This window comes from Mytilus trossulus, chromosome 7 (genome assembly GCF_036588685.1).
Source record: "Mytilus trossulus isolate FHL-02 chromosome 7, PNRI_Mtr1.1.1.hap1, whole genome shotgun sequence".
NCBI classification, from domain to species: domain Eukaryota; kingdom Metazoa; phylum Mollusca; class Bivalvia; order Mytilida; family Mytilidae; genus Mytilus; species Mytilus trossulus.
In genome coordinates, this window is record NC_086379.1 from 28,890,572 (window position 1) to 29,018,459 (window position 127,888).

Consider the following 127,888-nt stretch of genomic DNA (forward strand, 5'->3'; position numbering starts at 1 on the left):
TATTTTTTTGATATTTTAAAATTCATTGATAACAAATCCAAGAATATGAAGTCCATTTTTCAAGAACCATTACTTTAATTTCCGAAATTATATAGAATACCTTTAGGACAATATTGATATTGATACCGTTTTTCTTAAAAATGGCAGCACTATCGGAGTTTTCCGTGTGGGTTCATATCTGAAATCAGAGGGTATATTACCAAGAACTACTATGCAAAGTTTCATGCTTTCCTCATCAAGTGAGCAATTCTTCTCTAAATCTGCACCAATCGGCCGGCCTTTATTATCTGTCTTTCGAAATAGTATTCATATATTATTTTTTAAATTGAAACATTAATACTTGTTTTTGTGCTTTAATTCAAATGTCTATTATCAAAAGTGGCAAAATACTTGTCTAAAAGTTTTTAAAAAAATAATCAAAATGTGCATAACTAACTTCATTGACACAAAGTTGTCTCATGCCAATACAATTTCTAAATATTTTCCCCTAACAATTTTTTTTCCGTGGGCGTTTTTTTTCTCCCCCCCCCCCCACCCGGGGCGCTCCCGGACGCTTTTAGTAGAACCCGCTATTTTGGCCTTATTTGGTATATTTTTTTTTAGTTAATTGTATATTATATATTATGATGAAAACAAATAACTTCTCAATGTTTTACAGATTACGTGGTACGAAATGTTAGATGAATTTTAGGCAAAAAGTACGAAATATTATTTACTGTAGGTACGAAATGGTTTTTACTTAAGGTTCGAAATGGTAAATGTTGGGTACGAAATGACAGAGGTACGGAACGGCTACGTTACGAAATGACCTGCTACCTTAATTCTCATTGTTTGGCATTCTTTGGTTTTAAACATGTGAGTCTAACAGAATATTGTTTAAGGGCAGGGAGGAATGATTTTGCATTAAATGGTACAGCCTCGATTTTTATTCTTTATTAGTGTCTACGTATAACTGACTACGACGTGAGATTGAGTAAATAGCCCATTTGCCAGTTCCCGTAATTGACCCTGTAGTTAGAGACCCTTTTTTAAAAAGTTATCTCCCTGATGAGGGACATTAATTTTTGTTAACAATGGAGAGCTGGTAGAAAGAAAAAAAAACCTGTGCGTAATGTTAGTAATCTTTAAGGTTTTGAAATATTTTAATTACATCAATTTGTTGTTTAGCTAAATACTAACGACATCAGAAATTATTTTTCATGAAAAATTAGTTAAACCACTGTTACATCCTTTTCAATTCATCATTCTTTGCATTAGCAAAGACTAAATTGTCCGGTATAGAACCAGATTGACAAAGGTAAGTAGTTTGTTTAAAAAGTGTGTAATAACAGAATAAAATCGGTAATTGGCAAATGGACTCTTTATTGGCAAAGGCCAATATTGTCCGGTATATATAATTAATAGAACCAGATTGACAAATAAGCTGGTTCTCGGATGACTAGTACTACACTTTGTTCATAGTGTAGCAAATACAAGCGGATTCCAGTTTAATTGACAAAGGGAAGTAGTTTGTTTAAAAAGTGTGTAATAACAAAACCAAATCGGTAGTTGGCAAATGGACTATTGTAACCAGAAAATCAAATCATAACGTTGCCGATCAGCTGACTTTCACTGTATTTATATTTTATCAAAAGCGTTTGATGGGCGTCATATTAGAATTTGGAAAATATGTTGAATAGAAGGAATCAAATCAATCATAGGTAAAACCCATTCTTTTTTAATACTAAAAGATTACAATTTTTTTTGTTATAGCTTGAAATGATTACGAAAAAAGATTTCCGGAAATTATATTTTTATCACAGGCTAGCTTATATATGGATTTGCAGAATAATTGAGCATTTCTATAAATAGATATATGCATTTTTTTATTTCATTGTTGATAGTGATATAATTAGTTATTATAATAATTAAAACTAATATTAATATGATTATGTTTATAAGCAGAAGACAACCTTGTATTTTCACTAACTAACAAACAGACTACAGGGACCATTCACCAGAGCTAGTTATAGTTCTAAACTGGTAAACTAAATTGTTGTAAAAAAATGGATCATTAATTTAGCGTACAAAAAAGTTGTCAGAAGTTATGCAATGTACGAAACTGCAACTGGAGGATCGTCATACGATTTGTTAACACCGCTGATGACAGCAGTCCAAAATAATCTTTTTCCAAGTCGCTTTGTGTACGATAAATATGGCGTTGTGAAAAGTAATGTACGGAGGGCACTTGTCATATGTTTTGAATTAATTTGCTTAATCATAATCAAAACCATTGCAGTTTTTCCTCGACGGCGTCTTCTTTCTTGGACAAGGTTAACTTCCCACTGGCACCATTCACTTTTAGCAAAGTTATTCGACATGATGACAACAATTTTCCAGCTTTTATTCATAAACCTTTCAATGTTTTCAACAATACCTTCGCCCAATTCGAAATCTCGAAAGTGAATACACACTTTTAATCCTTCATCTTCTAGGCGTTTCAAAAGAACTTCATGGACCCATTTACGATCATCCGCACAGTAAACAACATATACATCGAATTCGTAAGTTTCCGGTAAGTCAGAACGAATCGATCTACGTTGCCGACGTCGACGGAGGTGATAGAGGTATACCGCATTACGAATATTGTTTTGACATTTCAAAAACACACCTACCATTAGAATAATTAAAAAGGCACATAATAAAACAGATGCAATTATGAGGTTGGTAGGATCTGAATCCCTACAAGACTCGGATGTTGGCATGTAGCTTATTAATTTAACACGTTTGAGTTTTTCTGAAAGAGCATTCGTAGTATCCCGGCCAATTTACCAGTTTTGATGATAATTTGGAAGTACGAAGATTATCCACAAATCATTTATGGTTGCAAATACACCAAAACGGATTGAGTGATAAGTCTAAACTTTCCAATGATGCTAGCAAAGTTTCGGGAAATGAAGTTTCATTGATAAGGTTTATTGAATTGCCATTTACATTTAAAACCTTAAGAGAACTAACATTACTGAATAGAGTTGAATTCCATCTACTTATGCTATTTCCTTGTAACATTAGAGTATGAAGAAAAGGTTTGTTCTGGAAAAATTTGTCTGGCAATGACGACAAAGATGTTTTTTGCAATATTAGTTTCTCTAAATTCTTCAACGGTGATAACATTTTAAGAAGAATATGTTCATCTTTTGGTAAATAGTTCCTTGTCAAATCGAGTGTAGTGAGATTTGGCAAAAATCGGAAAATCGAGTTTGAATCAAATCTGTTGTAGTCTTGAAACCTGAAATCGTTTTGAATAAAAGCCAACTTTTGCAAGGAAACACAGTTGAAAGCACGACTTTCAAGTTTATTCAGTTTCATATGACTTACTGAAAGCCTTTTTAAACTTATCAATGGTAAAAATATATCATTCACGATTTTCTTTATTCTATTACTGCTCAGTTTTAATTCCTGCAATTTGCCCAAACACATGAAGGATCTGTAAGAAAGCGAACGAATAGCATTATCAGTTAAAGTCAACTTTTGCAGCCTTGGAGCAGCAGCTGAGCCATTTTTAGAGCAAAAGTTCGGCAGTTGCACGATTTGATTGGAAGTCACATCTAATTCTTTCACTGTTTGTAAACCGTTCGTGATTATCAACTTTTCAATTGTATTATTTTTAATTGTGATCTTTTTCACTTGATGAAAGAGCCCGACTGAAGTTGCGTCAAAAGTAGAAAGATGGTTCGAGTCCAATGAAAGTGTAGAAATATTAGCTCCAGCTAAATTCTTAAAAAGAGTTTTTGGAACATTTTCCCATCCATTGTTTTCGAATCTCAAAACTTCAATTTTAGAGGAATTTACACTGCGGAGGGACGATTCAAGAGTTGATAAATTTAATTTCTCTTCGTACGAAATTTCCATTTTTTTTCATGATATTCAGAAATATAAACGTGTCATTCGCTATGGTAACAATACCATTGTCTAGCAATAATAAATGTCCAATATTGATGTCTGTAACATTATAAAACTTATTTCTGTCCAGATGTAAGAAAGTATTCGATTTTAGCTGTAACGTAAAAGAATATTCTGGTATTTTGGGAATAAACGTTAATGAAAAACACGACGTCTTAATACATTTATGGCTGCAGTGACAGAAATGTTTTAAACAACTTGATGATCCACCGACAAAACAAAAATTAATGACAAAATAGAATATCGTCCAACAAAGCATTTTGAGATCTTCAGTAAACTGATAGAAACTTTGTGCCACAAAAATATTTATTAGATATAAAATAGATATATGCTTCCGCAACCTGTTTAAATTGAAATTGTACACAGTTAAATAGGTAATCTTTCATATGATTTATGTCAACAAAGAATACAAAGTTTATCTTCCTTCAAGGTCATATGACACGTGTTGTGATGATTAGGAAGTTAAGAAAATTATTGAACCACTTCATAGATAATACGAAATTTAGTACTATTTGCAAGTAGTTTTTTTCACATTTAATACGAATCAATGGGCGCCCGAATCAATTACATATAATCGACAAAACAATATTTCATTCGGGTAATGTTGAAAAGAAAAAGCTAATGAACTATTTGGTGTTGGTGCCGATGTTGGAAGATCGTGTCCTTAACGAACAATCGCAAAAAACACATGGAGCACTTGATAAACTAGAAAGACGATAAAGCGATAATTGTTTTTTTTTAATTTGTTATTTTAAAAGTAAAATAAAAAAATACCGAATATCAAGTAAAATTCAAAACGGAAAGTCCACGATCAATTTGTTAATGGAACTGTCATGACTGATATTAAATGGTTTGGTATATTAACCTGTTTTTTTTTTATTATCATAATTTAAAACATTGTTGTGACGTCATTCTATTGTTGTACCTGTTCTTTATTTCAGTGATTGGACTATCATTTACCTGTAAGAAACCATTATGTTACCTTTATAGTGGAGCGGCGAATGTTGAAAAAGTTGCTTAGTTAACGATTTTAAATTACCTAAATACCTCATGGAATTTTAAGGTCTTAAATTGTTTATCGATTATTCAGCTTTAGAAAAATATTTGTCGTCAATATCAAATGTGGTACAAATGACGTTAAAAATAGCCTTTACTGACGTTACCCAACTTGCATCGAATACCCCACTGCTGATTCGGTAGTCAAATTTCACAACAAACCCGTTCTAAAAAATAATTTGTGAATGAAATTGGTAAATACAGTTATTCGTGAACTTCATACAATGTAAGGGCATTTCCAAATAGTCCTAAATAATGCTTAATGCATCTGAAAATGGTTGAAAATAACACTGTAAAAATCATCGTTTTTCATCTAGCATTATTTGCACGTGCAGTATAGGTGTATTTTAAAGACACAACAGTGAAGCCGCCGTATAATTCTTCAATCGACCCGATTTACTTTTTGAAGTTAATTCCTAATAATATAAATATTTTGCTAAATATCTGCTTCTTATCCAGATTTCAAGTCCGAATATTTGTCACAGATTTACCGACATTGTTGTGGTTTCTAGTTATAGTCCCACATTCAGCGATTTAGCGAAGGTCATTTGTAGTCATTTTCAAGCACATTTCTTGTTCATTTTATAATTTCCAAAGCCTTGTGATTAATTTATGTTGTCTGGTATTGTTGTATACTCGTTTATGTTGAATTGAACTGGGAAAGTGAATTTCATTTTAGGGTTCGTTTGGTTTTCAGGTGTGTTTGATTTGGTTTTTTTATTCAATCACATGGACAATTTAACAATCTCGTAAAAACTGGTCCCGCAAGATGCAAAAAAAAAGGAAAGTGGAAGTTTGTGTTGCCAAATGCATTATCTGCGATTCTGTTGTTGATGAAATATTAATAACATCAACAGAATCTGGAAGAAAAAGTCTGATTACTGCTGCAGCAAAGAGACGTGATGAGAGTGTTCAGTTATTTGAACGAATTCTGCAATGAAACAGCAAGTGAATTACCCGTATTTAGATATCATAGGTGATGTTATAAAAGCTACACAAGTAAGCAAAATTCAAAATCAGTATCAGCTGAAAAGGAATCACCAGAATGATATAGATTCCGATTTATCTAATTGTTAGGTGCCTGAAAAAATGACCACAATACATACAAGTGTATTATTTGCATAAAAAATCTCATAAAAGGGTGAAAACATTACATACAATTTCATCTGCTGAAAGGTTAGTCAATCTTATAGATGCTGCTTCCCCTAAACATAAGGCTAAACTTGAGAGGTACTACAGGGATGCCATTGCCTTTTTTGCTCAACAAGGACAATATAAATCTAGCCTTGTATTTGCTAGCGATATTTCCATTGGAGACGCTGTTAATACAGCGAATAACATCTAAGCAGAATTAGAAACGCTTGAGATGAAAGGCGACTTAAGTACATGTAGCTCCATAAAAAACCAACGAACAAATCGGTATGCATGTACTTTATGAAGCAGCCTCAATTGTATGACAAAAATGGAAAATGTTTATATATCTAGGGAATATTATCGTGCAAATAACCAAGTACAAATGCATATCGTTGGAAATATCAGAAGCAATGTTGTCAACCTGTTTGATAAGTTTTGTTACTTGTCTCTTGACAAAGTCTTTTGAAACATTTTCTTCAGTATCAATGAATATTTCGCATGACATTCGTAGAAAATGTGCTACTCTCGCAGAGTGCCTGGTGTCAAATTGTAATAACATAACTACTCCATTTAAAGTCTTATTATGCCGGTCGTTCATGCTCTGGGTGGGTGTGACTCCACTTCAAGTTTGTTTTGGAATCGGTTAAAAGTCGGTATTCAACCTCTTTAGGACAAAACCAAGCCGTTTCGGTTATCTTGTAGCCTTAACGCACTATGATTTTGATAGTGCTATAGTTGCTGCTAGAGTGATTGAAGCTGCTTTATACGACTCGAAATACAAATTTAAGAATTATCACAACGATTGAAATTTTCGGAGACATCACTTGGCTATAAATAAAGATAAAAGTCTTATAATATAGAAAAAAGAAGATGTAGTATGATTGCAAATGAGACAACTGTCCACAAAAGACCAAAATGACACAGACATTAACAACTATAGGTCACCTTACGGCCTTCAACAATGAGCAAAGCCCAAATGGCCATACCGCAGTCAGCTATAAAAGGTCCCGATAAGACAATGTAAAATAATTCAAACGAAAAGCTTTCGGCATGTGAATTCGTATTTAAGCAAGACGTACTACGTAAAATGTGGCAAAGCCAAGTTTGGTTGTCGGCAAATCTAGCCAACCGAAATAATGGCTCCCATGTGCCTTTGTTGGAAAACTGCGCAAAATGACAAGTTAGAGCCAGTTTTCTTTGAGGGACAAATGACAACGGATTTTCTACAAGATCTAATTTGTTCATGTAAGGGGAAAAACATGCCAGGCAGCACGTGTTGAAAGGAGCAGGATCTTCCTTGCACTGATTTATGTTTTTGTCAAAATGTAGGTAGTTGTAATGAAATATCATGAACATAGTTCTTGTAATATTTGGTAACTTTATTTTAATTTGCTATAATGTTTTCGACGTTTCATTTGGTATGAAAATAAACTCATCACAGATACCATAACGGTCAATTTTAGGAATTTGTTCTACAACACGCTTGCACTAATTGAGTAATATATCAAACTCCAATAATTATATTATATAAAAAGGAATCTTGTATTGAGATAGTTTGAATTCATTTCAAGAGAACTCAGTGACCCGTCGAATCCTTGAAAACTGAAACAATTTTTCACGGCTGAATATTTGGTTTGATTTATTAACTATGCATTTCATATCAGATACTCTTTGAAAAACTTTTTAACTATCAAAGTATTCAAGAAATGCTATTTGTCGATGTCAATTATCAATGTTAATATGTTCCTGTTTTCCATTAGGCATTACAATTTGTATACCATGGACTACCTTCAAAAAAGTTAAATTAAACGTTATTCTGACGTCATATGCAAATATGAAAAAGATTTTGTATGAACTAACGTTTTTCTACATAATACTACTCATATAATTTATTGAATAGATTATTAATTTTGAAAAATATCAATGGTATTGTTTCTCTAGATGAAAGTATAATTTTTTTAAGTGATGACCTTTGACCTTGATTTTCAATATTATTGTACCAGATTTGATATTGACGACACATATTTTCAAAAAGTACAATATTTCAGCTTTCCTATGAGCTATTGAAATCGCATGAGGTATTTAGGTTATTTAAATTTCTAAAATTGTCCTCTCCGCCGCTCCACTATTAGCTGTCCAATATTTTTAAGAATAGCCCTGTTGTTCCTTAAAAATATTGGACAGCTGAAGGTGGTTTAACTGATTCTTACAGGTAAATGATAGTCCAATCACTGAAAAAAATTATTTCCGCCAACTGTTTTTATCCTGAATGTGAAAAGAAAAAATGCAACCAAATAACAAATGACAATTACGATTTTTTTTTTTATTAAAGTCGCCTTCCAAAACAATCGTTTTGTCATTCGTCAAAACAGTTTCCTGGGAAAAAATCACTATCAAATTGATTAACACTACCAAAAGATTTATTCTCGTCTGTCTTTGGTATCAAAATTAATCACTGGTGTTGATCTTATTCTTCCTAACATCATTTTCATCTACAATTAAAAAAATCAATAAAGTAATGCTTCTTTCGTTTGATAGACCACCCCGCTATACAAGGAACAAAAACAACATAAACCGCACGCTGTGTAAAAGTGCAAATCTAGAACTTACTTCATGAACTACGGGACTACAATAGTTGTTATAATTTTCTGGTTTCTGCGTAGACTTACAAGTTGATGTTTTAAGTCTGAAAGTATTGCTTGAATATATCTTGAGTATAATGCGACATTTCGCTTATGAACGACGATGTATATGAGAACTTAATCAGAATAAAGGAAACGTTACTGTATGTTATATATGTTACAGCCGATTTCATTGAGTGTGTAGGCAAAAGTACTATCTTTTATTAGTTAGCTTGCTTGTTGGCTGAACCGTGAAGTCCAACATACAGATAAATTGGTTATGTGTCAGACTAGTCTACTTTTTAAGGAGGGTAGTTTACCTAACCTAATAATGACATCACGGTTCAGCTAACAAGCAAGCTAATCAAAAATATTACCTTTCAGGCTTTGCCTACACACTCAATGAAATCGGCTGTAAACAAATTAACCATGCGTTCGATTCGCACTTTTTCGTAGTGATCGTTGTGTGTAAGAAAGAGGTTTTCAGTTTTTGCAAAAGAAAATCGAGAGACAAAATTATGTTCCTCTAATATTAAAAGGAAACAAAAAAAATACCACAAGGGACATTAATACACAAATAAACGGGGAAAAAGAGGTTACACGACCTTCCAGGAAAATAATAGATAAAAATTTGGGATTATCAGGTGGAACCGTTTGGGTAAACAATAAGGTACGACATCAAACGTTCAATGTAGGATAAAAAAAACTTAATTCATAAAGTTTTTGTCACCGACCCCCTACCCCCTCTTCTTAGCTTAATTTGGGGACAATTGATTGACCAATAAGGTTATGTTTAAAATCAATATCAATTAAACAAAACGTGCAGCAATTTTGACCTCCAATATTTGAATTAAGTTTTTTTTTTATCCTTCATTGATTTTTTAATGTCGTCCCTAACATTCTCATGAAAATCCCGATGAACAGCAACAGAATGTAAAACGATTGCACATTGTTATCTTTTGTTCCTATAAATTATAAATTTGAAACAAAATCAACTGCAGTGCACTAATATGGTTCAACGCAAACCTGTCTTCACATGTGTTTTTTCTCTTCTTTTTTTCCCTAGTAAAAAATAAAACCCGAGAAGAAACAAGAAACTAATAGGAGAGGACTACATTTTGAAATATAATATATGTAAAACTTGCCTTTATCAGCTGCTAAAATATCTATCCTCTTTGATTGAACACTTTAATCGAATATGTCTGAATACACATTTGATGTAAATCCAAATTTTGAATCATCACAATCACTAATCAACGCTTTCTTCGTTTTTTTTTTTGCATTAGTAATATACTTGCAACGTCTTTCTCCATTTCAAAAACACAAAACGCATGTAAAAGTATTTACGGAGAATAATTAGAGTAGTCCTTTCGCACGCAAAAATCCTGATACGCACACCCTGAGTCTTAATCTACATGTAGCAATACATGTATACAATGTTTACCTTCAGCTTTACAGTCTTTTTTCTATTGTTTAAGTTGAGCTACTGCTAAAAAGGGGCAACATGTAGGATAAATTTTAATGTAAAGAAAGTTTATTCACAAAACAATTTTCACACTTGATGAAAATATTTTTTTTCTATTTGATTGCATTTGTTCACCCTTTTGACGTGTTAAACAATGTTTTAAGTAAGATATAAGCCTCTAACAGTCCATTCTGAAAAATATTGAACAGGGGTGGTGTTCTCGAAGCTATCTTAGGATTAGAACGTGTCCTAAGTCTATCTTATGACAAGTCTTTGTCCTAAGTCGTGTTCTTGATGCTCTCTTAACTTATGGTATATCTCATTTTTCGTCTTAACTTTAGGACACCCAATAAGGTGTCTTAAGAGCATCCTATCTTCATCCTAGTGTAATAAAGTTGTATTTCGCTTTTTGCTCATTATTTTACGTGAAAATGAACATGAAATGAAACGCACCGTCGGTTACTAACTGGTATATAAAGAAAGTGTGCATGATTTTAAACTTTGAACTTCGTGTTTCACGATACGATTACACTACAAATTTAATTTCTTTTCAAAACAAATTGTTTTCCAGTTTAAATAACAATCTTTTTTTAATAATAACATTGGTAATTATGCATTTAATTCTGTACATGTTATAATAAAATTCGTGAACTATTTTATTAAATAATTTCGTCATTAATAAATGTTTAATCAAAAAATATCTTGAACAATTTAAAATTTCGACTTAGGATATGCTTAGGACGTCCTAACATAAGATTCGTCTGATATAGCTTCGAGACACAACTTAAGAGTGTCCTAAGTTGATCTCAAGTCCATCCTAAAATTTGTCTTAGATGTGTCTTAGGACGAATCTTAGGATACTTTCGAGAACACCACCCCAGGTCTTTGGTCTGCGGCCTCAGACCTGTCCAATATTTTACAGAATGGACTGTTATCGGCTAATATCCTTTACAAGATAATACTGTCATCTGAACACTTTTGAGTCTTTCTTTCATCACTCGCGTTGAACTGATTGTCAAATATATAACGAGATGTGACGCAAAAAAATGTCGGCTTATTAAAGTACAGGAAGACTTTTTTTATAGCAACATTATTTCTGCAGATTTTGATAAAATAAGTACTTTCTGTGGAAAGAAAGTACATCTTAACATGTTTATAGTAAAACTTAGCCGTTCAAATATTTATAATATATATAAATTGCATTCAGCCTTAGAAATTAAATAAAGACCCAAGATTGGTTTGATTAAGCATCACTTGTAAATTGAAATAGTTTATATTACACCTGATTTGTTTGCAGAATTGAAATTAAAAACAAACCGAAGTGCAATGTAGTGTTATGATGCTTTATCTATGGAGACTCTAGTATTCCTACGGATTTTTCACTGAGAAGTCAGTAGTAGAACACTTTTTTTCTGTCTACACATTCATTATATATTAGTTTTTACCTGCACTATCGTTTTATTTCAGAATGATATTTAGGTATGTAATTCTTTTGTATTGCCGGGTAAAGTGCCTGATTTGTTAACTGTAGAATAGAAAAGTTCTTGGTGTGCTCAGGTTATCAATTGACTGGGTAATATTAGTTGACCGTTCGTCTGTAACGCACACTTGTCATATTGTACGTGTTATAGTCGTTTAATCTGTGGCGTCGTCAAAGATTCTAAACGCCTAAATCAAATAATACGAAGTTCTAGCAGAGGAATGCATCTTGTATGGTGCTTTAAACTTTGAATACTTAAACTTTCCTTTTTTTTCTTCTCGTCCACATTCATGTTCTTTTCTCTTTTACTCTATTTGAATCTCAGTTGGAAGGCTTCTGACAGACTAAGTGAGCGTTATCGATAGCCGATGACAAACAAGTTAAAGGTGAATGATTCTGTATTTATACCAACACAAGTATTGCGGTTGTCCACGCTGTTATGAAAATGATTATACTATAAAAGATGAACGAATCAAAATATGATAATTTTTTCACATAAATCACAAGACTAGTAGAGATATTTAAAGATGTAATTTTACTTTTTCAAAGATACATACATGTATGCATAATTTGACTCTTTTCTATGATTTGAAAATAAAACCATACTTTCTTGGGTGTAATTTTACAATAAAGATTATATAAATTAAAAGAAATTGAAACCTCACAGTTATGGTATTTTTGACATAGAAGAAAAAATATATATAAATAATTCAATACAGACATACAATTCATAAACAATAATACTATTCACACATATATTTACAGAATAGTACAAAATATAAATAACATTAAAATTACATTGTTTGAATTAAAAGAATTTAAATCAATTTCTGTATACAATTCATATGTGTTGATAATTTGGTCATTATGGGAATGCTGCATAATGATAATTAACCATTGGTCAAAGTCCAGGTGGATTGATAGATTAGTAGTGTAGTACGTAGGTCGGAATGTATTTGTTGCGTAATCAAAAACACTACTTATTCAATTAGGTAACATAAAATTATAAAATACATTTTTATCTGCAATCATATTTTTAGAGTCACAAGTTCAGTAATTCATGTCAAAATGGTAGTGTAAATACTTATATTTAACTTCAAATAGCTATTTGCTCAAGTACCAACTAAATCTAGTAAAAGTGAAGTCAAATATTTATTATGAAACGAGTCAAAGCCACGTGTGATAAAAACTTAATAGATAGATGTCAGACCACCAATAACTTCCCCCAATTTAGAACGTATGTAAACGTTGCCCTACACTGACACAACACAGTGTTTTTGATGTCCTTGGTGAAAGAGAAATATATTTGGATCATTTTGAGTCTAAATTAACTAGTCTATGAGTTTGCATAAAAAAATGAGGATTATTGCGCTCCATAATATAATATACTTATTTAAAATTTCTAGAAAACCAGGTGTTATTTTTGGAGTAGCTCTGCTCGACGGCCATTTTTCTTTCTTCAAAGGCTTTAAAAGTATGCTGAAAATTGGCATGTATAAAGCTGATGAATATACAAATCAGGGTATACCTAGTTTCTATGAAGTAAAAATTAAAATAAAATATTTAAAAAGCTGTGAAAATTGCACAATTGAACAGATAGAAACTTTTTGGTGGTCTTCACCTTTAATGAAACAACTGAAGTTCAGATATCCTATCGAAGTACTTATCTAAAGTTAGACATGTAAAAAAAATCCGTCCGTTTGGATCAAATCTTAACTTATGACATATCTGTCCAGACCTAAAGGCTGACGGAAAAGGTATCGCTTAATCATTGATGTAAAAAAATAATGGTAGAATAGAAGATTCAAAGAATTCTGAAATGCATAAAACATGGAAAATATAGAAAAACACAATTTTTTAAAGTAACACGTTGAAGATAAAAATTGTTAAACTGGTAGACATTTATCATAAAATTTTGGAACCACCTTCGTCAAGGAGAGAACGTTTAATTAAGTGTCAGTTCATCGTTATAAATTTCACTCGCATGATAAACATCATGCACATAGTTTTTAAAACTTTCTAGAGTTAAAAAAATCATTCAAGACACTAAATTATATACGTATAAGAGTTTAATGATTTTACCTCATATTATCGAAATATAATAAAAAAAAAAAAAAAAAAATGTTGGAGGAAAATTAAAGTGAATACATATTTTAGTGCCAATACTAAAGTTCTTAAAATTAACAAAAGAGTACCATAACTTTATCTTAAAGGACTTAATTGCAATTTCAGCAATCTGTAGAATCTTTTTATATTCTTTATATTCTCAGAATTTAGATTTTGACAGAAGGTTTTAGGAACTCATAGTACACCAATCATGTCATGTTTTTGATGTATGTCCAGTGGCAAATATTCTATATTTGTTCTGGACGAAATACACAAGAAACTTAGATACTGAATTTTAAACAAAGATTAAAGGCAAATTAAAAATTGGTACAGTAGTGAAAAAAAGTAAAGGGAAACTGAGTTGACGACTTTTTGATTTTTTTTTATGATAAAAAAGGTATAAAAGTAAAATGTTCCAGGCAAATACCATTTGTCTTTTGTAGAGGGTATGGTATGGTTTGATTCTTCTTTAAAATTAATTCAAAATAGTTTTTTTTTAAACATACTGATTGAAATTTCTTAAACACTATTTTTATTTATTTATTTCAAATAGAAATAAACAATTGATTCATAAATTTTATATTTTAAAATTAAAGAAATATGCATAAAAAAAGATTGCCTTATTCAAAAAGTAAAATAAAAAAAAAATACTCAACTCTGAGGAAAATTTTAAACGGAAAGTCCCTAATCAAATGGTAAAGTCAAATGAAAAAAGTCTTCAAACGAATGGACAACAAAACAGTCATATTCCTGACTTGGTACATGCATTATAAATGAGAACCTCTTGTCAACAGTGAAATGGAAATCTTTCATTATGCAACTTTGACAAAGTACAGTTATCTTCCGATTATTAAAGCTACCGTCACCTAAATAATGTTATCGCATTAGTCAAAGCATAAAAAAATGATATATTCTTCATATACGTGTTATTATTCATAACTAAATGAACAGGTTGAAAAAAAACCTTCAAGATATAATAGATTACAATAAACACAAATTTAATACCAATACTAAAGCAAATGAAGCAATCATATGACTGTAAAATACACCAAATAAATTACAAAGTAAAGCACACACTAATATAATCTTTCACCTCTCACTGAGATCAAATGATCACAAAATTACTGCCTATTCTATTGATTAACCAATCAATCCCTTTTAAATATTTTTTTTGTGGTTATGATGATTTTTTTTCTCAGTCATAACATAATAATTTTCTTTAAGATACGGAAATACCATGCATTTTTGTATTATACAGATATGCTTATCCGACTTTTTAACGAACATCTAATACATTACAAGGGATTTTATAATTATTCTGATTCTGATTTAAACAGTCTAACTAAAGCCAGTGCTAGGGAACGTCTTAAACTTGCAGTGAGATGATAGTGTTATTTTGGCCCCGTGTTAAAACCCACACTGTGACTTTGAGATGAAGAGAATAAAACTGCTGTTACTTTGAATTTTTGGTATTCTATGTTCATGAACTGATTTTGTGTCATGAATTAACACCCCTTATCCTCTTTTTTCTATTACTTGTAAATCCTGTGCGCTATGCATATGGTACTTTTGATATACATTTATGTTTTAGAATATTCGATATCCAAAAGACATATACATATTCAAAATAAAGAAATACATATATGTTCAATTATAATATGTCTTTACTAAGATACTAACTAAATATGCATAGACATGTAGAACTAAATCTACTGGGTTTTTTCAAATTTTTTGTTTGTTTATATATACATAAGTATTGCGGTTGTCCACGCTATTATGAAAATGATTCTACTATAAAAGAAAAACGAATCAAAATATTAAAACTTTTAAACATATATATCAAGACTTATAGAGATATTAAACGATGAAATTTTACTTTTTCAAAGATACATACATGTATGCATAATTTGACTCTTTTCTATGAATTGAAAATAAAATCATACCGACTTGGGTGTAATTTTACAATAATTGATATAAATTAAAAAAAAATGAAACCTCACAGTCATTGTATTATAGACAAAAAAGAACAAATATATAAAATAATTCAATACAGACATACAATTCATAAACAATAATACTATTTACACATATATTTACAGGATAGTACAAAATATAAATAACATTAAAATTACATTGTTTGAATAACAAGAATTTATATCAATTTCTGTATACAATTCATATGTGTTGATAATTTGGTCATTATGGAAATGCTGCATAATGATAATTAACCATTGGTCAAAGTCCAGGTGGATTGATGGATTAGTAGTGTAGTACGTAGGTCGGAATGTATTTGTTGCGTAATCAAAAATACTACTTATTCAATCAGGTAACATAAAATTATAAAATACATTTTATCTGCAATCATATTTTTAGAGTCACAAGTTCAGTAATTCATGTTAAAATGGTGGTGTAAATACTTACATTTAACTTCAAATAGCTATTTGCTCAAGTACCAACTAAATCTAGTAAAAATGATGTCAACTATTTATTATGAAACGAGTGAAAGCCACGTGTGATAAAAACTAAATAGATGGCAAATTCAAATGATAAAACACATCAAACGAATGGACAACAACTGTCATATTCCTGACTTGGTACATACATTATAAATGAGAACCTCTTGTCAACAGTGAAATGGAAATCTTTCATTATGCATTAGGCAAAGCATCAAAAATGACAGATTCTTCAAACAAGTTTTTTTATTCATAACTAAATGAACAGGTTGAAAAAAAAATTAAAGATATAAAAGATTACAATAAACATAAATTTAATACCAATCAAAGGCATATTTACCAAAGCAAATGAAGCAATCATATGATTGTAAACAAAATCTAAATAAATTACGAAGTAAACCATACACTAATATAATCTTTAACTTCTCACTGAGATCAAATGATCATAAAATCACTGCCTATTCTATTGATAAACCAATCCCTTTTGAATATTTTTTTTGTGGTTATGATGATTTTTTTTCCTCAGTCATAACATAATAATTTTCTTTAAGATACGGAAATACCATGCATTTTTGTATTATACAGATATGCTTATCCGACTTTTTAACGAACATCTAATACATTACAAGGGATTTTATAATTATTCTGATTCTGATTCAAACAGTCTAACTAAAGCCAGTGCTAGGGAACGTCTTAAACTTGCAGTGAGATGATAGTGTTATTTTGGCCCCGTGTTAAAACCCACACTGTGACTTTGAGATGAAGAGCAGCAATAAAACTGCTGTTACTTTGAATTTTGCTATTTTATGTTCATGAACTAATTTTGTGTCATGAATTAAGACCCCTTGTCCTCTCCTTTCTATTACTAATAAATCTTGTGCGCTTAACATGTGGTACTATTCATATACATTTATGTTTTGCAATATTCGATATCCAAAAGACACATACATAAACAAAAAGAAAGAATACATATATTGTTTAATTATAATATGTCTATACTAACATACTAACTAAATATGCATATACATGTAGAACTAAATCCACTGTTTTTTTTCAAATTTGTTTGTTTGTTTATATATTCGTACAATTAAAATGTGAATTAGATTCCTAGTAGTTGTTTTCGTAATCATATAAATGGGGGAAATTGATCTTTAGTTATTCTTCTCCTCCCTTTTTTTCAATACACATACACACTCCAACTATGTATTTTTTCTCTATGTAGTTTTTTCTTACTGGCAAACTCATTCGTAATCTGTTAGATTACTGGATATCCTTATGCTGCTAAATGCTTAACTATAGTTATTTGAGAGACTGTTGATTGCTTCCTCTTTGGTAATTCTTCTCCAGCTTTTGGGCATATCCGGTAATTTGGCTACATGATGTAGCATTAGTTCATGCTGAAAGCGAAACATAACCCACATCCAGTATTTTGAGGTGTCAGATGTTGGTGAAATATCCCAGTCAGGAAAGTATCTCTTGTATTGTTTGTATGGTTTTAAATGTTCTTTATCATCGAATTTGAAACTATCTTTAGACGAAACTAAGAAATTACAGAATTCAACAACCAGCGTTTGGTTATTTAAATTTCGAAAACCACCGATTCCCTGTGGTCTGTGCTGTATGCATTTATGTTTAAATCCTTGTTGCACATGATCTTTATCGGTATTTCTGCATGGCTCTGCACAAAACATACATTTTGATGTACAACCCCATAGCTTATTCATTATTTTTGTTACTGGCGTTTCCTTCCATTGGATAGTGTTATTAGTAACATTGTTAAAATGTTCAAATGTTTCCTGTCTCACATCATTTAGATCTCTTGCTATTATTTCTGTAAAGTTTTGGATGTCTGGAACGTTTTGGGATTGGACATGAATGAAAGTGTCATTAGGAAATGGAATAACATTGTTTTCGCGAGTATTATGAATGAACAAGTGTAGCCATTTTGAAATACTCTCTTCTTTGTTCTGTTTACATTGTCTAGTTGCTTTTGCTACACATTCTTCTAGCTGAGTCAGCAACTTTTGAATGTGTCGTTTTGCCAAATTGCCGTATGTACTGTGCTTGTCATGATTCCTTTCAAAAATGGTTTCATTCATGTGTTTTGTTAACCAAAATCTTGCGTATTCGCTTGGGTCCATTATAAATCTAATGTAGTGTTCGAAACTTTCCAATTGAGCCAAATCTACCATAATTGATTTCATAAGGCTGTACTTTTCATGACTGAAAGATGTCATTACATGCTCTTGGACATCTATTGATAGAAGATCAGCAACATGATCAATGGTAGTTTTGGTGACAGCATCCTTAAAAAATAGAGCAGCTATCACATTTTCCGTCTTGCTTTCGAAAACGTTCATGAATATACACCAAACAGTACCTTTGTACACTTCCATTTGAGCTTTTGGACTATGCTTCTTAACGTAACTGTCATTTAGTCGAATGAAAAAATACGTTATGTAAGAAGTTACATGTGTAACAACCATCGCTCTGTAAGTTGACAATAAATTAAATGGATAGTCATTATTTCGATGTTCATTGTGTTCCTCTATTTCATCAGATATAATCATTAGAATTTCTGTTGCATATGAAATTTCAAATCGAACATCTTGTGTGCTGTATTCAGCTAGTCTTGTGTCAATTTTTCGAAATATTTTATTTGTAACCTGTACCGCCATTCTTCTGTAATCATTTTGAGTGCCCCAGCTGCAATCCTTCAGTTTTTTTATAATGCTTATATGATTACTAGATATCTGCGAGGAGGTAATGGTACCTTCTAATTTTTTCATTTTTTGATATTGTACTGTTCTTCTATTGCTGGTATTCGTGTGTACATCTGGGCTCAGGTGCATTTTCTGAGTAGGCGTGTCTTCGATCTCGTTTCCTACTGGATGCTTGATAGACGTTTCAATGCTTTTAGTCTTATTAAACCTAACATTTGCATGAGTGAACCATATCACTAGGTAACGAAAAACATGAATAATAATCATTTTCATATAAGGCAGCAGTAGATCAAATTTATAGGTGTTTGTCAAATGTCTGTTATGATCTTCGATATGATGTACAATAATATCTAGAATTTCATCTGCATAGTGAATTCTAAATTTCACTTCCATTGTTTTTAACTGATCAAGTCTTGAATCAATTTTTTCCAACAGCTTGTTAGTAACCTCTATAATTTGGCTACGACATACAACTATATCTTCCAATTGCCAACCAATTCCATAAAATGATCTTTTGATACTAAAATGATTTCGCTGAATATCATTTTTTTCAACAGTCCCAATAAGGCTCTTCAGATTGTGATAGATTTGACTTTCTTGGTCGGAAAGTTCAACTACATACGATGGTATCCATCCTTCAAATTTCATTGATAGCATAGCGGCGATTTCGTCTTTTATAGATATATATTCATCAATATGCATCACAGATATTCTGTCCCCCGACTGGCCCTCCATAAAGGCAGCATCAGACCGAAATTTTTCCAACTGGAGGGAATCAATTTGATCTTTAATAGATATTTCATTTTCAGTTGGTTCTGTTTCAAACTTAGTTATCCAACTCTTCCACATTTGCTCAAATTTATGCTTCAAAACATCATTACTAGGCTTTTGACCTCTCATTTCAATGGCAAGCTGATGTGCAAGTTCATTTACTTCCATTTCGTGACGTTTTTGTTCGCTAACTTTGAGTTTCTCTATTCTTATTTCTTCTTTTGTTTTCATAATGTCAGCCTTCGACCTGTCAATCAATTCATCTGAAAGCATTTTTAATCTGTTATGTTTATTTTGCTTCCATTGGATCATTACATCTTTTAACGAACTAGATTCTACGAAGGTATCTAGTTCATTTATCAGAACATTGAACTGTTTTGAAACTTCTTGAGAAAGGAGTTTCATAATTCTCGGAACTGCGTTCGCTAAATCTTGTTCATTAACGCAATATAAAAGTTCTCCTTTTGCCTGCAACAAACCGAATTCGGATACAAATTTTTCTAGTTTCCAAGTTAATGCTTGGTATTTTCTTTCCATATTGTTATATGCCTTTAGCTCCAAACTGTTTCTAAAGCTAAAAACAAAATCGTCTTTAAGTATCCCTTTCCAAAGATCATCTATTCGCAATATGGTATCTGTTATGGTCAAGTATGTTTCCCTTGTTGAAGCTAAATCATGTAATATTGCATGTTTGACCTCTGCAACTCGCCTGCTGTACCCTTGATTTGCAGGTGACATTGGGGGATCGCCACTCCAAAGATCAGAAATATACCAAACATCTTTTTCACAGTCAAAATCTATAACCTGGCTGAATGATTTTATATCAGCTATCTTCTCCTGTTCGGCTGCTTCTTTTGTCATTTCATCAAGAGTTTCAAGAAACTTTTGTCTGCCTTGCATCATTTTGTCGTTTGCGTCACATGCTGGAACATTTTGATGAATAAATATGCATTTCTGTTTCAAATTTAGTCTTTCATTTGCAAGCTTCAATCGTAAGAAAGCGTGAACAGCTATTTGCAAAACGTCTTTCACTTCTGCAGTGTTTTCCCCTTTAATATTAACAATTGTTATGTCTCCCAATCCAATAACAAAAGTGGCTAGCTCATTGTCATGGCTATATTTCTGATATGCGAGTTCTGGCGCTCGTAGGCCTTCCGTATCTATAACAACAACAAAGTCAAACAACCTTTCAGATGTGATGACTGGAACTAATTGCATAAATACACCACGTGTACAACGACCAGCGCTAACTGCAAACTGAAGTCCAAACATTGTGTTTAGAAATGTTGATTTCCCCGAACTTTGCACGCCTAGTACGGATAACGCTAAAAGTTTTTTGTCGCCAATTATTTCCTTTAGTTGATTTAGAACGGCTTTTACCCATGTGAGTGGAACATTTGCAACATCTCCATCCATAAGCTCGAATGGGTGACCAGTTAGAAGTAGCTTAGCACCTATTACTGGCAACTTCTCTGCAAGTTCACATATTCCTCTTGACTTTGACTTTCCTTCTATAATTGCCTCGTACATTTGACCAACTTCACGAATTAAATGTTCAAATCCGAAAGAAGCTTCAGCTAATTCATATTCACTTTCGTTAAGTTGATGTTTTATCTGATCAATTCGTTCATGATCTTTTGTATTTTTTACAGATCTAAATGACTGCCATTCTCGTTGATATCTTGCTAAATGTTTTGGAATGACGTTGCGAGACCTGTCATCCAGTAGTAATTTTAACCATCTGATAAACAATATGAAAGCATGGTCTACATCCAAAGTATGCAGTAATGTAGCTACGAAGATATGCATAAACTGTCCCAAGTTTTCGCAAATATTCGACTGAATTGCTCTTTGTTTGTTCATAGCCTGTTTTATTTGGTCACCTTCTTGTAAAGAAGTGTATAGAGTTGTTTTATTCAAAGTTTTGCAGTGGTTGCTCCATTTTTGCCATGTCTTACCTTGTAATGGAACAATAATGTCTTTGAATTTGTCAACTTCTGCGGGAATGCAGTCCAGTATTTCTTTTGCCTTTCTCTCCAAATCAATAAAGGGGGTAGTAGACACAACACTTTGACTACTTATTTCATTCAAACGATTAAGCAAAGGTATATGTCTAGTGTTCCGTAACAATTCGAATATTTTTTGCCTGATGGCCTTCCTTACATCAGACGAACTCGTAATTGTTCCATCTTTGGATAGCATACAAAACGATGTTTTAGACTGATAATGACGTGTCTCATGTTTATATGCCTTATAAATATTCGCCGCTGTCTCTGTGTCTGTGTTGTTCGCTTCAATTGCCAAAATTACACCCACATTTGATTTGTGTATTTGAAGTAAAACTTCCTTCGTCTCTTTTATTTGAAGTTTTCTGATATCGGTTATAACAATAACTACGGAAGATAATTTTGCGATAAGTTCTAACTGTTTGTAATGTTTTTGGCTGTTACCTCTAAGATTAAGAAACATGGTAACATTATCAAAAAAACGAGATCGTTCAGATGGTATGTACCATGCACCTTCTATAAGACCTTCACTTATTCTTCGTCTAACTGTGCCGAGGGGACAATCCTTATTAAAGAATGTATTGTGATATTGATCAGATAATACATCATTGATTAACTTTGATTTTGAGACATTTATTTCGCCTAATCGCAAAAATCCTATCACATGACAAGGACAATCCATGACAGAAGATTGCACTGTTGCTTTGGTATCTGTAATACAATCTACTACAATTGACCGTAAAGTCCACGTTGAGAAATGTAAATTTTTGTTTGTTTGAGGTGGAAAACATATTGGCACAGCTAGTTTACATACAAACATTTTTTCTGCGAGAATCTGTTTGAAAATAGTAGAGCAACACTGAAAAAGTGCAACAAAAAGATCAAGTGGGTTCAAGTCATGCTGATGTTCAATGTTGTGAAACAAATCATCCAAAAACTCATCATACTGTAAACCTTGATTGTGGGATTTTGTCTTCTGGGGAATTTTTTCAAGCCATTCCTGAACCATTTTGTCTCGAGCCGTGTAATTTATCATTATTATTTGCTTTAAAACCAACCATGGGATATCTGTGTAGGAAAGTAATGTTTTTGTTTCTTTAATTTGCATTACATCCATTAAATCAATTTTACTCGGGAAATAATTTTCTAAACCGATTTCTTTAATGAACCGTTGAAAATCAGTATTGCTGTCATCATCTCCCTGAATTTGAACCATCAATAGTGAGTCCTCTACATTAACATCTTTAGTATCATCTTCAAACTTAATTCCTAAAGAAACATTTTCATTTCGCTTTCCATTTTCTTCTCTTATGTCGTCGGATTTAGTACATGGTATTCTTGGACTTTGTGCCTGTGTTAATCTAGCGGAACTATCAACACAATTACCTTCCTGTAGTTTTTCGTGTGTTTCGATCAATGATTTTGATATATTTGTTTGATTTTGTGTATCAAGACCATGTTCTTCAACGCTGGTGGAAATACCTAGGTAAAAAATAAGTTCACAGTAATAAAATATAGAAAATAATATAGTTATGTAATAAACAATAATTTTAATTATATTTGAAGGACATTATCACAGATTACGTCTATGCTACTGGAATGCGGCTTAAAGAAAAAATTTCATGAACACAAATAAACTAAATAAATTGATAAAAAATCATTTTGCTAAAAAAAATTGAAAGAAATCTGCAAATGTTATGCGGCCGAAACGCTGACCCTGGATGATGGTGAGAACGGTCAATCAAGATCATCTTTTCAGCCGCACAAATTGTATAAATGTTATTTTGATTATTCACCATGTACACTTGGGGAAATCTTTAGAAAAAGATAGTGCAATTAAGAGGTAATTTCCGATATTAAGCATTCAATCGTGTTTATTGTCCTACAGCTCTTACAGTCATAACATAATCGAATAAGTAATGTTTGTATATATGATTACCTTTTTGACACGGATACAGTATTGCTACATGGTCTGAGTTTTCCATTTTATCTTTGCCATTGGTAAGGTTCATCATTTTCGTCGCAAATCCTCCAAAGTGCTGTTTGAATGACTCATCTGTTTTTAAGACTTCATTTGAAACTTCAAGATCCAAAATAATATCCCCAACTTCACTTCTTTCATCATCACTAGAATCTTCCAAGTCTTCTGTGGGTTCTATAAGTAGTTTTGAATCCCTTATTTAATCTTTGTTGTGCTTATTCTAATAAAGACAATATTTGTTTTCAATTGTAATGTTTTTGACATCGAAAAAAAGTAGGTAAGTAAACTATATCAAGTTGCTGATTACATAATATTCAAACAAAGTTAAATTGTTGTAGTTTAAATTGTTATTAACTTGCTTATTTTTGCTTCCATATACACCTTAATCATTATGGTAATGATATAGTTATAGTTCCTAAATACGTCAACGAATATAAGACAATTCAAACCAGTTTGATTTTCTGAATCAGAAGCATCAATGAACCATATCACACCAACCTTAGGTAAGTTGCTTTAATAATATTTCGAATTGCGATGTGTATATTTTTAATCGCTTACCTTCATCAGGTACAATGATGATATTGCACGCATTTTCCGTTGATGTAGCAAGTTTTCCCAGTTTAAAAATTCTTTGAACAAATTCTGCAACTTCTTTTATAAAACAATTTTCATTCTTCAACACTGATGTTTTTATGCTTGCGAATACCAATATGCTGCCGTTTCTTGCTTGTTTGAACTCTATACATACTGAGCCGCTATTTATCTGATCTTTCAGAGAGTTCAATAATTCTGTTTTCTCTTGTGAATCTTTCACTCCTTTGACAATAAACGTTACAGCAGAGGTTGATGAACCTGTAATCAAATAAAAGTTCTTTTTTATATATCGCATAATTTGCATATAATGAAGTACACATAAAAGCCCTTCAGTAAAGGACGACTTAAACATTGCAGACCTCTTACTATTTTGAGTGAAAACACCTAAATCATGCTACTGAAAATGTGTCATAACAAATAATGTACCCTATGAAATATTGTCCAACGGACACAATTCCGCAGAAACAATTGCCTGCAGACAATATGTAACAATGAAATACTATCAAAAACAGTAGTTTATTGTGAAAGAGTGTTCTGATGTATGAATTTTTGTCATGCTCATGATATTGCATTATAAATTTTTGTCCATGACAATATATCTTAGTGAACTATAATTGAAAAAATCTTTTTAGTACAAGTGTTTTACAAAATGATTTCAAAATTTTATTTATCAATAATTAAAGTCAAATATGATTAATTATTGTACCTATACTTAACTTTTAAATATGTAAATTTAACGTCAATTATAAGTTATGTTTGTCATCATTAATATAATAACACTCCTAATTGATATCATTGTTCAAAAAAGGTTTCTTTTTAACCTCTCTTTTATATGAAAAAAAATCATGACACTCTTTCAATGAAATTTTGTCTATTTACATTTTATTGTTTACTCCTGAAGAAAATTCAACATTAAGTGTGCTCTTGCATAAGTTTAAGAATAACCTTGGAAAAGTACATTGTATTAGTTAATTTTTTTTATTGACTATGCAAACATAATAACCAAAGTTCAAGACTACAAGTATAATGAAACAGATAGAAGTGAACAACTTGCTTTCAGTTTGGTAAGAAGAAAATAACTTTCAATCCTAAACTTGAGCACTTCAACACCGTTTGAATCAATTATTAATGCATTTGCATTATTGGAGTGTTGATGGCTTAACAATTTCAGTCATAAGTTAGGCGTAATGTTGGTCGAAATCCTTTTCAGTAACAATTTAAAAGAGCGACATTCGAACGCATAAATTGAAATTAAACTGACAACGACATGGCTCAAAAAGAAAAAGACAAACAAAAATTTGTATAAAAAATACAACATAGAAAGAGGACGAAGTAACACAAATCCAACCAAAAGCTAAAAAGCTATAGAGATTTCAGAAGTGCGCAAGGGTAGGTAAATCCTGCTCCAAATGTGGCACCCGTGGTGTTGCTTATGTGAGTACAAACCTGGTAAAAAGTCTAATTCGTTAGTTCACATTCGTACAAAGTGGACGGGATTGTAGTTACGACATTAGGAACTATCCACTATCACCAGTGAAATACAGATTCCATGATAGTTAACCAACTCGTGATCGCGTCCGTAAAATTTAGGAAGGTAGGGTTTCAACTTCACTATATGGAACTCTTGATTTAATTGCTTCCATCTGAGTAGCTACCCTCTGTCAAGGAAAACACGATAGGAAAAACATGCCTGGGAAAATCGTATACATTGGGAGATATATACTCCGCGCTGCCGTAATGTTGCTATATATAAATGGAAATTGCACAATTCGGAAGCTGAAATCATCTCTTTTGTCGTTAAGTTTTGTTTAAAACCGATCCTCATTGTCAATTTCTAGATGTAAGTCAAGATACGTAAAAGACTTAACTGTATCTGGTGTATCCTTTATCTTAAGTTCGATTGAATGGATGCGTTTAACAAATTTTGAATCATTTTGTGACAGAACAAATTTCTAAGAATAAAGAAACAAGTAGGTAAAATGAGGGGCACAGCTGGTTCCAATGGGAATGCCGATTGTTAGTTAAAAACACATCCTCCAAACATGACAAATATGTTGTCAATAAAGAAATGAAGCTTCTAGAAGTTTCAGGAAATTTTTATTTTGATTCAGAGTGAATTTATTTTTACAAAGTATGATTTATCCCTCTCTAAAACAAGATACATGTACATGTATATTGGCCATTCTTTTTATGAACAAGACAATATCAACTCTTTCCATTTGGTCTCAGTTTGAAATGAGGAATACTTGTTAAAAGTGTAAAAAAGTCAATTTTTTATTACTATTGCCAGATGAAACAGTATTTAAAATGTCAGTACTATTTAAGAACCATTTATCTTTTCATCGAAAACACTTTTACGTGTAAACGTGTTCAATTTCCTTAAGTTTTACCGGCTTAATCATTGTTCTTTTTTTTTAATGATAAAGGTGTATGTTTTTACTTACATTCCTCCTTTTGCACTTCATCGATAAGTTCTTTGAATGAGTGTCCATACAAAACATGAATAACTTTATTTTCCACAGTTAAACGTATCTTCTCTACATGTAATATAAAAATAATAATGCTGAATATTTCGTTATAAATATATAGGAAGATGTGTTATCCCTCAAATTCGTTTTTATAAACGTTAACAAACCATGCAAAATTGGCATTTTGATACCAAGCATAAATTTAATGAAGAAACCAACGAATATATATAGAAGTGAACAAAATCAGAATCGGATAAGGCTTAAACTGAGTTCTACAAAAGTCGAAGATCCATCATCAAAGAAAGCTTATATCTGCTATGCACGCATTTAGAAGAATCTAGTAGTTGATTTCTAGTGCATTATGATTACCACTCATACATTATACGTCATATAATTATTAGTCATATCAACTGATGAAGCCTGATGAAACTGATAACAGATTTATAATTAGATACACAAATCAATTGCATTAAAAAAAAATCGAAATTGTCAAAAACATGCAGCTTTTTTTTTCATTTTTAAAATGGCAAGTAAAATGATAAGTTAAGATACTATTTTATAAAATGCTAGTTTCCTCCCTCAATTCGTTAATAAAATTATAAGTGAAAGGTGGTATTCAAGACAGGATGGGGAGGAACTCGTTCGTCTTGAAAGTTGGCTCAAGTATTTATTGTCTAAAAATATTGAACTGGACTATGCAGTAGTCAATAACCATTTTACAAAAGTTTTATGAGTAAACTCGGTAAAGTATCTAAAATAGTAAAAAACCCATCTTGAACCTGTTTTCAACAGACTCTTTGTATTTAAATACAAACCCCATCTCCTGTCACTTAAACACCCTGCAATACTCTCATCATTGGTTTCGATTATTTTAGTTTTTTTCTTCTACTAAGCTCATATATTTCGTATAAGAATACAAATTACAAGTAAAGATTGTAATAATTCTAGTACCTTTTAACGATTCAATGTCTTGTGCAGCTTTTGAACTTCTTTCCATTTCGCTATCGTAGGAGCAAGTTTGGCATTGTATTATAGCATCTTTATGTCCTGTACCGTATGGTTTACCCAAGTAACTATCAACACGTTCTGCGACTTGAATAAACTCATCGAAGAAAGCAGACATTTCTGCATTTGTCATTTCACAAGTAACCCTGTGGACAAAATTGTTCCTACCAATTCTGATCCGTTCAACATCGTCGCCAATCTCAGTTTCAAGCGGTAAAGGTTTTGAACCCCATTTTCGTAAAGGAGGTGGAATCAAATTAAAGAATTTCGCTATTTTGTATACAAGACTAACATCTAGTTTTGAATAGCCGTCTGTTTGCAACGTTTGTATGGCTATCATTTCCGAACTTTTCAATCTTGTTTTAAATTTTTGTGTTCTCATTATAATTTGGTATAGCTGTTCTGGTTGAATTGAAGACTTCTCTAGGATCTCTTGCATCATTTTTGAAAATACTTTGACAACTACAATGCTGCATCTTGCATACATCCAATCACTTTCCATTTTAAGACAGTGCTTGTGGTCTAAAACAAACAAAAAGAAGTGTAAATCAATATGAGTAAATGTAGCAATTATTGCCGTTATAGCAATGCAAAACTATCTGAAATATAAAAAAAATACCACCTTTTAAAACATTATCTGTGGAAAAAAGGTAAGGCTTGGATAGTGAAAACAGTGATGTTATATATTAAATGGTCATTTAATAAGCTCAGTCTTATAGCATTGTAACTTAGGCCAATCTAAAATTATATCTCTGAAGTATGAAATCAGATATATTTCATTGAACTGCTCGAGTTGCAGAAAAACAACAAAAAGTCATACCCAAAGAAATTTTTTGAATAGTAAGTGCGTTATCAAATGGCAAAATCAACATCTCAAACACATCAAACAAATGGGAAACAACTGTTTTATTCTTCACTTAAAACAGTAATTTTCTTATAAAAAAAAATGGTGGATTAAACCGTTTTTAGCTTGCACTTTGTAAATACAGCTGTTTCTCAAAACACGCCTCTTTTGGGGAGATCTATAATATTCATAGAAAATTAAGTTTTTTTACATACTGGTTCCCAGTTATGCTCTCTATGTTCCATCTCACAGAGACATAACTTGGGAATGTTACCAGTAAATAAACATGTTTCTCGTTTCACGTTTTTTTATATAGATTAGACCGTTTGTTTTCCCGTTTGAATGGTTTTACACTAGTAATTTTGGGGCCCTTTATAGCTTGTTGTTCGGTGTTAGCCAAGGCTCCGTGTTGAAGGCCGTACTTTGACCTATAATGGTTTACTTTTTATTTTTTTTTATTTGGATGAAGAGTTGTCTCATTGGCACTCACACCACATCTTCCTATATCTATGTGCATATTGTTTACATTGAAATCTGTGGTAACCTTTCATCCGAGGTAGGGTTAGTTAAGAAAATCAGTTTAAACTCTGAGAATATGGCGATCAGCCCTATATTTTTGACCTTTGAAAAAAATTGTGATACATTTCAATTCTAGGATACGTTTTGTTTTCAAAACTTCAAAGTAAAAGTGGTACAGTTTTTGCCGTAAAAGGAGTTCATATGGGAAATTGCATTGTCAATATTTACAGAAATGCAACCTATATAGAATTTAACAAAAACAGTCTATCTCAAATAAATCTGTATTTTTAAAAATGTTCTATTCATTACATATATTTTTTTTTATTGCAGTTCTTGTTAATGGGACTAGTTTATTCTTTCTTTCTTATATATACGTCAAAATAGTTGAAAACAAGAATGTGTCTTTAGTACATGGATGCCAAAATTCGCAAGACTAACAAAGGCCGGAGAATCCTCAATTGGGACAGGCGCAAAAAACGGCGAGGTTAAACATGTTATTTTGAAACCCCTCTCCCTTTACCTACAGCCGAAGTAGAAAAAATCAAACACACAACAATACACACAGTAACCAGATGCTCCGCAGGGCGCAGCTTTATACAACCACAGAGGTTGAACCCTGAACGGTTGGGGCAAGTATGGACACAACATTCAAGCTGGATTCAGCTCTAAATTTAGATTGTGATTAAATAGTTGACATAGGTTTCTGACACAGAATGAATGTGGTCTAATAAACTTAAAATTAGTTTTGCCTTTGAGCAATTCACTATGCTGTTGAATATTAATCCTCTCAAAAAAAAAATCTTTTTAATTTAGAAATCTGAAATGAGAAAAATTGAACCCCCTCCCCCCCAATATTTTTTCACATCTCCCTTTCCCTTATTCCACAACTGATCTCAATTCAAATTTCTAATTGAGATTGCAACACTAACTACTCATTTAAATACATTATAAAATATTAAAATGTAAAAAAAAGTGCTTGTTATCAATCAATGGTAAAGATTGTTTTAATTTCTCAGATGGTAGTAAGATTGAATATTAATTTTATATTGTATAAAACAATGATTTAGTTGATTCAACTACTATTCTGGACAAAGGAAGATAACTTAATTGAAAATTTCTTGCTTTTGGGCAATATTATGCAATTAGATATTTCTTGCTATTGCGCAATACTGTGTAATTGTAAATACTTGCTATTTCGCAATCCTGTGCAATTGAAAATTTCTTGCTATTGCACAATACTGTGCAATTGAAGACTACTTGCTATTGCTGAATACTGTGCAATTGAAAATTTCTTGCTACTGCATAATACTTAATATAATAATTTTGGATCCTGATTCGGACCAACTTGAAACCTGAGCCAATAATTAAAAATCTAAGTACATGTTTAGATTCAGCATATCAAAGTAGCCCAAGCATTCATTTTTTGTTAAAATCAAACTGTGTTTAATTTTGGACCCTTTGGACTTTAATGTAGACCAATTTAAAAACGGGATCAAAAATTTAGAACCTTCATACACAGTTAGATTCGGCATATCAAAGAACCTCAAATATTCAATTTTGATGAAATCAAACAAAGTTTAATTTTGGACCTCGATTTGAACCAACTTGAAAACTGGGCCAATAATCAAAACTCTAAGTACATTTTTAGATTTAGAATATCAAAGTACCCCAATTATTAATTTTTTGATGAAATCAAACAAAGTTTAATTTTGGACCCTTTGGCCCCCTTATTCCTAAACTGATGGGACCAAAACTCCCAAAATCAATCCCAACTTTTCTTTTATGGTCTTACACCTTGTGTTTAAATTTCATAGATTTCTATTTACTTATACTAAAGTTGTGGTACGAAAACCAAGAAAAATGCTTATTTGGACCCCTCAAAGTTGTAATTGACTCCCTTACACATGTAGCTCATCGCTTTCGGATTTTTTAAAGAAATTTAACTTGGTATACTTACAGAAATAAAATTAGGAATACACGTTACATTCATAAACAAAAGAATTAAGATACTACAGGCATAAGAATGTATAAACTTTGTCAGATGAATAGGTCCAATTTGGATGGCAAATTTCAGCTTTTTATTGATCCGCTTGGATATGAAAAATATAAAATAAACTATCTCTCCAACCTCGCACCAAAAATATTTTTTATCCGACGTTTGATATGTATGAACTTGTCAAAATGTTTTAAGTTTCTAATTGGTGCAAGCATGGTGCGGTGGTCAAAATTTAGAAAAACCATCCAAAGGAGTAGGTGCAGTAAGACCCCTTTTGGGCCCCAAAATATAGCAGTTTTATAAAATTGTTAAAATGTAAACTTTTTGTTATATATTGGAGAGTAGAATGGTTCTTTTTCATAAAAATGGGCTGTTTATGACAATACAATGCACATATATTGGGTACTAGCACTATTAAGTCATGCAAAATTACTGAAATCTTCACAATTCCAGCATTTTTGTTAAATTTTAGACAGTTTCCGGGTAAAACGAAAGTGGCCGCATTCGTGTTCATCCAAAATATTGAAATGGAAGTTGTATTTGATGATAATACATAACATATATAAAGATTGAGGATGAACACGGATGCGGCCACTTTCGTTTTTGACAAAAACCATCTGAAAAGTGACATTTTTTCGCATATTTGGTAAATTTTTCATATTTGAGCTTGAATCGGATCGTTTTGAATGACTTGATAAGTTAAAATCTTCCACATAAATTAATTGCATCATATGAAATAGACACTTAATCGTTTAAAAAGTGAGGCCAAAATCGGTCCTTACCGGACCTACTCCTTTCTGTATTTTTGCTTATTTTCCAAATTATGACGTCATTGAACCTTTTTTGTTAGATAATTTTTTTTTTAAATCCTTGACTAAGAATCTAATAATTTATGGAGAAAAATCTGCTCTGGTAGAATTTGTATTATCTTGTAAATCTGGGGTCATGTTAGGCCATTATAGCCCCTACTCCTTTGCTTTATGTCACAGATTTTAAAGAAATTAACTCAAATATGAAGTTTTATAAATATTCAATGAAGGTTAGTAGAATCATGGGCCTTAAATATGATGACTCAGCATAAATTCACAGTTTTCAGTATGCATAATTTAATTAAAGTCCTGGATATAAAATTAATTCATTATATTTGCATATTTATAACTTAGATTGTTAAGAAGTGCTTATATTTATTCTTCGCAGTCAATAAAACTCATAGATCCTTCCTGAATATTATTTGTTGGGTATATGTGTCCTCATGATAACACAAAAGAAAGCCGCAACACCTTAATATGCTTTTTTGTCACCACGGCAAAATAAATACAAGCTAGAAAAACAAAAGTATCTCAAGAAAACTGATGATAGTGTAATGAATTTAAAGTTATTGATATAGAAAACAACTATGCTTGGAAATTATGCAAAAATCAGATGTTAGCAGTCATCTCTACAACATTTTAAGTGAATTTATATCTCAGACTGGTATCTAAATATATACAACTATTGCAAATATGGCTTTGTTTGAACACTTCTAGTATATATATGAACTAAATTGTGTCAGATATATGGTTACAGATGACACTGTTGTGACAAGAATTCTAAATTGACCATGTGTTCTTTTATTGACAAATAGGCATACATTTCTACAGTAAGATGTGGACTGGAGACAGAGGCTTGATTGTATACTTTATATAATCATGAATGTTGTAAGGATTTGCTGCTAAATATTACATTTATAGTATTCTGATATGTTTTCAATATGTTATCAAAACAAATTTAAACAGGTTCTAGGCATATTTTATCCGAAAATATGCAAATAGGGTAAGCTGGCCATAATTAAAGTCTTGTTTTCAAATTCTTTACAAAATTGAAGCAGGGGCCGGGAGGGGGTATAAAATGTATATAGTAAAGAAAAACTTAGAGTATACACAGTGATTTCTTTAAGACTATATTTCTCATAAATGAGTATTAATGTGAGAAAAAACTGATTTTAGAGAGTTTTCTATTTGAATACATGTCTGTATATGTTTCACTTTGTAAATACAGCTGTTTCTCAAAACATGCCTCTTTTGAGGAGATCTTGAATATATTCATAGAAAATTAAGTTTGTTTACATACTGGTTGCCAGTTATTCTCTCTGTGTTCCATCTCACAGAGACATAACTTGGGAATGTTACCAGTAAATAAACATGTGAATGTTGTTTACCTTAAAATCCGTGGTAACCTTTCATTCGAGGTAGGGTTAGTTAAGAAAATCAGTGTTAGTTTAAACTCTGAGAAGTTCAGGGCATATAAACGTTGAAAATATGCCGCACAGCCCTATATTTTGAAAAAAAATTGTGGTGCATATGAACTTTCAATTCTAGGATAAGATTTGTTTTGCAAAACTTTATTGTAAAAGTGGTACAGTTTTAGCCGGAAAAGGAGTTCCTATGGGAAATTGCATTGTCAATATTTACATCAATGCAACATTTAGCGAGCTTAACCTTTCAATTGTATAACAGTTGTATATAGTTAATTAAGGCAACAGTAGCATGCCGGTGTTCAAAAGTCGTAAATCGATTGTGAGATCTGGGTTTCAAACCAAAACAGAGTTGAAACACATCAACTTTAAGATAAAAAAAAACCAAAGAAACAACAGAAGCATCGAAGTGCAACAAAAGCAACCTTTAACACACATAGACACGAACTATTTGATAACAACTGCCATATTCCTGATTTGGTACAGGACATATTAAGAACAAATGATGAGTTGAACCTCGTTAAATGGCTAGCCAAACATCCTGCTTTATGTCAATGTTAAAATATCGTCTAAAAACAACAATTCGTTACAGAAATAAAGCACATACACACGTTAGAACATTCATAAAAGAGAAACGCACAATCAAATATAATAGACACAACATGCAAATCGCAGGAAAACAACGAAGATATCCAATCTACGAAAACTCCATCAGGATATCACTAAAAATCCCATCAGAATATCACTACATACCAGTAAAAGTCTTAATTTTCCTATATGAGTACTCGACTTTTCTGATTTTTACTCGACCAGTTTGAATTGGTCTGAAGAGTTTCATATATTTATATTGTCAGTTGAGTTTATTTCATAATTCAATGAACAATGTTTTGTTTGTAAAAAAGATATATAAAATAATATATAAAACAATTTGATAAGTTTAAAATATGACACCTATGTTTTGTTAAACCACAAAATTAATATAATCATGATTAAAGAACTTCCATAGCAATTCTTGATAACCTTTTAAAAAAGGAAATGTGCTGCAAAGTTACAGTATAATTGTTTTTCAATATTGAATTTAAATAACTCTTGTCAAAAAATAAAGACTTGGCTTCCAAGAAGCATATTAAGAAGATTTAATTACCTCAGTACATTTATGTTTTACAGGTAAAAATATAACACTATTTTTCTAAAACACGTGTATTACTTATCTGGTGAATACAAAAGGCCTTGCGATTAAAGTTAAAACGGAATGTTGTAATTTTGAATGAACGCTAATTAGAATTTAAAAGTCTCTGACCAGATTTGATCTTTTTAATGAGTTTGCACCAAGCATGAGGTATTAATTCATAGTTCACCACTTAAAAAAACCCACACACACATCATTTACGATAAACAATTTTTAGGTAAATATTAGCAACATAAGAATTGCCGATCTCCACATTGTTATAAACATGATTCTATTGAATCTATAAAGGTTTGTATAATAATCAATAAACAGTATAAACTGAGGAACTATTATAGTGCATTTGCCATTGCTTGTTTTAAGTTTTTGTTTTCGATAAACAGAGAAATTATCAGACAGACACACTTTTTCGTGAAAACAGCAAGCAGAGCTCATCATTTCATGAGATATATCTTCACTTTTGCATAACATTACTGTTGCCTGTTTTGTTTGACTATATAGTAATTCATTTGATTCATTATAAAAGGTCAAGATTGTTTCTGTTTTGTAAAGGTTGTCATTTTAATGTTATATTTATCATTGTCATAAAAGCGCGGGAGGTTTGGCCACAAAACCATGGCCAGATTCAACCCACCATTTTTCTTAAAATGTCCTGTACCAAGTCAGGAAAATGGCCATTGTTATATTATAGTTTGTTTTTGTGTGTGTGACACTTTAATTGTGTGTTTCTGTTGTGTCGTAGTTCTCCTTTTCTATTTGATGCGTTTTCCTCAGTTTAAGCTTGTAGCCCGGATTTGTTTTCTCAATCGATTTATGAATTTCGAACAGCGGTATACTACTGTTGCCTTTATTTAAAGATACCCAAGCTAAACGGTACTGATGACTATGCGAAAATTCCATTAAAAAATTAATCTTTGGTTTTAGACTTGTAAAATAATAGTGCATGCTTGATATGTCATGTAAATGACTTAAATATTTGTGAATGAAAATAAAAGATAAATAATTATATAATGGTTAAATAATTGGATACAATATTTTTATAATCAAATCAAAAGGAACTGCAGATATAAAGTGTCTACATCCTTTGATGGAATAAAAATAAAAAACTCGATGTTTTGACGAAACACTAAAAAGTGAGGTCACTGTGTTCGTAACAATTCAACAAGAGGTGTGTACACATGCATTTGTTAACAAACTTTTGTTAAACTTTTTTTTTAATCAAGCGCATGGATGAAGAAATGCAATCACCTGATAAGATATTTTTCGAAAAATTAATTTTTTAAACTAATTTATCATGAGCTTTCATATATATGAAAGAGTTTAAAAACGAAGTCTAACTCCAATAATATATTTGAGGCACGCATTTTACCATATGGTACTACGCGTGAGAAATGTTACTGGGATAGGGTCAGTGGTGATATAAAATAAACAAACAAGAATCACTTTTAATTTTCGCATTTACACTTTTATCCAAAGACTGATTTTTTAAGTACAATTTATACTATAATCGCACCTACGTGCTATCTTACCTGTTATATCTATAATACTAAAATTACGAGGTCCAATTTGTCAGCCGTCATCACGTAAAAATGATGAATCAAAGAATTCAACTTTATATATAACTAATATAGTACAATAGTGTTGATTAAAAATTACACCACTCCATGCCCATTTGTTTTCCACGTAATTAATACTGCCAATAATTAAGAAGTTCCGGGTCGAGTCCGACACCGATACCAATAGTATATTCAACTATTACCCATTCCTACATGATCTGTATGTTCCGCATTTGACAGGCACACCACCAAACGGTGTATTTAGAATTTTGCTGTATACTGTTAAAAAGTACTCCATTCCAGGCCCTTTTGTTTTGCAAATTAATAATATAACCAATAATTGATAGGTTCCAGGTCGACGGGTTCAACATGTTCAAACAGAAAGATTTTGAGAACAGAGAAAACTGTGCATCCATCTTATAATCGGCATGACTTTATCAGATGACAATACCAATACTAAAATAAGGCATACGCATAGTTATATAGTATTACTTTAATTCAGTAACGGACCGGCAATATCACGGGTGTGTTCTAGTGTACAGTATGTTTACGTCATTCTTACAGTTTTATTTATAGATTTAAGATGGAAATTTCCACTGAGAATTGACCTAATTGATAAGAATTATACTTTCATTTATTATACAAGGACAAATCGATCGTTATACTTTTGTTCATGACAAACATCTTATCGTAAACTTTTATCTAAATGACTAGATATTATGAAAATTATTTCATAGTAATGATACGTAGTAACTTATTGATTTTCTTATCTGACATTTGCTAAGTTCATATATATTAAAACCATTTTTCCTGGGTTTTTTGTGGACTTGTTTTTTAATTTGCGATCATATCACATTTTCTTATTTTCATATTTGAAATGTTAAAACGGCTATTACCAAAATTGTATGCATACATTAAGCAATCAGAAAGTCATTTGTAAGCAATCACTGTTAAGTTTGAAAAAAATAATAATTCAGGTTAGAATTTTGCTGAAAGTTATCTAATAAGAAAATTATGAAACGAATGATCACATATTTTCACTATTATTTATTGACATTTTAAACAAATGGTTATATTCATCTAGTTATTTAAATCGTAATACTTGTCTATTTATCTACAGACACGGTCAGGAAATAAAAATCTAACGGTATCGATTGATACACATTTATAATGTAAAAGGTTAATTTAAACGAGTCACACTTGACTTTAATTTTTATCAATTATTTACATTGACAATCAGTAGTCAGAAGAAGTTTATTGAACAAATGTGTAGTGAGTTATTTTGCATACATGAACGAAAATGGACTAAGAAAAGAATGTGTCAATAGTACACGGATGCCCCAATCTTTATCGTTTTCTATGTTCAGTGGACCGTGAGACTGAGGTAAAAACTGTAATTTGGCATTCAAATAAGAGAATAAAATTAATTTCGTGTAAGTTTCAGGTTGATTTGACTTAAACTTCAGTCAAAACTTCCTTGACCAAAACCTATAGTCTGAAGCTGGGCAGATGGATGGACAAACAAAAGGACGGACACACAGACCGACAAATATATTGCCCATAGTAAGTCTTAAAAAAGCATAAACAAACAGGGTCAAATTCAATTGAATAATAATTTAAGAAATATTTATCATCTATGTCGCCAAATAACAGTTTGATTTTTTTTAGAATTCTAAATTTTTTCATTCATTTTTATTTCTATCTTTTGTCTTGTTTACAATGAAAATAGTAAAACTGTAAATTTTAAACACGATTTCAGTGGATAACGTTATGGATTGAGTGAAGGAGAATTCATCAACATTTATTATTTGGGAGAATTTTCAATAATAGTAAAGGTTTTTCGAAGTTCGTTATTTTGCTACTTACCAAGAAAATTAAGGTTTCAAAACTATACCATAGTATTTTTACAAACAGGCCATAATTGTAATTTTCGTAAAGATATAATTAAGAAAAATTTCTTTTTTCTTAATTTGGTAATTTTGCATTAATTCCAGTAATCCGGCTAAAAATCCCTTAATCTCGCCCCTCCATTTTTGAATTAACCTATTTCATGTAAGCACAATGCAAAAAATTTGGAAACAAATTTTATAAAACGTTGGAGAAAAAGTAAAGTCACAAAAATACTGAACTTAGAGGAAAATCAATTCGGAAAGTCCATAATCACATGGCAAAATCAAATAACAAAACGCATCAAAAATAAATGGACAAGAACTGTCATATTCCTGACTTGATACAGGCATTTGCAAATGTAGAAAATGGTTCTATAGCGCTAACCCTCTCACTTTGATGACAATCTCATCAAATTCAGTTATATTTACATTGATGCGAAAAATAAACAGACACAATAAATAAAATAGTCAAAATATGGGTGCATACGTCATCATCGTATAACAATTTTAAAAGGGACAATTTAACAGAACTACTACATCTATTATCTACGAACAAATTCTTTGATTTTGGAGAGCCGAAACCAAATGAGGAAATCAAAACAACCAAAAAGGTAAAAGGTCATCTTCACTTGACTGTTACCACCTAAGGTTGCAGCATGTAAATATCAAAATACCTATTTCTTAGCTAGCGGTTCCCCCTTGGCAGCAGTGCATTATATCTGGACACAATTCACTACAAAATTACTATTCAATATAAACAATCCTTGATGAGGAAATGCAAAATTGTTTTGTAATTAAATGTAAACATTGAGGAATATTGTCTGTATTAATTCAGGAGTATGGTAGTTGTTGTCATTCCTTTGATGCCTTTGACCTTTCGATTTTGCCACTTGGTTGGGGATTTTCTTTTTTCAGTTTTACTCGGAGTTATTTTTGTGATTGTACTTTTGAACAAGAAAAACATAATAATGTTATTGCAACTTTATTATAACTCTTTTTGTAAAAACTAGACGGAAAATACCTACATGTAAGGGACATGCAAAACAAATAAATTAAATAAGTCGATATGCAATTGACAACGCCGTTGCAGAGAATGAAAGACAAAAGACATGTCACCTAATTATTCGTCAATACTTGTATCGATTTGATGAGTTTAGCTCTGGGCCTTTTCAAGTGATTGGAATAGTTAGCTCGTATGTTTTTCTGTTACACTACTAACAACGCTTAGGAATTGTCGGTGCCTTCGAACCTAGTTCAACCCCTTAACAGTCTGAATGTTAATAGCACAAGTCAGTGGTAATTCAGTGGTTTTCGTGTGTTCCTGTTTTACATATTTGTTTTCCGTTCATTATTTTGAACAGAAATCAGAGGATTTAACATTGAAGACTGTCTTTTATACTAAAATGTGTCTTTATTTGTCTTGACTACAACTGCCAAAGTGCAATCTTTATCAGCTGTAGATTTTCATTCTATGTTTTTCATTCAGAGACATGACACTTTATTTTTTCATATACATGAATTTTTGAAAAAATACTAGATCTGTTAGTCAGTCTACCTAACGAGTTGAACAAGGATTTGATAAAACAAAACTTTGTGTTGTTAAGACAATGATTTATCATGTTTTGTGTACAAAATATGTGAGAGAATTCATCTAAGTCTTTTCGTAAAGTTAAGATACTATTAGTTAGAGAGAGTTCTAATTTTAGCCGACATTTTAAGGTTAACTCATTTAGGGGAACCTCTTCATAAGTGCATTTAGCTTCAGGATGTTCTATTAAAGACATTACGGCAACAGCTTAGTCTGAACATATTCTAAAACTTTTTATTAGTTATATAACAGGGAAGTGAATAATATCAGTGCTAAAACACTTTTCTTCAGTTGTAGTTACTGGATGATCTTGTGATTTTTATGCGTTATTAAATGTTGGCATTTTTTATAAAAAATGTTTTTAGTTTGTGTCTACACTTTAAACAAGCTAATTTACAAAATCTATATATAAAGTTGAATAGACAAACAACTAAAAAATGGCCGACAAAATATGCGCAGATCTAATAGTAAGGATGAGAGGATCAAAAAGAAAAGCAAAACAAATTTCTAAGTGCATAAAGCAAATGCCCTACATATTTGTTATTTTGAACGATGATTATTTAGATATATATATATATATGAATAAAAAGTTATATTAATGAAATAAACCTTACCTGTGAATGTCGCTATCAAGTTAATGCAAAGTCATTTCATTGACATACTTATAGATATTCAGAAAATTGTTTGAACACGTCATATGTCGAGTTAAAATTTTCAAAAATCTATTTGTGGATCAGGTAATACACAAAAGATCTTTTTAACATTAGTTTTACGAACCGTATGAAAGTTTAAGGCTAAGTAAAGTTGATTTATATTATATTATAAAATTATGGTTTGTTTTCAGAGACGATTACAACGGGTTTCTTTTGCTTTAAAAAAATGTCCTGTACCAAGTCAGGAATATGGTAATTATTATAGTTCGTTTCTGTGTGTGCAACATTTTAACTTTATGTTGTTTTTTTTTGTGTCGTTTGTTTCTTTTTATATTTGAGTGTGAATTAACATTTTTATAAGACGTGTCACGGTACATGGACTTTTTGTTACATAGTTTTGATGTTATATTTGTTATTCTCATCGGATTTTGTCTTAAGCCTATAATTCAGTGGTTGTCGTTTGTTTATGTGTTACATATTTGTTTTTCGTTCATTTTTTTACATAAATAAGGCCGTTAGTTTTCTCTTTTGAATTGTTTTACATTGTCTTATCGGGGCCTTTTATGGCTGACTATGCGGTATGGGCTTTGCTCATTGTTGAAAGCCGTATGATGACCTATAGTTGTTAATGTTTGTGTCATTTTGGTCTTTTGTGGATAGTTGTCTCATTGGCAATCATACCACATCTTCTTTTTTATATTAGTTCGTTTTATTGTGTGTTACATTTTAATGTTGTGCCGTCACTCTCCTTATATTGAATACGTTTTCATCGGTTTTGGTTTTGTGACCCGGATTTGGTTTTTTCTATCAATTAATGAGTTTTGAACATCGGTATACTACTGTTGCCTTTATTCAAGTTTATACAATCTTCTAGTGTTTGTGTTTGATATAATTGATTTCCTTTCATAAAGAGTTCAAATCTTGTTCCGAATGTTTTCTAAAATTCTGAACACTTAAGTGCCTTACTAACACTTCATGGACATCCCTTTTCACATTATTTTCTGTTTAGCCTATATGTAACGTTCAATCATTTTTTTTAATCATTTCAGCTTATTTTCGTTTATTTCAAAGATGTATGATGTGAAAAGAAAACATAAAACAATTATTTAACCCATCCCAAATTGCACCGATAGATTATTTTAATTGATAAGTCACTCTTACTTGGCTGAGGATCCGATTATCCTACCACAAGGGTTTCTGATACAATAAGAGTTTTGTAAATTCAATGAGTACACTACTTAAACATTTCAAAGCTGATTGCCCTATTCATTATCATACTGTGAACACGAAATTATCAACAACAAAAAATCGGCCAAAAACAGAATCATTGAAATTTTTCGTAATTGATTCTTTTGTTCCGAATGTGACCTATGGAATGAAACTTATCAGTGTTAAGTTTTCTTTGTTGTGTTTTGTGTACTGTTGTTTGTCTTTTGGTTTGTTCTTTTTTTTTTTTACACGGCATTATCAAATCGTGTTTTTCAAAATCTTAGAATGTGAAAACATGTGACAGAGGGTTGAGAGACAGACGCACCGTTTTGTTCAACAAGTTTGCTATGGTGACCGTAAAACTTATTTGTCAATTTCAGTAGTTCTTCCTCGTAACTCGAAAGGAGCAGTGTTTGTGTCAGGAGCATGCCCCCATTTATGAAGTCTGTTTTATGTAAAATGCATAAACCAAACATATAAATGAGATTAGTAAACGCCAATCGATTTGATAGATAGTACTTTACATCAGAAAAATTGACAATTGACAAATTTTAAATTTGTAATCACCACGTTTGTCGTATATTTTAGTTTTAAGTCTTCAATCAGCATAATATATCAAGGAAAAATCCAAGATAAGAAGCAAAACTTCTAGTTTAGTGAGTTTACACAAACTCAAATGCAGTGGGAGATGAAAGATGCAAGCAATTATTGAAATGATGATAAATGAGTAAAAGACATCACTATTAGAGGAAAGTAAAATCACAACTTTTTTCTTTTAAATTTGTTTTGAGAAGGTTCTGTGTAAGATCTGTTTCAGATGAGTACAAAAGCAATTCAGACAATAGGTTTGCACAATTAGTACAACTAGAATACAGACACTATTATATTGAAATACACAAAATAAAATATCCATCATTTTGATATCACCCTTGATGTATTTGTTGTTAGAATGAACATAGCTGTTCACAAAATTAGATTTTGGTATGCATTTAAACACAGATTTTTTTTTTGTAGAAAATCACAAAATAATGAGAAGGTGTAGTGGAGTTTTCATATAAGAAAAAGGATTGGTAGTACTATTCCTACTGCAGAATTGTAATGTAAGAATTTGTCTCAGGTATTTTGACTTTTAAAGTCATATGTGAAAAGTATTGTTTATCCAACTTTTGAACCAATGCATGCATATATTATTAATTTAGTCTTCTGTGAACGAATTTATATTTCTTATACGCAAATATAACGTTTAATCGTCAATTTCTTTTCTCTCTCTCTGTTATGTTTGTGAAAATGAGGCAGTTCATTAATTGTAGAGTTTTGAAGCCGTAGTTTACCGATTATCACCTTATAGTAAACAATGACCAAAGAAACATTTATATTGATCACGTGTTTAACATGTACAATCAGTTAATAGTTCATTTTTATGACAGATCCATGGTTATTGCGATCACCGGATTTTTACGAGGAGGATCACGCTAAGGTCACTTTGCATATGGAAACTCTATGGGTGAATTGCTTCCTGGAAGCAAGCGATTAAAAAAGAAATGTTCTTCTGTAAAAGTATAATGTACATAAGTAAAATAATGAAAACTATCCATTTTGATATAAAAAAAAAAACATATGCATATTATTTGTTTTAATTTGAGGTATCATATGACTTTAACAACTCAAATTCTTAACACAATAAAATAAATATACATCATAGCAAAATATGCTTTATTTACTGTAAAATTAATGCTATTAAACAGAAGAAAGATTTTGAGTCGAAAGAAGACTATGTTATTCTCCTTTCATTTACTTTTATGTATAAAAATCCTTTTTGGAATCATTTCCAAGCACACTTTTCCAATTCCATTGCCTATTATGTGTGTATTCCTTTTAAGTCTAACCGTTTATATCTATATTTTTCATCTTGCTTAAGGCTATTCATATCGAGGAATTAAAGGCAATTTCAACTGTTTTTTTTCAAAATTCAGTTATAAAACATTGTCATTCATCAAAAGTTCTATTATGCACTGTTTTGCTGCAAAAATTTATATAAATTGATGAATGGGGACAAGCAGGGCATTTGATCTCAACTTTCAGACGCGGATAGCCAGAATTCACCCACTTTCATGACATATATACTTTATTCTCGCTACCTTGCTAATTTTGTAGATTTGTTTTGAGCAGCGAATAAAATATGTGTGATACGTTCAAGAAAAGCACAGTTTCAAAATTGGTAATACGATTAACAGTAATATGAATGCATCGTTCCCCTTTTGAATTTATGTGTTACAAGATATTTAAGTGCAATGCCTTATTCTTTTGATTTGTGTGTTTCTATATGATATATAAACTACATAGTAGTAGTTAAATAAAAAATGACATTCAATAAAAAATAACTTACTGTATAACAGAAAAGGTTTGTATCTTCAACTGGTGATAAATACCGTCAGACAATTCTTAATGCATTGATTTTTTTATTTTTAGTTTACATTTTCCCGTAATCTATAAATATAATTGGATGTGGAAATTTCCAATATAAAGTTACTGATTGGAGAGCTTCCAACAAATTTAAAGCAATGCGTAACAGAAAACACAATGCAATAAAGAGCAAATAACAAAATTACTGAACTCTATGAGAAAATTCTAAACCGAAAGTCCCTCAGCAAGTGACAAAACCAAAGGCTGGAAAATATCACAATAATTGATATAAACAACTGTCATATTTCTGACTAGGTACAGGCATTTTTTTTTATAACGAACTAGATGGATTCAACCTGGCTATATATATAAACCTCTCACTGACATTCGTATAAAATCAATAGATATTTTGTATATCTGTTATGGTTAATAAAAGACATATGCTTAAATGACAGAAACAATTTGCTGAACAGAAGAGATTTTTTTTCATTGTTGAAGCATATATGATGTGATCAAGAAATATATACAACATTTCGCACAAAGGACAAAATGTAAAACAAATGTTATCCTTTGAGTCACCCCAACCCCGTTCAATTTGAGAATGTGCTATTATCTTGTAAACGGTCCAGATCCCCACCCCTAAACCATATATATTCTTGTAGGGGACAATAAAACAAATAAAATTAAATTAAATGGAAGCTTTAGGGGGTCACCCCACCCCGTCTTGTTTGAAAACTTGTAAACGGTCCATATCCCCACCCCTAAACTATATTCTCGTATGGAACAATAAAATACATGAGATAAACTATAGGAAGAGTCTATGGGGGTTACCCGCACCCCTTTCAATTTGAGAATGTGCCATTATCTTGTAAACAGTCCAGATCCCCACCCCTAAACCATATATATTCTTGTAGGGGGCAATAAAACAAATGAAATGAAATAAAAAGGAAGTCCCTATGGGGTCATCCACCCCCTCTTGTTTTGAAAACTTGTAAACGGTCAAGACCCCCACCCCTAAACCATATATATATTCTTGTATGGGACAATTAAACAAAACAAATGAATACTGGGATCATAGGAATTGTGAGTTATGGGAGCTTTTGTTTTGTTCTAAATATAGATAATTATCTGCATTTATATATGTATAAAGAAATTATATAATAATCTCTAACTGGCTATTTGTGAAAATACAGATGTATATAAACCTGATACAATTACATTTAACATTTGAACTAACATATAAAAATGCTACAGTATATATTTATATGATTTTTTGAAAACATAGTGTTCATGTGAAAACTAAGGAGTGTACAGGTAAACATCGTCTTACCAGTTCTAAATATAGATAATTATCTGCATTAAAAATTATAGTAAACAACTTTGTTTAACATGTTTAAAGCGTCGCCGACGTGGTATCAAAGGGCAAACTACTTTGAGTTTAAACCGAAAGTAAAAAATGTACGCATTATTTTGGTTTGTCTTTTTCAGCATGAAAGGAATATCGAAAACACAGCAATTTAGATGAAGTGAGAAATTCTAATTCATATTTTATGTGATTTTGGGATATAAGCAAAATTTGTTTTCTTATACTAAGGGATATTAACATACATTAATATGGCACAAATTACTACCGAGGACAATAACTACTTAATTGTAGCTGCAATTGACTTTGGAACTACTTATTCTGGGTATGCATTTTCAACTCGAAGTGACTTCAAGAAAAATCCTCTACAGATACAAGCTAATCATGCGTGGAATGCCGGAAGCAGACAACTAATGTCACTAAAAGCACCAACCTGTCTTTTACTAGATTCAGACAAGAATATTGTAGCTTTTGGATATGAAGCAGAAAACAAGTATGCTGAGCTTGTCATGGATGAAGAACATCATGATTATTATTATTTCCACAGATTTAAAATGAGTCTCTACAATGCAAAGGTACTTGCAGCAAAAATAATTTATATTACTAATTGTTAATCTGATGAAAAATTGTAACGGAAAATGTCACAACACACACACACGTGAACAAATATAGAATGAGTGATAAAAGTTTTAAAACATATACTTTTAATAATGTATCATATACAAATATTCTACTGAACAAAAACAAGTATTTAAATTGTTGTAACGAAATGAAATGGAGATAAGCCTAATGGTGCAATTCTTACTCAATAACAATCATTGCAATCATTTTATTTGATACCCTGATTTAACTAATTCATAAATGATAATTACTATCTATGAAGTGATATTCATCGTTAAATGATATGACATACTGCTAAGAACAGATTATTTAGATGGATATGTCTTCAGCATATGCTTACATTGGAAGTTTTTATTTATCTTAAAATTGAGAATGGAAATGGGGAATGTGTCAAAGAGACAACAACCCGACCATATAAAAAACAATAATAACAGCAGAAGGTCACCAACAGGTCTTCAATGTAGCGAGAAATTCCCGCACCCGGAGGCGTCCGTCAGCTGGCCCCTAAACAAATATATACTAGTTCAGTGATAATGAATGCCATACTATTTCCAAATTGTATACAAGAAACTAAAATTAAAACAGTACAAGACTAACAAAGGCCAGAGGCTCCTGACTTGGGACAGGCGCGAAAATGCGGCGGGGTTAAGATATCTCAACCCTTCCCTATACCTCTAGCTAATGTAGAAAAGTAAATGCATAACAATACGCACATTTAAAATTCAATTCAAGAGAAGTCCGAGTCTTATGTCAGAAGATGTAACCTTGTACATGTAAACAAAATGCAGTAGGCGTTGTTACAACAATTGAAGCCTACTGACAGTCTGTTTTTTAATTATTATAAAGTTATTTCTACAAAATCAGAAGAGAAAAAGTTATAAAATCACCACTTAACAAAACAAAACAAAACACAAAGTCAATAGTATTTCACTGTCGACTATTCCGGAATACTCATACCCAGAAAACTTCGTATGATTAATGCCATCAATGCCATTTATTTTACTTGTAAAATGATGGCCAAACAAAACAAGTAAAAAACGACTACTCCTAAACTTTCTTTCTTACTTTGATTTATACTCTTATAATTTTTTTTTTTAATTGTTGACAGAGTGTAAGCAAAGAACTGATCATAGAAGATATAACTGGGAAGAGTGCATCGGCTTTAGACGTATTTTCTTTGTCCATCAAAGCCCTTAAAGATCATTTACTGAATTCTATTAGACAGCAGCTTGTTGATATACAAATGGATGATATCCGATGGGTTCTTACTGTTCCTGCCATATGGTCTGACGGTGCCAAGCAGTTTATGAGAAGGAGCGCTGAAATGGTATAATGAATTTCATATCTATTTATGAATAACTATTTTAAAAGATCTTACTTATACATATCAGGTTCATATGCTTTTCGAGTACCCGTTTGCTGGTGCATGAGCATATAAACGATTGGAAGATATCACAAAGTGATTCAAAACTTTCAGTCGAAAATAAACTGACAACACCATAGCTAAAATGATAACTTAAAAAGCAAGACAAACAACAGTATACAAAGCAAAACATAAAAAGTCAAAAGACTGCTAAATACATAGACATTTAAAAACTGTACTTATAAATAACAACAAATTGTTTGTTTACGTGTTTAATGATTTTAACTATGTTGTTCAGTCCACCATTTTCTACATAAGGAAATGTCTGTACCAAATCAGGAATATGGCAGTTGTTATTCATTGGTTTGATGTGTTTGGGCTTTATTTTGCCATTTGATTAAGGACTTTCCATTTTAAATTTTTCTGGGAGTTCAGTATTTTTGTGATTTTACTTTTTGTTTGTTTTTGATTGGTTTGTTAAGCTTTGCTTATATATAAAAAGAATTTAATTCACGCTCTAGTTTAAAATTATTGTTAATTGTAATGGTTTGTCTTTTTAATCTTCAACATATATGTTAGAAGGCTTGACAAATACATAAAAAAAAACAAAAAAAAAAAACACTTTTAACAATATCCTTTCATTAACCTTATGATAATTATATAAATCGTGGCAATTGTTGATAAACTGATAAACCTGATATAAATTATAGGATATGATGTTTCCCATGGCATTTGACAGACAATGCAATATGACGTGACCTGTAATATGATAATATTATTTTGTTGCGAAGAGCGTGCTAAAAAATAAATTTTATATAATTCCAAAAGTAACACAAATTGAATTAATACAAATTGAATTGTAACATTATCATTCTTAATTTTTAACAACCAAATCACTTTTATTTTTGATATTTTTTTCAAAGGCAGAAAATATCTTGGGGACATTCAGTCGAGAAAAAGTGATAACGTCATGGCAAAAAAACGAAAGACAACAAAATAACAAATGTGCAAAAAAACGATATACTATTTAAGATCAAGTAACACAAATACAACCCAAATCTTGTTGTGCTTTTTTTTTTTAATTAATTCTATTTAAATAGCTTTTTACTGTCGTGACACTGCTACATTTAAATGAAATTCTGAAAGGAAAAAATCTATAAGTATTTGATATTGTATGCGATTATATTCATGATCTTTGTATGCGATTATATTCATGATCTTTGTATGAAATTATTTTCGGGTGATTTGTGCAGCGGTTGAAGGACGTTTGTGCTTCTTGTTTGTAATTTTTTGTTTGATATTAGGCATCCCCTGGTTTATCAATGAAGTGCTGTTCGGAATAGATTCCCTACTTCTCTTTTCATAATTTTATTACATATACTTAAACAACTATATCTAAAAATCATTGACATTTTTTTTGATATTTTCATCATTTAATTAAGAAAAGAAGCCAATATTGTAATGTATAAAAAGTCTTGTAAAAAAACTTGTTGTTTTGAAAAAGATCAGTGAACAGAAAATCTGATCTTAAAGTTATAAGGATGTTTAGTATGCATACACTCTAATTCATTTACAGGCGGGGATATCATCGAATAAACTTAGAATAGCCCTGGAACCTGAAGCTGCATCGATATACTGTCAACATTTGCCTACAGAAAAATTGGAAGGAGCAAAAGGATTTGCAGTCGCTACCGTTGGGACAAAATATATGGTTGTTGATTTAGGAGGTAACTATCTGCGGTTATAATTGTCATTTTTTTTGATAAGACAGTGAACGAATCAATTCGATATATGACACAATTTAAATACAATATCAACACAAAAGGGTTAGATGTAAAACAAGATCAGGAAGACAACTAAAGCCTTGATAAATGTAATAACGTCCACAGGTTAATATACTGACCGACTTTAGAAACGCAACACTTTCTTGTGTATTCCCATTTTTAAATATGCTTAACGAGACGTTTTTTCAAACACAACCAAATCAATCACCATGACAGCATTTTGTCCAATCACAGAAAGGATTTTCGAGCATGCGTAATCTGTTGCCATAGTTAATAGTTCTCAAGTTCAAAGGACACAAACCAAAACTTTACCGACTACGTCGGAAAAAACTTTTTACATAAAAGATACATGTAGAAATATTTACCATGTCTTTTCGTGAAAATTAGTTTTTAAAGGTTTGAAAAGGGAAAATTATAATGAAAAAATTTGATGATAATATCATTTATTTTTATTTAAGGAGGGACGGTTGATATAACAGTTCACGAAAAAAGAAACGACGAAAGCCTAAAAGAAATTTGTCGTGCCTCGGGTGGCGATTATGGCGGAACAAGTGTTGACCGAGAATTCATGAAAATGATAGAGAATATCACTGGTACTGAAGCAATGGAAGCTTTCAAAAGAGAAAGTCTTGACTCCTATATCGATTTATCCAGAGAGTTTGAAAGCAGGAAAAGAAGTCTTCGTGTTGGAAAATCGGGGACAATTAACATGACGATCCCGTTTACGGTTTTGGATGATCTTTGTGAAGAACACTTGCATAAGAATTTAAAATCTGCTATTGAGTCGTCCAAGTTTCATTCAGATATTTCAATTATTTCTGATAAGATACGTATAAAGGAAGATACCTTTCTTTCCTCATTTCAGCCAACAATTGCTAGCGTACTCAAAATAATTGATGAAATCTTAAAGAGAGAAGGTGTTGATGGACTTTCACAAATTATCCTTGTCGGAGGTTTTGCAGAATGTGTCTTTCTTCAAAAAGCAGTACAATCTACTTTTCTAGATCAAGATGTTATTGTTCCAACAGATAGTGAGATGGCTGTTCTAAAAGGAGCCGTAATATTTGGTCATCAGCCAAACGCAATTTCTGAAAGAATTTCTAAGTATACCTATGGATTCAGTAAACGCAAAAAATTTGATCCACTGAAGCATGACAGTAGCCATTTAGAAGTAGTAAACGGAGAAAAGAAATGCTGTCGTGTATTCGAAACAATTGTAAAACGCAACGAAATACTACCTCTAGGTAAAAAGGTTACGTCGGTAGCAAAATGTAAACAAGAAGATAACGGATTGTTTACACTTCGTATATATCAAACAGAAAAAGATAACCCAAAGTATACCGACGAAGACGGTTGTTCGGTATTAGGAACAATAACAGTGCAGCTAACAGGCACAGGTACAGGTGACAAAATCAAAGTCGAGTTGATTTTCGGAGAAACTGAGATTAGAGTTAAAATCAAGGAAACAACCACTCATAAAAAGTGCGAGGAGACCATTGAAATGATATAACAACTATCTTGAATAAAAAATTTGCAAAAAAGACAAAAATGGTATTATTCAATGCAATCATTTTTAATTTAATTTTTTCTTATACTGAAACAAATATTACAGTCATTCTCTTCAACGGGTTCGGGACTTATCTTATATATCTTCGGATTGCAAATGTTTGGCTTTGAGCGTTCCTGATGAAGGTAAATCTAGAAAAGCACTTCGGACGCATGAAATTATTCAACGTGTTGTTTTCAATTTTTTAAATCAATTGTTGAAAAATTGTTTGGAACCATGATTTTCATGTGTAATGCCAAAACAAAATTGTTTTCCATTATTGTTTATTCTCACATCTTTTTCGATAAACGGAAACATGTTTTTGCTCCGCTCTTCAATTAAAGTTTACAAGCTATGACCTTCAATCTAATTGTATGTTTTTCAATTTATTTTAATCATCAATGATTTGTGACTGAAGTTGATATAAAAGAGGCAGACTATACCAACGGGACATTAAAAAATGTTAAATTCGAAAACAAACCGGTACCTTCGTGACATATAAAACCCGAAAGGACTGAAAGTTTTGTGTATAACATAATCATCTTAAGACTGAAAACTCTAACTTTAATTGTTTTATCATGCTCTGTCAAGGTAGGCAGAATTTATATCACATTTGGCATCCATCGTATTCTTCATCGTAGGTGAGATTTTGGTGATTCCTCTAGTTCAGAAAGAGGGACGAAAGATACCAGAGGGACAGTCAAACGAATTAATCGAAAACAAACTGACAACGCCATGGCTAAAAATCAAAAAGACAATCAAACAATAGTACACATGACACAACAAAAAAAACTAAAGAATAAACAACACGAACCCAACCAAAAACTAGGGGTGACCTCATGTGCTCTTGAAGGGTAAACAGATCCTGATCCACATGTGGCACCCGTCGAGTTGCTTATGTGATAACAAAAAACAAATTAAGTGATTTCACAATCACGGAAAAATACACGTAATACATATTGAAGGCAACAGAATATACCGGGATTCAAAGGTCATAAATTAATTGAGAGAAAAACATATCCGGGTTACAAACCAAAACTAAAACTGTGATATAAATCATATAAAATTCAAAACACCTATTACAACTATATTACTTAAACGGGCCATGTGTTAAATATTTTTTGGACAAGTTTTTGTGAAGCACTATATATAAGGCCGAATAAAAGCTGAAATATTTATAAAAAATGGACAAAAATACATAGAAGTTAACAACTTTAGATCACTGCATGTAATACATCTTATGATACAACTGCAATATACAAATGTATATACTATTTTAAGCACCGAGTGTTTAAATATCCATAAAGCATACACTCTTTCTAATAAATATTAATTATGATTTTGACAATAAAAATGTCACAGCACATACTTTAATTGCACAGTTTAAATTAGTAAAACGCTACCAAATAATTGATTATATTTATAAATGTTTGGGTTTAATGTTTTTGACCAATTTGTTAACATCTGTTTCTATTGGCCTTAAAATTTAATAAATGTTCACACTTTAGGATTTTATGCATCTTCTATACGTAGATATAGGAAGATGTGGTGTGAGTGCCAATGAGACAACTCTCCATCCAAATAACAATTTAAAAAGTAAACCATTATAGGTTAAAGTACGGCCTTCAACACGGAGCTTTGGCTTACACCGAACAACAAGCTATAAAGGGCCCAAAAATTACTAGTGTAAAACCATTCAAACGGGAAAACCAACGGTCTAATCTATATAAACAAAACGAGAAACGAGAAACACGTATATATTACATAAACAAACGACAACTACTGTACATCAGATTCCTGACTTAGGACAGGTGCAAACATTTGCAGCGGGATTAAACGTTTTAATGGATCCAAACCTTCTCCCTTTTTCTGAAACAATAGCATAACATCACAAGTTTTTATTTAAATGATAATGTGTTTCCAGATATTTATAACTTCTTAATTACAGACAAATTTTCATAAAAAAAATAGTCTTCCCTTTCATGAAATATTTGATTCGGTTTTTTTTTTTTTTAAATTTCCGAAAGTTCTATCTGCATGACTACCGATGAAATAAAAGTCTTAAATCACTTAATGCAGAAAAGAACTTGAAATGTTAACCAGGAGCTGGTAGAGATTTTTTTTCTTTTAAACGCAGCTGGCAAAGAAGGATCTTAATGGTGCTATGTAGATAAATCTATCGGTTTTCTAAAGCTAAACTAAGAGCTTGTCGTTTTTATTTTTGGGATGTTTTTGACCTCAATGCTCTTCAACCTTTTTTTTCTAAATACTAAGGCTTTCTTCCACAGAAATAAATGACCTCAAATGTAATTGGCAAAACTTTGAAGAATATTTGGTCCACAATGCTCTTCAACTTAGTAATTTATATGGCCTTTTCAACTTTTATGTTTTGTTTTGATTCGAGCGTCACTGATGAGTATTTTGTAAAATAAACTCACGCCTGGCGCATATGCCAAATTTCAAACCTGTAGTTTTTTATGTGTATATTTACAGATTTGTTGACCATGAAAACATAAAAATACTAAGCTAAATTAGATCATAATTGTCGTTTATCTCTAATCTTCTAATTAGAGTTGGCTCACGATCCTATATTACTGCCAAAACTATAATACGGGTACCCCAAGACAAATCTGATATGAGTCAGTGATAGCCAAAAATATACGGCGTACATAGAATAAATTCAAAATCAGGATTATTCTATGTAATATATGTGTCTCATATAGAAACTAGTTATTCTCACATAAAGAATAAGACAAAAGTGAAACAAATCTAGAAAAACCTTTGTCTATACTTTGTACATATAATGGATTTCTATTGTTGTTTGGATTATTTAAAACAACGTATTAGATTTTCTTAAAGATGTTTCCGCTTCGATAATTTTTTTAATTATATTTAAATTGGCTAAAGTGGAAAACAAGTACAACATTGATTGTTTGTTTATATCGTATATTTGATTTATGGTTAGGAAGTATTGGCGGTAAGCATTCTGTAAGTATTATTTAAACGTAAAAAGTAAATCGTTTGGCTTACGAAAGGAGCACGTTCGAACATTCCATTAGTTTAGGCAAGAAAAAAAAATAAAGCTGTTATATAATTAAATTCTACCTCAGGAATAGATTACCTTAACTGTATTTGGCAAATCTTTTGTATTTTTTTTTATCCTCAATGCTCTTCAAATTCGTACTTTATTTGGCCTTTTCGCTTTTTTGGATTTGAGCGTCACTGATGAGTCTTTTGACGACAATACGCGCGTCTGGCGTAAATACAAAATTTAATCCTAGCATCTATGTTTTTTTTTGTTATAAAACTTATTACATACGTTTTTCTGAAGAAATTTTTCTAGTTTGTCCAAATCGAAAGGAAATTTAATTTTCTTTGTTTGTTGCCTTCCAGGCATTAATTCGCCGATATGTTTTCCGAATGCAGTTACCTCAGCATTACCTTTCTCGTAAAAATCTTTGTTGATGTTTATACAGGCGATAATCAGTGAACTTTGGTTTAAAACACAACTATTAATTAACTGCCATATTTTCATAACACTGCCAAAGTGAAAATATTTTTCTTAAGAATATACGAAATTGATGTTTGAAAATGGTGAAATCGTGCGTGCAAAGCAGATTTAGTTTATAATATATATGCATTCAAAAATTGGATTTATAATATTATCACAAGTCACTCGTTCTATATGCCTTTAATATCCGATCCTTTTTTATTTCTATTTACCAGGTATTCCATTTAAATGACCATGAATCCAAATTACCTTCTTGTAGCCGCTATTGATTTTGGCACAACGTATTCTGGCTATGCATTTTCGATGAGACATTCATTTGAAAAACAACCAATGACAATTCATGCAAATCAGGCCTGGAATGCTGGATCACAACAATTGCTGTCATTAAAAACACCAACATGTTTGTTATTAGATTCTAACAAACAGTTTGTTTCATTTGGATACGAAGCTGAAAACCAGTATGCAGATATTGTGACGGATAACGAACAAGACGAGTATTATTATTTCCACAGGTTTAAGATGTGTTTGCACAAACATAAGGTAAATTTTAAATGTCTCAGACAATAAAGAAATTAGATAGCTAAGTAACATAATGAAAGGTGTAAAGCGTATTGAATTGACTGAAAGATTGATGTTTGACATAAGTTTTAAACTTGATCCTTTCGTCAATATGGACACGAATGGACGACCGGTGTTTTTACCAATATTGTCAAATAAACTAGATGTGTGGCTGGTTGTTCATAAAATCAGGTTTAACCAACCATATGTCTTTAAATGTTCTCTTCCAAGTCAGGGATATGGCAGTTGTTATCATATAGTTCGTTTCTATGTATGTTACCGTTAGTTTTTGTAGCAGTTCAGGGTTTCGGTTGTTCCCTTTTCCCCACGTATAATTTGTCTTTATTTATCAACACTATTGTGCTATTTCGTGCAGTCATTATCATTGGTGGAGGAATATGGAGTGCCAGGAAAGAACCACTTTTTCACTCATTTCATTGATTGATAATGTTTGATTTGATTGACTTCCCACTTTTTAAAATTGCTTTGAACTAATTTTCTTTTTGTCTCAGGATGTTTCAATGGACTTGATACTAGAGGACATTACAGGAAAACCAATGCCGACAATTGACGTATTTGCACTATCAATACATGCCCTGAAGAAACATCTGATGTTATATTTGACAAAGCAAGGCACTGAAGTAGAACTCAAGGATATTAGATGGGTTTTGTCTGTTCCTGCAATTTGGACAGATATTTCAAAACAATTTATGAGAGAAAGTGCAGTAAAGGTAAAAAATTATGTTATAATGTATATGATATACCTACAATAAACCTTTTACTATGATACGATCTTATGTTTATTCGAGTATATTGACCATCCGTCATAGACACTTGAGTAGGAATCACCCCAATATTTTTTTAAAACTCCAAGTCAATAATACGATACAAAACCTTATTCAGTTTGCTTGTTATTTTTAGACTTCGACGCCCACTCTTCATCCCACTCCTACAGCACTAGTTATTGATAGTGGTTGGGTTGATAAAAGATCTTAGATATCAACATGAGTTGCATATTTTCATCATGTTAATGTAAAAAATTCGAATGATTATGAAAGAATTTTGGTATGCTTCTAAAAAGGTTAATTTCGGTTCTTGATATTTGCTCAGATCATATCAGCTTTTATAACATATAACTGTTCAAGGTATGGGTGCTTTTTCTTTTTCGACTTATTCTTACATGATTTATCCGTTTCGACATGTAGATTATTTTTTCTAAAATTAACATGTGGTTCGTTTGATCTCAGTTCATTGGTCAAAACTTGATTATGACGCCGAATTTTCTTGCTTTCCTCTAAATTTCCTATTGTCGCGGCAGGAAAAACGACGACCACATAAAAATAACACATCTTCTGGCAGATCAAACGAGAAAAAATGTTTGAGTTTGTCTGCATACCGTTTAAAAGAAAATTAAAATGTCTGGAGTGGGGAAAAATCGTATCAAACTCGATACAGTGGTATAATCTATATAAATTGAAGTGAAAAGATAATATAAATCAAATCTTGAGTTTTTGACAGGTTGGTATATCAAAGAGTAATCTTCTGCTATGCTTAGAGCCAGAAGCTGCTTCCATATATTGCCAATACCTGCCTACAGACAAACTGATTGGTATAGAACCAGGATTCACAATGGCAAAACCGGGGACCAAGTATATGATCGTAGATCTTGGAGGTACTTCACTATTAGTTTTCAATACATGATTTTAGAAATTCAACAAGATACCAAGTGGAATATCGGAAACCGAAAAAGAAACAAGATACAAACTATAATTTTGATCAACATAGTAACGATGATATCAAATTAATCTGCAGTAGTATTGCATATCGTATACTGAATTTGTACTTATTTTCGCGGTGTATTTTTTTTCACGAATTTCGCAGTTGGTTTATTTTCGAGAAAATAAATACACGCGAATCTATAAATCAAACCTTAAATCTGAAAGGCAATAATTATTCAACCGCGAAAATGAATACCCGCAAACGTGTTTGAAACACACAATTCGCGAAGATAAGTCCCCGCGAAAAAAAGTACAAGTACAGTAATTGAAATTTTGTATCATCAGTAATAAGTCCCCACACATATTACTTTGATGTACTTAAACGGACTACGAAATATGAAAATAAATAAGCTTTTATTTGTCTCAATCATTAAAAAAGTGAAATTATGAAATTATAGTTCGCTTTTAGCAGCCAATTTGGTTCAATTTGGTCAAAACAAGCAAGTCAATATTCGACATCATTGAATCCATATTCATGAGAACTTTATTTCAACCCATTATCTAAATATTTATTCATTTTCGCGGTTGAATAATTATTGCCTTTCAGTTTTAACGTTTGATTTATAGATTCGCGTGTATTTATTTTCTCGAAAATAAACCAACCGCGAAATTCGTGAAAAAAAATACACCGCGAAAATAAGTACAAATTCAGTATACGATATGCAATACTACTGCTGATTAATTTGATATCATCGTTACTATGTTGATCAAAATTATAGTTTGTATCTTGTTTCTTTTTCGGTTTCCGATATTCCAATATTAGTCGTGTTACAATAAGCTATTCAGAGGACAAGAATGACAACATTGAAAATTAAACAATTGTGAACCGTTTCGATGACAGATTCGATCCAAAAAAAAAGTCTGTCTTGTACAGGTAAAAACGATAATGATTTTTTTTAAACCGTCGTCAGTCTCCAGTGGTCATCTCGAAACATAATTGCATGGCGTCTAGACTAAAATACACATGAGATTCTTATATATTTTATCGATTACATACATTTCCCTTTGTTTATTTTAGACTTATTGTAATTTGGATACACGTCTGAATATGTTACAAATCAGAAATGAGAAGTTGCTTTAAATCGGTGAACATAAATTTGACAATCAGTGCCCCTTAAAGACTACACACTGTTAATAACAATTATTCAAAAATAAATTTGTAATGTTTCTAAAACACCAGATCTTGTGTTTCAAATATGAGTGATCTTGATGATTTAATCGATTTTTAAAAACCTTAATAATTTTAGGTGGAACAGCAGACATCACGGTACACGAAAAAATGCTAGGTGGCCGTTTGAAGGAATTATGTAGAGCTACTGGTGGCGACTGTGGTGGAACTTGCGTTGATGCAGAATACATTCAGTTACTGACAAAGATTGTCGGTGCACCTATCCTTAAAATCATGAAACAAGAATATCTTGAATCATATCTAGACTTAATACGAGATTTTGAAACAAAAAAGAGAACAATTAGTCTAGACACAAAAAAGGTTAACATGCTTATACGGGTACCATATTCAACACTGAACACACTTTGTAAAAAACACCTAGAAGAAAATTTCCGAAGCGTCCTAGCATCATCAACATATTCAGATTCCATTGTTATTCATGGTGATAAACTGAAAATACATGCTAATGTTTTAAGGAAACTCTTCGACAAAACAATTGCGAATATTATATTGCTCATTAAAGAAACACTTCAAATGGAAAGTGCAAGATTCTTAAATAAAATTATCCTCGTCGGTGGATTTTCTAACTGCGTTCTTGTTCAAGAAGCTGTGAGACGAGAATTTCCAAACTGTAGAATAATAATACCGTTTGATCCTGGTTTGTCTGTCTTACAAGGTGCTGTTCTGTTTGGTCATAAATCAGACGTCATTTCATCTAGGATTAGTAGATTTACATATGGAATCTCGTTCAACCCAAAATTCGACCCAGCTATCCACGATGAAAAATATCGTTTTTTATCAGATGGTGTTTGGGGATGTAAAAATGCCTTCGATAAAATATTAGAAAAGGATTCGGTAATTCCAATTGGAACTGTAATACACAGAAAGTATCACACAAAAATTAATGTCAATAAAATAGGGCTTAAACTATTTGCAAGTGAACATCATAATCCAGTTCATACAGCAGATGATGATTGCTTTTCTCTTGGTAATATTGGCATTGATGTCTCGGATTCGTCGAGGTGCCAAGTTTTAGAAGTCGGGTTCATTTTTGGAAACACTGAACTGAGTTTGACTGTGATAGAAGCTTCATCGGGTAACAAATGTATGGCACAGTTTACATTAGAATAGCAATGTATGTGATGAAGAAACAAATTTATATGATCATCTTCTAGAAAAATTCTATAATGAATAACTCTTGTAATGTTGATTACCATTTGAAAGTGTACTATTAATCTTTAAAAAAAAAATTAAAAACCTGTTTATATCGGATTTTATTTTTATAAAATAAGAATGCGCACAATTTTTTTCACTCTCACTGAGGTAGGTCATATAGAAACAAATAGATTTACCATCATGTTAATAAAAGGTGTAAAACCACTGGTGACCATTAAGGAACACTCTTTAAATTTTAGTTTTAAATAATGAAAGAAATATTGTGAACTTAAAGTTTGAGGGTACATATTTTGTGTATGTCCAATCTTAAGTTCCAGTTTTTGATATATCCGTGAATTAGTTCTCTCGTATGCCCAATTAAAGGTATATTGATTTTTTTCAGTACGATTCACCATACTGTGTTGCTTTGACATGCTTGTTTTAAATTGAGGAATTTGATATAGATAACAGGGTCGTGAATAAGTGGTTTGCTTCTAATATGCTAAAAAGTAGAGAAATTAACGATGGGAACCGCAGTTCATGTGAGTGGTTCACCATTCTATGCGATATGTTTGAAATGTGTTCATGTCTATCTTTTGCATTTTAATGACAAGTTATGTTAATGACAATAGAAAGGATGTGTGATTCTGATAAATTTTTTACATGACAGATTTTTGTATACATATTTTTATCAAGATTTTATATCAACTCGGCTTAGTATTCATTCACAAACAAATCTTCACAACAATAACGTCCAAGACGCCCGACTACCCGTAAAAAGGAGAGCACGCTTCTTTCTATATAATCAAGTCGTAAACATGTTTGTTTGTGAGGAGAGACTAACATTCTGAATAATTGGAAAACATGTGATCACTAGAAGAGAGAAGGAAGTTAAATTAAAATAGTTCGAACTTAAACAGTTAAAGTAATGGTGTCGTGATCTAATGCCAAATAAAAATAAGTTGTAAAATTTTTCAGGTGGGTTTTTTATTAATTCCAAATTAAAGGACCAATTTATTTCGTCAGTATAATGTAAAAGCTGTCATAGTTTTACTTCATTTTGAAATTTTGGCACGTTTCAGTCATTGTCGTCCATGAAAAAAGAAAAGTAATATCATGTCGCATTACATATTATGCTTACATTAACATAATATTAAACTTTTAAAAAATCAATATGAATGAGTTTATTTTTCACATTTAAAATCTTTACGACAATGCGTCAACAACAAGAAGAAGCCTATTATATTCCAAAGCAATACCGCCCTATGGAACAATACGTCATAAACAATTACACAATAAAACAATAACAAAACATTAAAGACAGAGAGATATAATTACCTGATTGATGATATGATATAAATGCACAAAATTGTTTTATGTACCAATAACAAATAGCTTAAAATATATTATAACTTACCTATTCATAACAATTTCATGGGGCTAAGAACTGGTTATTATCAGAGGTGCTAGTCTTGTACTTAATTCAGATGTAATGTCGTCCTTGGCACTTTATGATTTATTTAGGTATTTATTCATATATTAAGAATAAAAATTCACATGTATGTCCCTTTCGATTATATCTAGGTATTAATTAATAAAATACGAATAAATGCAACCAACATGTGTCCCGTAAAGTTTCTATTTCATTTTGGTATTCATTCTTATATCAAGATAAAAAGAGAAACAAATTAAAAAGTCAATTGTTCATGAACAATTGAAAGGTCTTTCCTTTTTCTTTTAGTAATTGCCTTCTTTGTTAAAAAAAATATATGGTTTCTAAGGACTTTTATGTTGATAACAAGTGGTTGCTAAGGACAAAAATCATTCCTTAGGATAAAAATATAACTACCAGTATTAAAAATGTCATATGTACTATTCATAGTATTTAAAGTTAAAATGATAAGTGGTTGACTAATATGTAGTTGCTAGGGACAAAAATGTCATTTCCAGTATTAAAAATTTCATATTTATATTATTCATAACCTTCTAAGTTCAAAAATATATGGTTGCTAAGGTGTTTTATGTCGTTGCTAGGAATTTGACCTCTGACCTTGACCTATCTGTGTAGATCTTATTATCTTGAACATTTTTGCAGTTCAAAGTTTCTTTCTATCTCTAACCACTTTTGAGTTAAAAGCAAACAATCATCATTTCGGACCCAAAAAACAGTTTTGGTGCCCTAGTTCCATACAGTTGGTCCAATAATTTTGAACCCACATAACAAATGTAGATCTCGACAAGACACACATTTTCTCTGTTACATTTAATCAGCCATCTTTTACGGTCATTGAATAAATCCGATAACAAGCTAAGGTCAAAATATAGGTCTTGACCTTGACCTTTGACTTGAAGTCAATTTTCATGGTCACGTGAATTGATGATCGTTGGTGATAATCCTAGGTGGCTACAACTTACGGTTTCTGATTTTTAGTGGCCAACCGACATTGGCTAATTTTCAAAGGTGCATAACCCTACCAATGAGTCGTTGAATCTTTTCGATCCAAATGTAACGAAGAACCAGGGTCTGTTCCTAAACAAATTCCACCCTTTGTTTTTTTCTACCAATTATGGTTATGGAGTTAGAATAATAACAAGGTTTTCGGTGTTAGGGGAGATAACCGCAATGTTGAAAATGTTACGGGGTCGTGCCCTCACCACAAGATAGCTTTTGGTCAACCGATACTAGATACCTAATATCATTTCAACATTTGTTTAGAAATTTCGTTAGAGTTTGGCGGAAAGAATAATAATGATAGGGATAAATAAAATTACTGTTATATATTGATATACTAACGGTTTAAGAATTTCATTTCTGCTTTTTAAGATGGTGTGCGTTGGTTTTTGAGTCAAGCGTCTCCTTTTTGTCTTGAATCACCATAAGTAAACGTTTCGGCAAATAAGCTTTCGAGTACAACAAATAAATGATTCATTAGAGTGCTAAGAAGTCAATCATAGATAATAGTGTAAATTGCGTAAATGGTATTTTGATCAGAATTATTCAAAATGAGTTATTCCTTCCAAGCAATGTTATTTACCTTCTTCGCAAACAGTTCTTCTAAAACAAATATAATTTTCAATAATGATGGCGTTCGAAGATCTTTTGAAAATTTCAATCGCCATAATGCTACAAAATCTCTTTTACGGAGTTAATCACATGTTATTTTCGCGACGTGAAACTGTGACATATCGGGAAAAGATGCATTTTTCGACTGATTTTTATCATTCAAACTGATTTCATTTGAAAATGTGTGCATGGACCCCTATTTTCTAAAACGACATTGTGTTTCATTTTGCAGGGAGATTATGTTTTATAAAACTGTAAATAGTGCATTTTTTTTATTTTGATAAATATACAGCTAAATGACGTGTTAATCTCATTTCATCACCATTTGATAAATATGAATATTTCTGAATAAAAATGCATAATATTTTAGGATACTTATAAAATACAGAAATTACAAATCATTTAACAAAAAACAATTTGTGTTTATCTTTAAAAACAAAAAAGTGACGTCTTTCTTTCGAAAAAGAAAATACGCCCACAAATCTGAATTTTGAGTAAATATACAAAATTTTGACCTCATTTTACTCAAAAAGTAGCACATGAAGGTATATTTTTTTTACATATTTGATTTAATCAGGTAAAAAATAGCATATAATCAAATTTTCTTCAACTTGTAAAAACAGGTTCAAAACTGTATCGTATGCCCTTAAAAAGTTTTTGAATGATTACCGTAGCTTTCTTCAATTGTCGATATTAAAAAAGGATGTGTTAATTGCTCCTGTATTATTTGTCTCTAAAATAAATATCTACTCCTGTTGCAACTGTAATGTTAATGAGTGTTTGTAATATGCTAAACAATTTGCACATTATATTAACTCAAAACGACATTCAACTTTATATGTTGCTGTTTGGGAAATTAAAATGCAAAATTTATACATTAACATGATTTTTTGTCAAATAGAAACTAAATCACAATCCTGGTACCTTTGTTAATTATTGTAAAATTTTGTACGAATGAAGATACTGTATTTGTTTAACCCAAATGAATAATTTGTATCTTTCCTTACATTCGAATATATATTATGTATAATATGTGTACTTAAAAATTATTAAAATTATATGGGTTTTTTCTATACAGACAACCAAATGGTATCTGAAAATAGCCGTTACTGAAACCACAACAATTATCCCCCATAATATTTTTTTTAAAAGCACTTCAGTGAAATTAAACCATGAGAAATTGCCATTACTTCTTTGTTCTGATTCCTCTTGTGTAGAACAACCAACACAAACTTTCAGTATATAAAGGATTAGTGTCGCTTCATTACAGCTTGAGACGGAATAAACAACATCTCCAAACAACCTGATAAAAAACACTGAACCGGTGAAATAAAACAAAAAGTGAAGTTAAACTCAAACAAAGAATCAAAGCTTTGCTTTATCTAATATACTTTCCAGAATTTTCTAAAAACAAAACAAACCAATTTATATAAACTGCAACGGTATGTGACGGTTCTTCACACTAAAGCACCTATATAATAACTTATCTAATTCAAAATATAGAAAATTGTAAACGAATGCTCGAACAAACCATTTTAATCGGGAATGTGGAATGCACATGAGTTAGTTATCGGTGTTGTTCGGTCACTTTGTATTACGTTGACCCTAAAACATTTTAATACAATAAAGTACAAAATGAAAGGAAAGGAAATGTATCTAGTTTTCATTGGTGTTGATACCATGTCATCACTTACTGTGTTTTTTTTGCAGAGGAGTGAAATGATCGGATTTATTTAAATATGTAAAAATTATCGGGTTTTTTTCATTGGAAACAATGGTTATTAAACACAATTTATGTACTATAAACATATATTTGTGTATTTGACTTACCTAATGTTTATGCGAGACAGGAAAATCAGATAAATGTAGACGAAACGCGCGTCTGGCGTGTTAAATTATAATCCTGATACCTTTGGTAAACGTTTATACCACTGGGTCGATGCCATTGCCGGTGGACGTTTCATCTCCGATGGTATCACCAGCCCAGTACTCAGCACTTCGATTTTGACATGACTATCAATGATATGGGCATTATAATAAATTATCTGCTACAAAACTTTGATTTTTTAGGAAAACCAAAGATTTTCATATCCCAGGGATAGGTTATCTTAGACGTATTTGGCATAACCTTTTTTGAATTTTGGGTCCTCAATGCTCTACAAGTTTTACTCGTTGGCCTTTTTAACACTTTTGCTATCTGAGTGTCACTGATGAGTCCTATGTAGTCGAAACGCGCGTCTGGCGTATTGAATTATAATCCTGGTACCTTTGATACTTATTGATTCGAAATTTTAACAAAAACGATTCATTTTTTTATTGAAAAACATTGATGCGTGTATGATAAAATAAAATCAATCAAATATTATCATAGTTTAACAGACCAGTAGTCAGCAGTTCTGTGGTGACAGGAATTGCCATTGATATAGTCATGATCATAAATTAACTGTTTACAAAACTTTTTCAAATGATAAGGATAACTTACTCCAGGAACAAATTACATAAGTTGTACAGTGCAAAACCGTAAGGATGAGTCTAGTGTAGATATAATGCGTGCCTAGCATACAAAATGATCATTTTGTATCGATGATGAAAACATTTAACAAATATGGTATTTGAAAATACATAGCAGTAGATGGGTGAAAAGGAAGAAATTATTTTGAAAGTTACAGATGAATATCCTTTAATTGAATTTTAATTAACAAAAGGAACTTTCATTCAATTATTATAAGCAGGAAGAAGAAATTGGTATTTTTATGACCGAACAATTACACACAATGCATCTTATAATGAAGAGCAAAATAACAAAAAAAGTAGTATTTACCCCCATTTTAAGGAAGGTTGCGTGCTTCAATCTTTAACTATTTCAAAATATATATGGGATATGATATTTAGATTTTATACGATTGTGAAATTTAAATAGTCATAATCATAAATTAACTGTTTACACAACTTTTTTAAATGATAAGGATTATTTACTCCAGAAACAGATTAAATAAGTTGTACTTGGCAAAACCGTAAGGATGAGTCTAGTGAAGACATAATGCGTGCCTAGCATACAAAATGATAATTTTGTATCGATAATGAAAACATTTAACAAATATGGTATTTGAAAAAACTTAGCAGTAGATGGGGGAAAGGGAAGAAATTATTTTGAAAGTTACAGATGAATATCCTTTAATTGAATTTTAATTTACAAAAGGAACGTTTATTCAATTATTACAAGCAGGAAGAAGAAATTGGTATTTTCATGACCGAACAATTTCACACAATGCATCTTATAATGAAGAGCAAAATAAAAAAAAGTAGTATTTCCCCCCATTTTAAGGAAGGTTGCGTGCTTCAATCTTTAACAATTTCAAAATATATAAGCGATATGATATTTCAATTTTATACAATTGCAATTTAAATAGCTGCAGGAAGCATATTTCATTCATTTTTCACATTGTTGTTTGTTACACATCGGTTTAGTGAGGAGTTTAAAATGGTTTGTGTGTTAAGATTTTATTTTGTGATTTATCTAATCGATAGAGCTACATGTTGTTTCACAAATTTCTGTCATTGCAGTCGAAAAAGCTTAAAGACCTCGTGTTTTTCATTAACATACATTCCAAAAATTCCAGAATATTCTCTAACACTACTGCTAAAGTCAAATACTTTCTTACACCTGGACAAGAATACGTTTTATAATGTAACCGATAATAACATCAGACATTTTTTACTGCAAGAAAATGGGATTGTGACGGTAGCAAATGACACGTTTAAATATTTGGATACCATGAGAACACTTGAAATTTCATATGAAGAGGAACTTGATTTATCGACTCTTGAAACCTCACTTCGAAGCGTAAACTTGTCTACAATTGAAACATTGAAATTCGAAAATAATGGATGGGAAAAAATTCCAGATAGTCTTTTTGAAAATTTAGCTGGAGCTAATATTTCTACACTTTCTTTGAACTTCAACATTATTTTGACTTTTGATGCATCATTTTTGAGGCCTTTTAATCAAGTTGAAAAAATTACATGCAGAAATAATCGAATTCAACGTTTGGTTATAACGAATGATTTCGAAAAAGTGAAAGAATTGGATCTAACTGCGAATCAAATAGTGATTATTCCGAAATTTTGTTCTGCAAATGAATCAACACTTGCCCCAAGTCTTGAAAAGTTAACTTTATTTGACAATGCCATTAGATCGCTGTCATCCAGATCTTTCAGGTGTTTGAACAAATTACGAGAATTGATACTCGACAATAATAGAATAATTGAGATCGGCAATGATATATTTTTACCATTGACAAATCTAGAAAGGCTTTCAGTTAGTCATTTGAAACTAAGAAAACTTGAAAGTCGTGCTTTCAATTGTGTTTCTTTAAAAAAATTACAGTTTATACAAAATGATTTCAAGTTTACCGACATGGACAGATTTGATTCAAAGTCAATTTTCCAATTCTTGCATAACCTCACTAACCTTGACTTGACGAGGAACTATTTGCCAAAAAACGAATCTATTTTTCTTCAAATGTTTGCACCTTTGGAAAATTTACAGAAGTTAGTTTTGCAAAAGACTTTTTTCTCAACCCTGCCAGACATGTTTTTCCAAAATAAACCATTTCTTCATACTTTGATATTGCAAGGAAATAGTATAAGCAAATGGGATCGTGCACTTTTCCATAATGTGACATCACTCAAAATTTTAAACTTCAATGGAAATGCAATTAATCTAATCAATGAAACGTCATTTCCCGAGAGTGTTTTTGCATCTTTGGAAAGTTTAGATTTATCGTACAATCCATTTTGGTGTACTTGCAATCATAGATGGTTTGTAGATTACCTCCGTGCTTCAAATTTATCAACAAAACTGGTAAAGTGGCCTGACAACTACTTGTGTTCCTTTCCAGAGAAACTAAAGGACACTAAAATAGTTGACTATTTGCCAACAGAAGAGACTTGCAGTAAATCAGACTCTTCTAACATTTTTATTGGGTCTGTTTTATTCTGTGCTGTATTAATTGTTTTGATAGGGAGTGTGACTTTGAAATGTCAAAACAATATCCGCAATGCGTTATACCTTTATCATCTCTATAGACGTCGCCAGCGAAGATCTATTCGGTCGGATTTACCGGGAACTTACGAATTTGATGTTTATGTTGTTTACTGCGAGAAAGATCGTAAATGGGTTCACGAGGTTCTATTGAAGCGCCTAGAAGACGAAGAATTTAAAGTTTGTATACATTGTAGAGATTTTCCGGTAGGCGAAGATATTGTCGAAAATATTGAGGAGTTTATGAATAAAAGCTGGAAATTTATCGTCATTATGTCCAATAACTTTGCTAAAAGTGAATGGTGTCAATGGGAAGTTAACCTTGTTCAAGCAAGGAGACGCCGACGAGGAAAAAATGCGATGGTCCTGATAATGCTTAAACAGATTGACTCAAAACATATGACAAGTGCGCTTCGTACATTACTCTATACAACGCCATATCTATCGTACATAAAAGGAATTGGAAAAAGATTATTCTGGACTGCTGCGATCAGTGGTGTTAAAAAGTCGTATGATAACTCTCCTGTTGCAGTTTCCTTCATTTCATAATTTTCCGACATACTTTCTGTTTAGCTAAGTTATAGAATTCTTACTTGTTTTTCCTTATTGCATTTGCCCTTAAGATATTGCTCCTTTTTATAATGCTTATTTTATTTATTTAGAAATATAATGAACTTACGATGAAACACGATTGCTTAGTTTACAGTTAGTGACAGTTAAAAAAATAAATCCTGTTAAACACAAATTTTTGATTGATATATATAGTTATCAAAGGTACCAGGCTTATAATTTTATACGCAAGACGCGCTTTTCGTCTACATAAGACTCATCAGTGACGCTCAGATAAAAAAAAGTTATAAAGCAAACAAGTACAAAGATGAAGAGCATAGAGGACCCAAAATTCCAAAAAGTTGTGCCAAATTCGGCTTAGCAAATCTATGCTTGGAATAAGAAAATCCTTAGTATTTTGAAAAAGTCATGCTTTTGTTAACAGGAAATTTATCAAAATTACCTACACAGAAGTGCTGACTATTGGGCTGGTGATACCCTCGGGGACGAAAAGTCCACCAGCAATTGCATCACCAAGTGGTGTAAATAGTTATCAAAGGTACCAGGCTTATATACGGGATACAAAAAAGGGAAAAGTTAAACTTTTGTGTAAGTTCTTAGCCATTGTCCTGATTTAGGAAATTGGTTTAACAGCAAAAAATCAAAAATTATAAGGGTTTCGCCGAACCCAGTGTATTGACAACTTTTTCGTCAATCGGAAGCTCAACAAAAATTGGGGATTTTTTTTTTTAAATGTTTCTCTAGATACTATCAAATAATTCGAAGAAACTTATATCCAAGCTTCGTAAAAATTCAGGATGGTTTATGAATCTAATTAATGTATTGAAAACTTTAACTGCATACTTAATGTAATATTAACTGGGGGGTTGGGTGGAATAAGTCTACAATTGTATTTATAAGTAAAACATCGAAAAACAGGAAATATTTTTACAAATTTTTACAAATTTCCTCTTAGATACTATACTAGCTTTTGGTCAATAACAAACTTCTGTTACAAGTGCGGTAGAAATCCAAGATAGTTTAAGAAAGTTATAACAATTTCAAAAACTTTAACCACAGAGTGAATATTTGAGGAAGCCGACGACGGAATGTATGATCACTATGTCGACTTTTGCGACTCGTGATACCCTTCAAAATAAAACGACCCGGGCCATGTCATATGTTATATGTCTCTAATGCATTTTTCTTTCATAATACATCCTTATTCGTATGATTGAACGAGATTATGTTGACTGAAACTTACATTCTACAACTGGTTATTGTTATAGCAGATGTAATAGGTACAAATATTATAATCTGTCGTTCATTTCATTTTGTTTTTATAAATAGCAATCGATCTGCGAGAAAACAGACCCAGTTGTATTTGGCATAAAAATACTAGTAGTCTGTTGTAACACGTCCAACTGATATCCAGGCGTGATCGATCGAGAAATATGACATATACAACATGGGGGAAAATATTAGTAAAACTGATATATGGTTATCTTCAATTGGATTAAATTGTACATTTATTTACCTTATTCACAGATTATGTTTGAAAACAAAATCGGCAAATCAATGGGAACCAAATCTCATGGAACATGTGGAACGGGGATATTGTTTTTGTTTCTCGTATTGGTCAAGTATTAAAGATAACCGGTTATTCACAGTTTGTGTCAGAACTATGTACAACTATTTGCATACGAACTACCCTGTAAAAAAAATTGCAACTCCCCAAAACATTTGCAAAAGAGGATGGAATAGGATCCCAGTTACGGCAACAAGTCAAGTACCCACGAATGTAGTTCTTAAAAAACTACAACTTTTGTCTAAAATAGTGTAGTGTTATTATTACACAAGTTCTGTAACTGAATGTAGCTTTATTTGAAAGGGTAGGCTTTCTAGTTTGATTTTCTGTAAAAAACAAATTGATTGATTTAAGAAAAATCTGGCGTCAGTGCATAGAGTAAATTGTCTAAATTTTAGCCTTAATTCTTCACCGGAAGTAGACTGAGTGACCCTGTTGTCAATCAAAACAAAATTTTGCAACAGAATGTCGGCAATGAGGCACTGAGATTGTACTTATAAACTTGGAACCTAATGCCTAACATGAAACAGACGTCCCAAGGTGGCTATCAAAATTATTTAATGAACAGCACCCAATTTATTTACTATGACTTTCAAAGCGTTTCTAATGGGCAAATAACTGGGTCCCCGTTCCAAATGGACCTCAATTTGTTTTACCGTTATGTAAAGGCTCTAAGATTCTTTAATTCTTTCACAGGTTTACTATTTTAATGTTGTCAAACTTGAGATATGTAGCGAACCTGATGATGGTCTATACCAGAAACTCAGTTGTGCGCATGCCATAATACCTTACGATAATTGAATTTAAAAGATACTTTTCTCTTTGACCCTTGTCATATTTCATAAGTGAATATAATATCAAATATCATATGATATTTCCAATCCTACAAAAAGAATAAGATCGCTGTATCAAATATCAAATAATAGTTTCATGATTCTCTACGGATAAAAAAAAAGTTATACACTAAACGCCTTTGTGAAATACTATCTGAAGATATCCATAATTTACATCTTCTATGAATTATAACAAACCTTTCTGAAACTATTCGTTCATCAAATTTGATACTCTCTCAGTCTAAGTTACCTATAGATGGGTTTGGCTATTCTTTATGTCCTTGTTTTTTTCATTTTGCACTTCACCTGTGTTAGTTCTTATAGGTCCTTGGCTTTCAAAAATTTTTCTTACAGCTTTCTAGTGAAGGTAATTCCAAGAATATGCTTCCGACGCATGCAATGTATAAGTTATTGTTTATTTTTTTCTACTTTACGGTATGCATCTTACATTGACCTGAATATAAAAAAAGAAGTTGTGTTATAATGTCAACTATACAACTTTACACAAGAGACTGAATGACACAAAAATTAACACAGTTCACCGTATGGCCTTTAACAATAAGCAAAGCCGAATCCGCATAATCAGCTGTTAAAGTTGTTTCAACAACTTCATGTTGGTCTCATAGTGTACTTGTTCCACTGGCACAACACCACATGCTTTTACCTTAAAATTTATTGCAATCCCTTTTGTCGTCTGTGGTCTAATATATCTTTCCTATTTGAAATGCAGAAAGTGAGAAGTTTGAAAGAAAAGGTATAGATTTATATCTGTACTTATTAGATAAAAAAACCGAAAGAAAATTTCTTTAATTTTTTCAGTACTTGAATTTGTATTATTCAAAATTACAGGTAAAATCACAAAAATGATGAGCTCCGAGGGAACATTCAAAACGGAAAGTCCCTAATAAACGGCAAAATCTAATGATTAAACACATCAAAAGATTGCACAACAAATATATTATTAGCATATAAATTTTGAAAAATCCTATGTCTATAGAAATTGACATTTAATTGAGTTAGTTATCAAAGGTATCAATCAGCCTTATGAATCGAAACGCCAGACGCTTGTTGTTTACATAAGACACATCAAGTCTACAGTTGAAGAGCATTGGAGACCCTTCATAGACTCAAGTGTTGTAAACGCTGTTGAAGATTTGAGTAAACTACAGCATAGACTACAACAAATTTGTGAACCTATGTATAACATGTTTTAAAGGATATTGAGTTCAATTTTGATATCTTCAACTGCAAATAATAGACTAGTATAAAAATGTGAGAAAATTGTTTCTCATTTAGATACTACAATCAAGTATAATATGCAAAGAATTGTAGTTTTATAGAAACTTATCCGATCAAAATTTTCCAAATGATGATAACATTGAAAATTACAGTATTCATTGTATTATAATCATTATTTCATTTTAAGTTTTTAAAGCATTTTTAAGTGTATAATGAAACCTGATCCAGTTGACGAGAGCATTTTTATGTTTAGATATATATATATATATATATATGTTGTTTTTTTTAAGTTGTACGATATGTTTCATGTTTCATATAGAAATATTGTCAATTTAAAAAAAATATATATTCAAATCTTTATTTTGAAAGATAAGAAAGAAATCAAAACGCAGTATACGATATATTTCAGAGTAATTTGATTCTGCTATTAGTATATACTTGGGTCTGCCGTTTGTTTGTTTTTATTTCTAAAATGATATATAAGTTATAAGATCGTTGAGAAAACTTTTCTCCACAATGACATTGTAGTGTTGTATAAATAATTTTATAGTGAACTTGAACGTAGCATAAAAGCTTCAAAATAATTTGATAACAGTCTAATAATAAAACTCCAGTGAAAATATTACGAAATTGACAAAATGATTTTTATGATACTTGCTGGGTTGACATTGCTACCACATGGTGTTGCTTACGTTTATGTGAAAATAGAAAGTTTTGACAAGCAGGATGGAATACAAATAATTTCAAATGTTACAATAACTGAAACAAAATTTGCTCGAACTGGGATTGAATGTGCTGTCCTTTGTACAAAGGACGACAACTGCTGTTCCGCCAGCTTCCTTGCAGATGTGGAACAATGCGAGTTTACTGATGTGTGTTGTCCTGTCACAAAACAAACTAACGGAGCCATGACAATACTAAAGAATTGTAAACAAAGTATGTCTTTTAAAGATAAAATATCAAAAACAATATTTTGAAATGTTTATGATCAATTAACTTTATGTGTAGCTAGTAACTGTAGTTAAATAAATTCAATAGTGGTATACCGATGTTCAAAAGTCATAAATTTATTGAGAAAAAATAAATCCGGGTTAAAAACTTACTACAAACACTGCATTGAAGCATATAACAGACGCCCACACACATCGTAACAAACTATTAGATAACAACAGCCATATTTCTGACTTGGTTCGGGATATTATAAGAAATAATGGTGGGTTGAACCTGGTTTTATGGCTCGCTCATATGAAAATGTTAGAAAAATTGCTTAAATGACTTCACTACGTGAAAAAATATACCTTACACAAACGCAAGCACAGAGAAACGCACACATAAATAATATGATAGTCGTTACAACATGTTTACCGCAGAATAGCAACGAACATCTTTTATTCACGACTACACAGGACATAACAAACCGTGGTGTATTTTTGTAACGAATATATACTCTTCAAAGTCATTCAATTATTTTCACAATATAAATCCAAACAAGTAGCATGGTTACTATGACGGTATTCAAATTCTTAAATAAATACCGTGACGACGTCATAATTATTTGGACTAACAGAAAACTTGGTACATAGAAATTAACTCGACTATACTGAAAAATAAGACATACATGTATTTGAAATGTTCTTTTTAACCAAACACGAGAGAAACATCATGAATAAACACATAAAAGTTGGATGCACAAATACCGAAACACATCGAATAGCAGTGAAAATTCACACTCGGCAAAACAGTCATATTCAGGAATAAGTCACATTCGGTGTTTAGAAGACAGACGACATAGATGTTAAAAACCAATCTAGTACGTGGTGAAAAGTCGTTGGTTAGTTTAGAAACAGAAACATCGAATAGATCAACCAAATCGTAATGGTGTCCATTAAATTTACAGAGATTTATTTTAAGCTGACTTGGCCAAAAGGGCCAAGTGAGCTTTTCACATCACTTGTCGTCCGTCGGTCGGTCGTCGTCGTTAACTTTTACAAAAATCTTCTCCCCTGAAACTACGGAGCGAAATTGTACCAAACTTGACCACAATCATCATTGGGGTATTTAGTTTTAAAAATGTGTCCGTTGACCGCCACGGCTAAAAATAGAACATAGGTGTAAAATGCAGTTTTTGGCTTATAACTAAAAAAAAATAAAGCATTTAGAGCAACTCTGATTGGGGTTAAATTGTTTATCAGGTCAAGATCTATCTGCCTAAAATTTTCAGATGGGCCGGACAACCAGTTGTTAGGTTGCTGCCCTGAATTGGTAATTTTAAGGAAATTTTGCCGTTTTTTGTTATTATCTTGAATATTATTATAGATAGAGATAAACTGTAAACAGCAATAATGTACAGCAAAGTAAGACCTAAAAATAAGTCAACATGACCAAAATGGTCAATTGACCCTCTAAGGAGTTATTGTCCTTTATAGTCAATTTTTAACAATTTTCATAAAATTAGTAAATTTTTACTAACATTTTCCACTGAAACTACTTGGCCATGTTCAATATAGATAGAGATATTTACAAGCAGCAATAATGTTCAGTAAAGTAAGATGAACAAACACATCACCATCACCAAAACACAATTTTGTCAGGAATCCATCTGCGTCCTTTGTTTAATATTCACACAGACCAAGGTGAGCGACACAGGATCTTTAGAGCCTCTAGTTAATCTTTCCTCCTCATATCTATGTTGGAGCGGTTTCTGCGTATGAAGCCCGTATATACGTTTGAAGCCCGTATAGTGTTAACATGCATGAACATAATATCAATCGACAATGATTGAGATTTTAACATGTGTAAACACCATACCACGGAGTAGATGGCGTGTCACTGATGAGAAATGGGAAATTGATAACTGGAAAGATACAATCATCCCTTTTATTAAAGATTTTAGTTTTAATTCGTCCATCTGTTGCAATACTGAAGAAAAAATCAAGGTATGATCTGAAGCAGTCTTTTTAATTTCATTAGTATCCTTAATTTAAAGATCACTAGAATATATGAGATACAGATGCTGACTGAACTATGGGTTATGCGCAAACTTCTAACATACCAGCGAATATACTCTTAATACAGATTTTTATATTTTGTTCAATGAAAGATATGATTCTAAAGTTATTGGACAATGCTAGAACAGAACTAATGATATAAGAAAAATAAAAACTTGTACATTTAAATCTATTTACCGAAATTTAATGTATAGGGAAACCATTCAAATGTGAGGAATAATTTTTTGCATTGGTGACTTTTTCTATATCGCGCAATCACCAGAAAAATAGAGTATGGCGCAATGACTACCTTTTCATTCCAGATTTTTCCTCATCATCAATATTCTGTATGATTGATCTATCAGCGAAAAAAAAATATGAATTTTCACCCACATTGAAGATATTTTTTGTTACAAAAATGAAGAGAAAGGAAATACGGTTCATTTCTGTAGCTTTGAAAATGAAAATATTGAAATAATATATTTTCGAACCGTTTGTGGACGTATAGAGATGACTTATAAAATAAAATGTCAAAGTCAAATGCCATATTTGTTTTTAGATGAGAAAAAGGGTTATAACAATTTGCATAATGACTTGTTCTGGTGTCAAAATTGGACACGCTTTCTGTTTCAATAAAATGGATGGTACTTTTGTTATCGCAATAGTTACGCAATCAGACAATTAAGGTCTATTCGATGTTAAAACACTGAATATCCCAAATCTAATACAAACTTTCAAGAGCTGATTTATTTAAATGCAACAAAAAGTAAACGAATCACATCTCTGAACTTTTTTCTGGTTAGAATATCGATAAATTACTTTTTACCCGATTTGACTTTACCGTATAGGACTATTTTGTAATATAATGAGCAGTCACATGTGGAGCAGGATCTGCTCACCCTTCCGGAGCACCTGAGGGTACTCTTAATTTTTGGTTTGGTCCGTATTGCTTATTCTTTAGTTTTTTATGTTGTGTCTTGTGTATCTTATTTGTCCATCAACCTCAAAAGAAGTAGAAAACTTGGGGTCCTATTTTAACAGGCATTAGAATTGAGGACAGGGGACTCTTGATTTATTTATAAAATATATTTATATATCATATAGATAGATTGTTTTGCTTTTTTGCTTTTTTTGTTTTCATGGTTTTGTTTGTTAAATGTACTTTATGTATGTTGATATTATTTGTCACAAACTTATTTTTCAGAGTTTTTATGACAATAATTATTTGAATTGAATTGAATTTGGACTATTATATGTCTGTTTGTCTTTTTCGTCTTTAGCAATGGGAATGTCAGATTATTTTTCGAGTTTTGACTGCTCTTCTGGGATCTTTCGCCCCTCTTTTACTATCGGCTTAATAGATCGCATATTTATTAAAATGGAAAAACACTAAGGGATTTTTTTTGATCGGTTCGTGTTGCTTAGTCTCCAGTTTTCCTTGTTGTGTCTTGTGTACTTTTATTTATCTGTTTGTCTGGGTTTTTTTGTCATAGCGTTATGAGTTTGAATGTCCCTCTGGTATCTTTCGCCCCTCTTTTAAAGGATTTAGACATCGATAAAAGTCTGGTTCGGGTTGTTGTCTCTTTGATACATTCCCCATTTCCATTCTCAATTTTATTCCTATTATTCGTATTAATTTCAAAAGATTTCCGCTATATTTAGCATTGCTGAGATATGTAATATTTAAAAAAAAAGGGGGCGTGTCATTTTTAAATATCATTAATTCTAAAATATATTACAGATGTTATTCCCAATAGGGACTGCAGTGACTTGCCATTAGGGAGTAAGAGCGGTGTGAATAGAATTCACCCTGCGGAAGGCAATAATATATCAGTGTTCTGCGACATGGAGACGGATAATGGAGGCTGGACAGTGAGTCATTCATTGATTGTTTACAAACTTTGTTTTTAATTGTATTTATATAAACTGATCATAGATAGCAGGATTGAAATTTTATATTTGCGCCAGACGCGCGTTATGACTACAAAAGACTGATCACGGAATAAAAAAAATGTACAGAATACCAATTAAGTACGAAGTTAGAGAGCATTGAGAACCAACAATTCCAAAATATTTTGCCAAATACAGCTAAGATCATCTATTCCTGAGGACAACCTAGATTGATATCAATCTATAAGAAGCAATCAATGTGCATTTGTGGTATTCTGACCACAAATATGAAAGTTTCTTGTTCCAGTCGCGATCGTATATCTAGTTTAAGCAATTCCTTCAGTGTATCTTAGTTACTCTTATCTTTATTATTAAGTGATCGTTTTAAGATATTTGAACAGAGGTTAACTACTGTCGCCTTGATTATTTTATCCTCGAACGTTTTAATCCATACTCATTCAAACTTGCTATGTCCTGCTGCTTTATTTCTCACGCGTTGTACTTAGCCATACAAGCAAACGCTTTTCAGTTCACAAATAGAATATTGTGTACGATGCCAAAATTTCATCACACGTTAACTATTTTTTCAATACAGATAATCATATCGAACTAACCATTTATCATACTGGATGTTCATGAATAAGTAAATAATTATATTGTATTTCCAAATAAAATGAAACATGAATGTGGTATGCATAAAAACGTTACAAGGCATACAATCATATCAACTTGCAATTTTAAATTGATGAAACGTTAAAGTAATGCTTTATATATGTAATTTGATAGGATTGCAAAACCAGTTATAGTTTCCTTAGTTTTCTCAGTCGTCTGCCCTTATGTAAATGGTTAAACTGGTTCAACGCTTTTGTTCTCCAATAAGATGTCTGAAAAAACTTTTTTTCTATAATAACCAAAATTGAGCTCACCCATGAAATTATTTATGCTAACATTTGTTTTCTTGTGTAAACAGGTAATCCAAAGAAGGTTTAATGGAACTACAGGCTTTTACAGATATTGGGAGGACTACAAAAATGGTTTTGGGGAAATTTCCGGAGAACATTGGCTCGGTAGTAGTTTGAAACATGTTTTCAAATAACAAAGAATTTGTTTTAACTACTAGTATACTGACGCCTTTTCAATTGCACCGTTGTCAGAATCATACACATTATTCTAGGAGTTGTGTGTCAACCTTCTAGAGAACGTCTATGTAGTTAAGTGTTTATTTAATGCATATGATTTATCGCAGAAATATTTGGCTAGCTTAAAGTAAAAATGGCACGAGATATAGTTATTTGTTTCCTTGCAGAAAAAAACCTGATTTTTTCAATCTGTATGTTTGCCTGTTTTATAGGTAGACGAAACGCGCGTCTGGCGTATAAAATTATAATCCTGGTACTTTTGATAACTAATTATAGTTCTACATCTGAATGATGAAAGAGCCATATCTCTTGCAGTAAAAGACACGTAGATTTCGAAAAAAGAACAAGCTAATGTCGCTTCAAGGCAGCACTCGCACCCGCAAAGTGGAAATGGATTAATATAAGTTGCAATATAAAATTGAGAATGGAAATGGGGAATTTGTCAAAGAGACAACAACCCGACCAAATAAAAAAACAACAGCAGAAGGTCACCAACAGGTCTTCAATGTAGCGAGAAATTCCCGCACCCGGAGGCGTCCTTCAGCTGGCCCCATAACAAATATATACTAGTTCAGTGATAATGAACGCCATACTAATTTCCAAATTTACACAAGAAACTAAAATTTAAATAATACAAGACTAACAAAGGCCAGAGGCTCCTGACTTGGGACAGGCGCAAAAATGCGGCGGGGTTAAACATGTTTGTGAGATCTCAACCCTCCCCCTATACCTCTAACCAATGTAGAAAAGTATGTTTCCCAATATACTACATGTATAAATAAAGATGTTTAAACTAATCTACATGTAAGATTAACAGAACGCAATCAATGAAGTTATACTTAACGCGAAATTAATATTGCAACTAAGTACACGTAAGATACATTGATGTTTAAAAGGCAATATAATTTTCTCCTCCAAAAAAAAACCCCAATCAGAACAAAACTACATAAGAAGGTGACTTGATTCAACAACGAAACTAAAAGTTTTAAGGGAGTTCGCTCCTCAGTTTCCAAATAATTAACTTTTCAAAGGACTAGTTTATATCAATAGGGGATTAATAAATAAATCAACAGAGCAAAAAAAATAGGCCAATGTGTTGGTTTTCGAGATATTAGCCATTGAAATTTGGCAGGGAAAATATTCTCTCTTGACTTTTCATAGCTTTATCATTGACAAGTAAAAGTTCTCAAAAATTATTAAAAGATAATTAAAAATTAATAAAACATTTACAGATGGCTTATCATGATACATGTAAACGATTTATAAATAGAAAAATGAGGTCAATGGGCAATTTTTTTAAGGCATTCAAATGGATAAAACCAGAGAATTCCGAAAATCTGACAAAAATCCCAAAACATGACAAGCGAACTTCCTCAACAGAAAATCAAAATTATTTTGCTACCTTTCATTGCATCCTTCCTAAAATATATCGGTTCATTAATAGTGGGAGATATTATGGACATAATTGTGCAAATCGTGATACAAGCATGAAATTTGGTATAAAGGTTAACTAAATGATACTTATAAAAAATCCGCTGCTGGCCAGAAAAAATAATCATTTTTTCAAAATGGCCACCACACATTTTGAAAATGGCGTCATAACAAATTAGCCAATATTTGTTAATCCTATGAAAGGTGTGTTATATGTAAAATCAATTGTTAGATTTGATAAAAAGAAAATGACAGTTCATAAATAACGACTAGACAATACATTAATGTAACTTAAGATGACTTCCGGTTTCAAAATGTCGGATAACGAGTCAAAAATTTCGATTTTTTTTTTACTTTCAAGCAATTTTACAAGGGATTTTAATCCTTGAAAGATGTGTTATGTATAATTCAATGTAAGATATGATAAAACGTTAAAAACAGCTCCTTAGTACGACAAAACAACACATAACTGAAGAAAAATAGTGGTTTCCGGTTCCAAATTAGATGCAAATACGTAAAAAATATTCTAATAATTTTCATCAACTTAACAAGTAATAACACAAGCATGAAATACAAGCATGAAATTTGGTATACAGGTGGACTAAACGATAATTAAAAGAAATCAGGTGCTGGCCATGAAAAATTTTCATTTTTTCAAGATGGCCACCGATCATTTTGCAAATGGCGTCATATCCAGTTGTAAATCTTTGAAAACTTGTTATAGGTATATTCCAATGTATGGTTTTATTAAGCGTAAATTACAGTTCCTAAAGAACGGGAAAACTACACATAAATGACAAAAAAGAGTGATTTCCGGTTTCAAAATGGCGGCAAAATTTTTGAAAATATATTTTTTTATAATTTTCATCAACTAAACAAGTGACATCACATTCTTTGTTCAGATTAAATGTCTAGTTTTGTTAGAAAGACAGGTTCGTTATCTTAAAATTATCGGACAGTAGCCAATAACAAAACTCGTACAAGGAAGGACACATTGGTAGCATTTACAGTCACCAACACAACTGGATTTTTCACCTCCTCATTTCAAAAGTTCCAGACAGGAGGATGCAACTTTAACGGTAGCCGAAGAAGTCCTCGATTTTTTTCTTTCATCCAACGCCAGTGTTCATGAATTGGTACATAAATCAGGCTGAGCCAAAACTTATCCTCCTTGATACGCTGCTCTTTGCATGTGCTCCGAAAAAAAACTCTGGTAGGCGGAACTACATTACTATGCCGCTGCTTCCTGGGTAAAAATTTACATCGTGCCTCGTTAACAGCAAATAGTGATGATGTTCTGCTATACATGATGCAAGCAAATGCTTTTTTTATGTCCTTGAATGTGTCTTTATACTACAGCAAAGAAATAAGTACGTCCCTTACATGTTGAAATACTTCCTATGTCATCCAAACTGACCACCTTAGTGTCACATACACTGAATGTACGAATGAAAAGAAGAGTAGCTACACGAGGACCAAACGCATTTGATATATCACGTACAGGAAGTCTTCATTCCTGCCAAAACCTATTCACAGTTTGTTCCACCATATTTTTGGAGTGTTGCAATTCTTAATATTACTACATCTGTGTCGGTGCTAACTTAAATTACCGTCCTATAACAATTTTCATAATCAGGCCAAACATAGACAAACATTCGTATATCTGCTTCTCCATGTTTACAAGAGGTAGCTGGAAAGTATCCTTACTAGTCTCTGCAGAAGCATTTCTGTCGGCAAGACACTTGAAAAATTTCGTTTCTTTGTCATCTTCACAGAGAAAACTACTTCAGAACCCAACTTTTGTCTTCTCACATCTAGCCTTTCAATAATTCATTTAGTAAATCTAACACAATATCTACTCTTGAATACTTATCGATGCAAGATTTATTTAAGGCCGTATATATATATATATATAACACAATTGCAAAACCATCCAATATTGATTCCCTACAAGGTGGCCTGGAATTAACCATTGCTGCTCTATCAACGATAAATGCGTCAGAATTTGGATCTGCAATTTACAAAATGTTTCAAGTTTATCCATTTGCACCGATTTAATACCTTGACACCTAAATACAAAAACGAAGGAGCAGTTTGTCTTTATGGATTAAGAAAAATTCCAAATCAATTTGTCCACTGCGACAAAAAAGAAAATTTTAGAAAAGATATCTAAGAGCTTTAGCTTTGTTTTTTACAAAAACGTTTACATTTTTATTTTATCGACATAATAGGAGTGGTTCTTTTTAATCTGGTTATAAAACAACGGTTCTCCTTCGTTTTGCATTTGCTTCAAACGATCTTCAAATTATTTGCATTTGCTTCAAACGATCTTCAAATTATTTGCCTTTGATCTTTTTAAAGAAACCCTTGTGTGTTCATTACGTTGTTCATCTATTATAGAATGCCTCAAACCACTAGATCTTGCAAATTTATCTGATAATCTACTGACTTCTGGTCTAGCTACCATCAATACGTTTTAATGAGGTCTCCGATTTAACCTATGACAACAAATCGCCCTTTACAATTGCATTATTATGTTTTTGTCTGATTAATTGTGTTATAAGAAAACTATTTTCTAGTCTTACGTACAGTAAAATTATCATTTTCAAAATCAATTGCCACCTGTGGGTGACTTAAGAGAAGGGAAGCCATATCTCGGAGAAGGTCGGTCGCGATCGAGAATATGTTACACGATCAAGACCTAAATGAATACAGTATCATGCTTTATATGGACTGTTTGTACAAAATCTGACTTATGAAAGAAGCATACTACCAAATTCACAAGAAGTTCTTATTTTATAATTGAACACCAGGAATTGAACTGTGGTAGAGATGACTAAATTATTTTCTTACGCCAGTCTATCAAATCATTGAACGTCACAGAGTCATGACATGATTATAATTTCTGTGTTAAGCTTTCTTAAGCCGATATATACCTTTCAAGCTAAAACACATAGAGTTATCTGATGCGCGTGTCTAGTCCTAGGTACATTTGAACATACATACAAGAATATGCCGTTCTAGGTAGCACCATTATGGTTTTAGTGAGGACACATGATACATGTGTCCATCTACCTTCACGTAATATATCACCCAGAATTTTATAACAAGTCACTTCAATGTGAAATCCACCTTACATGACGATAAACTTATCTTCTCTGTATAAAATCAGGCAATTCTCTCGTTATGCCTATAAATAGTTTGCGCATGCGCAAAATTGTTAAATCATGTGTGTCATAACCTTGAAAATTGTTATCAAACCAAATCATAATATCATTGAAAATCCCAAATCACTTATTTTATAGTAAATAGTTAAAATATTTTTTGATGAATTTTGTTACATTTTCGCGCATGCGCAAACCCTGTATGTGTCAAATACTCATGTCTAGTGAATTATTCACATGTAAAGAAGGTAGCTACCAAATTTGACAGCTGTTTTTCACTAAAAGAAGGTAAACAAAAAGTTTTCCAGAAAAAATCAGTATTTACAAACTGAAAAAAACGCCATTTTAGAAAACGGCGGTGGCCATCTTGAAAAAATGATTTTTTTTAATGGCCAGCAGTTGTTTCTTTAAAAGTATATAATAATGATGCTTTGTGGTAATTTTCATGCTTGTATCATCATTTGCACAATTCCCTCGATTTTGCCTGCTAATATCTTCCACTATAAGGGAGACAACAAAAACATGTAAATGAAAGGCAGACAACTTGAACACAATTGTTAAAAGACACAACGATGAACAGCACTTCACAAACCAAACAAAGTGCAATATTTCAACTGAGCTACACTACCCCAACAAAAATCCATTGAGATGCTTAGGAACTCCGTTCCTTTACATCATTGACATTTTGATCAAATAAATGATTTTAACTTATATTCAAGGATGGTTATTAACTTACCGGTATTATGTGTAATGTTTTGAACTGAGTGTCACTGATAAGTCTTACATTTGTATGTAGACGGAACGCGCGTCTGGCGTATCAAATTATAAGCCTAGTACCTATGATAACTACTATCGAAAAAATGTAACGCACCAGCTTAAATATAATGGATTCATAGGTGGGAAATAAAATAATGGCTTTATTTTCTTTGTTTTTCAGGAAATGATAATATTTTTTTTTTACCTTATTTTCATTATTTTTCAGGTAATGATAACATTTACCTTATTGTTAAGCATAAAGCCTACACAGTAAGGTTCGACTTTGAAGCTTTCACAGGAGAAACAGCATATGCAATCTATGACACATTTAATGTTTTGGACGAGACGACAAATTATACACTGCACATTTCTGACTATTCTGGAACTGCAGGTACATTGATTTGTTTGAGTTTAAACATACTTATTTATAGTGGATTGGGGAACAAATTATTGTATCTCTTATAAATCCCTTTCCACTTTTCCAACATTTTCCAAATAATTCCAACTTTTTTGGCACAATCAAAAACATAAAAGGTAAGAATTTTATAAATGCAATTATTTTTAGCCTTCAAAGAAAATGATAGGGCTAAATTGTGTCTTAAAGTTGAGAGCAAAATTCAAAATCTCAAAGTCTAACCGAAAATAGTGGCTTTAGCATTATGACGTCGATGTAAGGCGTGAAAGAAAAGTAATATTATAGCCTTTCAAGACGTCATAACTATTAGGTCTAGTTCGAGTGCCGCCTTGTAGCGACATTATCATGTTCTGTTTTGAAATCTACAAGATTGTTTATAACGTGCAAGAGATATGGCGCTCTCTTAACACGGGTCAGCCATTTATCGCCCCGGGCTCCTTCTGACAGATTATCATGGTTACTTTAAAAGACCTTGCTTGCAAATGGTGTCAAGGGAGAGCCGAAAATTAAGTCCCTGAAATTTTCTCCCGGGAGCAGCGATCGAACCATTTAAGGTACTAGTAGTATAGTCCAGCAGCTAGGTCCAATATTTTGGGACAATTGATCAATTTATGGTAAAAGCATGAAACTTTGCACAGTGTTAGTTATGATGCTTATAAACATTTTTGGATATGGAGCCATAAAAAAAAAATCCGCAATGGCCGCCAACAGTCATGAAGCAGAGTCCAAAAATATTGTATAATTTATCATTTGAAAATAAAAGCACCAAACTTTGCATATCGCTAGTTATGATAATTATTAATCTTTTCTGATCATGGAACAATAAAAAAAAAGTTCCATAATGGCGCAAATTTCAAAATGGCCGCCAACAATCATGAGGCAGAGTTCAAAAATATGGTATAATTTATCATTTGAAAATAAAAGCACAATACTTTGCATATTGCTAGTTATGATGCTTATTAATCTTTAATTAATATGGAACAATCAAAAATAATTCCATAATGGCCGACTAATTCAAAATGGCCGCCAACAGTCATGAGTCAGAGTCCAAAAAAAATTGGTATAACTGATCATTTGAAAATAAAAGCACAAAACTTTGCATATTGCTAGTGATGATGCTAATTAATCTTTTCTGAAAATGGAAAAATCAAAAATAATTCCTTAATGGCCGACATTCAAAATGGCCGCCAAAATCTTATTATTAGAAACTATGTTGTGTATATCTAGAAAGCTTTTAACAATCTACAAATATTTGTGCTTTGCAAAACTTTCAGGATTTCAGGTCATCATATCTTGAATTAAAAACTTTTGTTTGTCTTTTTAACTTTTTCGATTCAAGCGTCACTGATACGTTATTTGTAGACGAAACACGCGTCTGGCATACAGAAGTTATCCACAAGGAATATATGAACCAATTTACGATCATAGATCTTATAACATTGCTACTGAAAAGACGTTCAGGGTATCAAGTGTAGAATATGACAAACCGACTAAATCAAATAATATTGATTGGGAAAATTGCATCCTATGCCAGGAAATTATAGATGAAAAACTTATATGCCCATTTGATTCTAAACGTCTCAATGTTGGTGCTGGTTATCAATCATTTGCTGACAATATTCATAAGTTCATGAATTACGATTGATACCCGTGCAAACTATGATGAGGGATCTGAAATAGCACAGTCTTTCATTGATCACAAGGCATGTTGATTCAAATCTTGCAACTTAAAACTGAACAGGAAAAAGTTGAATAGAGCAGTAAAAAGGAACCTCACATGAATGAATAGATGATAAAGCAACCACATCTCACAAGAAAACTAAACATAGCTGTTTTCGTTCAGTCCACCAGTAACCCGTCTGTGTGTTTTTTTCTGAAATGAAAATGGCCAATAAACCCTTCATGGGTCCTCAATGTTTGGACAAGATACACGTGTGAAAGAATGTGCAGTAAAATTAAATGACATGTTGTTACTTGCAAAGTTGAGTGCTGGTGATCTAATTGCACAGGAATCAAAGTACCACTCTAAATGTCTAGTTTCCTTATATAATCGTGCATCTCGAATTGAAATGAAAAATGATTATGTCGAATCGAAGATGGCAAGGCAAATCCATGGTATTGTATTCCAGAACTAGTCTCTTATATAAATGAATCAAGGTCATGCGATTAGACCATAAGTGTTTACAAGTTGTCAGATCTATGTAAACTTTATACGGAAAAATAGCATGTCTAGGTGCAGATGTTTCATCTCAAATTGATGACATTGGTCCTGCATTGAAGAGAGTCTGTTTAGAAGACTTTTATAATGAGTTTGTCAACATATCAAAAGCAGCTGCGTTTGTTCGTAAAGATATTTTCGCATCAAATTAATAATTTAAACGAACCTTCCCAAAGGGATGTCAGGAAGCTTCTGTACCCCAGTCATTGCTATTTTTTGTCATAATTATTCAGTTTAAACCCAACATTTAGGATTGTTCATATTCTCAGTCGACATTAACAATAGCACAGCTTTTGATGTATAGTTGTACAAAGAAACTATCCAACCGTCACATGAAAGATCATGAACCTCCAGTTTGTGCTTATTTGGGAATCATGATCCACTGGAAGACTAGAAAACGTGATCTAGTAGATACTTTCTTCGAACTTGGACTGTCTGTATCCTACGATCGAGTGTTAGAAATTTCTACTTTCATGGCCAATGATACGTGTCGTCTTTATGTCCAATAAGGTATTGTTAGCCCTACCAATCTACTACAACATGTGTTTATTTCATCTGCTGTAGACAACATTGATCACAATCCAAGCAGTATCTCGTTAAAAAAATCATTCCATGGCACAGGTATATCTTTATTCCAACATTTTTCAGAGGATGTTCAAGGCATTGTTCAAACATTTGACCAATCTGAACCTATGTTGAAATTCCAGCCAAATAGAGTGTCTCTTTTATTAGAGAGTTATTCAAATCTTCCACCAGCTGTACTAAGATTCAGCGAACGAGATATCCCATTAGTTGAAGGAGAACTTTCAATTGATATGTCCTCATTCCCAGCTGCACTTAAAGGGAAATTCAAATGACTGAACAGCTGTGGATAGGTTTTGGCACTGGATAGAGCTTCCGATATATTTCAATTCATGGATTGTACCTTGCTCTAGGACCATTGAAATTGAAAGTCTTTCCACTGTTCCATTTACTTACCGGTTGTGACACAGTCTCAGCCTTTTCTTGGAAAGGTAATAAATCAGCTAGGGACACATGGTCCGTATATGAGTAGTTATCAGAAGCATTTCTGCAGGTTATTGAGAATCCAAATGAAGTGGAAATTTTTAAAGTGTTAAAAGTAATAGAACGATATGTTGTGCTTTGTATGATTTGTCTAGTACAGTTAATATGGTGAATGAGTTAAGAAAATAGTTATTCATGCAGAAGACAAGAACAATTGACAATATTCCTCCAACACGAGATGCACTCCTTCATTGAACATACGAAACGTGCAGCTAACAAAGGTAGTGTTATTTGGGGCAATTGTTTAGTTGCAAATCCAAGTATGCAATCACCAGATTTATTTGGTTGGCAAAAACGTGATGGTACTTGGGTACCATTCTGGTCTGTGCTTGCTGAAGCTTCAATGTCATGTCAAGAGCTCATCCACTGTGGCTGTAGGAAAGGATGTCGAGGATCATGTAAGTTCTTAAAAGCAGCATTAAAATACACAGCATTATGCAACTGCTCATCGGACTGTGAAAAAAAAACTGATTGAGGCTGTGCTTTCTTTTGATTGTTCCTGCATTTGTATCATACAAATGTATGTTAATTATAATTTTAATCTGTTGATATGTTAAATAGTTACTTGTGAGGGTTTTTTTATTTCTTATCTCATTTCTAAAAAAAAAATAAAGAAGTACTCTTTGTATGATTCAATACTGCATATGTTGTTGTTTTCATTTCAGGAAAATTGTAAAATTTTCTAAGGTCATTACCTGTAACTGGGAAAAATAAAAACTCGTCAAAGACGCCATTTTGAGTTGTATCAGCCATTTTTATTTCAGATTTAATGTCACATGTTAATACATTAAATAATTATATGTTTGTATATATACGTGCTTGTATTGAAATAAATGAACCATTATTTTTTTTAATCATTTTTATACCATATTTAAAAACAAACGTCAAATTTTGACATGTTAAACGGCGCCATTTTGAATATTGCCGCCATTTTGAAAATATTATCTATGCACCCAGGTATTACTAATACATTGTAGGCCTTTGTCGATATCAAATGATCAGTTTCACGGATTTGGTAACTTTCTATCACACAATGATGGTGTATACATACGAATACTGTCAAACTTAGACATTTTGACGCGCCATTTTGAATTTGGACGCCATTTTGATAGTTTCTGTATTATAAGGTTTAAAAACATAATAATTGACATATCTTAATTGTATTTTCTTGAGTTTGTGACATCTTCTGAACTCATTAAAATTGGAAGACTTCATTAATTGAATTATGTTATACTTATGTCAGCAATTTTGAATTTGGCGGCCATATTGGATTTTTTTTTTGTGGCTCCATATCTGAGTTTTGTCTATACCCCTTAATCTTTCACTATGCCAAGTTTCATTCTTTTACCATAAAGTGATCAATTATTTTGATATCCGCTGGACTAGTACGGTTATATCCTACCACTTTGAACTTAAATGACTGCGTATTTCCTTAGCCGTATTTGGCACAACTTTTTGAATATTTTGGATCCTCAATGCTCTTCAACTTTGAACTTGTTTGGCTTTATAAATATTTTGATATGAGCGTCACTGATGAGTCTTATGTAGACGAAACGCGCGTCTGGCGTACTAAATTATAATCCTGGTACCTTTGATAACTATCTACACCACTGGGTCGATGCCACTGCTGGTGGACGTTTCGTCCCCGAGGGTATCACCAGCCCAGTAGTCAACACTTCGGTGTTGACATGAATATCAATAATGTGGTCATTTTTATAAATTTCTTGTATACAAAACTTTGAATTTTTCGAAAAACTAAGGACTTTCTTATCCCAGGCATAGATTTCCTTAGCCGTATTTGGCCCAACTTTTTGAATATTTTGGATCCTCAATGCTCTTCAACTTTGAACTTGTTTGGCTTTATAAATATTTTGATATGAGCGTCACTGATGAGTCTTATGTAGACGAAACGCGCGTCTGGCGTACTAAATTATAATCCTGGTACCTTTGATAACTATTTACACCACTGGGTCGATGCCACTGCTGGTGGACGTTTCGTCCCCGAGGGTATCACCAGCCCAGTAGTCAACACTTCGGTGTTGACATGAATATCAATAATGTGGTCATTTTTATAAATTTCTTGTATACAAAACTTTGAATTTTTCGAAAAACTAAGGACTTTCTTATCCCAGGCATAGATTTCCTTAGCCGTATTTGGCACAACTTTTTGAATATTTTGGATCCTCAATGCTCTTCAACTTTGAACTTGTTTGGCTTTATAAATATTTTGATATGAGCGTCACTGATGAGTCTTATGTAGACGAAACGCGCGTCTGGCGTACTAAATTATAATCCTGGTACCTTTGATAACTATTATCGTGCCAGATCTTAACTCAATTTCAAAAATTCTTAACCTACAAAGCGTTTGGTTGTTTTAGTAATAAATAACAATTAGTTACTCCATTGTATTGTTATTACCTTTTTCTTATCTGAAATAACTGGTGATTAATTCAACTTATTTTTTGTTTGTTTTATTTTTAGCTTTTTGGGAAAATAATATCATTCTCTTGGCCTCTTTGCCTCCATATCAAATACTGGTATCCAGTTTGCCGATATTAGGTCATCTAATGCAGTAAAATATGCACAGTTAATGTTAATAAAAATGAAACTTTCATAGCCGACTTTTTCTCAGTGTTTAAGTAACTGTTGTTGGTGGTGTTTTTTTCTAATCAATTTTAGCTTTTTTTAAATTTAAAATGGAAATAGTGTTAATTATATATTAAATCCTATGTTCTGAACAGGTGACTCAATGAAAGATGTTGATGGGACCATAACTAATGGTTTAATGTTCTCTACACGTGACAGAGACAACGATATGGCAAGCAATCAAAGTTGTGGCATCTACAAAAGAAGTGGGTGGTGGCATGCACATTGTACCTGGGCAAATATCAACGGCATTTACAATACTAATGGGGATCGAAGTGTTCATTGGAAGTCTTGGTTAGGAATGAAAAGACTCAGAAAAACAAAAATGATGATAAAACAGAAAACATAAAAGGGAATTTGCGTTGAAAGCTTCACATTTCCATTTTTAAATTATATTAAACGAATAACTTTTTTTAAGAATTTTAATGCTTTAACTAGCTAGGTTGATTGGAATTAAAAAAACCAAAATCAAGATAAAAGCAGTCGATTATTACTTGCCGTCAACATTAATAAAATTCCTAAACACATGTCTTAATTTGAGCCTTAACCATTTTTGATCCCAAGTATCGGTTAATTTTTGGATATATATTCCTTGGTTTATACCCACCATAGCTTGTTTATGTTTCATCGCAGTAACACTATTATGAAAATGAAATTATTGGTGATAAATTGATTGATTGTTGGTTGCTTTATGCCGTTAATGATAGAAAACTTACGATTGTTCACTTTTAATGTGCTTTCGTAAACATGTGCCTTTTTGTATCGGACCGTTCCAAACTAATGCAAAATATGTGGTGTCACCTGTTGGTTTTTCATGAACTTGTAATGTATAACAAAAATGCCAAGGAAAATTCAAAAAAAGGGAGTCTATAAAAACTAACAACATCAAACGCTATCAATCAAAGAAACCAATGAAACACTACTGCCATATTGACCTGGCACAGAAATTTTCTGAAGAAAATGTTGAGTTAATATTCATCTTTCAAGGCATTTTAAACCTGTAAAGGAATGATCCCATATAAAAGTGAACTATAAAAAGTATTACAGTTTTGGGAGAAATATGAAACTATTGTATGCGGTTCAGGTTACATACATTTTCTTACTATATTTCTTTGCATAAAGATGTTGTTTTTAAAGGTTGAGATTTTTTCATCCATTCCTCTAGCTCAAGTTATTTCCTAAAGATTCATTTGTTTTACATTGTTTTCATAAAGGGGCCTTTAATAGTTTGCAGTACAAGTTTTGCCCATTGGTGAAATCGTTACGGTAGCATAAAGATGTTGACATAATTGAGTAGATGTGATCTTAATGCAATGAAGACAACTGCCATAAAAGAATTGAGCAAAACACTTTGCATATTAAACTACTTCTAATATAAATCAAAAATATATTGTAATTTTCTAAATTTTATGATGACATGAACAAGGCTCAAAGTTAACTCAGCTCATTCGAATCCTTCCTGTGGATGTTGAAATTAAATTTAGAATTCTAAGCGTCCAATGTATGCGAATAAGGGATTAAAATTAAGAAGTCTGATAAGAAATTAATTTCTTTGTAGAAAATCTTTGCTGAATTCAATCATGACAATGTTTCCTTCTAATACCAATTAAAACATTGACAAACGAACCGTGAAAAAGTGGTTAAGGTCAGACTAATCCTGCAAGATTGATATGCACACCGTGTAATTATTCCATAAATAAAATATATTTGAAATAGAGTATTGGTTGTAACTGATTCATCTACAATTGTTGACAAAGGAGGATAACTCTAATTTTAAAGAATACTTTAGCAATGACATCATTGGTAATCTTAGAACTGATATTAGATTCCTGAACCTTATACAATTCTCATATATGTTATGATGGTATGATACTAAACCCCTAACGGGAAGGATTGTGCCTGATGTTCATATGATGAAATCATAATCTTTCAGTCAGTTTTATTGAAGTCTGGAGCTGGCATGTCAGTTAACTGCTACTAGCCTAGTAGTCTGTTGTTATTTATGTATTATTGTCATTTTGTTTATTTTCTTTGGTTACATCTTCTGACATCAAACTCAGACTTCTCTTGAACTGAATTTTAATGTGCGTATTGTTATGCGTTTACTTTTCTACATTGGCTAGAGGTATAAGGGGAGGGTTGAGATCTCACAAACATGTTTAACCCCGCTGCATTTTTGCGCCTGTCCCAAGTCAGGAGCCTCTGGCCTTTGTTAGTCTTGTATTATTTTAATTTTGGTTTCTTGTGTACAATTTGGAAATTAGTATGGCGTTCATTATCACTGAACTAGTACCGTATAGCGGGTTATTTTCGCGGGTGTAAAATTTCGCGATTTTCATTGAACAAGGTATACGAAATATTTTGGCGGTTAATATTTTGGCGGATTAAAAACTTGTATTCATACCTTTGTATGTACACCTTTAATTTGGCGGAACTTATTTTGGCGATTTTGTTCTATCCGCGAAAATAAGCGAAAATTTGCACCCCGCGAAAATAACCCGCTATACGGTATATATTTGTTTAGGGGCCAGCTGAAGGAAGCCTCCGGGTGTGGGAATTTCTTGCTACATTGAAGACCTGTTGGTGACCTTCTGCTGTTGTTTTTTTTCTTTGGTCGGGTTGTTGTCTCTTTGACACATTCCCCATTTTCATTCTCAATTTTATGTAATTTTCTTGACAGGTATAAAAATCATTTTGTAACTTGAATATCTGAGCATATTTCATTGATGAAATTCTTGAAATATTCCTGGATAGGTGGCTAAGAATGTGATGATTACACTGTAATTTGTGTATCTCACAGCTTGAACTCAAGGTGCTTGGAAGCACTGAACGGTAAAGAATTAGATTGCTTCAATTTATCAGTGGTAAGTAAAATGAAATATTGATTGGTTGTAGTTGATTTAACAGCAATTCTAGACATTGATTACTCCATTTTTTAAGGATGACTTTAAAGATGACATCATTTATATTTAAAGAACAACTATTAGATTCCTACACCTAACAAAAGTTTATAATTTATAAGTGTAAGATAATTTTGTGCCTTAAATATCTGTGCATATATTACATCGATAAATTTCTGGAAATGTTCATGTATTGAATGTATTGAATGTTATGATTCAAAAAGCCTTGGAAAATTTAGATATATCAAGTCAGTCCCATTAGGTTTTGATTGCATTTCGTGCAATCTTAACTAATAAACACAGGCACTTGTCTCAGAAAAAAATCGTTTCACATATATGTTAGGGGGGATTCTGGGAAAAGATTTAGATATGAAGTCAGTACCATAGGGTTTTGATTGCATCCCAAAAACTACTTTCTTATGCATTTGTTTGAAAGTGAAAATAAGGTCAGAGACAATGGAAATATGTTATTCTAACTTTCTAAATATTTAGCTTGATGCAAAATGTGTATGTCATCATTCATGTCTAACATTTTGTGACTATTTGCCTTTCACATTAACAGAACAAATAAACTGTACATGTTGAATTTGGAGGTTTGGTCTTTCAACAGACTATTGGAATCCCAATGGGTACCAATTGCGCTCCTCTACTTGAAGATTTGTTTTTGTATTTCTATGAAGCAGAATTTATCAAAGGGCTTGTACAGAAAGGAGAAAGAAAATAAGCCCAGTCTTTTAATTTCACCTTTCGGTATATTGATGATGTACTGTCTCTTAATAATAATCAGTCACGGTGACCACTAACATTTAAAATATATCCAAATGAACTTGAAATTAAAGATACTACCGACACAGATAAATCTGCTTCATATTTAGACCTTTTCTTCTCGAAATGACTACTGATGGTAGGTTAAATACCAAAATTTATGACAAACATGATGATTTTAATTTTCCTATAGTCAACTTTCCATTTCTCGGTGTAACAAGATCTCAGCGGCACCAGCATATGGAGTATATGTGTCTCAATTCATACATTACTCTAGAGCTAGCTCACAGTACGTTGATTTTGTTGAACGAGGAATACTGCTTTCTCAAAATTTGCTAAGACAGAGCTATGAATCAATCAAATTAAGGTTATCACTCAAGAAATTGTATGATCGCCATCATGAGCTGATTGGCCATTATGACCAAAAGTGTGTCAGAAATCATATCTGATATTCTTCCTCAGTCATAATAACCCTCCATCATTACCGAAATGAATAAAGAAATAACACGACGGGTGTCGTATGCAGTGCAGGAAATGCTTACCCTTCCAGAGCACGTGATTTTACTCCCGTTTTTTTGTGGAGGTCGTGTTGTTTCTCATTTATTATTTATAACTGTTGATGTAAATGTCCATTGGTTTTTTTTTAATTTTTTTTTACTCCTTGGCTTTGATTGTTATTGTCTTTGACACAGAGATATTTCTTTCTTGTCCACATAAATTTTGCTTATATTTCAAAGTCGCTGAACCATGAACAGGGCCTAGAAATCGAAGACAAACTGAAATGTACTGATAGTAATGCAACTTTAGACACAATATTATTGATCTGTCTGTCACAAACGGTTTTTATCAAACTGACTTGGGTAGATGATTGACAACTTAACGTTGAAAATTTCTTTAATATTAATCCAAAGATCCAAAGCCACTGGACCATAACCTATGAGGCATGGCCTCAAAATAGTTGTCAAACTGGAGTACAATGTAGATTACTCAACATTGAAAATTGCGTAATAATTCGGTCACTAGACCATGTCCTAGGAGATAGGGCCTCAAAATAGACGCCAAACTTATAGTAATATATCAAATATCATTTATCTACATCATCTATCACAAGTATGTCCTATCAATCATCAATGTAAATTAAGCAAAACACTTGTTGGCATCATCCCTGTCGCTTGAAAAGCAATCATTAGCATGATTAGGTCTTACTTGATGCAGGCGAAACAAAAACTAGAGGCTCTAAAGAGCCTGTGTCGCTCACCTTGGTCTATGTGAATATGAAACTAAGGACGCAGATGGATTCATGACAACATTGTGTTTTGGTGATGGTGATGTGTTTGTAAATCTTAATTTACTAAACATTCTAGCTGCTTACAATTATCTCTATCTATAATTAACATGGCCCAGTAGTTTCAGAGGAGAAGATTTTTGTAATAGATTTCTAAGATTTACGAAAAAATTGTTAAAACTTGACTTTAAGAGCAATAACTCCTAAAGGGGTCAATTGACAATTTCGGTCATGTTGACTTATTTATAAATCTTATTTTGCCAACATTTATTGTATTTTAAAGTTTATTTCTATCTATAATAATATTCAAGATAATAACCAAAAGCAGCAAAATTTCCTTAAAATTACCAGTTCAGGGGCAGCAACCCAACAACGAGTTGTCAGAATCATCTGAAAATTTCTGGGCAGATAGATCTTAACCAGATAAACAATTTTACCCCTTGTCAGATTTGCTCTAAATGCTTTGGTTTTTGAGTTATAAGCCAAAAACTGCATTTTACCCCTTTGTTCTATTTTTAGCCGTAGCAGCCATCTTGGTTGGTTTGCCCGGTCACAAAACATAATTTTTGAACTAGATAGCCTAATCATGATTCTGGTTATGTTTGGTAAAATTTGGCCCAGTAGTTTCAGAGGAGAAGATTTTTGTAAAAGTTAACTAAGATTTACGAAAAATGGTTAAAAATTGACTAAAATTTGTAAGGGTTCCGCGGAACCCAGTGTCTCGCCTATTTTTGCTGTAAATCGCAAACTCAACAACAATGAGGAAAAAAATCAAAAATATTCCTCTTGTTACTATTTTATGATTGTAAGAAAATCTAAGTCCATTTAAAAGTAAATTACAGAAAAAACGGAGTAATCTTTTTACAAAATTTACTTCTGGATACAATCTAATGATCATAAATAAGCTTCTGTCCAAGTTTGGTACAAACCCAGGACAGTTTAAGAAAGTTATTAAGATTTTAAAAACTTTAACCACAGAGTGGATGTAATGGTTACCCGCAGAAAAAATGGATTTATTTATTTACAAAATTTACTTCTGGATACTATCTTATGACCACAAACAAGCTTCTGTCCAAGTTTGGTACAAACCCACGATAGTTTAAGAAAGTTATTAAAATTCTAAAAACTTTAACCACAGAGTGAATGTTTTGTTTCCCCGCAGAAAAAACTAAGTCCATTTATAGTAAAATATGGAAAAAATGGAATTTCATTTTTACAAAATTTACTTCTGGATACTATCTAATGATCACAAACAAGCTTCTGTCCAAGTTTGGTACAAACCCACGATAGTTTAAGAAAGTTATTAAAATTCTAAAAACTTTAACCACAGAGTGAATGTTTTGTTTCCCCGCAGAAAAAACTAAGTCCATTTATAGTAAAATATGGAAAAAATGGAATTTTATTTTTACAAAATTTACTTCTGGATACTATCTTATGATCATAATCAAGCTTCTGTCAAAGTTTGGTAGAAATCCAGTATAGTTTAAGAAAGTTATTAAAATTTCAAAAACTTTAACCACAGAGTGAATATTTGTTGACGCCGCCGCCGACGCCGACGACGACGGAATGTAGGATCGCTTAGTCTCGCTTTTTCGACTAAAGTCGAAGGCTCGACAATAAAGGGCAATAACTCCTAAAGGGGTCAACTGACCATTTTGGTCCTGTTGACTTATTTGTAAATCTTACTTCGCTGAACATTTTTGCTGTTTACAGTTTATCTCTATCCATAATAATATTCAAGATAATATCCAACCAGATGCTCCGCAGGGCGTAGCTTTATACGACCGCAGAGGTTGAACCCTGAAAGGTTGGGGCAAGTATGGACACAACATTCAAGCTGGATTCCGCTCTAAATTTGGATTGTGATTAAATAGTTGACACAGCATAGGTTTCTGACACAGAATGAATGTATTCAAATGAACTTAAAATTTTTGTTTTCTCTTAGAGCAATTCACTATGCTGTTGAATATTAATCCTCTCAAAAAAATGTTTGAAGACATTTTCTTTTTATTTATGAAATTTCAAATGAGAAAAATTGAACCCAATTTTTTAATCACATCCCCCTTTCCCTTATTCCAAAACTAATTTCAATTAAAATATTCTAATGGAGTTTGCAACAATTACTACTCATTTAAATACATCATAAAATATTAAGATTTTAAAAAAACTGCTTGTTATCACTGAATGGTAAAGATTATTTAAATTTATCAGTTGGTAGTAAAAAGTGAATATACATTGTATATTGTATATAACAAAGATTTAAGTTGATTCTGGACAAAGAAAGATAACTCCAATTAAAATAAATTCTTGCAGATATTTCTTGCTTACTATACTAGACAAAGAAAGATAACTCTTAATTAAAAAAAAAATTGCTATTTCACAATATTGTGAAATTAGATATTTCTTGCCATTGCACAATACTGTGCAATTGAAAAGACTTGCTATTGCACAATACTTAATATAATAATTTTAGATCCTGATTTGGACCAACTTGAAAACTGGGCCCATAATCAAAAATCTAAGTACATGTTTAGATTCAGCATATCAAAGAAGCCCAAGAATTTAATTTTTGTTAAAATCAAACTTAGTTTAATTTTGGACCCTTTGCACTTTAATTTAAACCAATTTTAAAACTGGACCAAAAATTAAGAATCTACATAAACAGTTAGATTTGGCATATCAAAGAACCCCAATTATTCAATTTTTGATGAAATCAAACAATGTTTAATTTTGGACCTCGATTTGGGCCAACTTGAAAACTGGGCCAATAATAAAAAATCTAAGTACATATTTAGATTCAGCATATCAAAGAACCCCAAGGTTTCAATTTTTGTTAAAATCAAACTAAGTTTAATTTTGGACCCTTTGGACCTTAATGTAGACCAATTTGAAAACGGGACCAAAAATTAAGAATCTACATACACAGTTAGATTCGGCATATTAAAGAACCCCAATTATTCAAATTTGATGAAATCAAACAAAGTTTAATTTTGGACCCTTTGGGCCCCTTTTTCCTTAACTGTTGGGACCAAAACTCCCAAAATCAATACCAACCTTCCTTTTATAGTCATAAACCTTGTGTTTAAATTTCATAGATTTCTATTTACTTATACTAACGCTATGGTGCGAAAACCAAGAAAAATGCTTATTTGGGTCCCTTTTTGGCCCCTAATTCCTAAACTGTTGGGATCGAAACTCCCAAAATCAATACCAACCTTTCTTTTGTGGTCATAAACATTGTGTTTAAATTTCATTGATTTCTATTTACTTTAACTAAAGTTATTGTGCAAAAACCAAGAATAATGCTTATTTGGGCCCTTTTTTGGCCCCTAATTCCTAAACTGTTGAAACCAAAACTCCCAAAATCAATCCCAACCTTTCTTTTGTGGTCATAAACCTTGTGTCAAAATTTCATAGATTTCTATTGACTTAAACTAAAGTTATAGTGCGAAAACCAAGAAAATGCTTATTTGGGCCCTTTTTGGCCCCTAATTCCTAAACTGTTGAAACCAAAACTCCCAAAATCAATACCAGCCTTCCTTTTATGGTCATAAACCTTGTGATAAAATTTCATAGATTTCTATTCACTTTTACTAAAGTTAGAGTGCGAAAACTAAAAGTATTCAGACGACGACGACGACGACGACGACAACAACGACGACGCAGACGACGACGCCAACGTGATAGCAATATACGCTAAATTTTTTTCAAAATTTGCGGTCGTATAAAAACAGCAAAATTTCCTTAAAATTACCAATTCAGGGGCAGCAACTCAACAACGGGTTGGCCCATTCATCTTAAAATTTCAGGGCAGATAGATCATGACCAGATAAACAATTTTACCTCTTGTCAGATTTGCTCTAAATGCTTTGGTTTTTGAGTTATAAGCCAAAAACTGCATTTTACCCCTATGTTCTATTTTTAGCCGTAGCAGCCATCTTGGTTGGTTGGCCGGGTAAAAAAACACAAATTTTAAGCTAGATACATAAATGATGATTGTGGCAAAGTTTGGTTTTATTTGGCCCAGTAGTTTCAGAGGAGAAGATTTTTGTAAAAGATCATGGAGATTTACGAAAAATGGTTAAAAATTGACTATAAAAGGCAATAACTCCTATAGGGGTCAACTGACCATTTTGGTCATGTTGACTTATTTGTAAATCTTACTTTGCTGAACATTATTGCTGTTTTCAGTTTATCTCCATCTATAATAATATTCAAGATAATAACCAAAAACAGTAAAATTTCCTTAAAATTACCAATTTAGGGGCAGCAACCCAACAATGGGTTGTCTGATTCATCTGAAAATTTCAGGGCAGAGAGATATTGACCTGATAAACAATTTTACTCCTTGTCAGATTTGCTCTAAATGCTTTGGTTTTTGAGTTATAAGCCAAAAACTGCATTTTACCCCTATGTTCTATTTTTAGCCATGGCGGCCATCTTGGTTGGTTGGTCAGGTCAAGAAACACAAATTTTAAACTAGAAACATCAATGATGATAGTGGCCAAGTTTGGTTTAATTTGGCCCAGTAGTTTCAGAGGAGAAGATTTTTGTAAAAGTTAACGATGACGGACGACAGACGACGGACGACGACAGACGACGGACGACGGACGAGGGACGCCAAGTGATGAGAAAAGCTCACTTGGCCTTTTAGGCCAGGTGAGCTAAAAAAGCAAAACATTGCTAAAAAAAACACAACTTTCTAACATGAAAATATAAATTCTGCTCTGTATCACTATTCCACCTTCCATTTAAGCACATTAATGGTAACTTATAGATGTTGCCTATAATTAAATAAGCAAACCAACAACAAAACATAACACAAAATGCATGAACCAATAATAAAACAAGAAGTCATTCAAATATTTCAATCAATAAAGCAGCACAATGTCCTGAAATTTAATTTAAATGGTTTGAAGAGTTCAAGACTATCAAAATTGAGTATTTACTAAAATGATAAATCAGGGGCAGATCCAGTCATTTTTAAAATAGGGTTCCAATCCAGGAAAATAGGGGGTTCTAACCATATGTCCCCATTCACCTGAAGAGGGAAAGAAAGACAAATGAACGAACAAGCAGATTCACAGACTGAAAAAAATAATGCCCATAAATGGGGCAAAATAATAAGTAACAATGAAATACTATTTGCTAGTTATTTATTGCTGACCAGATGCACACTGTTCACAAAAATACATCTTTAATTCTTTGCTGTCAACATTCATAGTATGGCTCTGCAAGTCACTTATCTTAGGAAAATCTTTACGACATATATCACATTTATAATTTTCCACTTTTTCACAAGCATGTTTATTCAAGTGAGTTTTCAAACATCTTTCCTGATTAAATGTTTCACCGCAAACATCACAATTATATGGTTTATCTCCAGTGTGTTTTCTCATATGAGCTTGGAGGGCAGTGTTGAAATGAAACCCTTTGTTGCACACACCACACTTATAAGGTTGATCTCCGGTATGAATTTTTATATGTTTTTTATAGTAATTTTGTCGACTAAACTCAAGACCACAAAAATCACATTTGAACGGTTTTTCACCGGTATGAATTCTAACGTGTTCTCTTAGATTTTCACTTTGACTCATCTTTTTTCCACAAACATGGCATTCATAAAGGTTTTCACCACTATGCTTAGAAATATGATTCTTTAAATCGCCTTTCCAACGAAACAATTTACCGCATTCCTCACATTTATAAGGTTTTTGGCCAGTATGTATTCTCAGATGCTGCTTCAATGAACTACCCTGTGTAAACTTTTTACCGCAGACAGTACACATAAAGGGTTGCTCACCAGTGTGTATTCTCATGTGTGACTGTAAATTTCCACTTTGATGAAAGGATTTACAGCAAACATCACATTTATAAAGAAAGTTTTCACTATGAATTCTCTTGTGTGTTAGCAATTTAGATTCATGAGCAAAACTTTTATCACATGAGTCACATTTATGTTGTTTTTCATGAGCATGAATTTTCACAAAATGACGCTTTAAGTCTTTATCACTATAAAACAATTTACCACATTCATCACAATTACAAGTTTTCCCATCTGTATGCAGTTTTTGGTGTTTTAAAAATGAATTAGAATAACGAAATGTTTTACAACATACCTCACATTTATAAGTTTTTACATAAAAATATCTTTCCTTTTTTCTTCTGATTTCGTCAATAGTCAGTATATTGTTCTGATCATCAGTGCATGACGTTATATTGTTTGTTCCATTTTCACCAACATGACCAATGGCAGGTTTGTTTTTTTCATCTTCAGTGTTTGTTTCTACATGTATGTTCGAATGTAAATGTCCTTGACATTCTTGTTGACCACATATATTGCATTTATTACTGTTTTCGTTCATTGCTTTATTATTTTATATTAACGTGTGGAATAAACAATGTGTATATCACTTTAATAAAACCAGTACTGATGCTTTTATTCTCACCAAACCATCTTTACATGGAGTGCGGAGGAAGTCAGCCTAAAAGAAAAAGAACAATTGAGATAATTGGTGATATATTTAAAAAGATGTTTAATGTCAAGTTTTCACTATAAAATGCATATTGCAAACAAAAAAATATATTTTATAAGCAATGTTATCTATGTGACATGGTTCTGAACTTAAATAATAAACAAAACACAGAAAAGGAAAATACACAATTGGAAAATTGGAAATGATCTTTTCATTGTTCAGCTTAGTTTCAACAGACCTTCTTTGTCAATTTATAGATGTTAGTAAAGATATGATTTAACTAAATGTATATCTGTGGTATCTTTTTTTTTAAAGTGATTTGGATAGATTCATTCAACACATTCACACAAATTTAATGAATGACATCATCTATATTATATGTAAAATTTAAAGGTAAAGGTCAATGCCAGCTTCTGTTCATGTTTTGGTAGAGCTTGAAGCTCCCAGGAAATTTGACTCAAGGGATATTTTTTAAAGAATAAGGGCACAAAAACTTTAACTTCATTTAGATTAATTTTTCTGTAGTTACAATTAGCATACAATTGAAAATAATACATTCTGGGATAATAAAAAAAACCCAAAAAAACCAACTACATTTATATAAATATATGACATATATATATATACAGTTCAATTTATGAATGGCCTATCAAGTCTGCTGTTTTCTTACTGTGTCTATCTCTTAAAGTTTCCAATACTTAGTTGTCCCATGAAAATCATTTAAGAGAAACAATTCTTGCTTTTATCATGATTATATGTAGTCCAAATAATAAATTATGACATCTTGAAAGGCTATTCTAATTTTTTTTCTTTGTAAAAATCTGAGACTACTATACGTGTTATAGTAGTCTCAGGTAAAAATGAAGCTATTAAATCAATATTTATTTTATTTTTTTCAAAAAGTTAGATTTCCATTAACAAGAACAAAATAAAAACATAAACATATTAAATCAAATATCATCTGATTAGGAGGCTGATTTTTTTCAAATAACACAATAATGGGGGCAAACGATCTCTGCCGACAAATCTGGGGCGAACACGTTTGGTGCGAACTGACCTAATACCATATTTTCTTTGTTTTTTTTCCGTCGTGTGCAATTTGCCTCAACTAGACTACAACCACTGTTACAGTTGGCCTTTATTTATCAATCATTCAAAATATATTGGAAAGATGAATTTTGAAGTTCGTGCTGATCAAACGATCAAACATTAAAATCATAAAATGATATAAACTTACAAAATTGTCTTTTCCTGCTCAGTCTTGTAAACAAAGGGAGATAAGCGAAATAGTTTATTATATTTTTACGGCGTGCATGTTGCGACATAAATTTTGGGTCTTTTAGTTGATGGTTGCGCTGTTTCGAGCTTTCAGATTACCAGTAGCCAGATCCAGAATTTTTCAAAAATAATGGAGGGGCACCGACTCACTAAGTTGGGACCCGCTCCTGTCATGCATCAGTAAATGATTCCTTTTAATATTAAGTTTTCTCTCAAAAAAGGGGGGCGGGCTCACGGTGCCCCCTCAATGATCCGCCACTGGTTCTGTAAGCCTGACGCTTGGTTTCGTTTCTAACCTTAAAAGTAGGCATACTATTTCGAAAATACATGCCTTTGGAGAATCTTCGAAATAAACTTTAAAGCAAGTTTTAGTTTCACAATGTTTCATGAATGCAATTTTTTTTTATAGTGACTATATATACAGTCAGGAACATATATGTTAATACTGTTCCCTTTTACAGTATACATGCATGTTAATGTCAGCAGAGACATATGTATTATATGTCTCTGATGTCAGTGAAACTATTCGCGTGACCCCGGATTATATTTACTAATGTAAACACACATAATTTTGTAACTTAGATACCAGTGAGCATCAATAAAATTCATCGATAAATTTCATGGATAGGATGTATAGATATACTAATGTCTATATGTTCCGGACCATATGAATATTTGGACCATACGCGTATGGTCATGACCATATGCGTATACTCATATGGTCCGACCGTACGAGTATGATCGGACCATATGAGTATAATACTCGTTTAGTTATTAACGGGCCGGACCATATGAGTATTTTGACCATATAGGTATATATATTTTTTCAAATTACATTATAAACGTTTCAATAATACAAAAACTTTATCTTAAAAAAAACAGTGATGGTTTAAAACATGACAATTTTTTAATTTTATAATCCAAAAAAACTACGTTAAAACTTAATATTGATGCCATAGTTAGTTTTCATCGCTATTTACATTCGTGCATGTAGGCTTGGATGACATTCACTTCCACACGGTATCAGAGCTTTTTTGCATTTGCCAGAAATTTGTGCACGAACTTTTTCATTTACAAACTTTGTTTGCGAGTGAAAAACAAGCCTTTTTTTGCAGCTGCGTACAGTGATACCGAGGTCTTTGGCAATTCTGATGTCTACGGTGTTTTTAAGAAGCTCTAGATCTCAAATATCGTAAAATGACTGTAATACACCATCTCCACAACACAACTTAAATAAACTAATAGTATGCTACTTTCCTGTGACTTCTTATGTAACAGTTCATTAGACATTTTTAGTCGACATATTGCCATTTACTCGTAATATCAAAATGGTAATGACCATCGGTATAAAATGTGTTTACTTTAAATTTGACAATTAAGTAAAATTAACTATGTGAAACTTCTTATTTTTATTTAGCTTATCTTTTTGTTATAATATAATGATAAAATTACCTATATGATAGCGTCTTTTGTATGAACGGTCATACAATATGGTCATGACCATACGCGTATGGTCCAAATACTCATATGGTCCGGAACATATATATTACTATATACATATACGATTGTACTTTTAAAAAATCATGACTAGGGAGCCCTGAATGGAATAGAAATATAAACGTACATGTATACAAGTACACTCTCCTTGAGCTCTCTTACGTGCTAATGTGCCTAAGCCAGGAATCCTCAGAGATGATTTGTACAATATACAAAAAAGTAGTAGGGTGGTGAAACTCAATGTAAATCAACAGACGTTCCGGAAAGAGGAGGTTTGTCAGTGTGGCAGTGTAGGAACTACAAGTAATGGAGGCGAAGGCATTGAGACATCCAGTGGCAATCTCATTCAGTAAAATAGAGATATCTGATTTCGTTAGACTACATATGATCACAATAAGATCTTTGTAGTATAAGGAAATCAGGAATCTATATTCAAATTGGATTGGGGACATTAATAAGCAATGTCAGATGATCTCCTGTATCATAGTCTATCATTGCCTAAGTGATTATTTTGATTTTCTAATTTCCTGATGTTTCATTGGGTAGCGACAGCAGGGAAAAAATAGTGTCACTAACCTACATCAATGCTGTATAATGACACATCTGTAATTACGACTGAGGATGGTACACAACGGCCAACGGACGGCGTCTGGTAGACATAGAAGACTGCAGAAATGAGCGAGACGAGAAACGAGTCGATGTTCAAGTGTTGAAGACTAGTTCACAGCGGCGGATCCAGAAATTTTCATAAGTGGGGGGAGGGGGGGCACTGACTGCCTAAGATGGGGCCCGATCCCGTCATGCTTCAGTGATTCACTATATAAACAACCACCCCCTCCCTAAATTCGCCTCTGGTTTATACGGTATGTAAACTTCTGTCTGCACATAGCAACAATTAGAAATAATATGCAATTTTAGTTATCCTTTTCTCACTAAAACAAAATGTTTCATACAAATCAAAATTGCATTGCTGCAGCGTTTTCTGTTATTTTTTATTATTATCATCGCTACAAATTCATACTTTTTTTTACTTTTACCATATTTGATTCGGCGTACACAATGATGAACCTCGTAACCTTGACGATTTTTTGTTGTTGTTATCTTAGACTTATATTCTCATGCATATTTCATTGCATTAACCAAAATCGATTTATGGCTGATTATACTATTGTTAATTATTATTATTATTTATTTGCAAAGTATTAAGTTTTGTTCCAGTCAATTATGAAATGAAAACAGGTAAAGTACACGAAAATAAACGGATAAGCATAAATATTACCCAAGCAAGAGTCAATAAGGTCTATGGTACACTATTTAAGGATTAATATTTTTTCTGTAGTTATAATTAGCATACCATTGAAAATAATACATCCTTGGATAAAAATGCGCTTTTATTTACAGTTCAATTCACTTTGTGTAGATAACAAATATCACCAGTATTCCTAAAGTTCAATATTCCCGTAGTTGGATTCAGTTAAATCCATTGATTCATGTCATTCAGAATCGTTCTATTTGGGTAAGTGGATTTTGTGTATATGTATGTGTAATAATATATCTATATAATATTGCTTGTCCATCTTGTATTGAGAGAGCAAACGTAAGTAAAGACTAATGGCTGATTCTAGTAAAAAGGGGAAGGGGTTCCGGGGGGTTTGAACTTCACTTTTTTTTGAAGATCAGTGCTTGAAAATGGAGAACTAAGGATTGACCCCCTTTATCCTGGGTTGGAACTCAGATCCCCTCTTTAAAAAAAAAGGGATTGACCCTGAAGCCTGACAGGGTCTACTGTCAATTCATTTCATTTGATTAGTCACATCATAATTTCAAAAATATATAATTGAATATGTGTCAAAATTAAGGTTAATTTACACAGGTTTGTGGATAATATGAAAACTGGTAAATTTTAATATATCACTACATACATACTTCTAAAGTCAAAAGTTTAAAAAAAAAACTTTGCCGCGACTCGTACTTTTTTCACCACAGAAAACGTGTCAGTGAACTTAGTTTTAAAATTACCCATAGTCAACCTACCGTAGAAAACAACAACAAAACAATCGACGTACAAAAGATTTTTAAACCTGTAGATTATCATCAAAAACTTATATATAGGAAATCAACAGGAAGTCGGATTAAAAATGTTTGAATCTATTTACACAACCATTGAAGAAGGTAAAGTTCAAAGTAAGACTAAGCTGTGGCTTCTCCTGACAATCACTATAAATGATTATGTGTATGTCTGTCCGTACAGTGGATTTTGCAATTGTATACAACTTTTGATCTGAGTTACACGTTGTACCGGCCTAGGGTACCAAAGCCAGTATTAGGATGCGTAGATAGTGCAGTCATTTTTTTCTCTCACTAAAACATCGTATGTCCTGTTTGTTCTTCTCAACTGTTTGATTCTTTTAGTAATGTCCGAGCTGGTACATTCAACAGATCAATATAAATAAAAATCGAGCAGTGAGACAAAATCCAAATGCATAATGTGTGATCCTTGATAATTACATGTACTTACAAATAGTTTTTTTTTCAAGCAATCTATTCAAGTAATTTATTTAAAAAGAACATGCCCCCATAGAAGATGAATGATGAGTGCTAACATGTCTAGAAACATATGTTGCCATACGGAGCATTTGAGTCAAGTAGACACAGCCTAATGCAATATAATTATGATATATAGTTGTAAACTTCAATTTGTAAGGTTAATGTATAGTTTCTAAGTCCACTTCATTTAGATTCTGCGTGATAGTTGTCTCATTTGCAATCATACCATATCTCCTTCTTTCATAATAATGCTGCTTGTTTTTGGTGCAGCATCAAGACACACTCAGCATTATATTACAAATTGTTATATTATTCACCAATATTATTTCCATTTTTTTGTTGTGACTATTTTACTTTCCTATGGCAAAAAATCCGTACTCACTAGGAATACTCTATATAAATTTCAATGTATTACATTGTATTTCATTGTCATGATTGTATAAAATTAATGTTTGATTGTATTCAGCTTGACCCTCATGGGTGTAATTTTACAATAAAGATTATATAAATTTCAATACTTTACAAAAAAAATGATTCTATATTCGTGTGATGTTTATAATTAAACAAACATTAGTGTAGTCCGTACAGGTATATTGATTTTAAAGTTCTACTAAGTATTAATTGAACCGTGAATATAAAATGGCGACATGAAAGAATAGTATGATCATGCTGGTGATTTTTTGTTTTTTAGGTCCGGGTTGAGGTATTCAACTTTTTGTAACATACATTAACTGGTAAGTTTTGTATAATTAGTTCAAGGAAATATATCAATTTTCGTTTGAAAACATTTCAGGTAAACCAATATTGTTTTGCATTTGGTCGATTACTTATTTAGCAACGGAAAATTGCAGGATAAAATCATATGCATTCTTATCATGGAGCATTTTCTATCTTTTATTTGTAAACACACGTGTATTACACCTTCATATTTTCCCTTTTTATCACGATATCCTTCTTATAGAACGTGCACGATCAAAGGGGAAGAGCTACGTTCTTTGACAAGATTTTTTTCGTTAGAGCAAGAACATGGAAATAAGTTCAAAAAATAGACACTGTGCCATTTAAATACCACATGTTTATAATTTAAACATTCAGCTTTTATTCAAACAATTTAAATGTGTGTTACATTTGATCACATTTTTGTGAACGTGTACACATCTTTTAGGAAAAAAATATTCTTTTGACCATGTAGAACTTACAGAATTAATTTGTTAAAGTGTATGTGGTCTGCATATGTGTTAAATATTTGCCACTGAACGTTTATCAATCACAAATACATTGATGAATTAAAATTAATTTCGGGCATATATGAGTAAACAAAACTGTTTTCCTCAAATAATTGTATATATTTTAAAGCATTTTATATAGCTAATTTCTACCAACTAATGGAAAAGTATAATTCATGTCACCAAATCCGTACACGCAAAAAAAAACCTCATTGTTACTCGTCCTAAATATATATGAAATACTTGTCACTGTGCATTAAGTTAACAAGTCATTATGTACATCATAAAAGTCTGTGATATCAACTTCCCTAAGAAAATTAAACTCCGTTTGATAAAAATAAATCCCAAATTTTGATAAAATAGTGAACTTTTAATGCACAACTGTTAAATAAATTGAAATCATATAAGAATTTAAAATTCCAATTTACACATTTTAATGATTTCTTTCATTACACATTTTACTTGTAAGATAAAGGGCATGGCCGTATTAACCTAGAAATATTAATAACCTATAGTCATGAATCTTGGCACATACATTTAATTTAAAGATTAAGAGTACTACTGTTAAACAATATTACAGCATTTAAATTAAAAATTCCATTGTTTACATGTAAACGATTTCTTTTGTTAAACATTCTCTGTGTAAAAAAAAGCCATGAACATATCTACCTACTAATATTTATGACAGGGACATACATTCAGATGTTTTGACTAGATTCTTGTCCGCCCGGTCACTTGTTTAACAACGACAAATTTATTTCTTAAATATCCACTTTGGTCGAAACACACATCTTTTTTCTTCATAAAATCGTCCAAAACGTTTGAAAGTATATACCATATATTCCCTACTTCTTACGAATAGGGACCTTTCAAAATTCCTTGATTCGCCCATACATTGTGGTTCGTTGTGGATTTTTTTTTCTGTCGTTTGATTGTTGCCACATTGATATTTATCCCTTTGCCTTTATATTCTATCAGAAGTCCGCAATGTTAAATCCTAAATTACTAAACTCTTCAAATCGATAGCATTATTTTTAATTGAATGTGTTAAATACATACATGTATGGATCTGTTAAAACTCTGACGGGATTATTTATCCACAAGGGTTTTGGTGTAACACTTAAGAATACAACATATGATCACATATGATCAATACATATATACATTGTTCACCTAATTATGAATTGATAAATACATGTATAAACAAAGTATTACCTAGATAGCCATTTCTAACAAGGTTCCTTTATCAAATATTCCAGAATGAAATAAACGACTCTTGTGGATTAGAAAAAGACATCCATATATTGGAAAGTTAATTATTTTTCGAAATAAACAGTTAAATGGTTGCTCCATTATGACCGTCGTATTTTTGGTGCCACTAGTACCCACTGGCAAGAACATACCAAACCCTCTTATACACACAATTTTTTGATTGGTTTTACATTTTGATAAGTTCTAGATTAGGTTCATAGAGTTGTCGGACGATGAAATCAATGTATGATTTTCAAAGCAAAGTAGACCGTTGGTTTTCCCGTTTGAATGGTTTTACACTAGTAATTTTGGGGCCCTTTATAGCTTGTTGTTCGGTGTGAGCCAAGGCTCCGTGTTGAAGGCCGTACTTTAACCTATAATGGTTTAATTTTTAAATTGTTATTTGGATGGAGAGTTGTCTCATTGGCACTCACACCACATCTTCCTATATCTATTGTAGATATATGAAGGTTTATAAAGCGTAAATTGTATCTATGTGGCAATCTATGAGAATTTGGGGATACATTTTGACTGATATATATATATCCTGGACACATGGCTTAAAATTATGTTATTAATGATGATTGTGACATAAAAAGAGATTGAATCATATTTAACAGGAAGAGAATAATGTATAAGTTTAAGGGTCTGAATGAGGATTCTTTAGTTCTGTATTGTTTTATGTTTCAAGCCATTTCCTCTAGATTTTGTGCCTGTCATTCTCAATTATTTATAATTTAGCACCTCACTATTCTCAAGTCTTTATTTCTCGGTCTTTTTCTGTATTTTATTTTTGTTGGCCTTTTTTGTAGTATTGACTGATTATTCTCTATTCTGTAAACCTCTAACATCTAGACCCTCAAGTATGATTTTACATGTATACATATATAAACCGATATTTTAGATACAACTTGTTGTATTGTGACGAGGGTGACAAATGATAACACTCATAATGCTTCCTTGTGTCATATAATGAAAGTTTATTGGGGGAAGGAAACACAAAGTGTTGTATGTATTTTACATGAAATTTTATCTTTTTTACTCATTTTGTATTCGGTATCTTTATAGTATAATTGTAAGTCTGTCGTATTAAACAAAATTCGAGTTATGAATAAAAGTGCGTTCAGGATGATAAAAGGATGTGTTTTGAAAAATCAATGTCCTGTCTACTATGTCACTGTTACTGTACAATATTGATTAAGATTTTCACCATGGCGTTGTGAACTTCAGTTTGTCTTTTACGAAATAGTTCGAATGTCACATCTTCAGCCTATCTCATATACATTTGTAAACATGAAGTTTAAGTTTACATTTAAAACAGGCTATTTTTTTTTATGATACATAACCTATAAGATTTAGTAAATGTCTGAAATTGTATTTTCCGTTGATTGTCCTAGTACTATTGATTGCTGAACGTTCAGTGGCAACTCTTTTATGCGTTAGAACGAAACAAATTAATACTCGTACGTGAAGTATACTAACGCACAAAAGAGTTGCCACTGAAAATCGATGAAGTGACAAACGTCAGTCAACAAACAACATAATAAAATTAATTTTTCAAATGACAAAACATATTTATATACACCGAATTGTCCCCTCCTTTTTCACCACTCTGCACAACTCACTCTCCCATCTTGTGTAGTACTTTTACCGTATGTATGTTATTTTCAATCATATGTTTTGGTATTTCAGTACGAAGAGAAATGGCATGAGTTATATGCCTAGGTTTTTGAGATAATTATGCAGATTTGCGACAGAAAAACATTACACTACATGTAAGTAGCATATTAAACAAGTTTATTCTGACAAAGAAAAAGGAAACACAATCTGGATTATAAGATGTCAGAAACAGTGTCTTTTGTTTCATAATGTTTTGACTGTTGATGAATACAGTTCTGTATATAGGAGCCTGTTGTTCGGTGGTTGTTGTTTGTTGATAAAGATCATAAGTGTTTATCGTTTTTGTCGAGCTTGCAACTTTTGTTGCAGAAAGCTCGACATAGGGATAGTGATCCGGCGGCGGCGGCGGCGTTAGCTAACTTCTTAAAAGCTTTATATTTTAGAAGGTGAAAGACCTGGATGCTTCATACTTTGTATATAGATGCCTCATGTTACGAACTTTCCGTCAGTCACATGTCCAATGTCCTTGACCTCATTTTCATGGTTCAGTGACCACTTGAAAAAAAGTTCGTTTTTTTTTGTAATGTTGAATTCTCTCTTATTATAAGTAATAGGATACTTATATTTGGTATGTGCGTACCTTGCAAGGTCCTCATGCCCGTCAGACAGTTTTCGCTTGACCTCGACCTCATTTCATGGATCAGTGAACAAGGTTAAGTTTTGGTGGTCAAGTCCATATCTCAGATACTATAAGCAATAGGGCCAGTATATTCCGTGTATGGAAGGACTGTAAGGTGTACATGTCCAACTGGCAGGTGTCATCTGACCTTGACCTCATTTTCATGGTACAGTGGTTATAGTTAATTTTTTGTGTTTTTGGTCTGTTTTTCTCATACTTTATGAATAGGTCTACTATATTTGTTGTATGGAATGATTGTAAGGTGTACATGTCTAGCGGGCAGATATCAGCTGACCTTCACCTCATTTTCATGGTTCAATGGTTAAAGTAAAGATTTTGAGTTTTGGTCTCATTATCTAATACTATAAGCCATAGGTCAACTATATTTGGTGTAAAGAAATATTTTATTATCTATATGTCAGTGGTGTAGGTTTTATTTGACCTTGACCTTATTTTCACGGTTCATTGATCAGTGTTAAGTTTTTGTGTTTTGGTCTATTTTTCTTAAACTATAAGTATAGGTTAACTATAATTGTTGTATGGAAGCATGATTAGCTGTATATGTCTGCTTGGCATGGTTCAGCTGACCTTGACCTCATTCTCATGGTTCATTGGTCTTTATTTAGTTATCTTGGTAAATGTTAAGTTTATGTGAGAGTTGTAACAAAACTTATACTTAGGACTATCAACATAATATCAATGATTAGTAAAGAAGGCGAGACATTTCAGCGTGTGCACTCTTGTTCTTTTTTATATAGAAAAGACTTGTTTTTTTTGTTGGTTTTTTTTTTGTAATTGTTTTAATCTTGTAATTTTGGGGTCCTTTTTTGCTTACTGCTTATAACGAACAAAGGCTTCGTGTTGAAGGGCCTATTTTCATCTAAAATATTTACTTCTACACATTGTGACTTGGATGGAGAGTTGTCTCATTGGCACTCATACCACATCTTATTTATATTGATGAGAAATATCTAGTGTATATCAATCTAATAATCTAAGTCTCTCTCTTTTCAAAATAATTTTATTGTTAATTCTAATGTTGTACTGTTACACTGACCGCTGTCACAGGTTAGGGCGTGGCAACCAAATAAAACACTATCACATTCTGTTTGTGACTAACCCAAGTCGGAAGCCTGTTTTTTAGTTGTTGCCGTTTTTCCTTTATAATTTTTTTCACGTTTGTCTTATGCACATTACACAAGCAGTTATATAGTTTTATCGTTTTAATTGTTTTCGGAGCCTTTATTAACTTGCTGTGCGGTATAGGTTTGCTCAGCCTCCTCGATGATGGTGTGCGGTAAACTATAGTTTTCAGTAACTTCTACGTATACGTCATTTAGTCTTTGTTGCAGAGTTATCTCATTGGCAATCATGCCACGTCTTTTTATTTTTGTATCTTTTCTGAACCAAAAAGGATTCTATGTTATATAAGAAGCACGAGTTTTGCTAACTATCATAGCTGTTTTTTTAAATAAATTAAAATATAACTTCGGGTAAGTAAACTTCCTGTACAGTTTTTAACATAATATGATTAAACACATCTTTGCTAGAGGTTATTGATGTGTAAACCGGGGCGATTAACTAACAAACTAAATAATAGTTCGAAAATTATATCTTTAGCATTGCACCAGGTCATATACATACGATACAATAGTATGCACATTGTCGGAAAATAAATTGTACGAGCTTTAGAAAAGGACGAGGATTGGGGTTCGCTGAAACTTTTTTTTAAAGCTCGAACAAAAAACATTTTATGTTTTCGTCAATGTATATATATTTATGCTACTTTTGTCCTGCAATTTACACTCAGTACTGGAATCTTCAATTGTTCAACCAAACAGTTGTGTCTGATTTTTCGCGAAGAAAGTCCTAATATGAACTGTTATTTAATAAGCAATATTTACATAACCAATTGTTGTACATGAGGTAACAGAAGGAACAAATTTGTACACGTACAAGTACAACACAAATTTATTTATGTACATTCTGTAATTTGTACAATATTTGACTGATTGCAGGATTAATGCTTTTCTCTGGCTGTTTATTCGACGCCTTTACACTAATTCCTTTGGAAGTGCTCTAATTTATATCTAAGTTTGATGAGATTGATTTATTTCTTATTTGTTGAGCTTCGAACTAAGCTACTGGTAGTCTCTTAGATCGATGCGATGTATCTTTTGTCTTTTTGACCCCAAAAAAACATTTTAATTCTAAAACCACTGTGGTCAGCGGGAAGGTTATGCAATCATCCCCTTTTTTAGCTCACCTGGCCCAAAGGGCCAAGTGAGCTTTTCTCTTTACTTGGCTTCCGTAGTCCGTCGTTCGTCGTCGTTAACTTTTACAAAAATCTTTTCCTCGGAAACTACTTGGCCAAATTTAAACAAACTTGACCACAAACATCATTGGGGTATCTAGTTTGGAAAATGTGTCCGGTGACCCAAGATGGTCGCCATGGCTAAAAATAAATCATAGTGGTAAAATGTAGACTTATATCTCTGAAACCAAAGCATTTAGAGCAAATCCGACATGAAGTCAAATTGTTTATCAGGTCAAGATCTATCTGCCCGGAAATTTTCAGATGAATCAGACAACCCATTTTTGGGCTGCTGCCTCAGAATTGGTGTTTTTAAGAAAATTTTATCGACTTGGGTTATTATCTGGAATATTATTATAGATGGAGGTAACTGTAAACAGCAATAATGTTGAACAAAGTAAAATCTAAAAAACAATTAACATGACCAAAATGGCCAGTAGACCCCTGAAGGAGTTGTTGCACTTAATAGTCAATTTTTGACAATTTTTTGTCAATTTTTGTTATCTTGTACAAAAATCTTCTCCTCTGAAACTACTAAGACAAATAAAACCAAACTTGTCCACAATCATCATAAGGGTATGTTGTTTAAAAAATGTGTCCGATGACCCTGCCTACAAACCAAGATGGCCGACATGTCTCAAACCAGTACATAGGGTAAATGCAGTTTTTTTGCTAAAATCTCAGAAACAAAAGCATTTAAAGCAAATCTGACAATGGGTAAAAATATTTATCAGGTCAAGATCTATTTGCCCAGAAATTTTCAGACCAATCAGGCAACCCTTTGTTGGGTTGCTGCCCCTGAATTATTGATTTTAAGGAAATTGTGTTGTACTTAGTTATTATCTTGAATATTATTATAGATATAGAGATCAACTGTAAACATCAATAATGTACAACAAAATAACTTCTACAAATAAGTCAACACGACCAAAATGGTCAGTTGACACCTTAAGGAGTTATTGCCCTTTTATAGTAAATTTTTAACAATTTTTCGTATTTTTTTTATTTTTTTTAACAAAATAATTTCCACTGAAACTACTGGGCCAAGTTCATTATAGATAGTGATAATTGTAAGCAATAATAATGTTCTGTGAATTAAGATGTACAAACACATCACCATCACCAAAACACAATTGTGTCATGAATCCATCTGCTTCCTTTGTTTAATATTCACATAGACCAAGGTGAGCGACACAGGCTCTGTTTTAATATTTTGTTTACATTATGTCAAAGATCAACTGTATTCGTTCAGTGTATGTTCACTAGTTTTTGTAAATATGTCTTTTGATTGAGTTGGGCCATTTTAGTCGACATTTTATAGTGTTTCTTTCTATATTTTGATGTTACACTAATGTCTCAAGTAAGGGTGAAGGTTGGTCTACTAAATATATTATAACGTTCAAACCCGCTGTGTTTGTTTGCACCAGTCCTAGTGAATCTAATGTCCAGTGATTGTCGTTTGTTGACGTGGTTTATAACTTTTCCTCGTTTCTCGTTTTTTAAAAAGATTACACCATTAGCTTTAGTTTGAATGGTTTTGCAGTAGTCTCTTGTGGTCCCTTTATAGCTTGTTGTCTGTTGTAAGCCAAGGCTCGTGTTGAAGGCCATACTTTGAACTATAATGGTTTACTTTTACAAATTGTGACTTAAATGGACAGTTGTCTCATTGGCACTCATACCACATCTTGTCATATCTACTTGTTGTATGTTCTTTCAGGTCTAGATTTCCACGGCGCTGTACATTTCGATGTGTCAATAACTATGTCATCGGGATCGCTATCCTGTGTATGAATGTTCGTGAACTGACCAGGTAGTGTGGTTATTATAAGATTCTGTTGGGTTGGAAATAGTACAATTGGCGGATCAAGAAGTTGTCATAAGTTGGGCCCATTGACTACTGAAGAGGTGACCCGTTTTAGTCATGCCTCAGTGATTCCCTATAAAATCAAACATATTTTTATCAAAGGGGGTCCAGGCATTCCCTCCCCTTAAATCCGCTTCTATTAGTCATATCGATATGTGATTGTCCGTGGCTGTAGCATAGACATTGATTGGTGTCTTTGCTGAACATGGATTGCCAGTTTATATTTTATATAGTTGATATCGGTTAGAGCGTATATGAATTGTTGTTGCTTGCTGTTTTATCTGTTTTATTTTATCCATTTGCATTGGTTCATATGTAAATTCATGTTCACAGCTGGAGCGTCAGATGGTCTGCGCCAACTTTCTTTGCACAGTGGTTCTGCACCTTGTAGATTCTAATACGTTTTCTTCTTTTTTTAAGGTTGCTGATCCAAGGATAGGTTCTGCTAGAAATACTGTTTCTCGTCCATTTTAAGTTCTGTTATTTCGATTTATGTTATTAAGGTTTCTAGGTGTAATACCACTATTGATTTCCCCTATTAGTCTTTGTTAAATTTGCACTTTTCAAAAAAATGTGCAGAATTTATCTTTGTTTCAAATAAAGAAATACTTGGCATGAGTAAAGTTTTATCCTGTCCAGTTCTATAGAAAAAGTTTCACATAACATTTTCATTGCATATAAGACAATAACCATCATTGGAAGTTAACCAATCAAATTTCTCCCCTTATTCTATCTGTGTACAAGGTTTAGTCACCATGTAACCTCAAGATTACAAAATTTTCTATAGATATCACAAATAAAAAATAAAGGTGATTTAAAATACCCAAGACATATGTTTATGACACAGAAATAGTTTTACTGCAATAGAATGTAGGATTAATTACCTACAACGGTCAAATTCAAGGGAATATTTTTTTAGACCTACTTTCGTATGCAACCGGATGTGACGTACCATGATTTGGTGGTATTACACCTCTAGTATTAGCTCGTTTGACAAGGTGCTTCGGTCAATTTTAGTTCTTGGTAGAACGACTTATCAGGAGTGTCAGTTAATTAACAAGTCTGTAAATCTTACATTTTTTCTCCCTTATATCATTAATGTCTATTGGAGACCATTGTTATTGAAGTTTCTATATTTGGGGCTCTTACAACTGCTTTTTATCACGTGTAGTTTATTTGTCTTCAGCAGCAAATATTTGGTATTGGTTTCTTGTTTTCAATTCCAGATGAGGTGCTTGAACATAGTTCTAGGTGGCTTGTGTTACAGGTATGACAAATTCAAATTCCAATGTAAATAAAACGTTATATACAGCTTAAGCGCATGGGCAAATAGTAAATATGGCTTGCACGAACTTGTAACAAACAGAAAAAGGTAAATCAACCTAATAACATTAACATATCAATTTACAAAATTGAAGATTCCGAAGCGTTTTCCTGTTTTCACATTCATGAAAAACAGCCACAAACATTTGAAAGCCATGAAAGTTATATATTTAACACATAAAAAGTAACGATTTTGCAATATATACATATTTTAAAGATTTGTGTTATATACATGTACCTTTGCGGTCACTAATGACAAATCTTCTTTTGAAATTGATATAATAGCAGAATATCCAGTTTCACAGGAAAGCAAAAGTAACAGTTTTCACTTGCGGCACAACAATGGCAAAAATGGACATTTTTCACATGAGCTAGAATAATTAGAAGGAGGAATGATTGATTGTTTTTTTATTGTTTACTATTTATGGCCATAATTTCATGGACATTCGGGATATCAAAAAGAAGACAAGAAACAATACTAGACTAAGTGTTTAAAAAATGTAAGATATCAGTAGTGTGAAATGGGGTTGTAAAATCCTCAAATCCACGAACAAAAGGAAATGATACGTTCGACTCAAATCTTAATGGACCATGATTACCAGTTTTTCTACCGAAGTTCGATGGTTCCCTGGTTCTCCAGCTTCCACTTATAATATAAAAAAACTTGCGACGACAAAAAAGCCTGTAGTGCTGAAAGTGGCATTAACACACCTGCACAATCAATCAATCATCAAGCAAAATGACAACGGAATGCTTATGAAAAGGTTTGTTACAGCATATTTCAGTGAGTATGTAGCTTATGGAAATATCTTTGGTTAGCTTGCTTGTTAGCTGAACCGTGAAGTCATTGTTAGGTATAAGGTACTATACTACCCTCATTTTAAAGTCGCTTAGTCCTACAGAGAGCTAGATTGGTTACCTGTTGGGCTAGTCTACTATTAAATGAGGGTAGTTTACCTAACCTAACAATGACTACACGGTTCAGCTAGCAAGCAAGCTAACCAAAGATATTACCATTAGCTACATACTCACTGAAATCTGCTGTAATGATGTGGTCCATGTTTCCTAACATTCTTGGTGTTTCCCTTCGTGCTATTTTGTGGGTATCTTGGATTGTTTGTTGAAATAATGAGTTTGCATGTGTGTGTATGTTAATTTGCTGCGTGCATGATAGTAGATTTCGTGTTGCATCATTCTAGGTGGTTCCTGTTTGCGGAATTTTGTTATGCCATTCCTGGTGGTTCCAGTTTGTGGACTTTCGTAACATCCTTTATGGTTCCTGTTTGCGGATTTTTGTTACATCATACCAAGAGATTTGTAGATTGTGTTGGGTTAGTTGATTTCGTAACCCCTTTTTAAACTACTGATATTATATTGCATACTGAAAACAAATACTGTAGTACAAGCATTGTATAGATATAACAGAAAAACTAAGTCCAAGCGTGCAACACCTGATACTATAGTTCCCTAATGGCTATGGGTAGATACAGATGTTTTGATTTAACTATATTAATAGTTATAAGAGGTACCAAGAATATCATTTAATACGAACGACGCGCGTTCAACAGTTATAAAGCTGAACAAGTACAAGTTGAAGAGCATTAAGGACCTAGAATTCCAAAAAGTTCTGCCAAATACGACTAAGGTAATCTTTGCCTGGGATATATTAAGTTAGGTTATTAATAATCTAAAGATGACAGTTACCTGTAAGGTAAATTTGTTAGAAATTATACTTACTAGTTATATGCACAGACTTCTGACCTAAATCGCATTCGCTGAAAGTCGCGTAAAAGGTCCATAACGGATGTTGTTAAGAAGGTCAATAATTGCACTTGGAGGACACATCAACGGTTACATTTAACATAATTTTGATGTAAAATGTTGAATAAGACAATAATAAATGACTAGACTATTCGTAGTGTGTCATCAGTATCAAAAAGGTTACTTAAAAAGGCATACTTTGCATATACTGGTAAACACAACATTAACTTTAAAAAATAACTCAAAAATAGATTAAAAACATTACTTGTATATACATGTATAAGTTTTGTAGGAATTTAAAAAATAAAACGTGTCCGACCGATGAGAATTCCAATGTTTCTTAATCGATAACAATCTCATTATCCGTCAGTCGTCCGTTTGTCCGCCCGTTATTCAAATAGTTTCGACTCACCTTTTTTTCTTGATCCACTAAACATTAATTTCTTATAATAGGTTTTTTTTTTAGAATCTTAGATATATGAGAAATAATATAAGAATTGACTACAGATTCATATGACAGATAATAACAGCACACACAACAAAGACGAAATGGGGAGATTGTATTTAATTATGATTGACGATTTTAATATTATTTTCTTCTTCCAGAGGCAAGAAATGGCCATGGATAATTTGCACTCTTCTTGTGTTGCTAGTGTTGAGAAGATGGTCAACCGGAGAAAAGATTTACTTTTTTCAGTTTACATACCCATTACACAATTTAATTGATGTTGTTGAAGAAATAGCAACTACTGGTCAGACAACAGAAAATCCATTGAACAATGTTACTAAGCATTATGTCATTAAAAAAGACCCGTTCCCAAAGAACTGTGGTAGTGAATCGTGTGATAGTTTCGATATAGTTTTTATTGTCAAGTCATTTGTGGGCAATTTTGGTCAGAGGGTCGCCATTCGGAACACTTGGGGATCAAAAAAAAATCCACGTGTGAAAACGTTGTTCGTTTTAGGATATCTAGAAAGTTTTCAACCGTTCGTTGATTTTGAATATGAAAAATTTGGCGATATTCTCCAGTTTGGATTCAAGGATACCTACGATAGTCTAGTATATAAAACGATTCTTCCAATCGATTGGTTAGTGAAGCGTAATATTAACACTAAATATGTGCATTTTCTAGATGATGATCGTCTAGTTAACACCAGGCGTTTGCTAGAGTTTGCCAATGACAATATTGGAATTACAGAAAAAAAGATCATTGGACACAAAATGATAATTTCAAGACCGTATAGAGACAAATCTTCAAAATGGTTTACGAGTTTAGAAGAATATCCTTTTGATTATTGGCCCCAATATCTAATCGGAGGAACACTATTAACGAATATGAAAGTAGTCAAAAGTCTTGCTTATTCCATTCCTTTCACAAGAATTATCCGAATGGAAGATGCTTTCATAGGAATCCTTTCTAAGCTACTTAAGATAAACGTTGTACATAATTGTGGCTTTATGTCATATTTTACTTCCGGTTCTGATTTGAAAGATAAACTATCAAGTCCAGACTATAAATCTTATAATTCATTAATCGACGGCTGGAAACAACTACAAAATTAATGTGCTGGAGAAAGACACAGACGTTGATCTCAATAGTGTATAAAGTGATACTTTTCATCAAAATTCGCCGTTTCTTTGAGAAAAAGATTATCGGCTATTTCAGTGTTCAAACTCCAAAATGAAAATGACGTCACACAGCTGTTTGATTAACGCATTTGAGAATACCCATAGTTCGCTAATAGGTTTATATACAATTATATATGAGTGCTAATTGCATGTATATTAAGTTTCATATTTAAAATAGTCCATGTATGTTATGTTTTTATCAAATACTTCAGAAAAGGCCGTTATTTGTTATAAACACTTTGACAAATCGAATGTTTGTAATATTTAATTAAAAGGTCGTAATTTGTTATGAGTTAAACTATCAGCATAAAGTATACATAAGCACTTTGAATAATCAAATGTTTTTAATACTTAGCAAAACATAACTAGCTATAAAAGAAAATTGGAAAGCCATGATATTTTATATGAAATAAAATTATAAAAAAAAAGTTTGGTAATGACATATTACTTGGCCCATGTCAATTTTAATGGTAGTGCTTCATCATACCAATACAGGCAAAACCACAGGCAAAAACCATATAATAGTCCTGCTCACTGGCAGAAAAAATATTTGACAATCAAAGTATTATAATTTTTATGAAATAATTTACGTATTAGATTTTATACAAAAAAGTTCTGGACTTTAGCGGTGCTAAACCAAAATTGGCTGCAAAAATTAATTGTAACCAAGTTAATTTTTCTGATTGATTTTCGGCTACGATGATGTAGAAACGTAAAAAACAAAGATGTTCAAGGTATTAGACAAATCGTTATCTAACATTTGTGTTTTTTTTATTGTTATATGTTATTGAATAAAAAGTTATCTCACATTATTACTATGATTTATAGCAATAAGATATAAGAAAATGTGGTACGAATGCCAATAAGACAAAATAGATCGAAAATAAACTTACAACGCCATGGCTAAAAAGAAAAAGACAAACAGACTAACAATAGTACACAAGACTCACCATAGAAAACTATTATAGACTATGCAACATGAACCCCACCAAAAACTAGGTGCTCCGGAAGGGTAAGCAGATCTTTTTCCACGTCTGACACGCGTCGTGGGCTCGTGTTATTTCAAACCAGGTAAATAGTCTTATTTGGAAGGTCACATTCGTGAAAGGGGAACGGGATTGTAGTTGCAACATAAGGGACATATTCGATATCATATGTGAAACTCATCTCTTTTGTCGTAAAGTTTTGATTTCAACCGACCCTCATTGTTAATTTCTAGATGTAAGTCAAAATATGAGGCAGACTTGACTGTATCTGTTGTATCCTTTATCTCTAGATAAAGTTCGATGAGATATATGCGTTCAACATATCCCACCACAATTCGCGCAGCTCTAAAGTGCAAATGCAGGAACAACATGCATGTACATATACACTAAAGTCATTTTCGCATTCGACGCACTTATCTCCTGATGAATTTGGTATATCAGCTAACAGTTTTGTAATAAAATATGAATTTCGTATTTCTGCCAACGATTGTGCATTTTTCCAGAAGTTTGTCATAGAAACTGTTTTATGAATATTTCTAAAACGCATAAAATTGTCATCTAACGCAATACGGTTTAACCAGTTGACTGACTGTTGTTCGTTAACTGTTTTGTGAACAATCGATTTCCATTGACTTTTTGATGGGGAAACTACCAGTATCAATATATTCAGTAAGATACTGAATAAGTCCATATGTTCTTAGAATGTCAATGATATCCGGAATGTATCCATAGTGACGGCGGTGAGGGTCTATGAGGAATGAAAATAGACGAACCAAAAATATTCTTTTTGAAAGATAATTGTTATCTAACGTACACAGTTTTTGAAAAAAGAACAGTTTTCTTTTGTTTTTAAAAATAACTAATCGGATGAATTCCAATAATGCTCTCGCACATATCAGATCTGGTAGAAGTTTTTAAAGCTAAAATGTGTTTGACAATGAAGTGCTGAAAACAATTAAGCGTCGTTATATCAAAGGATTTGAGGTTACTCCATGTTTCACAGCCATAAAGAACGCTTGGTAAGACAACAGTTTTGTGCAATTTAACTAATACAGACGGATTAGTTGCTCTTGACATTACTCCTTTCAATGCGAAGAATGCGTTTTTACCTTTTCTACAAGCATTTATAGTTCTGTTCTTTGTTTTGAATCGAGAATTAAGTTCAATACCTAAATGTGTATAGTTGTTAGATAATGGAATATTCTTATTTCCAATACACCAGTGGAAGTTAACATTGTTTTCTCTTGTATTTATGGAGAATTGTATAATACTTGATTTGCTTGCGTTAAAACAGAACCGCCAGTTTCTAGAGTACTCGAAACACACATCAAGCATGCGTTGGAGAGGCAGTGGGGTCGTGGCAATACATGATATATCATCGGCAAGAGCAGGTGCACCACAATTGATACTGTATATACCTGTGTTTTGATTGCATTCCTCAATTTCACATATTAAATCATTAATAAAAATTAAATACAGTAAACCAGACAGCACACTGCCTTGTCTTACACCTTCTAACACTGGGAAAAAATTTGACTGGTGCTGGTTAACAACTATAGCACTCTTTGTATTTGTATGAAAGTCATTTACTATTACCCATAATTTATTGTTAACACCTAGTTGAAACAATTTGTACATAAGACCAAGTCTCCAGACTGTGTCAAATGCCTTCCTACTATCAAGAAAAGCTACAAAAATCTTACTACAAAATTCAAGATTATGAAAAATGGTCTCATGTAGATTAAAGGAAGCTGTTAGGCAACCGAGGTTCTTCTGAAATCCTTGTTGTTGACAGTTAGAATCTTGTTGCAAGATGAAAGAGTAAAATCACTAAAATTCTGAACTCCGAGTATTAAATTGTATGAACGTTGGTCATACTTTTTTTATGAAACAGAGCAATACCAATCTTTGAATTTGTCTTTTAATTTGAAATTGGGAATACTTGTGTAAAATGTAGAAAAGTCGAAAAGTCAAATGTTTTACTACTACAATGTATTGCAAGACGAAAGAGTAAAATTACAAAAGTACTGAACTCCGATTATTAGATTTTATGTACTTTAAGAGATTTTTTTAGTATGCACATCTTATTCGTCTCACCTCTAGAATATGCAGCTTTACAATTTGAAGCCCGGCTTTGATTGCTGATAAAATTGATGTTATTAATTTAGAAAGAGGTTTCGTTGAGCACTCGGAGGACCCAGTAATATACCGTTGTTTGTAAGCAGTTTAGGTATCCAATACAGTGAGGGAAGATCCAGTTCTTCAGCTTCGATTGAAATTCTAAGGAACAAAGAACAGACCTATAACTATCCAGGATTTCATCTTTAGTGAGTGTCGCGGGGGGGATATGTTGAGTTTTCAAGTGAATTATGTAATGATATGTACACACAAAAACGATGCTGTTTGGGGCTTTATGTGCGAAGACAACAACATATTTTTCATGAAGGTCTAACAAGTGTTTTGCAACATTTGTGTCTTCAAGGGCATACAATACAGTCACAGTTGAGGTAATGACGTTGCTAACGTAAAATGTTATCTTCGAGACGTTAATCTGTGACATATTGGGAAGAGATGCATTTTTCGACTGATTTTTATCTTTCAAACGAATTTAACTTGAAAACAAGTTCATGGACCCCTCTTTTTCAAAATGACATTTAGTTTGACTACGTATGAAGATGATTTGTACCAATTTTTTTTAGTTGATAAATATGAAAAAAAATGACTTTTTTTCTACATTCAACGTTTGACAAATATGAGTTATTTGTAAAAATAAAATGCATAAACTTATAGGACAATAATATAAAACAGAAATTATAAAAAAAATAAGAAAACCAGCTGATGTTTATCTTTCAAAACAAACAAGTTATGTATTTTTGTCAAAAGAAAAAATACATTCACAAATCCGAATTCGGAGCCAATATCTGAAATTTCTACCTCATTTTTCTCAAAAAGAAGCACACGAAGGTATATTTTTTATTACTTATTTGATTAATCAGGTAAAAATAGCCTATATGCAACTTTGAATCAAAATTTCATTATGGGATCAAAACTGTATCGTATGCCCTTAAATATTGACGTAGTATGGGTATTGATAGAACCATTCAGTTTCTTAATTCTAATGATTATCAATGACCTCACATCCTCAATCCATTTGAAAAGAGTATACACGTCTCCTGTCTCAAGTTTAAAAAGTAAAATCACAAAAAAACTGAACCTTGAGGAAAATTCATAATCATCTACTATATTCATCTATACATTGAAGTTGTGTTTCCAATTGATGGATTTAGGTTCACGAGGTTTCCGACCTTTGTATATTTTTTTAGAGAAGTTTTATTGACAATGTAGATGTCACAGGCAATAACTTTCCAATCCGGATTATATGTGTATACAGTAAGATCCTGCAAAACGTGTTTGTAATTGAAAATTTTATAAGTAGTTGCAATTTCACAGTGTGGGAACGGAACTGTACGGTTTTCTAATATTTTGGTCATTCGGGAGACTGTCAAGCGGTGCTCCGACATTCGAAAAATAACAAGTTGCTGGATGGAAATTTTGACGAACTCTCATGTTCCTATATAACGTTTCTGCTTCAAGTTTTGATAGCTAAAACATTCTTTATGTAAATATGAACCAATAAAATAATAAGAAAGATATATGCATCGAAACGTTTTCCTTAGAATGGTGGAGCTCTGTGTAAAACGATCAAAATTGTCACACATCAGCGATCAACAATGTCAAATAAACATAGAAAAATCATTGTTTGCTTCCTGGATTTTCACATGTACCTTTTCTGATATATAGTCTTACCTGTCTGAAAGTTTCAAAGCCATTGTCTCAGTAGAAATCCAAATATATTCATTTTCTCCATGTCGGATACTTTTATTGGCTGTACAATCGCTCGCAAGTTGACTGTAATATCACTCGGAGCCTTCCTGTAAATCACTTGGAGCTTTCCTGTAGAATTGCTTGACCAAAATTAAATACAACGATATGCATTGCATTGGTTGTTTATTGTTGTCCTATTTGTTCATCTATGGTATTTGAAGTGAAAATAAGCACAAAACCAGTCATTTTGACAATTAAGATTCTATCAAGGAACCCTTTTAAGGTGACTTTATCAGAGACAAAAACAAAACGTGTACACTACACATAAAAAAGGAGATGTGGTATGATTGCCAAAGAGACAACTTTCCACAAGAGACCAAAATGACACAGAAATTACCAAATATAGGTCACCGTACGGTCGTCAACAATGAATAAACCCCATACCGCATAGTCATCTTTAAAATGTCCCGAAATAACAATGGAAAACGACTTCGGAAAACTAACGGCTTATTGTTTATGTACAAAAAATTAACGAAAAACAAATATGTAACACATAAACAAACAACCACTGAATAAGTATACAAGACAGAAAGAAAAGGACAGCACAAAATATGTTAAGAATCTAATCTTAAATAAAAATGAAAATAATCCTCGTACAAAATAAATATTTATATATACTGAAAAGATTCTCTGGAAAGTTAATTGGCATATTTTGAATTTTACTTAATATATTATTCACCAGCAATTTTAGAAAAATAATGAATACATATTTGAACAATACAACAAAGATTTTTTCAGCACAGGATCGGGATATTGTAACTTGATATGTACCATAGTTTGTTTGAAAAAGTGTGAGGGAATCGACACATACACCACAGTTCCATATCGACCCTCTACCAGAAGATTGAAAATGGTCATGTGGTGTATGTTAGATACCTCACACTTTTAGCAAGAAACTACATTGTAACACATTTTTTTCTTTCCTGTGATATCAGTTGAGAACTTTGACACATGTCATTTACCAAATAAAAAAGTGATTGGCTATATGTGAAGATACACCATAGGATGAACTAAATTTCAAAGCAAAGCTTTATCGTGAAATTTAGCCTCTCTTATGGTGTATCTACACATACCCAACACTTTTTAATTTGGTATAACAAGGAATTCGAATGTGGAATTGTGGTAGCTAACCACTGACCCAAGAAAAGACACGTATATGTCAATAAACATGATATTAAAATAGAAGATGTGGTATAATTACAAATGAGATGTCTGTTTATTACAAGCTATACATGTAGCTACTGGTAGAAAAAGCTCCAGTAAAATTAAATTTTATCAAGGATGGGAGAGGACTTGTTATCTGAAAGACAGAGAAAACACAAAATTCTTCAACATTTTTTTTTATATCAATGTCACGATTCAGGAACTTTTTAATATTCCCAACTATAGCATCCGACAAACGAACGAAACAAGGGAAAACAACATTTTATCAAACCACATTTATATTTTCAACATAAAAATAAGGGCATGTGATATGATTGTCAAAGTTAAAAAATAAATGGATTTAAGCAATTATAGTCGGCTATAAAAGGTCCCGAAAAGAAAAATATATAAGAATCAATACCTTTCGAATTTAACTGACGGCCTAATTCATAATAAAACAATTTACGAAAAACATATATGACAGACACGAACCAACGACAACCACTGAACTACGAGCTCTTGACTTAAAACAGGTACATAAAGAATTTGGCAAGGGTAAACATGTTTGAGTGCGCTCATTTCTCCCCAAAACTATCACAGCACAAGACCAAACTATAAAAATCAGATGAATAATCGGATCATCATACTATCATTGGCGATATCAGACCTGGTGCGGATCCCGCCTTTCTACAAAGGGGGATCCAAACCACGGAACACCATAAAAATCGAAAAAAAATAGGCTTCAACCACCAAAAACTCCCTCTCCCCGCATACCAGATCCGCTAATGCAGGCTGCAGCCATTCAAATAAAACGTTCAAAAATCATTAACACTTTTGAGTGTGTAATTTAGGTTAAAACAAAAATCGATAACAATACCAAAAATCGTAACAGAAAAAGGAGAGAAAAATTATACCAGACATATATTGTAATGGATTGCAGTAGTTTTTATAAATATTTAGATGACAAAAGTATCATGGAAAACATAAACTGATCATGAATGTGGCTGAAGAAGTTTAGCATTATATCTACTTAAGAGCTATAATTAGTCATATGCCACTAGAAACTATTACAGCAAAATGCACTGACTATAATATAGCCTGCTTGCTAGCTGGACCGTGAAGTCATAAGAAGGTTAAGTAGGTTACCCTCCTTTCGGAGTAGTCTAGTTGGCCAAACGATGAAAAGAAAAGCTCCGAGTGATTGTACAGGAAGGCTCCGAGTGATATTACAGTCAACTTGCGAGCGATTGTACAGTCAATAAAAATATCCGTCATGGAGAAAATGAATATATTTGGATTTCTACTGGGACAATGGCTTTGAAACTTTCAGACAGGTAAGTAGACTATATATCAGAAAAGGTACATGTGAAAATCCAGGTAGCAAACATTGATTTTTCGATATTTATTTGACATTTTTGATCGCTGTTGTGTGACAATTTTGATCGTTTTACACGGAGCTCCGCCATTCTAAGGAAAACGTTTCGATGCATATATCTTTCTTATTATTTTATTGGTTCATATTTACATAAAGAATGTTTAAGCTATCAAAACCGCTTGACAGTCTCCCGAATGACCAAATTATTAGAAAACCGTACAGTTCCGTTCCCACACTGTGAATTTGTTTGGTATAGATATAAGAAATGCTTTGTACAGACTGACATTAAAAAATAGGGAGGTATTTTCGATTACACTACTCTCCATCAATGTCACAATTTATAAAAGCAAACCATTTTAGGTCAAAGCACGGCCAGTGTGTGACTAAGATTTATTTTTTCAGTGAAGAAATACGAGTGAAAATATGTTGGATAATTTTGAATTTCTGTATACAACATAGTCCTTTCAGTCTGAGTTTTACAATTTATTTAGTAATTGTGTTGTAACATCACTGTTCCAAGTAATGTGAGCGTTGAGTCTCGCATAAAAATATGGAGATGATCCTGTCCATCGAAATGAACGTGTTATCCTATAGTTACATGTATTTCGTTATGAACCATAGTTTTTATCGTAAAATGCTTTTTGTATAATATAAGCTGTTCGTTTTCCTTTTACCATTTTTCTACCACGGAGCTTTTTAAAGTTACTATACGGTATTTGGTGTACTTGTTTCTAAAGGTCGTACGCGTACGCGTTGGGTGACCTGGGCTCATTGGGAAATATATACTCCGAAGCAGACCCTGCTGGAATGTTCTACTTAGAACTGAAAGGTTTACATTTGGGAAGCTGAAATCATCTCCTTTGTGGTTAAGTTTTTTTTTGAACCGACCCTCATTGTCAATTTCTAGATGTTAGTCAAGACATGAGGTAGATTTAACTGTATCTGCTGTATCCATTATCTAAAGTTCGAAGAGATAGATGCGTTCAACATAGTCTAGTTAGAAAACATGGGGGTATAGGGGTATAAAAGTAGCGATGAGTACAATGTAGGCTATATAAAAGTGTTATTAATGAAATTGCAATTTGGAGTGAGATTTCTTTAAATTTCTTTGTTAGCATTTTATTATAGTTATTGGACAAGTAAATTGGTAAATGTCATTTAATCTGCACTGCTCGGGTGACCTTACTCAACCCGAAGAACGTAAAGGAGTGCAACCTTGCAACTAAAATGGCATATACTTATTTGATTGAGCGATTACTGTAATCTCAGTAGTAAATAGCATTGTTCTTTCCATCACATTCCCATTTCATAATCCAACATATTTGGG

The 127,888-nt window shown here is 32.2% G+C and overlaps 7 protein-coding genes, 1 long non-coding RNA gene and 1 pseudogene across 17 annotated transcripts; 5 read left to right on the top strand and 4 right to left on the bottom strand.

Annotated features, from left to right (window-relative positions):
- Positions 1–2,084: 2,084 nt before the first annotated feature.
- On the bottom strand, positions 2,085–4,916 carry LOC134726327 (toll-like receptor 13; annotated as a pseudogene).
- A 12,625-nt stretch (positions 4,917–17,541) lies between these two features.
- On the bottom strand, positions 17,542–28,307 carry LOC134726328 (interferon-induced very large GTPase 1-like). Its single transcript, XM_063590728.1, has 5 exons — positions 27,752–28,307; positions 26,777–26,869; positions 24,297–24,590; positions 23,697–23,912; positions 17,542–23,239 (listed from the first exon to the last, which is right to left on the bottom strand). Exons 1-5 carry the CDS (start codon positions 28,305–28,307, stop codon positions 17,547–17,549), a joined length of 6,852 nt encoding a protein of 2,283 aa, XP_063446798.1. The 3' UTR covers positions 17,542–17,546.
- Positions 28,308–45,253: 16,946 nt separating this feature from the next.
- On the top strand, positions 45,254–50,794 carry LOC134724896 (heat shock 70 kDa protein 12B-like). Its single transcript, XM_063588224.1, has 4 exons — positions 45,254–45,819; positions 46,974–47,192; positions 48,805–48,955; positions 49,471–50,794. The coding sequence occupies exons 1-4, from the start codon at positions 45,496–45,498 to the stop codon at positions 50,520–50,522; spliced, it is 1,746 nt and encodes a 581-aa protein (XP_063444294.1). The 5' UTR covers positions 45,254–45,495; the 3' UTR covers positions 50,523–50,794.
- Positions 50,795–53,391: 2,597 nt separating this feature from the next.
- On the top strand, positions 53,392–59,067 carry LOC134726949 (heat shock 70 kDa protein 12A-like). Its single transcript, XM_063591346.1, has 5 exons — positions 53,392–53,546; positions 54,285–54,609; positions 55,140–55,358; positions 56,146–56,299; positions 57,653–59,067. The coding sequence occupies exons 2-5, from the start codon at positions 54,298–54,300 to the stop codon at positions 58,702–58,704; spliced, it is 1,737 nt and encodes a 578-aa protein (XP_063447416.1). The 5' UTR covers positions 53,392–53,546; positions 54,285–54,297; the 3' UTR covers positions 58,705–59,067.
- Positions 59,068–64,872: 5,805 nt separating this feature from the next.
- LOC134726329 (toll-like receptor 13) lies at positions 64,873–67,459 on the top strand. The gene is made up of 2 exons (XM_063590729.1): positions 64,873–64,894; positions 65,203–67,459. The coding sequence occupies exons 1-2, from the start codon at positions 64,873–64,875 to the stop codon at positions 67,383–67,385; spliced, it is 2,205 nt and encodes a 734-aa protein (XP_063446799.1). The 3' UTR covers positions 67,386–67,459.
- A 7,210-nt stretch (positions 67,460–74,669) lies between these two features.
- Positions 74,670–85,902, top strand: LOC134726330 (fibroleukin-like). Its single transcript, XM_063590730.1, has 5 exons — positions 74,670–74,676; positions 75,774–75,904; positions 76,893–76,989; positions 82,639–82,803; positions 85,694–85,902. Exons 1-5 carry the CDS (start codon positions 74,670–74,672, stop codon positions 85,900–85,902), a joined length of 609 nt encoding a protein of 202 aa, XP_063446800.1.
- Positions 85,903–98,862: 12,960 nt separating this feature from the next.
- LOC134726331 (zinc finger protein-like) lies at positions 98,863–99,303 on the bottom strand. Its single transcript, XM_063590731.1, has one exon. It carries the CDS (start codon positions 99,301–99,303, stop codon positions 98,863–98,865), a length of 441 nt encoding a protein of 146 aa, XP_063446801.1.
- A 650-nt stretch (positions 99,304–99,953) lies between these two features.
- LOC134724897 (uncharacterized) lies at positions 99,954–101,461 on the bottom strand. The gene is made up of 2 exons (XR_010108503.1): positions 101,420–101,461; positions 99,954–100,191 (listed from the first exon to the last, which is right to left on the bottom strand). It is a non-coding gene; the product is annotated as an uncharacterized LOC134724897 (long non-coding RNA).
- Positions 101,462–104,992: 3,531 nt separating this feature from the next.
- LOC134724898 (beta-1,3-galactosyltransferase brn-like) lies at positions 104,993–119,984 on the top strand. 10 transcript variants are annotated; one of them, XM_063588225.1, is made up of 7 exons: positions 104,993–105,129; positions 106,196–106,238; positions 107,990–108,036; positions 109,673–109,756; positions 114,312–114,404; positions 116,981–117,112; positions 118,149–119,984. In XM_063588225.1, the coding sequence occupies exons 4-7, from the start codon at positions 109,722–109,724 to the stop codon at positions 119,104–119,106; spliced, it is 1,218 nt and encodes a 405-aa protein (XP_063444295.1). In that variant the 5' UTR covers positions 104,993–105,129; positions 106,196–106,238; positions 107,990–108,036; positions 109,673–109,721; the 3' UTR covers positions 119,107–119,984. The 10 variants fall into 10 exon arrangements, with proteins under 10 accessions (XP_063444295.1, XP_063444298.1, XP_063444296.1 ...); XM_063588226.1 differs by having other exon boundaries at positions 104,998–105,141; XM_063588228.1 differs by lacking the exon at positions 107,990–108,036 and having other exon boundaries at positions 109,674–109,756.
- The last annotated feature ends 7,904 nt before the right edge of the window (positions 119,985–127,888 follow it).

Coding starts and splice junctions, on each gene's coding strand:
- LOC134726328 (XM_063590728.1), bottom strand. CDS start 28,307: ATGGAAAGTGATTGGATGTATGCAAGATGCAGCATTGTAGTTGTCAAA. Junction 26,870..27,751: donor AGACATTGAATCGTTAAAAG/GTACTAGAATTA, acceptor TATTACATGTAG/AGAAGATACGTTTAACTGTG. Junction 24,591..26,776: donor TGAAGTGCAAAAGGAGGAAT/GTAAGTAAAAAC, acceptor ATTTGATTACAG/GTTCATCAACCTCTGCTGTA.
- LOC134724896 (XM_063588224.1), top strand. CDS start 45,496: ATGGCACAAATTACTACCGAGGACAATAACTACTTAATTGTAGCTGCA. Junction 45,820..46,973: donor TGAGTCTCTACAATGCAAAG/GTACTTGCAGCA, acceptor AATTGTTGACAG/AGTGTAAGCAAAGAACTGAT. Junction 48,956..49,470: donor TATGGTTGTTGATTTAGGAG/GTAACTATCTGC, acceptor TTTTTATTTAAG/GAGGGACGGTTGATATAACA.
- LOC134726949 (XM_063591346.1), top strand. CDS start 54,298: ATGACCATGAATCCAAATTACCTTCTTGTAGCCGCTATTGATTTTGGC. Junction 54,610..55,139: donor TGTGTTTGCACAAACATAAG/GTAAATTTTAAA, acceptor TTTTTGTCTCAG/GATGTTTCAATGGACTTGAT. Junction 56,300..57,652: donor TATGATCGTAGATCTTGGAG/GTACTTCACTAT, acceptor TAATAATTTTAG/GTGGAACAGCAGACATCACG.
- LOC134726329 (XM_063590729.1), top strand. CDS start 64,873: ATGAAAACATTTAACAAATATG. Junction 64,895..65,202: donor GAAAACATTTAACAAATATG/GTATTTGAAAAA, acceptor CAATTTAAATAG/CTGCAGGAAGCATATTTCAT.
- LOC134726330 (XM_063590730.1), top strand. Junction 76,990..82,638: donor TTCCGGAGAACATTGGCTCG/GTAGTAGTTTGA, acceptor ATTATTTTTCAG/GTAATGATAACATTTACCTT. Junction 82,804..85,693: donor TGACTATTCTGGAACTGCAG/GTACATTGATTT, acceptor AACATTTTTCAG/AGGATGTTCAAGGCATTGTT.
- LOC134726331 (XM_063590731.1), bottom strand. CDS start 99,303: ATGAGTCAAAGTGAAAATCTAAGAGAACACGTTAGAATTCATACCGGT.
- LOC134724898 (XM_063588225.1), top strand. CDS start 109,722: ATGCAGATTTGCGACAGAAAAACATTACACTACAT. Junction 114,405..116,980: donor AATGTTCGTGAACTGACCAG/GTAGTGTGGTTA, acceptor GCATCATTCTAG/GTGGTTCCTGTTTGCGGAAT. Junction 117,113..118,148: donor AGATTTGTAGATTGTGTTGG/GTTAGTTGATTT, acceptor TTCTTCTTCCAG/AGGCAAGAAATGGCCATGGA.